The sequence below is a fragment of the Leopardus geoffroyi genome, chromosome B1 (genome assembly GCF_018350155.1).
Source record: "Leopardus geoffroyi isolate Oge1 chromosome B1, O.geoffroyi_Oge1_pat1.0, whole genome shotgun sequence".
In the NCBI taxonomy this organism is placed as follows: Eukaryota; Metazoa; Chordata; class Mammalia; order Carnivora; family Felidae; genus Leopardus; species Leopardus geoffroyi.
In genome coordinates this window covers 119444254-119559612 of record NC_059327.1, presented here as the reverse complement: position 1 = coordinate 119559612, position 115359 = coordinate 119444254, and the positions used below count along the sequence as shown (strand labels likewise).

Below are 115359 nucleotides of genomic sequence, written 5' to 3'. Positions count from 1 at the left end.
TCTCACACTTTCCGGAATGTGCTTTGCATCCAGTGCAGCAGAAGGACCGGATCCTTGCATTCTATTAATATTTGCATAACTACTACCAGAAAAGTCTTCTCAAACCCAAAGCCAAGAGTGAGCACATCAGACTCTAATCCAGTAAATGTGGCAAAATAAAATCTATTAAGATGGTAGAAATGACTAACCACAGTGCCACACATGAGTGTGGAAGAATGTTTCCAATGTTACCGTTCTCCTACAGAAATGATGTGTATGTAGCATATTTCTCTCCTTTCAACAGTTGTTGTCAGCTTATATTTATGTCTGTTCATTAATTTATTCTTCCTTTACAAATTCATTCTGTTCTGATGTCTGTTTCCCCTCTTAAAAATACATCTGGAAGACATCTGCCTTTATTTGCTTCAGTTTTACTCTTGCCTCATGTATTAATTGGGTAAAAATGATTACGATGTTAAAAAAAAGTAAAGTGCAACCACCATTTATTCAGCATTTATTTTGCTCCTGTTGTTTAGTCCACAGAACTACCTTTGAAGGTTAGAGATTATCTGCATTTTACAGATGAGCTAAAGAGAAGGTCAAGTGGTAACCCCAGGTTATACAACCATTAGGCCTCAGAACCTGGGGTTTGCAACCCATGTCAGTGTGGCTGGAAACCCTGCCTTCTCTCACATCCCAGGATGGTGCTTCCATTTACAGAGCCCTCATTACTTGCCAGCACTGGGCCTCGCCCTCCAACTAAATTTAAAACTTATTCTTCAAAACAAAGGTACAGGGTGAATGTAATTATTCCCATCTCACCGCAAGAACACTGAACACAGAAGTTAAGTAACTTGATTGAGTGGGTAAGGGCAGAATTGTGATGTAAATTATGGCTCATGCATTTCAAAGCCTACCTCACAGAGCACCCGGCCCAGAAAATTCTTTACTTTGATACGGAAGAGTGTCCCTGTCCTTCAGCAATTGTTTGATAAAACAGAATTTCAACAGTGACAAGAAAATTATATATTTATCAAGTAAGAAGCTTCTGAGTTGCATCCCCAAATCCCAGGCCTTCATAAGACTTTTTTATATATATATATTGAAATAACACATAAAATGAGGAGACTCCTAGATATTGAAGGAGAGGCCAGGTTGTCTGCATTTATTTTCTTCTTAGTCACTGAACTGTGGCCTAAATCTTCTCACATCTTAAAATCAATCTATTATCCAATTAGTCTTCATTTTATTTATTTTTATTTTTTTAATTTAATTTTTTTAAATGTTTATTTTTGAGATAGAGAGGCAGAGCGCGAGTGGGGGAGAAGCAGAGAGAGGGAAACACAGAATCTGAAGCAGGCTCCCAGCTCCGAGCTGTCAGTGCAGAGCCTGACACGGGGCTCAAACTCCTGTGCCAAGCCGTGAGATCATGACCTGAGCCCAAGTCAGTGGCAAAACCGACTAAGCCACCCAGGCACCCCTAATTCGTCTTGATTTTAAAGCCAGACTCTCACCGCCAGTCCATTCCATAACCAATTACAGGATTCTTCCCAGAGAAAACCCTTCAAACATCTTAATTTAGATTCTTTAAACTCTCCCAGTTTATCAAGTAGAATAAAAAGTTGCTGAGAGCTAAAGGGAAATTCATGCCCAGCACAATAATGGGCGCAAATGAATGTTTATGGAATGATTAAGCCACAGATGAAATATCATGTTGTCAGTGCAATTTATGTAACTTTTAATTTTTGATGTAGTTTCAAACTTATGGAAAGGTTACAAAAGCAGTCCAAAAGAATTCCTACACACCTCATCTATTAACATTTTGACCCATTTGTTTCATTATCAATATAATTTATAAACATGATCATGTATAATAAAACAAATTTACAGCAACTTACAATTAATCAATATTAATATAAAATGATTGAAACCGAAGCTAAAAGAAACACCACTTTGTTGCCAGGGTCAACAAATATAAATCTAACTCACAGCCTTTGAATTGGAAAGTTCATTGGATTTAGCCACATCTACAACCCATACATAATTACAGGTGACAGCATATGACACGCAGAAGTTTCCAGAGTGACCACAGTGATGTCCATTTCAATGTGAGCTTATTTTTCAAAGGAGAATCACTCTAAATGGCCTTTGAAAAAAAGAAGCTGTTATTGTCAAAACAATATTTTATAACAAAACCCACGAAGGAAAAAAGAACCCTACCCAAAAAAGTAATCAAATGGCGACAGTCAACACCCCAAACTTTCCAGCAACAAAAACAACAACGTGGCTACTACCCAGAAATCTCTCTCTGTTGTGACCGTTGAACCTCCATTTCCTCAGGGAATAATAACAAAGCAGCTTCACTGTGATTATTCATTATTTTTCAAAGCTAACTAGGAGAGGCCTACATGACCTCACAACCTTCCACAGATACCGCAATGGTCATGTTCCTGCGATTCCCCGAGAGGACTTTATGTGTGGACTTCCTCTCCCGGGTAGGAGGAGGTGGCTGGGTTACAACTGGGTCATAACTGGGTCATGGCTTTGCTAAAGCTGTGGGGGCAGGGATAAAACTACAGTCCTGGCACAGAGGAACACCGATGCACAGCCTTGCTGGAGGATATCACCTGAGTCAACAACCTTTCCCGAAAGAATGCTCTGTACAAAGTCTTCACAGAGCGATGAATCAGATGTGTGGCCGCAAGCAGACACATTTCTCAGCCTCTTCAACTTGTCTTCAGCTTCGGCCGGTGCCTTCGAAATGCTTTATTCCAGAGTTCGCTGAAAATACAACCTGTAACCCCTCAGTAAGTATCAGTCAGGGAAGTCACGTGAAAAGATTGCTCCAATTCACTCTTGCTGGTGGGTTTCCAAGGGTAAAATAATATAGTCCGTGTCTTTTCAGTCATGAGGAAACCATTGTCACTGAATCTCCCGGGGATGCTTCCTACATCTAACCAAACAAAGGGAGCGACAGCCGAGGTTTCCAGATCAAACACAAATGTGTCACCTTGCTGGGAGATGTTGGCCTGAAAGAAAAAGATAAATTAAGTGAACGATGAGGGGAGATCTATCTATTCTACACACAATACCTATCGGAACGTTGCTGTGGCCCATGAAGGAGCACATTCGCTACAACTTGGGTCCTGCAGTTGCCAAAGTCTTATATTCCATGCACTGTGTCAGATACTAAAAAAAAAAAAAACACGGAAAATTTATTTAAGGCTGTGGGAAATTACCAAATTGTAATCTCAAGCCAAGTGTAGAAACATGCAGTCTCTAATTATTAAGGAGAGTGGTTCACAAGAAGCTCAAAGCATTGTGTCCTTCACAGTTTTTCTCAGGGGATCAAGGGAGGAACATTTTTGCATAAGGGCCGGGAAGCTGAAATGACTTTCTCAGGATATATGCGGCGCTGGCTGCAGAGCACAGCCATGAAGCTTGTCTTCTGAAAAGATCCAGCAACCTAGACAGCCGCCTGCCAGGCACTTACAAAAGCTCTACCGTTGGAGTTTTCTCTCTTTCATTGCATGGTCCCATAAAGTCACATCATTAGCACGTTTAACATGTGTGAATCCCACACAATATCAGCAAAGGACAGTGCAGTTTCAGTCCTGCCATGAACTAGCCAATTAGCACATGCTAAAGTGAGGCCAGGTTGGGCTGTGCCCCGAGGGTAGGGGTTTGTGAGGTTCTCAGAGTGAGCCTGCAGCTGAGTGTGATCTGGTATTTAAAGCTGTGCATTTGACATGAAACATGACTCCTCAACATGCACACATGCCACACGGTAGGGCTGACGTTACATATTATATGTGGCATGAAGAATTTCAGGGCACTGTTTTTACTATATATCATTTTGGCCTTACGTATCATGCAGGGTCCTGAGCTATAAACAAGAAACCATACTTTGGAGAAAACAGAAAAGAAACTTAAGATGTTTTAGGTATCTCTCGGAGGGTCAGAGATTCAGGACTGAAGCAAGAGGTTACATTCCCAAATCATGCCGCCCAGCTGTTCGGTGAAGACCCTAAAGCAGTCAGTCCCAGGCATGCAATTCACACGGTTGGCCCCACATCCGGCCCACACAGCTGCCAGGAGGCCCCGGCTACTGCTGCTCCAAAGCCAAAGCCAGAAGCCACACTGGTGCCTGCTCCCTCGTATTGCCTTCTTCCAGTCAGAAGTCGCATCTCAATCTCACTGCAGAGTCCAGGTTCGAGCTTGTACCCTGGCTTCAGGGAGCCATGGAAAACAATTTCCCAGCATCCTACTGGGGATAGCGCACCCAAGCGTCTGGCCTATATTAAGCGGGCAGCAAATGTTAGCTATGGTTACTATTATTACATCCCTTTAGGAAGGGCAGGTCTCATTGAAATCCAAATGAGGTAGGACAAAGGAACAAGTCCCACTTTTCTCTCACACCCACTTGTCCCAGGCTCATGAAGGCCTGGCTTAGGAAAGAGAAAGAGATTTCAAAATCCTAAGTCTAGAGATCGCAAATTTATCTGCTACATATTTTTTGGTTTTGTTCATTTTTTTTTCTGTAAAGAAACTACATCAATATATATAATTCCCTTCCTAGCTGTTCCACATCAGTTATTATAGATAATTTGTATTTCGTTATGTGAATATTTCGCTATTGAGAAAGATATGTTTTCAGTTCAAAGACTGAGTTTTTATTTGATTAAGTAAATGCGTGACGCCTGGGTGGCTCAGTCAAGCGGCTCAGTCATTTCTCCGAAATGAAACCACTCTTCATTTCGGCTCAGGTTGTGATCTCATGGTCATGAGATCAAGCCCCACGTTGGGCTCCACACTGAGTGTGGAGCCTGCTAAGATCCGCCCCTACCATGCTCATGCAATTTCTCTCTCTCTCTTAAAAAAAAAAAAAAGTCTTAAGTAAATGCAAAAAAACCCTCTCACTAAAGCATTCTCAATTAAATAAAGGTGTAAAACAAGCTTAAACTTCACTAAAATTAGAGAATAAAACTTTCTTGAAGAATACATTTAATCACTGTGTGTGGGGGAAAGGGTAGGAAAGGTTTTAAATCAACTATACAGATTCCAAGGTCTCCAGCTGCACAATTTTTATAACAACACATCCTGGTCATCCCATTTTCTTCTTGGCAATTATAGATTTGGTGATCAAGCTACTTTGAAGCAGTAAATCAAAGAGAGTAGAGGGAATTTCTTTTTTCTATTTTCAAGAGGGGGGAGGGGCAAACGGGGAGAGAATCTTAGGCCGATGTTGGGCTTGATCCCATGAACCATGAGATTATGACCTGAGCCGAAATCAAGAGTCTGATGCTCAACCAAATGAGCTACCCAGGTGCCCCTGAGGGATATTTTTAAAAATTTATAGACTCGGGGCGCCTGGGTGGCTCAGTCGGTTAAGCGTCCAACTTCAGCTCAGGTCATGATCTCAGGGCTCGTGGGTTCGAGCGCTGTGTCGGGCTCCGTGCTGACAGCTTGAAGCCTGCTTTGGATTCTGTGTCTCCTGCTCTCTCTGCCCCTCCCCTGCTCACGCTCTGTCTCTGTGTCTCAAAACTAAACATTAAAAAACATGCATAGACTCTACTTAAACACTCAAAATCAGCATGCTTCTCCTGGGGCTTCCTGGCTGCAGCATGTTACTCCTCCCCTCTACACAGGTTTGCTCCAGTGTCAATGCAGCACTTCATACTTCAGGAATGAGGCAGCAGAGCCCCGGGGACAGAGCCTGGAATGCAGTCAGTGCAGGAGCCATCGGCGGTGATGACTCCCACTGCCGCTTCCTGCCCTCTGCTCCAGCCCCACTCCGGAGGGGCCAAGGGATAGCAGGATGGCAGGAACCCTAAACTTTGACAAACACTGAGTTTGAAAAAAAGTCATTTGGTCTTTGCTTCTAGTAGGAAGAGGCTGACCTTTCCCAGGTCCCAGGTAAACTCAGCACCCAGGAGAAAATTTGCAAAATGCAGAATGCAGCGTGCTTGCCCCCAAAGCAGGGCAGGTCTGCAAGGCCACCGTGACCCCAGGCCACTGGTACTTACGGTGATGTGTGCCTTCTGGAGCCCCACGGTCTCATTCAGCGAAGACAGGAAGTGATGGTTGGTTGGGCTCACAAGTTGGTTGTCCGTTGAAAGGTAAAAGGAAACCACACAGCTTTGCCGGGTACAGTTCCCACAACGCCCCAACAATGCAGGCACCTGCTCCTTGTATAGGAGAACGGCCTTCCCTGCTTCCATGACAAAACGCTCAGTCTCAGAGGAGCACAAGGGCTCCAGGGAACTCCACGTGTGGACTCTCACCTAGGGAGACACAAGACAGAGCAAAACCAAACATTCTTGGTTACTTGGTTACTATTGTGTTTTGTTTTTGTTTTTGTTTTTGTTTTTGTTTTGTTTTGTGTTTTTAGAGAACACCAGTAATAATAGATGCAAGTCAGAACAGCAGAACTGGTTAAGAGCCTATGAACCCTGGGTTGAACAGGGTTCGACCAGTCCTACTATGTACTACCATGTAACTGAGCAAGTGACTCGACTTCTGGAAGGCTCTGTTTCTCCACATGTAAAATGAGAATAATAACAGCACTGGCTTCACAGGCGGTTGTGAGAATTAAACAAAGTAATCCATGGAACACACACGACCTGGTGTATTGTTGTTATTCTGTAACTGGCACCTATTCACAGTGTCCTCCAAATTGCAGCCTCCCAGGACTGCTTTGAGGTTCTTTTTTTTTTTTAATTTTTTTGTTTTTAGAAATTTTTTTAACGTTTATTTATTTTTGAGAGACAGAGACAGAGTATGAGTAGGGGAGGGGCAGAGAGACAGGGAGACACAGAATCAGAAGCAGGCTCCAGGCTCTGAGCAATGCGGGGCTCGAACTCATGAACTGCGAGATCATGACCCGAGTTGAAGTCAGATACTTAACCAAATGAGCCACCCAGGTGCCCCAGGACTTCTTTGAGGTTCTACCCTCTCTTTTTGCCTAGCATTGTTTTCTCTTTTCTTTTTCCTGCAAGAACTATAACCAAATCACTCAAGAAATAATCAAAAACTCTCCATCTTAAAGAGAAAAAAAACGAAGCAACTTACAGTGAGCGTCGCTTTACAGTCAGAGTGAAGGTCTGACACACCATAGATGAAAAACACATCTTGATCCTCAAATCCCACTGGCAAGAGTGGAGCGAAGAAATGTCGAGCAAAGTAATGAAGCATTTTCCACTTTCCTCCATATTCTAAAAATAGGAAAGTTAAGACACGGCCAGGGTGAGACAGTCAGGGTTATCCTGCCCGTGGTCCAGCTGTGTCTGACTTGTCAGGATTCCAGGGACTGGGCACAGGAGGGAGAGTCCACAGGGGCAGGAACGCACATTTGTTGAGGGCTCGGAACATTCTGGACATTACCTCATGGCATTCTTACATCTTTAACATCTACCTTACAAATGAGGAAACGGAGGCTCAAGCCATTAAATCAAACATTTAATTTTAATCAAACATTTAATCAGCCCAGACCTGACTCCTAGGTAGCACTTTCTCATACATAATTCTGCTTCCAGGAGCTCAGTGTACCAAAGGTCCTTTTTACTACATACACATGAAGAAGGAAATCAGTAGGGCGGCAATAAAAATGTTACATATATTAGTAATCGTAAGAAAATGCTACAATTGTATCAAATATTATAAATATTCATTTATAAGAGTTATGGAGAACACAGTCAATAATATTGTAATAACTTTATATGGTGACAGATCCTAACTACACTTAATCATGGTGGGCACTTTGTAATGTACACAAATGTCGAATCACTACACAGTATACCTGAAAAAAGCATAGAACACTGAAAAAAATTTAAAAAGTAACAGAAAGAGTTATTTAAAACTCACAGTCTCCTTTTCCCATACACACAAAATCCTCTGAGTGAAATAAAACCACCATTATCACAAATACCTCTGGCAAATGTAGACTGGAGAACACACAGATGACAATTCATGGCAGTTGCTCAGATACAATTAGAAGCTTTTGAGAATCTATTATTTCTGTGCCCTGTTGGCATGTGTGGTATGCTTAATCCACAAACTAAAATATATGTTCAACATGCCTCTATTTCGGAAAGAAGATCTTTCCCCACAAAGCACTGCACTTCTGAACAACTTCAAGAGAGATGGCAGGAAGGGAAGCGGGGAGGAGGGGTGAGGGGGTGGGGTGTGGGGGGGAGATGTCATGTCCAGAATTCACAGTGCACGTTGCTGACATGTAGGAATGTGGTTTGAAGTTCAAATAGAAAGAATTTCTTCCAATTTTGCAAATTTCAACTCTCAGCCCTTCAGTCACAACTCATAATAGTTCCCCTTAAAAACAACAAACAGGGAGGGGTGGACAGGCCTTTCCTATTAGATCTATAAAATGAACTAGAACTAACACAATTGACCTTGAATAATATAGGGGTTAATATGCACCAAACCCTGTGCAGTCAGAAATCTGTGTGTAATTTTGACTCCCCCAAAATTTAACTACTAATAGCTTACTATTGACCAGAAGCCTTACCAATAACATAAATTATTGTTTATTTAACATGTATTTTGTGTATTGTGTTAATTGTTCAATTAACACATATTTTGTGTATTGTATATATTATATTCTGTGTTCTTACTATAAAGCAAGCTAGGGAAAAGAAAATATTAAGAAAGTCATAAGGAAGACAGAATACATTTATAGTACTGTACTGTATTTACCAAAAAAATCCTAATATTACTGGACCCCCACAGTTCAACCCCATGTTGTTCAAGGGTGAACTGTATTTGGAAAGCTTTCTCATAAATGGAAGATGGCTCAGACCTGAGGTGACGTGCACACTCTCACATGTGGTATCCATTACAGGGGAGACCTCACGTGCGCAGTTCTAACTTCATGGTCACACGCAGAATACAGGAGAACAGCAATGGAAACAAAAGGTCTCACTAGGACACACACTAGTTGCTAATCAGTGACAAAGTATGGATACCAATATAATATCCTACATAATCAGCTAAAAATGCTATGTGATTTCTGGCTTTTCCATTAGCTCTGTAACTGTCCAAGTTGATGAGTCAAGCAAAATAAAATGTCCAGGTGGATTTCTGTATTTGCAAAATTGTAACTAAAAATGAGGTTTATTTTTTAAAAGGAAATATATAAGAATCTTTCGGTTCCAAGCAGCTATGATACCTTTGAGGTATCGCTATTTCAGGTGATAAGAGGTGACACGTACTTTTCCCTACCCCACCTGCACACCAGATTTATTGAGCCATTGAAGCAGGATTAAACAGAGGCTATGAGGCTGCCCAGAGCAAGAACAGACACAGCATAACCTGTCACACCTTCTCCCAGGCTCTTGCTTTCGGTAACAGGTAGAAGAAGATGGTGAGCCTCTCCATGGAGGCACCATCCTGCAAGAGTTTAGAAAACAAATTCTTGCTCTGCCATCATACACCTGTACTTGGGTTTAGTCACCCTTTCTAAAGAACTCATTCAAAGAATCTGCATGCAGTCGTTTAAGGGAAGAGTTACAAAGACTGGACTCTTCCAGCTCTTGAACTAAACTCTGCTCCAGGAGTCCACAAGCTCAGCCACATACAGAAGGCAGGGTCAGGGTCTAAGTGTCTCTGAACAATATCTCTTTGTCCAGCTTTAAGCGTCCCAGAAAGGCTACTCCCCCCGCGTCTACCCCTGATTCTCACTCAATACTCTTTTATCTGGTTGGTGTTGATAAAGACTTTGGTCAGAGAAACTGGATCAAAACTCCAATTTCCTGCAAGAGGTGATTCAGCACTAATCAAAGCATGCAGGCAATGGTCTCCTTGGATTTACTTCCACAGCTAATTTAAGAGCCTCCCCCAGCAAAGTGGCTTTTTTACTTTATGGCCTTGCCTCATTTTTGACCCAAAACATTTGTTTATATTTCTGACTGAACTTTGCTTCAAACCACCTCTAGTGAACGCCAAAGAATCATTATTACTCCATACTTTTAAAAAATGTATCAAAACAGAATAATTCAACTGCAGGCACCATGCCAGTCATATGTGTTGCCAACTAAACAGGTTCAACTGATAACTCTTCCTACTTGGATTTCTGACTCTACTACCTTTCTCCTAGAGATAAATAAGGCAAAAATAAGACCTTGGAAGTCGTAAGTGGTGGTGGTGGGGGGGGGGGGTGCTTAAAGGGGAATCTAGGAAAAGGATATTCTAACACTTACTTGGGCCAGCCTTCCACATGGTTGAATTCATCTAAATAATTTAGAAGAAAAGATGCTTAAGTAAATACTTCTTTTGCTTGGAAAGTCCTCCTAATTAAATTCAAATTTTTAAGCAATAATGATGAGACACATGGCTGAGATCTTCATGCATGAATCTATCCCCTGGATTAGCCCGCTTTTGTGACTTTGCACAGCCCAGAACTCAAACCGGGCTGCCTCTGAGGCTCCCCCGAAAGACTAGGAAGGGGGGCGGGGTGGTTCATAGGCCCCTGGGGAACCTCCCCTCCCCTGCGAAGGGGTTCTACTTGGGTTAATCTGACCCCGCGGGCCCTGTGCTTTCTCAGTGCCTCTCCGCACAGGTATTGCTTTCTCTCACATGCACAACGAATGCTGAAACACTTACCTAGGGAAGCCCAGGAGGGAGCCTGCCAGATATCATTCAGCTGCCAATAAAGTGCGCCCATGGTGTGTCCTTTTCCATCCACTATCTCGCTGCGACTGCGGCGGTAGAATTCAGTCTCTATTTTGACACAGTGCGCCTGCATCACCTGATTCAGGGGAGAGCAATTGAAGCACACGTGTTATTGTTCCATGTGAGTGTTTAGGTCTGAGAAAACAGCAGGCTTGAGGGTGTTTTTTAAAGTTGTGTGTAAGCGTTTTATTTTTTGAGAGACAGAGAGAGACAGAGCACGAGCAGGGGAGGGGCAGAGAGAGAGGGAGACACAGAATCCGAAGCAGGCTCCAGGCTCCCAGCTGTCAGCACAGAGCCTGACGTGGGGCTCAAACCCACGAACCACGAGATCATGAGCTGAGTTGAAGTCAGACGTTTAACCAACTGAGCCACCCAGGCACCCCTTCCCTCTCTCTTTCTGCCTCTCCCTGCTCCTCTGCCACTGCCCCTGACTCTCTGCCCCTCCCCTGCTCGCTCTCTCTCTCTCTCAAAAATAAATAAACATTTGAGAAAAAGGAGAAGACAAAAAGAGAGAGGACAGAACCTAGCAGCCAAAGAGGATGCATGTAGTGAGGGGAAAATGCACAGGCCCAGAATGAAAGGCCAGGGTGGCCAGAGAGCAAAAAGCCCGGAGCAATGGAAGAGAGGCCAGTGAGATTCCAGGATCAGACCTGGGAAGATTTTGGTGTGTGCCCTAGAGGCAACTGGAAGTCAAGGAAAGCCTGTATGCTGACAGGTGAAGTGACCAGATTTGAATGCCCACAAGAAGACACTACTGACTGAAAGAAGAACGGACTGTAGGGGCTAGGAGTGGGAGACCATCCAGTGTGGGACTGGACTCTTTCCTAGGATCCACATTTATAAAGTAGGAAAGAAGTAAAATAGGAAAGAGGTTAAATAGGAAACAGGAAAGATAAATAAGAAAGAAGTAAAAACAGAATTCTGAAGTGGGAACAAAATATCAGTGTATAACCAGAGTAGGAAATTATCTCTTTCCGGCAAAACAGAAAACTTCTAGGACAAAGCCATAAGCTATGAAATAGTCATGCTTGTGCTTAACTGGATCGAATTCAGAGGACACCTAGATATTTTACTCATAGCCTTAGTAGAGGTGACTTGGATTTTCTTTTTCTTCATGGTGAATTTAAGCTTCTTTTCAGGGGGAAAAAAAGTCTCGGGGCATCCAATTATTTACATTGCTCCAAATTCTCTTCCAATCTTTGTTAACACATGTGGTAACATATACATTTGTAACTTAGTGTAACTTAGTTTTCACATGTGTGCATTTCCATGCCCCGCGCTGGCTAGCATCGCTGTGCTTTAAATGGCTATACAGTTTTACCAATGTGTGATTAATCATTCCTCAATTATTAGGCATTTGAATGGTTTCCAGTTTTGTTTCTTTAAATGCAGGAGCTAAGAACATTTTATGTTCTTGTGTTCTTTATGCAACAAATGTTGGACTCCTTATTGCATATTGCTATATTAGATTCCAGTCAGGAGGTTGCTATAAATTGGTGGCCCCCAAGCTGAACTTTGCCCCACACAGATTTTAATTGGCCCAGAGGCAGGGGTTCTTGTTTTGTTTTGTTTTGAAGCAGGTGTTTTTTGTTTCTTATTTGGATGTTATTTAATGTCTTAAGTCAGGGTTTATATGTTCCATTTTGCCACAATTCCCAATAGCCATACTCCCATGCATTTAAAATACCTGCCTGGTCCCCCCAAACATCTGAATTTCCAGTCTCTATTTCAATTTTCAGAACTACACTTGCAAGATATATTTATTTTGGTCTATCTATTCTAACAATTTCCTCACTGTAGTTTATCTTTTCTGGTTTAACAGGTAAATATTTACAGTCTTTGAGAATTTTTAAACTTAAAAACTTTGTTTACAAGCATGCAGGATTGCCTACCCCTTAGGGCTAGCAACGAAAGGCAAATGGCACTAGGCAAGCCCTAACTAGTGGCGTGTCACATCTGAACTTGGTGTGAAGGAGGATAATCGAGACTCTAGTGCTCCGGCTCTGGCACAGTGCAGTGGACACCACAGACAGACGGTTTCACGCCAGTATCGTGGATCTGGGTTTACCCAAATCGGTGGATGCCGATCAGGGCTAATGAATGACACCTTTGTTCATAAAGATGCAGAAGGCCATTGCCCACTATGCTTCTTGATGGGACGTTGTACAATCGCACTTCCCTAGAAAATCCCTGGAATTGCCTCTTTCCTTTTCAAAACTGGACCTGTATGTATACACTCCTGCATCCTTCCCTAAAGAGGACAGCCTTTGCACATAAGAAGGATAAATGCTTAGTCATTTCCTAGGCTACTCAGTCCCTCTGTTAGCAGACAAATCTTATTTTAGTTTCAAAAAAGTCTATTTTCAGCAGCTTGCTTGATTACACTTATGAAATCAGTCTCCTTGGAGAAACAGATGGTAGGGTAAAAAGAAATTGGACCAGGACCCACCAAGACCTAGGTTCCAATTCCAGCTTTGCCACTGTGATGGAGATTGCCAACTGTTTACAAAAACCCATTACCCCTGTCCACCAGGGTGACAGAGCTGTAGGAGGGCTACATGCTTCAGAAGCACACCCCTTGCCCTTGGAACTAGGGGTAGCCATGTGACTAAGCCCTCCTGACAGAATGTGACTTATATTCTTTATATACTTAAAAGTATCCTGAGGATAAGAATCTTCCAATCTAGCCATGTTATAAACTGATACAATTTATACCATACAATTCCCCTGTGTGTTTTCCAATTCATTGGCTTACAACGTAGGCACAGGTTGTGCACTCCCGCCACTACCTAATTCCAGAATGTTATCACCCCAAAAGGAAACACAGTACTGTACTGGTTAACAGCATTCTCTCTTCTCCTCCTTATGTGAAAACTACTCATCTCCTTTTTGTCTCTATGGATTTACTTATTCTGGACATTTCATATCAGTGGGATGATACAATATACAGCCTTTGTGACTGGCTTTCTTCACTTAGCATAATGTTTTCAAGGTTCATCCATGTTGTAGCATGTATCATTATTCAATTCCTTTTTATTGCTGAGTAATATTTCATTGTATAGGTATGCCACGTTTTATTTATCCATTCACGAGTTGATGAACATTTGGATTGTTTTAACTTGTTGGCTCTGAAAAATGCTATGAACATTTGTGCACAAGTTTTTGCGTGAACACGTGTTTCAATATTCTCAGATATATACCTAAAAGTAGAACTTCTGAGTCCTATGGTAACTCAATGTTTAACTTTTTGAGAAACTGACAAGCTTTTCCACAGCAGCTGAATCACTTTACATTCCCACCAGCAACCATACGAGGGTTCCAATTTCTCTACATCCTTACTGTGATGGTTAACTTTACGTGTGAACTTGACTGGGCTAAGGGATGCCCAAATGGCTGGTAAAATGATTTCTGAGTGTACCTGTCAGGATGTTTCTAGGGATTCAGAAGATTAAATAAAGAAGATCCATCCTCACCAATGTGGGTGGGCATCATCCAATCAGTTGAGGGCCTGAATTAAACAAAAAGCAGAGGAAGACCATTTCTCTTTCTTTTTTGACTTGGGATATCCATCTTCTGCTCTTAGACAATGGGGCTCCTGGTTCTTGGGCCTTTGGACTCCAGAACTTACACCAGTGGCCCCTCAGTTCTCAGACCTTTAGAGTCAAGTTGCATTACACCACTGGCTTTTCTGGTTTTCCATCTTGTGGATGGATTGTAGGACTTCTCAGCTTCCATAACTATGTGAGCCAATTCCTACAATAAATCTCATATATATTTGTTATTGGTTCTGTTTCCCTGGAGAACCCTGAACAATGCACTTACCAATAATTCTTTATTATTAATATTATAGATATTCCAGTGGGTATGAGTGGTTATCTATGGTTTTGATTTGCATTTCCCTAGTGACTAATGATGTTAAGAATATTTTCATGGTACTTATTGGTCATTTTCTTTGGAGAAATGTTTATTTGAATCTTTTGCTTGTTTTTTAATCTAGGTGTCTTTTTCATTAGTGAATTTAAGAGTTTTTATACATATTATGGATCCTTATTACATATATGACTCACAAAATTTTTCTCCCATTCTGAGGATTATCTTTTCACTATTGTGATATTGACCTCTGACACACAAAAGTCTCTAATTTTGATGAAGTACAACTTACCTATTTTTTCATTGGTTGCTTGTGTTTTAGGTGTCATATCTAAGAAACTGTTGCCAAAGCAAAATTCACAAAGATTTACACCTATGTTTTCTAAGAATTTTATAAATTCAGCTCTTTTTTTTTTTTAGTATTGATTTATTTTTGAGACAGAGAGAGTCAGAGTGCAAGCAGGGAGGGTCAGAGGGAGAGGGAAACACAGAATATGAAGCAGGCTCCAGGCTCCAAGCCGTCAGCACAGAGCCCAATGCGGGGCTCGAACTCACAAACTGCGAGATCATGACCTGAGCCGAAGATGGACGCTTAAGCGACTGAACCACCCAGGCACCCCTATAATTGTAACTCTTATATTTAGATTTCATCCATTTTAAGTTAATTCTTGTATATGATATGAGGTCGGGCTCCACATTCATTCTTCTACATGTGGATATCTTTTTTCCAGCACCATTTGTTCAAAACACTATTCTGTCTCCATTTTATTGTCTTGGCACCCTTAGAGAAAATCATTTGATCATGGACTTATTTGTTTATTTCTGGACTCTGAATTCTATTCAATCAACCTACATGTCTGGCCTTAGGTCAATACCACACTATCTTGATTACTGTAGCTTTGTAGTTATGTTTTCAAAGCAGGGAATGTGAATCTTCCAAATTTGTTCTTTTTCCAGATTTTTTTTTTTCCATTTTGTATACTTTGCATTTCCATATGTATTTTAGGATCATTTTCCCCATTTCTCTGAAAATGGCAGTAGGAATTTTGATAGGGATTATGTTGAATCTGTCTATCAATTTGGGGAGTCCTGCCATCTTAACAATATTTAGTCTTCCAATCCATGAACACAGATGTCTTTCTATTTCTTTAATTTCTTTCAATAATGTTTTCTAATTTTCATAGTGTAAATCCTGTATCTATTTGGTTACATATATTCTAAAATATTTTATTCTTTTTGATACTATTGTAAATGTTATTATTTAATTTCATTTTCAAATTGTTCATGCTTAGAATATAACTGATATTTGTATATTGATCTCCTACCCTACAATGTTGTTGAATTAACTTATTTGCTCTCCTAGGTTTTTAGGTGGATTTTTTATGTTTTTCCATACATAAGATCATGTTATCTGCAGACAGAGATAGTGTTATTTCTTCCTTTCCAATTTGGATGTCTTTTATTTGATTTTCTTGCTTAATTATTTTGGCTAGAATCTTCAGTACAATATTGAATAGAAGTGGCAAGACTATCTTGCTTCTTATCTTAGGAAGAAAACTTTGTCTTTCTGTCTTTCACTATTCAATGATATTAGTGATGGGTTCTCCATAAGTTGTCACACCAGGTTGAGGAAGCCCTCTTCTTGTCCTAGTTTGTTGAAAAAAAATTTTATCACAAAAATGTATTGGACTTTGTCTAATGCTTTTTCTTCATCTACCAAGATTATCATGTAGTTATTTGTCCTTTATTCTATTAATATGGTATATTACATTGATTGACTTTCACATGTTGAACCAATCTTGTATTCTAGGATAAATCCCACTTGATTATGGTATATAGAGTATAGTGTATAGTGTATATACTGCTGGATTTGGATTGTTAGTATTTTATTGAAGATTTCTTTCCGTCTATACTCATAAAAGATAATAGTCTCTGTTTGCTTTTCTTATATCTTTGTCTGGTTTTAGTATCAGAACAAAACTGGTTTTGCAGAATGAGTTAGGAAGTGTTTTCCCCTCTTCCGTTTTTTGGGAAGAATTTGTGAAAGACTGGTATTAATTCTTCTTTAAATATTTTTTTTTAGAATTCACAAGTAAAGCTATCTTTGTAGGGGGAAGTTTTTTTATTATGAACTCAATCTTTTTAGTTGTCATAGGTCTACCCAGATTTTCTATTTCTTCTTGAGTCAGTTTACATAATTTGTGTCTTTCTATGAAAAGAACTTGCTGTTTCATCTAGGTTAAATGACTTACTGTCATATAATTATTTACAGTATTCTCTTATCAATCTTTTTATTTCTTTAAGGTCAACAGTAGTGTTGCCCCTTTCATTTCTAATTTAGTAATTGGAATCTTCTCTTTTTTTTTTCTTGGCCAGTATAGCTATAGTTTTTTCAATTTTGTTGAGCATTTCAAAGAACTAACTTTTGGTTTTATTGACTTTCTCTATTGTTCCAATAAGGCCTTTTTTAATGTGCCAAATTTCTGATGTCTGCTTTATTTAACTGCTACAAATTGATGTTATAATTCAACCGAACACCTCAGTAGTTAAAGAACTTCCCTTATCTTAATTGTGAAGGGATATAATATTGTAGTTTAAAAGGCAGAAACTTGCTGCATTCATTGCCTGAGAACTTGGGCAAAATACTTAACCTTTCTGAGCCTGTTTACTCAACTATAAAATGAAAACAGTAACACAGATATGTTGTTAGGATTACATGAGAAGATATACAAAGCATCTCATGGCCCAGGGCCAGTCATGTAGTAGATACCCAAAGAATTCTGACAGTCTACTAGCCTGCTAAATTACATGTTGCATATATATTAGTATGTAATGTACTCTATTAATAATATCACATTCATTCCCCTTCTTTACCCATCCCATTCATCTTAGAAGCTCAGCATGGCTTGGATCTTCTATCACATCTGAGTGCTGCTTACCAAACAAATAACTGTTCCAGGGTGGCAAGTATCATCAACACCTGGGCCTACAACATAGAATGCCTTTTTTCTCATTCTTGTGATCAAGTTACATACAACACAGGAATATAAAATGGACCCTAAAGAATATGAATCTCTTGAGGTGCCTGGGTGGCTCAGCTGGTTAAGCATCCAACTCTTGCTTTCAGCTTATGTCATGATCTCACAGCCCGTATCAGGCCCTGTACTGGCAGTGCAGAATCTGCTTGGGATTCTCTCTCTCCCTCTCGCTGCCCCTCCCCCACTCATGCTGGCTCTGTCTCTCTCAAAATAAATAAACTTAAAAATATATATATGAATCTCTTAAGGATATCCCCAAGCATCTAGCCTTCATTGCATGTTCAACAAATATGTGAAGAACAAATGAAGGCACTAGAGGGAGCTATAAGCTAAGGGGTTAGTAAAGACTATCTCCAGCCCAGCTTACTCTCTGAGTCTTAGGCTAGTAAGAGGCCATGCTGGCAGAGTAAGTTGCCTTAACAGTTCAGAAGTGTTAGTACAGACAGTCCTCAAACAAGGCAGTGAGGCCTGTGTGACACAGCTTAAGAGAGTATGCCTAGGTGAGTAGGCTATTTGGAATACAATATAACAGGATAAGGTAGGAGATGGAAAGGTGAGGCAAGATTATTTTGGAATATTAGAAGAGTTAAAGAAGTAAAATCCTAGGATACTTTTGCTGTTAGAAGATAAGATAGGGACAGATCTAAATGTGAAGGAATGTACTGCATAGCTTTCTCAGCCAAGATTTTTCTGAAAGTTGCAAAAAAAAATGCTTAATAGAATGTCTTAAAACATGGTACACATGCAGGTACCCTGTTCTTCAGAATAGTAGGACAGACAATGACAAAAAGAACAGGGGGTGGAAGTAGGACCAGAGAAAATGGACCTAAGAAAGGTTTTTATTTCTTTTTTAATTTTTTTTTAACGTTTATTTATTTTTGAGACAGAGAGAGACAGCATGAACGGGGGAGGGTCAGAGAGAGAGGGAGACACAGAATCTGAAACAGGCTCCAGGCTCTGAACCACCAGCACAGAGCCTGATGCGGGGCTTGAACTCACGAACTGCAAGATCACGACCTGAGCCGAAGTCGGACGCTCAACCGACTGAGCCACCCAGGTGCCCCAAGGTTTTTATTTCTAATGCACAGGTCAAAGATGATTGTTCTAAAGTCAAATGAGCAAGGGGAGAAAGAACATTTTACTCTAACATTTCCTGTCTATCTTTCAGTCAAGAAAATCCAACAATAAAAACAAAAAAAATCATAATTTTAATTTTTTTCATCTCAGATCCCACCTAGTACATCAGAAGCTTCCAAGGTAGAACTAACAAGGACAAATCCAATTCCAAGCCAATGCCTGATAAGACACCAGTGCTAGTTTTTTTTTAAGTTTACTTGTTTATTTTGAGAGAGAGAGAGAGCATGCAAGCAAGCAGAGTAAGAGAGAGAGAGAGAGAGAGAGAGAGAGAATCCCAAGCAGGCTTCATGTTGTCAGTGCAGAGCCTGACTTGGGGCTCAATCCCATGAGCCATGAGATCATGATGTGAGCCAAAATTAAGAGTCGGACGCTTAGCCAACTGAGCCATCCAGGTGCTAAATTATCAGATGAAAGCCATCACCAACAAAAACCAGCTCCTAACTATGTGCCTCTGATGCTAATGAGTTCAAAAAGAACAATTATTTCTCTCAGTTCTCTGAATGTGGTTTTGAGGAGGGGGCGCCTGGGTAGCTCAGTTGGTTAAGCATCTGATTCTTGATTTCACCTCAGGTCATGATCTCACAGATCGTGAGATAGAGCCCTGCATTGGGCTTTGTGCTGACAGCATGGCACCTACTTGGGATTCTCTCTCTCTCTCTCTCTCTCTCTCTCTCTCTCTCTGCCTCTCCCCTCTGCTCATACATACACTCTCTCTCAAAAAATAAAAGATAAAAAATAAAAATTAATTAATTAATTAACAAACTTAAAAAATTTTACCTTGAACGTGGTTTTGAGGAAATAGAATAAAGTAATAGTAATAGTAATAAAATGAACAGCTGGGAGGAGGACAGCCAGCATGAAAAACAGCAGCTGAAAAGGTTCACATGTGTATACACACAAATAAGGATCATCCTATTTCATATACCAAAACTTTGGTATATGATACCAAAGTGTCATATACCAAGACACTTTTATAGAATAGTGGCTGTGAAAAGCTAATCATGATGAACTTCAACACTTTAAAAGGGACAGATATCAACTTTACCTTTTAACTTGTATTCTGTGAGGTAAGTTCACAAATTACACATCACACTGGTAAAACTTCCCTAACTGATAAGCTGATGGTTAAAATAATAAAATTCTCTTTATCAGTTTATCACCTTCCAAAAAAGAGTGTTCTTTTGGCTAACAGTTTTCTGCTTCAGCTTCCATCCAGAATTTTATGTTTTTATACAGGAGAAAACTGATGAGGGTGAGCAAGAGTCTGGATAAAAACTGGCATATTTTTAGGTGTAAAGATGCAAAACTTAAAATGTGATCATATTTAACAAAAACCTCTAATCTACTTCAGATCAACTCTTATGATTGGGATTAGGCTCCTGCCTTATCTCTCCAAACTTGAAACAAGTATGGAAAAAACATCAGATAAAAAAGCAGTGGCTTGGGGCGCCTGGGTGGCTCAGTTGGTTAAGCGTCTGACTTTGGCTCAGGTCATGATCTCATGGTTCATGAGTTCAAGTCCCACGTCGCACTTTGTGCTGACAGCTCAGAGGCAAGAGCCTGCTTCACATTCTGTGTTTCCCTCTCTCTCTGCTGCTTCCCCACTCACACTCTGTTTCTCTCTCTCAAAAATAAATAAATATTTACAAAATTTTAATAAGCAGTGGCTTTATTTTTTTTTTCAACGTTTATTTATTTTTGGGACATAGAGAGACAGAGCATGAACGGGGGAAGGGCAGAGAGAGAGGAAGACACAGAATCGGAAACAGGCTCGAGGCTCTGAGCCATCAGCCCAGAGCCTGACGCGGGGCTCGAACTCACGGACCGCGAGATCGTGACCTGGCTGAAGTCGGACGCTTAACCGACTGCGCCACCCAGGCGCCCCTATAAGCAGTGGCTTTAATACAGTCTTATAGTTTTGATAGTTTCTTACAAAGTTAAACATAAATTTACCATATAACTGAGCAATTTCAGTTGTGTATTTCAACCCAAAGGAAATGAAAATACGTGCACAAAGATTTGTATGCAAATATTCATAGTAGTGCTATTCATAAGTGAAAGATTGATAATAATCTAAATGTCCACCAACTGATGAATGTATATATAAAACATGGTATATCCATTACAACAGAATGCCATCGAGCAAGAAAGAGGAATGAAGTACAGGTACACGCCACAACATGGAAGGACTTCAAAAACAGCGTGCTAGGTGAAAGAAGCCCGATGGCTGATGCAAACATCACACATTGTATGAGTCTAGTTATATGAAACATTGAGAAAAGGAAAATCTATAGAGACAGAAAGGAGATTAATGTTTGCCTGGGGCTGAAGGTGAGAAAGGAAAGTAACTGCAAATAGGTGCAAGAGACCTTTTTGGAATGTCAGAAATGTTCTAAAATTGGATTATGGTCACGATTGCATAACTTGATAAATATACTACACTTAAAATGAGTGAATCTTATGGTATGTCAATATCTCAATAGAGCTGTTTTAAAAAATAATCCAGTAAAGTGCATAATGGAACATGTACGCCTCAGTGATTTTTATCATGTGTATACACCCATGTAACCAGCACCCAGATCAAGATATAAAGCTTTTTTTTAGCACTCCAGAAAGTTTTCTTATACCCTTTTCTAACCATAATTCATCACGCCCTCCACAACAGGGGTTACCACTAATCGATTTATCTAGTCTATACTGAAATGTCAGTGTTTCTTTTGCTCAACATGTTTGTGAGAATCATCCAAATTGATTCTGATTTCAGCAGTTTATTCTTTTGTATTGCCGTGGAGTATTCCATTATAGAAATATACCATAGAATATATTTCTATGGTATAGAAATATACCATAATTTGTTTATAAATTCTTCTGTTAGAGAACATCTAGGCTGTTTCCACTTTGGAGCTATTATGAATAAAGCTGCTATGAACATTATTTTAGATGCCTGTTGGCAGACATATGCACTCATTTTTCTTGGGTATATAGCTAAGAGTACAAATGCTGATTCAAAGAGGAAGCAAATGTTTAGCTTGGATAGAAACTGCCATAAAATTTTCCAAAGTGGTTAAAAAAATTCTATTCCTACTAACAATGTCTAAAAGTTCCAGGTGTCACACATCCTCACCAACAGCTGGTATTGTTAGTCTATTTAATTTTAGCCATTGTGCTAAAATGACATCGTGTGCCTTGCGTAGGGGTACCCTGGCATGATTTCAATTTGCATTTCCTCGATTAAGAATGAAATCGAACACATTTTCATATATTTACTGACCATATGGATATCTTCTTTGGTGAAGTGCCTGTTCAAGGTTTTTGTCCGTTTTTAATAGGTATGTCTTTTTCTTGTTACTTTATAGAAGTTCTTTATTCAGAATACAAATCTTTTATCAGATACATGTATTACAAATATGGTTCCCCAATCTGTGGCTTGTCTTTTCCCTCTCTTAATTGTGACTTGATTTACAAGAGTCTGTAATTTTAATGAAGTCCAATTTATCATTATTTTCTTTCATAGTGATTTTTTTGTTTGCTTGTTTGCTTTGTTTTTTTAGAGAGAGAGAGACAGAGAGAGTGGAGGAGAGGAGCAGAGGGAGAGAGGGAGAAAGAGAGAGAGAGAGAGAGAGAGAGAGAGAGAGAATATTAAGCAGGCTCCACACTAAGCACGGAGGCTCAATCCCATGACCCCAGGATCATGACCTGAGCTGAAATCAAGAGTCAGAGGCTCAACCAACTGAGTCACCCAGACGCCCCTCATAGTTAGTGTTTTTTAAATGTCTTGTTTACGAAATCTTTGCCAAGATCATGAAAATAAGTTTTTTTCCTAAAAGTGTTATTATACTACCTTTCACAATTGAGTCTCTGATCACTGACCAATTAATTTTTGTATATGGCATCAAAGTTCATTTCCTTAAATTCTTATAAAGATACCCACTTGATACAGCACTGTTTATTGATAAACTATCCTTTCCCACAGAACTGCAGTGGCATCATCGCCATCAGTCAAGTAACTATATTACACACAAGTCTGTTTCTGGACTCTATTGTGTTCTATTGTTCCATTTTGTCCTTGGGAAATGCTATTGTCTTAATTACTAAAACTTTATAGTAATCTTGAGCTAGGGAACATTTTAATGCACAATTTGTTGTAGAGCTTTGTGAGCTGTTCTTTGTAAGAGAGGCAAATGCCAAGAATGTGTAAGAGAGGCGAATGCAAAAGCACTGCATGTCATCATGTATCTATTTTGAAGAAGATAATCTCCTCAATTGGCGAAATAAAAACTTGAGTATTTTTTCACCACGTAAGGCTTACAGACTCTACATGATCCCTTATGTTAACTGCAGGAACCTGTTGAACTCCAGAATGAAAATGCCTTACCTGAGTAAGGTAAATGGTATCTTTGAATGTCTGTAATGGATCTGTGTTTTTTGGGAGTTTGAAATGAAATCCAATCTGAAGCAGCATTTCATTATTTCCACCTGCATGATGTTGTCGATGAAGTGAAAATTCGCTGTTGTAAGACCAGTCCTTTTCAGATGAAACCTTTGGAGCAGAGAATAAGAGGTACAAATTGGGAAGTTAGGAGTGAAACAACATTTCTGACAAACTTGAAAAGTATTCTACATACTGGAAAAGAGCTCAAGGTTTGTTCTGCGACTCTAATTTCACAGATGTGAGATGTTTTTGTCATCATCCTTATTATTGGTGAAAGACTAACCCTGTGCAAAGCTGAATCACAAATCCAGGACTTGGCATCTACACAGTCCTCTTACTCAAACCTTTAGAAAAATTATACTTTGGCATTTCTGTCAAAAGTCTTGTCTTCTCAAAACATTATTCCTGTTTCTAAAACATTTATTATGTTTAGTTTTCAATGGCATTTTATTTTTTTTTTAATTTTTTTTAATGTTTATTTATTTTTGAGACAGAGAGAGAGCATGAATGGGGGAGGGTCAGAGAGAGAGGGAGACACAGAATCTGAAGCAGGCTCCAGGTTCTGAGCTGTCAGCACAGAGCCTGACGCGGGGCTTGAACTCACGGACTGTGAGATCATGACCTGAGCCGAAGTCGGGCACTTAACCGACTGAGCCACCCAGGCGCCCCAATGGCATTTTATTTATTCAGGTAAATAAATTGTCAAAATTGAACAACGGACTGAAATCAGCATTCTGTTAAAACTGTCAATTCTTTAACAAAAATAAAATATCACTGCTGCGATGGTAAATGCTTTGCGGTCACTTGCTCATTTGTTTCTCAATGACTACTAAATATATTTTATCTATACATGTGTTTAATTTTTACATAGTTGAAGACACAAACCAAACAATGATATTCTTTTCCCCTAATAATAATTTTTTTTAACTTGGCACAATTTATATTATTTATTTCTTCATCTCTTGGAGAAGCTATCATCAGGTCAAAGTAAAAAACAAAAACAAGTACCATGCATATGTTAATACTGTACCTTTTACAGAAAAATAGACCATAATTCTGGCTTCGAGGCCTATGATTTAATGCTCTGCTAGCATTTGAGAAGGATAGAAGACAATTGCTGCCTACATTTGAAGACATCAGTTTTAATCCAAGTTACACAGAAACTTTGAAAAACATAGTCTACCCCACCCTCAAAAATCCTTGAAAATTAAAAATCTTGGGGCACCTGGGTGGCTCAGTCGGTTGAGCGTCCGACTTCAACTCAGGTCATGATCTCACAGTTTGTGAGTTCGAGCCCCGCATCAGGCTCTGTGCTGACCGCTTGCTCGGAGCCTGGAGCCTGCTTCAGATTCTGTGTCTCCTTCTCTCTCTGCCCCTCCCCCGCTCACGCTTTGTCTCACTCTGCTTCTCAAAAATAAATCAATGTAAAAAAAATTTAAAAAAATAAAAATAAAAATCTTATCCCTGTTCACAAAATATGACTTTTAATTCCCTATAATCATGCAATGCACAGACCAGTCACCTTCAAAGGAAAAACACTCTTTAGGAATTTATTTATACTAAAATGTAAGTAGTGTACATTAGCCATGTCTAAAATGGAAGTTTTTCCAAATTATTATTTTTTATTATTATGTCTATTTTTCAAAACTATTATCACCAGACAGTTTAGAGAACACTAATTGCTTCAGTTTCTTAAAATACAGGTATTAGTATTTACAGTCATCTTGTACACATTTGAGACGTACACACCTTTACCAGCCTTTCCCTGCTTTCGATGTTTCTTCCTTTCGAAAGCCTAAAACACACCTTCAGGCTTCTCAGCCCTATGATGGGTAATGATTTGAATGTATCCCACAACTGGTAAACCTGATCTGTTATGCAGAAAGCTTTCTAACTTGTAACAGCCATGGTTTGAAAGTCTTATACATTTCAGCTCTAACAATGTTCTCAAAAGGAATTAGAAAGTGCCAGGTAGGGCTCTAATTGTTTTAAGAATATTGATTCATTTAGGGGCGGCTGGGTGGTTCATTTGGTTAAGCATCTGACTGTTGATTTCAGCTCAGGTCATGATCTCACAGTTTGTGAGTTCACGCCCTGCATCGGGCTCCTTGCTAACAGCACAGGGCCTGCTTAGGATTCTGTCTCTCTCTCTCTCTCTCTCTCTCTTTCTCTCTCTCTCTGACCTTCCCCTGCTCTCTCTTGCTCTCTGTCTCAAAATAAATAAATAAACTTAGAAAAAAAAAGAATATTAACTCATTTAATCCTCATAACAATCTATGAGTTGGTATTATTATCGCTCTGTTTTAGAGATGAGGCTCAGAAAGGTTCAGTGATTTGCCCAAGTTCCTAAGTTACTTGGCACAGTCCAGCTCCAGCTTCTAGTTCTTTAAACCTAGATGGCTCTGGAGACAATAAAACTTTCATACAAATCCTATGGCTAGAATGGATTACATCAATACTAACAACAGCTTACATTTTATGGCCTGTTGCTATGTGACAGGAACTGCTGCTAAGTGCTTCAATGTATAAATTAACTTAATCTTTACACATGATCACATGCACACACAAGTACCTGCATGTAGAAACACACACAAACACATACACACACATTCTTTTTCTCTCTCTCTTCCCCCAACCCTCCCCTAAGAGGTATTTTACTACTATTAAACCGAATTTACAGATGAAGACACTAAAATTCAAAATGATTAACCAATTTGTCCCAGGCAATATAGCTAGTGAGTGGCAGTTCTTAGTATTCAAATCCAGATCTGTTTATTCCATAGCCCAAGCTTTTAATCGCTGTGCAATATTGATAATGGCCTGTTGAAAACATAATTATTTTACAAAGAAGTGATGCATCCCAAACTAGAAAGGGACATTTTAATTTTTTTTTTCAACGTTTATTTATTTTTGGGACAGAGAGAGACAGAGCATGAACGGGGGAGGGGCAGAGAGAGAGGGAGACACAGAATCTGAAGAGGCTCCAGGCTCTGAGCTGTCAGCACAGAGCCCGACGCGGGGCTCAAACCCACAAACCATGAGACCATGACCTGAGCCTAAGTCAGATACTTAACTGACTGAGCCACCTAGATGCCCCACCAATACCCTTTTATGATACAAGCACTCAACCAACTAGGAATAAAAGAGAACTTGCTCAACCTGAAAAAAGGCATCTACAAAAAACTTAGAGTTAACATCTTACTAAACAGTAAAAGACTCAAAGCTTTCTCTCTAAGATAAGCAATGAGACAAAGATGTCTGTTCTCACCATTTCTATTCTACGTTGTACTAGAGGTTCTAGCCAGGGCAATTAGTCAAGAAAAGTTAATAAATGGCATCCATACTGGAAAGGAGGAAGTAGAACTAATTCTATCCACAGATGCTCTTATACATAGAAAACTCTAAAGGATTCACAAAAACTAAAGATAATAAGTTCTGCAAGGTTGCAGAATATAAGTTCAATATAAAAAATCAATTGTCTCTTTATATACTAGTAATGAACAATTTGAAAATAAATTAAGAAAATAATTCCATTTACAGAAAGAATAAAACACTTAGGGATAAATTGAACTAAAGAAGTATACACTTTGTACACTGAAACTATAAAATTATGAAAGAAGACATTACAAGTTTGTCGATCAGACTTCATATTGTTAGGATGGCAATACTTTGCAAACTGACCTACTGACTCAACACAAACCCTATCAAAATCCCAGCTGACTTTTGTGCAGAAACTGGGCAGGTGATCCTAAAATTGATATGTCAGTGGAGGGCACTCAGAACAGCCAAAACAATCTTTAAAAGAAGAACAAAGTTGGTGGACTCACACTTCCTGCTTTCGAAACTTACTACACAGTTCAATGAGAAACAAATTGAGAATCCAGAAATAAACCTTAAAAGTTATGGTTAATTGATTTTGACAAAGGGGTCAAGACAAGCAATGGAGGAAAGAATAATGTTTTCAATAAACGGTGTTTGGATATTTGGATATCCACATGCAGAAAAAAATGAACCTGGATGCCTACCTCATACCATATAGAATAATTAACTCAAAACAGATCACAGATCTAAATGTAAGAGCTAAAACCAGAAGACAACACGGGAATATAACTTTGTGATCTTAGATTAGAAAATGGTTTCTTAGGGATGCCTGGGTGGCTCAGTTGGTTAAGCCTCTGACTTTGGCTCTGGCTCAGGTCATGTTTTCATAGTTCGTGGGTTCAAGCCCCACGTTGGACTGTGTGCGGACAGCTCAGAGCTTGGAGCTGCTTTGAATTCTGTGTCTCCCTCTCTCTGCTCCTCCCCTGCTTGCACTCTGTCTGTCTCTCTCTCTCTTTTTTTTTTTTTTTAATTTTTTTCAACGTTTATTTATTTTGGGGACAGAGAGAGACAGAGCATGAATGGGGGAGGGGCAGAGAGAGAGGGAGACACAGAATCCGAAACAGGCTCCAGGCTCTGAGCCATCAGCCCAGAGCCTGACGCGGGGCTCGAACTCCCGGACCGCGAGATCGTGACCTGGCTGAAGTCGGACGCTCAACCGACTGCGCCACCCAGGCGCCCCTGTCTGTCTCTCTCTAAGAAATAAATAAACATTTTAAAAACTTAGAAAGGAAGAAAAATACCAAAAGCACAAGAGATAACAGGGAAGATTGATAAGTATTTTTGATAACTTGAAAAGTTAAAACTTTTGTGTCTTAAATGAAATCATCAAATAAGTAAAAAGAACATCTACAAATTAAGAGAAAATATTTGCAAATCATATATCTGATATAAAACATACCAATTAAAAAATCAGCAAAGGATGGGAATAGACATTTCTTTAAGGAAAATATACAAACAGCCAAGAAGCACATGAAAAGAGGCTCAACATCATCAGCTCTCAAGGAAATGCAAATTTCCTGTAAATGCAAATTTCCAGGGAAATGTGAAAAAGGGGGTGGGGGATAAGTGTTGGTAAAGATGTAGAGAAATTGGAACCCTCATACATTTTCTGGTGGGAATGTAAAATGGCAAAGCCATTGCAAACTATGGGAAACAGTTTGGCAATTCCTCAGAATGTTAAACAGTTACCATATGACCGGGAAATCCACTCCTAGGGTATATACTTAATAGAATTGAAAACATATGTTCACCAAAAAAAATGTATACAAATGTTCACAGCAGCATTATTCATAATAGCCAAAAAAGTGGGAATAACACAAAAGTACATCAACTGATGAATGGATAAACATGTGGTATATCCATACAATGGAATATTATTCAGCAATAAAAACGAATAAAAACTAATACATGCTACAACATGGATGAACCTGGAAAACTTTATGATGAGGGAAAGAAGCCAGCCTACAAAGATAACATATTTTATGATTCCAAAATATGAAATGTGAAAAACGGGCAAACAAATAAACAAAGCAGACTAGTGGTGCCTAGAGCAGGGCAGGAGGGACTGAGAGAGTGGGGAGTGACTACTAATGGGAACAGAGTTTCTTTGGGGTGATGAAAATGCTCCAAAACTAGGTCGTGGTGATGCTTGCACAACTCTGTGAATATACTGAAAATCATTAAAGCATATACTTTAAATGGGTGCGTTGTATGGTCAGTGAATTATATCTCAATAAAATTCTTCAAAAAAGAATACACACAACTCTGAAATTGAATCCATTTGTGCAACTGAATCTGTAGGAATAAGGAAAGTGAAATGCCATAGTGAAAATCAAATACACCAACATGAAATAAAAAGAGGAGGAAGTGGAGGAGGAAATAGAAGAGGTAGAAGAGGAGATGAAAGAAAAGAAATAATATGACCTGATAACATTAAACGAAAGTTTATTTATCATATTCTTTTTTCTTACTGTAGCAAACCATCCAATTCTGAATAGCTATAAATGATAAAGCAGGTGTAGGCTAGGGGTGCCTGGGTGGCTCAGCTGGTTAAGCATCTGACTCTTAATTTCAGGTCAGATCATGATCTCATGGTCCATGAGATCGAGCCCCACGTGAGAATCCCCCCTGCTTGGGATTCTCTCTCTCCCCCTCTCTGCCCCTTCTCACAGACACATGTGTGCTTATGCTCTCTCTCTCTCTCTCTCTCAAAATAAGTAAATAAGCTTTAAGAAAAACAGTTGTAGGATATAGGGAAAATAGCAAGTAAGAGTTACTTTCATGCATGATAAGAAGTCAGGCTTAAGCAACCCCTGGTTCCCATTTAATTTTTAAGTGTTTGTGAAGGAACATAATTAAAAGCAATATAGAAAAGTATTAACCCCCAAAATGATGACTGCAAGAAATTTAGCTTCCCAAAGTATAAACAAACAAAAGTTCTATGATCTTCCTAAACTTTCATTTAAATAAGAAGTAGATTTCATTTGACTTTCTGAACCACTGTTGAGAAAGTGACATAGGCCCACAGCCTACCATTTTGAATCATTGGGAAACCAAAAGTGGCTTACCTTTTCTAATGTACTGAAGGAAGGCCAGGACTGATATCCATATTCAGATACAAATCGAGCTTTGGGGAAAATTTTCCAATTCCAGCAATCATTGCTATAGTCATAAAAATGTACGTCACCAAAATTCTTGTCATAGGGGTTGGCAGACAGCCAGCCTTCTTCAATAGATTCGGCCCCATTTGTAGGACTGGATATGATAAAAGGGCGAGTCTTGTCTCTCTGAGTTCAGAAATAAAATGGTTTAAAAGGCATATTCACTCAGTAAAATACAAACCATTTACCTTTTTAAATTAAGTTTTTATTTTAATTCCAACATAGGTAACATACAGTGTACAATCAGTTTCAGGTGTAAACTCTGGTGATGCAACACTTCATTCAACACCACCCAGTGTTCATCATGACAAGTGCACTCCTTAATCCTATCACTAGTTCATCCATCACCCCACACCCACCTCCCCTCTGGTAACCATCAGTTTGTTCTCTATAGTTAAGAGTCTTTTTCTTGGTTTCTCTCTCTCTCTATCTTTCTCTTCTTTTCCTTTACTCATTTTTTTTTTTTGGTTTTTTTGTTTTTGTAAACTCCACATAAATGTGAGATCATATGGTATTTGTCTTTCCCTAACTGATTTATTTCACTTAGCATTATACTCTCTAGATCCAGCCACATTGTTGCAAATAGCAAGATTGCATTCTTTCTTACAGCTGAGTAATATTCCATTGACAATGGAATATTATGTATACACACACACACACACACACACACACCCCATCTTCTTTACCCACTCATCTATTGCTGGACATTTGGGCTGCTTCCATAATTTGGCTATTGTAAATAATGCTACTATAAACACAGGGATGCATGTATCCCTTTGAATTAGTATTTTTGTAATTTGGGGGCAAACATCCAGTAGTGTGATTACTAGATCCTAGCGTAGTTCTATTTTTAGCTATTTTTTTTTTTAATTTAAAAAAAAAATTTTTTTAACGTTTATTTATTTTTGAGAGAAAGAGACAGAGCATGAGTGGGAGAGGGGCAGAGAGAAAGGGAGACACAGAACTGGAAGCAGGCTCTGGGCTCTGAGCTGTCAGCACAGAGCCCGATGCAGGGCTCGAACCCACAGACCGCGAGATCATGACCTGAGCCGAAGTCGGACGCTCAACCGACTGAGCCACCCAGGCGCCCCTCTATTTTTAGCTTTTTGAGGAAACTCCATACTGTTTTCCACAGTGGCTGCACCAGTTTGCATTCCCAACAACAGTAGGCAAGGGTTCCCTAGCCATTCTGACAAGAAGGAGATGATGTCTCCTTGTAGGTTTGATTTGCATTTCCCTAATGATGAGTGATGTTCAGCATCTTTTCCCACGTCTGGCCATCTGTATGTCTTCTTTGGAGAAATGTCTGTTTGTGTCAGACCATTTACTTTTTTAAAAAAATATTTTCAAGTCTCCGAAATGCCAAGTGGCTGATAGGAAAAAAAAAAGAACCATTTGCCTCCTGCATTCAACAACCACCAGCACCTTTCTGCTGTTCGCCAATCCTTTATATCCTGTCATTATTAAAACTCAGCTTATTCCTCAGCACTTTCTCCTAATCTTTTCCCATCATGTCATGCCTTTACATTACCTTCTACCAACATGGGTAGTACAAAGTCTAGTGCAGAATTTCTCAACCTTGGCAACACTGACATTTTGGGCTTGACAAGTTTTGGAAAGGGGGCAGGAGGAGAGTGAATGTTTAGCAGCATCCCTGCCCTTCTCCTACTAGATGGTACCCCTACACACACCAAAAAAATGTCTACAGACATTGCCAAATGTTCCCCTGTCCCTTGGAGGAAAAAATTTCCTCCACTTAAAAAACATAGGTGTAGTGCTTAAGAATAAGAGGCTAAGTTGCAGGATACAAAATTAGTACCCAGAAATCAGTAGCATTTCTATACACTAATAAAATGGCAGAAAAAGAAATTTAAAAACAATACCATTTACAATTACACCAAAAAAAAAGAATAAAATACCTAGGTATAAACTTAACCAAAGAGGTGAACAATCTCTTCTCTGAAAACTATAAAACACTGGTGAAAGAAACTGGAGATGACCCAAACACAGAGAAAGATATTCATGCTCGTGGATTGGAAGAATCAGTATTATTTAAATGTCCATACTACTCAAACCAATCCACAGATTCAATGCATCCCTATCAAAATACCAATAGCATTTTTTACAAAACTAAAACAAATAATACTACAATTTGTATGTAACCACAGAAGATCCCCAAACAGCCAAAGACATCTTGAAAAAGAAAAACAAGGTTTGGAGGTTATAAAAATTCAACTCAAGATACACTACAAAGCTGTAGTAATCAAAATAGTATGGTACTGACATAAAAATCGATACATAGATCAGTGGAACAGAATAGAGAGCCCAGGAATAAACCCACAACTATACAGTCAATTAATATGACAAAAGAGGCAAGAATATGCAGTGGGAAAAAGACAGTCTCCTTAATAAACGGTACTGGGAAAACTGGACAGCTATATGCCAAAGAATTAAACTGTACCACCTTTTAACACAATAAGCAAAAATAGACTCAAAATGAATTAAATATGTAAGTGTGAGGGCTGAAATCATAAAAATCCTAAAAACCATAAAAAACACAGGCAGTAATTTCTCTGACATTAGACATAGCAACATATTTCTAGATATGTTCCCTCAGGCAAGAAGAACAAAAGTAAAAATAAACTATTTGGAGGACATCAAAAGAAAAAAGCTTTTGCACAGCAAAGGAAGCCATCAACAAAATAAATAGACAACTTACTGAATGGGAGAAGATACTTGCAAATGATATATCTGATAAGGGGATATATATAAATGTATATCCAAAATATATAAAGAACATATACAACTCAACACCAAAAAAACCCAAATAATCCAATTAAAAAATGGGCAGAGGACTTGGACAGACATTTTTCCAGAAAGGACATACAGATGGCCAATGAACACATGAAAACATTCTCAACATCACTCAGCAAATGGAAATGCAACTCAAAACTAAAATGAAATATCATTTTACACCTATCAGAATGGATAAAACCAAAAAGACAAGAAACAAGTGTTGACCAAGGATATAGGAAAAAAGGTAACCCTTGCATACTGCTGGTAGGAATGTAAATTGGTGCAGCCACAGTGGAAAACAGTATGGAAGTGCTTTGAAAAACTAAATATAGAAACACCATATAATCCAATAATTCTACTACTGGGTATCTACCACCCAAAGAAAAGGAACACACTAATTCAAAAAGATATGTGTGCCTCTGTGTTTATTGCAGCATTATTTACAACAACCAATATATTGAAGCAATCTAAGTGTCCATCAATGGACCAATGGATAAGGAAGATGTCAGATCTATATCTATATCTATATCTATATCTATATCTATATCTATATCTATATCTATATCTATATAGTGGAATCTTTCACAGCCAAAAAAAGATGAAATTGTGTCATTTGAGGTGGACCCAGAGGGCATTATGGATGGATGCACCTAGAGGATATTATGGTAGGTGAAATAAGTCAGACTGAGAAACACAAAATAATATATGATTTTACTCATAGTGGAATCTAAAACAAAAACAAATGAATAAACAAAAAGCAGAATCAGACCTATAAATACACAAAACAAACTGATGGTTGCCAGAAGGGGTCGGGTCAGCAGTTGGGCAAAATGGGAGAAGGGGAGCGGGAGATACAAGTTCCTGGAATGAACAGGTCATGGGAATAAAAGGCACAGCAGGAGAAAAAAAAAAAGAAAAGAATAGAGGCCATTGAGTCAGATGGACTGAGTTTAAATATCATATCAGAACCTTATTATTTTTGGACAGGTCTAAGCCTCAATAGACTTATCTGCAAAATGGGGATAATAACTACTCCTTCACAGGACCACAGTAAATGGTAAATAACCCATGTGTGGAAGATATGGCTAAATGTCCACCAAAATTCATGTTCCCATTTCCATAATACAGAGCTGTTCCTAGGAAGTGGTTTCCTAACCAATTTGCACCACTATGGGGCCACATGCCTCATTCGCTTCCTCTTGGAATTAAAACCTCTCAACCACTGAGCTGTGAAATGAAAATCCTCAAATATTAAAATCCATTTCTTAAATCCATCAGATATGAAAAATGTAATACCAACACTATGAGAAAAAAGATTATAAAATAAATGTTCTATAAATATTAATTAAAGCTTATACCATCACCATTTGTGGATAAAAAAATTCTTCATGACACATGACTTAGCACATCAGATAAGCTAAAAAAATGTGAACCTAAGTTTTTCATGAATTCTCACTGAAGTTTCTTCACATAAATGAAGAGTCTCATGAACTGAACATATTTGGGTGCCAAAATCACATACTATTCTTTTAAATATGTCCCTTTTTATGTTGGTTCAAGAGATACCCAAATATTTAAAATATCTAATTATAGATCAAAAAATTATAAAGACAATCAGATTACTAAATCACATATTAAACATTAAAGCTTTTAAAAGTTTCATCTTTTGAAAAGTTACATTACTACAAAAAATAAAGTGCTACTTCCTCTCCCTGCAAAAAAAAAAAGCTAATTTATATTATTATATAATGTTTATGCATGTAGTAAATACAAGTATAATATGCCTATTAGAAAGCAGTAATGCAAAAAGAACCACCGTAAGGAAGGGCTCTACAGTGGAGTTGGGAACAAGCTCTTTCCTCTCCCTTTTCCCTTATTTCACCTATGAACATATTCATATACGATATATATCAAGTTCTGTTTTAGCACTTATAATTACAGAATTTTAAATGACACTTTAGACCAGATGGACTTAACAGATAAACACAGCACATAACATCCAAAAGCAACAGAATACACATTCTTCTCAGGTGCACATTGAACGTTCTCCAATATAGATCATATGTCAGGCCACAAAACAAATCTTAACAAATTTGAGAAGACTGAACTCACATCAGGCAGATTTTTGGACCCCAAGGGTATGAAACTAGAAATCAATTATAAGAAGAAGGCTGGAAAATTGACAAATATGTGATGATTAAGGAATATGCCACGGAACAATAAATGAATCAACAAGGACATCAAAAGAGAAATTAAAACATACCTTGAGACAAATGAAAATGGAAATACAACATACCAAAAATTATGAGATGCAGGAAAAGCAGTTTAAGAGGAAAGATCAGAGAGATAAATGACCATTTCAAGAAACAAAAAAACAAAAATTTCAAATAAAGAATCTAACTTTATACCTTAATAAACTAGAAAAAGAACAAATGTCGCCCAAAGTTAGTAGGAGGAAGGATATAACAAAGATCAAAGGAGAAATAAATGAAATAGAGACTAAAAAGACAATAGAAAAGATCAATGAAACCAAGAACTGGTTCTTTAAAAAAGATAAACAACGAGCGCCTGGGTGGCTCAGTCAGTTGAATGTCCGACCTCGGCCCAGGTCATGATCTTGCAGTTCACGAGTTCGAGCCCCACATCAGGCTCTGTGCTGACAGCTCAGAACCTGGAACCTGCTTTGGATTCTGTGTGTGTCTCTCTCTCTCTCTCTCTCTCTCTCTCTCTGTGCCCCTCCCCCACTCACACATTGTGTTTCTCTCTCACTCAAAAAAACCAAAAAACCAAAAACATTAAAATAAATACATTAATTAATTAATTAATTTTTTAAAAGACAAACAAAATGGCAGAACTTTAGCTAGACTTGCTGAGAAAAAAAAGAGAAACAACTCAAAATCAGAAATGAAAAAGATGTTAAAACTGATACCTCAGAAACACAAAGGATCGTAAGAGACTACTGTGAACAACTATACACCAACAAATTGGACAACCTAGGAGAAATGGATAAATTCCTAAAAACATGCAACCTTCCAAAATGGAATCATGAAGAAACAGAAAACATGAACAGGCCAATTAACTAGCAAGGAGATTGAACCAATAATCAAAAACCTCCCAACAAACAACAGTCCAGGACCACACATCTTCACTGGTGAATTCTACCAAACATTCAAAGAAGAATTAATACCAATCTTTCTGAAACTTTTCCAAAAAACAAAAGAGGATGGAAAACTTCCACACTCATTTTACAAGGCAAGCATTATCTTGATACCAAAACCAAATAGAGTCACCACAAGAAAATTACAGGCCAATATCCTTGATGAACACAGATGCAAAAATTCTCAACAAAATATTAACAAAGAAACTCATATAAGTAAAAAAAAAAATCATATATCACGATCAAAAGGAATTTATTCTAGGGATACAAGGACAGTTCAACATCTACAAATCAGTCAAGATGATACACCACATCTTGTATCATTAATAAAATGAAGGATAAAAATCATGAACAGGGTGCCTGGGTGGCTCAGTTGGTTAAGGGTCTGACCCTTGATCTCAGCTCAGGTCTTGATCTCAGGGGTCATGAGTTCAAGCCACACATTGGCTTCCTTGATGGGTGTGGAGCCTACTTTTAAAAAATCGTATCATCATGTCAACAAATGCAGAAAGAGCATTTGACAAAATTCAACATCCATTTATTACAAAAACTCTCAACAAAGTAACTACACAGGGAACATACCTCCACATAATAAAGGCCATATATGACAAGCCCATAGCTAACATCATACCCAATGGTGAAAAATTCAAAACTTTTCCTTCTAAAATCAGGAACAAGACCAGGATGCCCATTCTCACCATTTTTGTTCAACATAGTACTGGAAGTCCTACTCAGAGCAATTACACAAGAGAAAGAAACAGAAGGTATCTTAATTGTAAAGGAAAAAGTAAAGCTGGCACTGTTTGCAGATGACATGATATTATATGTAGAAAATTCTAAAGACTTCACAAAAAACTGTTAGAATAAATGAATTCAGTAAAATTTCAGGACACAAAATCAATACACAGACATCTATTGCATTTCTGTACACTAATAATTAACTATTAGAAAGAGAAATTAAGAAAACCATCTTATTCACCACTGCATCAAAAAGAATAAAATATCTAGGAATAAATTTAACCAAGGAAGTGAAAAACTGAAATTATTATTGAAAATTATAAGACACTGAAGAAGACACAAGTAAATGGAAATATATTCTGTGCTCATGGATTAGAAGAACTGATATTGCTAAACTGTCCATACTATTTAAACCTATCTACAGATTCAATGAAATCCCTATCAAAACTGCAATGAAACAGAATGAATAATCCAAAAATTTTTGGGAAACCACAAAAGACCCAGAATAGTCAAAGCAATCTTGAGAAAGAAGAACAAAGCTGGAGACATCATGCTTTCTGACTTCAAAATACATTATAAAGCAAAATTAAAACATTATGGTATTGTCATAAAAATAGACACATAGATCAATAGAATAGAACAGAGAACCCAGAAATTAAATTCATATATGCATGGTCAATTAATTTATGACAAAGGAGACAAGAATATACAATGGGGAAAGGACAGTCTCTTCAATAAATGGTGTTAGAAAAATTGGACAGTCCCAGGCAAGAGAATGAAACTGAACAACTCTCTTCAATCATGCACAAAAATCAATGCAAAATGGATTAAAGACTTGAATGTAAGATCTGAAATCATAAAACTCCTAGAAGAAAACACAGGTGGTAAGCTCCTTGACATTGGTCTTGGCTTTGATTCTTTGGATTTGACACCAAAACAAAGGCAACAAAAATAAACAAGTGGGACTACATCAAACTAAAAAGGTTCTGCACAGCAAAGAAGACCATCAATAAAATGAAAAAGCAAAATACTGAATGGGAGGAAATATTTCCAAATCATATACCTGCTAACAGGTTAATATCCAAAATACATTAAAGCACTCATACAATTCAATAGCAAAAACCAAACAATTCAACTAAAAAATGAGTCGTGGATCTAAACAAACATTTTTCCAAACACATACAGATAGCCAATAAGTACATGAAAAGGTGCTTGACTAATCATCACAGAAATGCAAATCAAAACCACAATGAGGGATCACCTCACACCTGTGAGGATGGCTATCATCAAAAAGATAAGAAGGGTGCTTGGATGGCTCAGTCCATTGAGCATCTGGCTCTTGATTCCAGCTCAGGTCATGATCCCAAGTGGTGGGATCAAACCCCATGTTGGCCTCTGCACCGAGTTTGGAGCCTGCTTGGGATTCTCTCTCTTCCTCCCTTTGCTCCTTTCCCCCAGCTCGTGCTCTGTCTCTAAAAAAAAAAAAAAAAAAAAAAAATGCTGGAGCACCTGGGTGGCCCAGTCAGTTAAGTAACCAACTCTTGGTTTCAGCTCAGGTCATGATCTCACAGCTTTGTGGGTTCAAGCCCTGCATCAGGCTGTATGCTGGCAGTGCATAGCCTGCTTGGGATTCTCTCTCTCCCTCTCTCTCTGCCCCTCCCCCACTTGTGCTGTCTCTGTCTCTCTCAAAATAAATAAATAAGCTTTAAGAAAAAATTCTCAATATTAATGAGACCCAACATCCATTTTCCTAGTACCACAGTCCCCTCTTCTCTCTGTAAGCCTCATCTACTCTACTTATTTTTTTTAAACAAATTTGGCTCCTCTAGGCATTTGAGTTTACAATTCTTACCACAGACCAAATTTGCTCATGAATATAAATTTTCAAAGTCTAACTAAAATATTAGCAAACCAAATCTAACACAGAATACAAGAACAAGAAGTTGTAACTAAACAGAGCTTATACTAGAACTAGTTTATTATTAGAAAATTAATTCCCAGAATTCACGATATTAATATATTGAGGAACAAAAAGAAAGAAAGAAAAAAAGAAGTGGCATATCGGTAAACCATCTAAAGTAGAAATTCTCAACCTTTGGGGTTCCATGGATGGGCTCCAGAAAGAGTCTATGATAATCTGCAAGTATAAACACAATATTGGTGTATGTGTGGTGAGTTCCATAGATAAGTTAATTCCTAAAGAAGTCCATAACCCACGAGCCCATTCACATGCTGCAGCATTATAATCCATTCACATGCAGCTCTGTATTAAAATGATAATGTTGAAGGTTGACCTAAAAAAGGACACAGAAGTATACTATACCAATATTCAAACTGATCCACTTTCAAAAGAGTTTCTTAAATTCTACTGCATGAAAAATCATTACTTACTGCCAAAACAATCTGTCGAATATTTTTCACATACAGAATCACATAGTCATTGATGTAGGTATTCAGTTCACTGGTGTGTATATTAAACCAATTCATCATCAGTGCTGCTTCATTTTCATTATTTCCACCCCATATGATGATGGAAGGATGAGATTTCAGTCTCCTGATCTAAAATTTCAAAAAACATAAAATAATTTTCAAATGACCAATACGAAAAAAAAAAAAAACCTCAGAGCTATAATTATTCACAAAAGTATAGCCATTGCATTTCTGCACATAAATTCTTATGTGTCAGAAAACTCATTAGAAAATGGCTTGTAACATTACCTGTAGGGATACATTTTAAGCAATCTCTGATTCTTTTTGCCTAGATTTTATAAACACCAATAAGATAGGGTTCTTCTCCTCTATTGTATAAAAACTGAAGAAAACATAATCCCTTTTATTAAAAAAGAAAAATAAATCAACCTCATCGTTATCTGACTTGCCACAAAAAGGTTCTAAGAAATACAAAAGGCAGGAGACATTATATTACAGAGGAGTTTCTCAAGAACAAGCTGGAGTTTTGTGTGAAGAAACAAATGAGGTAGAACGACCACTTCTGCTGAAAGAGGGACTGAGGTTGTCACAGTCTCCCCTGAATTCAGAAAACCACAAAGACAACTAGAGAGGGTTTCACAAAGCAAGTGAGTCCCAGAGATATTCCGTAAGTTAAAGACAAATATATGGAGTATTCTAACAGAAAAAGGATTAGGGCATCAAGAGGATAGCTCCAGAAATAACTATCAATGTCATGCCCTGAGAAATCAACTAATGTTATGCAAGTTACCGAATATATCCAAACATAGAGGAAGAAATCAGCAATCTATCTGAAAATCCTACCAGCCTTAAGAATTGAACCTGCATGAACTGGGCTCTCTGTGGACCAGCCCTACATAAAGGTGGAAGGATCCAGTTCTTCTGACACACTAGAAGATGGACTCCAGCAAAAGAAGGTAATGAAATCTCTTTGACAGCGGAGTGAGTCAATGATCAAGAGAAATTCCTTTGGAACTCATTTTAGCAATATAACCTCATTGGTGTTTATAACTTCTCTTCCACGTAACACATGGTTACAGTGATGGATCCCAGCTGATGTTCTCCGTGTGGCCTCCATTCAAGATGCTAAGTATCTCCTATACGAAACAGAGATGCATTAAGGATGCATTAAAGAGATTTATCTCATTCTCAAAAATTACAGTCTTGTGTTTTTCTAAACTAGCCTTATAAATACTATTTCCTTTATTTGCCTTTGCGCATCCCCAGGAAGTGAGGGCTGCTACCAACTATGAATGGCATGTTTATGGTGCTACTGAAAACACAAATACTGAAGAGGCAAAAAGCTGCAGTGACTCTGTTCTACACATACCCTTCAAGCTGACCTAGAATTTTGTGGCAAGCTCTACTTTAAAATTTTAACGAACTCTGCAAAAAAATGTTCTCCTTCTCTTTAATAATACATAAAAGAATGGAAGGCACACTGATATCATATTTTATTTATTTGTATGAAAAAAGTTTAAAAAACTGAAATGTTTGCAACCTACATAACTATAATTAATATTTCTAAAGTTCATTCATCCATCTATCTATGTTCCTGATAAATAAGCCAGCTAGTGAGGATACACAGAGGAACAAGCCTCTGGGCCTCAGGGAGACTACAGTCTTGCAGGGAAAACAAAACATGGAACAAGTAATTCAAAGTGTGATATATGTCACAAAGGGCAAATGATATGATCCAGACTTGCAAATATAGAAAGGCTTTCTTCCCAGAGAAAGTCATGCTCAAGTGTGCCAGAAAAAAATGAGAGGTCCACAGGGAGAAAGTACTCCAGAGCAAGGATGGCACAGGAAGAGAATGCTTGATGGGGCCAGGAGGCCGGCAGAGACAGGATAGGACATGATGAGGATCTTTATCTGGAGGGCTCGGAGCAAGGGATGATTCATTTGTACTTTCTAAATCTTTTTCTAAAAAAATAAAACACAGACATAAAAAAAAATTGACACAGTGAATTATTATAAGGCAATCAGCCTTGTAACCACAAGGTAGACCAAGAAAGAGAAACCCAGAAGCCCTCATGCACCCCTTATATTTATTTTTTTAAGTTTATTTATTTATTTTGAGAGCGAGAGAGAGGGAAGGAGAGAGAGTGAGCACAAGTGGGGGAGGGGCAGAGAGAAGGAGAGACAGAATCCCAAGAAGGCTCTGTGCCATCACCATCAGTGCAGAGCCCGAGGTGGGACTCGAACCCAGGAACCATGAAATCATGACCTGGGCTGAGATCAAGAGTCAGACACTTAACCGACTGAGCCACCCAGGCACCCCCCTCATGCGCCCCTTTTAATTACAATGCTTTCCTCCTTCCAACAGTAACCACTATCTTGAGTATTATACTAATCACTTCCTTGCGTTTCTTTTAGTTTTCCACACAAATGTACATCCACAGACATTATAATGATGAAATCACGGAATTTAACATACTTGATGGATTTCAATCCACTGACGTCCTTATCCTTATTGAGCTCAAATTGTACTGCTATTGGTTGGTGATAGCCTTGTCCAAGTTCTTTTTGACATATCTTTGATAGTTTCCTTGTTATCTTATGTCAAAATATTCCGGGATTATCTAGTATATTTGCTGTCTCAGACCCGGAATCAGCCATTTCTCTAAGAAGCACTTTTCTTTTCTTCCTGGACCCTTGGGGTTCAAAGTCCTTTGGCTTCAACACTACTTTGTTTGAGAGATGAGGGAAGTTTGGATCCCCCTACTTCTCTACCATGTTGGCCCCTCCCCCAAAGCCCTTCTCTTAATAGGAAAAATTATTTCAATAAAAGGATACTCAGTATTATGAGGTTGTTCATTGTTTCTAGTCCTTTTCAGTGGACAGAGTTACATTACAATCACTTCCTTGCACTTATATATCTATAAATATAGGTGTATACATATGGAATGCAGAAGAAATCAAGGAGTCAAGAATCACTTTAACTTTTTGACCTGAGAGTTGCGAAGACCGGCTTTGCCATTTATTGAGGTGAGGAAAACTGCAGGAAACGCAGGTTTGGAGAAGGTAATGCAAATTTGGTTTGGACATGTTACATTTGAGAGGACTCTGAAACCTACAAGTAGAGGTGCCAAGCAGGCAGCTGGATAGAAGAACCAGGAATTCAAGCAGAGAAGTCAGAGCTGGGGATAAATCTGAGCGTTATCAGCATGTAAGTGATGTTAAAGCTATTAGACCAGGGAAGTCAATTATATGATTGTGATGTTCATGCGATTTAGTAAAGAGAACAACAACCAAAAAAGAAAGGAAAGGAAAAAGAAAGGAAAAGAAAAGAAAAGAAAAGAAAAGAAAAGAAAAGAAAAGAAAAGAAAAGAAAAAACGAAGAGAGTTTTAATAAAAAGCAAAATGAAACATAAGCATTTCTTTCTGCTTGGAATGGTAATAACATACCTGGTGAGCAACTTCTGTTCTCACTGAATCCAGGAAGCCCTGATCAGTCGGATAAAGAGCACAGGCAAACATAAAATCCTGCCATACCTATCAAATAAAATAAAAGGCAATGAAGCACTTCCATAGATTTTATTACACTGAAAGAAATTCTTCATTTAGAACTTTGGGAATTATCCTTCAGGAAAATGAAAAGTCAAGTTGGCCTGATGAGTGGGATCATTTGAGCAATACTGCGATTCAAGCAGTGGGAAAGGCTCTCATAGACCGCACGACCTTCCAGAATTGCACAAAACTGGGGAGGGTGGGAATCTGAGAGGAGAAAGTGTTAAGTAGGGAGAAAAGAAAGTGAAGAGAGGGGTATTCAACTCAGGAAACAGTGAGCGTGTTGAGAGGAATATGAAATTCAAAAAAGAACCTCCCCCCCCCCTCCACACTGCAATACTCTCATTTTCACTGGGAATTTGATATCGAGAGATGGACCAGACTGTTAAGAGAGTCTTTGTTTATAAAGGAATTAACTTTTCATGGCCAAAAGGATTGCTACATGGACATTTTCATAACGAAACCACATAAGTTCATTTCTAGGGAGGTTGTTATGACGCGGTGATTAAAAGCACGGGCCCCAAACCAGTCAACCTGAGTCACAACCTTGATTTCAGGTTATTTAACCTCTCCTCCACGTGTCAGTTTCCTTATCGGTTGTTGGGGATGGAGAACAACAGAAATTACTTCGTAGGATAGACATGAATATGAAATAAAATAATAAATGCAGAGCACTGAGAACAATGCTTGACATTCAATAAATATGATAGAATATTGTCATATTATGACCATCAGTATTATCAATATTATTATAATTACTATTCCTCTCTGGAGTGCTTTCTATGTTAGACCTGTAATACTAGAACTAAAAGAATGTATTTCCTTTGCTTAACCCTCACCAATGCAAAACATCCTTGGGATACTTAAATACAATATGAAACATAGCTTTTCTTCATTTATTATTTTTCTTCTCTATAGGTCTTGCTGGATCTCCTTAAAGTAAAACATTTTAATAGATTTAATCATACCCTCATATCACAAAGAAAATTACAAATATATAAATATATAGAATGTCTACCACTTAAAAATAATTACATAATTATGATATTCGCCATCAGCTATGGTTCAGGTCTTGCAAGATGCCATTTATTCCTCTACAAAAAGTGGAATATCATTTCCAGCTCTGAGAAAAGAAGGAACGAGCAATATCACCCACTTAGAACACAGGAGGTCCAAGTGAGGATACAGTAACATATCAACCAATAAAATGCTGTCAGCTACCCACCATTATTCCCAGTTCATCACAGAGTCGATAGAATTCATCTTGCTCATATATTCCTCCTCCCCAAACCCGGAGAGTATTCATGTTAGCATCCACAGCAGACTGCAAAAGGAGCCGTAGCCTATAGAAGAAATTTTAAAAAACAAATGTTAATTTGGAAATCTGGGGGTGTTAAAAAAAATATTTTAAAAAACACATCCTGGTTGATAAATACATTTCAAACCTCTGTTAGAAAAACACATTTTGAAATTTTGATGGTTTGGATACAGTGCTAAGTGGAGAAAGTGGAAATTATATACACATTAACTGTAACCACATAAGCAAATCTAGAAAAATTATGGGTTATACCTTTTTTCTGCCTTCTAAATTCACACTGTTATTATTATACTGTTTTTAAAAGAGTTGTAAAACCTTAGAAAGTATGAGCTAATTTTATATAACCGTTGCAAATTATAAGACAAAAGTCAAATTTTGCATATTAGTTCCTGGTATGCCTTTTTTTTTTAAGGTTATTTATTTGGAGAGAGAACACAAGCAGGGAAGGGAGAGAGGTGGGGGGGTGGGGGTGGAGAGGCAATCCCAAGCAGGCTCTGTGCTGTCAGAGTGGGGCTCCATCTCACAAACCATGAGATCATAACCTGAGCCAAAACCAACAGTCGGACACCCAAACGAGCCACCCAGGCATCCCAGTACCTAGCTTACTTTTATCTCTTTTTTTCAATTCTTCCAGTCCATATCTTCCTCAACTTATGATGGGATTATATCCCAATTAGCCCATCATAAGTTGAAAGTATTGTTAATTAGAAAATGAATTCAATACACCTTAACCTATTGAACATCCTGGCTTAGCCTAACCTACCTTAGATGTGCTCAGAACACGTACATTAGCCTACAGTTGGGCAAAATCATCTAGCACATAGACTAGTTTATAATAAAGTACTAAATATCTCCTGTAATTTACTGAATACTATAGTGAACGTGAAAAACCAATGGTTACATGGGAACAGAAGGATCGTGAGTGTATCGGTTGATCACCCTCAGTGTCATGTGGCTGACTGGGAGCTGAGGCCACCACCACGGCCCAGGATCATGAGAGATTACTGTTCGACAGATCACTTGCCCAGGAATAGATCAAAATTTAAAATTCAAAGTATAATTTCTACTGAATGTGTATTACTCTTACACCATGGTAAAGTCAAAAAATCATGCTGAACCATCATAAGTAGGGCACCTGCTATGCTTCTTTCTCTAGTAAGTTTCCTTTCTCATCTTTCCAATTCCTATTCACATGACCCACAGGAAAATCTAGCAATTAACAGCTACTTTGAGAACATCTACCTGCATATCCAGAACAGAGCCCAGGGAGGAACCAAGAAGCCCAATAACTGGCTGACCAAGGACCCAGAGCATTGTGCTTCAGCAAAGGCATCCATGGGCAGGTTCACTAATTGGCGTAGCTATGGTGAACAGCCACTGCCAAAGCCAGCTAGGAGAGGAACTATGAAAAGCAAAAGAGGCAGTAAATTATCTGTGTCTATGTCTGGAGAATAATTTCACTTTCATATGAAATTCAAGACGATATACACTGTTCATTTTTGTTTGTTTGCTTGTTTTAATTTTTTTTTCTTTTTTAAGTTTATATTTAAATTCCAGTTAGGTAACATACAGTGTAATATTAGTTTCAGGAATAGAATTTTGTGATTCATCACTTAATACAACACCCAGTGCTCATCACAAGTGCCCTCTTTAATACCCATCACCCATTTAACCCATCTCCCACCCACTTCCCTCCATCAACCCTCAGTTTGTTCTCTATAGTTAAGAGTCTGTTTTATGCTTTGCCTCTTTTTTCCCCTCCACTTTCATCCATTTTGTTTCTCAAATTCCCCATATGCATGAAATCATACCACATATTGTCTCTGACTGACTTATTTTGCTTAGCAAAATATACTCTAGTTCCATCCACGTCATTTCAACTGGCAAGACTTCATTCTTTTTATGGCTCCTTAATATTCCATTATATATATATGTACACATACACACACACACACACACACACACACACACACACACCACTTCTTTATCCATTCATCAGTACATGGACATTTGGGCTCTTTCCATTATTTGGCTATTGTCGATAGTGCTGCCATAAACATTGGGGTGCATGTTTCCCCTTCGAATCAGTATTTTTGTATCCTTTGGGTAAATACCTAGTAGTGCGACTGCTGGGTCATAGGGTAGTTCTAGTTTTAACTTTTTGAGGAACCTCCACACTGTTTTCCAGAGTGGCTGCACCAGTTTGCATTCCTACCAGCAGTGTAAGAGGGTTCCCGTTTCTCTGCATCATCGCCAACACTTGTTGTTTCCCATGTTCTTAATTTTAGCCATTCTGACTGGTGTGAGGTAATATCTCATTGTAGTTTTGATTTGTATTTCCCTGATGATGAGTGACTTTGAGCATTTTTTCATGTGTCTGTTGGCCATCTGTATGCCTTCTTTGAAAAAGTGTCTATTCACGTCTTCTGCCCATTTCTTAACTGGATTATTTGTTTTTTCGGTGTTGAGTGTGAGGAGTTGAGTTTGATGGCAGATTTTGGATACTAACCCTTTATCAGATATCTCATGTGCAAATATCTTCTACAATTCCAAAGGTTGCCTTTTAGTTTTGCTGATTGTTTCCTTCACTGTGCAGAAATTTCTTATATTGATGAAGTCACAATAGTTCATTTTTGCTTTTGTTTCCCTTTCCTCCAGAGATGTGTCTAGTAAGAAGTTGCTATGGCCGAGGTCAAAGAGGTTGCTGCCTGACTTCTCTAGGATTTTAATGGTTTCTTGTCTCACATTTAGGTCTCTCATCCATGTTGAACTTATTTATTTTTGTGTGTGCTATAAGAAAGTGGTCCAGTTTCATTCTTTTGTACATTGCTGTCCAGTTTTCTCAACATCATTGGTTGAAGGGACTGTCTTTTTTCCATTGGATATTCTTTCCTACTTTGTCGAGGATTAGTTGATCATACAGTCGTGAGTCCATTTCTGGGCTTTCTTTTTCTTTTTTCTTTTTGTATACATTTTTATTGAAATTCTAGTTAGTTAACATACAGTGCCTTGTTAGTTTCAGGGTTATGATATAGTGATTCAGCACTTAAGTACAATACCCTGGGGCTCCTGGGTGGCTCAGTCAGCTAAACATCTGACTTCAGGTCAGGTCATGATCTCACATTTCTTGATTTCAAAAATAAATAAACATTAAAAAACTTTTAATTATAAAAAAAGTACAACACCCTGTGCCCATCACAAGTGCCCTCTCTAATACCCATCAACTATTTAATCCGTGAGTCCACCCACCTCTCCTCTGGTAACCAACCATCAGTTTGTTCTCTATAGTTGAGAGTCTGATTCTAGGTTTGCCTTTCTCTATCTTTTTATTTTTATTTTTTTTCTTGTTTCAAGTTTTTATTTAAACTCTAGTTGGCTAACATATAAAAGAATATTGGTTTCAGTAATAGAATATAGTGATTCATCACTTATATATAGCACCAATGCTCATCCCAACAAGTGCCCTCCTTAACATCCCTCATCCATCCAGCCCATTCTCCTCCCCTCCAGCAACCCTCAGTTTGTTCTCTATAGTTAAGAGTCTGTCTTACAGTTTGCTTCTCTCTCTCTCTCTCTCTCTTTTTTACACAGTTTAAAGTAAAAGCAAATTACTACAATTTTTGGCAAATTCTAAACACCGAATAATATGCTACAATGCATATTTATCCATATGTAAGTAAGTTAAATGTGTTTATTCTCACTTCACAAAGTTCATTTTTACTATCACAAAGCTTATAATCACAATCAGGAAATATTTTCTTGTAAAGTGCTATTCTCAAAGCTTCAGATAAACACTTTACATTTTTTTTCTAGATTTAAATTTGTAAAGTTTTTAATGTTCTTTTTATTAAGGTAAAAGTAAAAGAATATGCAAAGAGCTCAGAATGAAGAGGTAAATATGGGTTTCCATTTTTTAAAAAGAATGCACAGAAATATTTAAGGTTTTTGTTTTTTTAAAAAAAAAGCCAAATTTAATCATTTTTTTTCCCAGGAACTAACTATCCAAAATGTGCACGAGACACTTTCTTGTTCCTCCAGAGGAAATATATAATAGTTTTTTAAAAATTGGATGGTTTCAGCAGTCTCTAGTAGTTTAGCTGTTAAGACTATCTATAGCTCATGAGAGTTGAATATATGATTTAAAAATCCTTTCCATTCTAAAGTTTCCACCATCCCAGAATTCTGTCTTTTCTCTGAGTTCCTTTCACTGGAACCAAAGAAAGTAAAAAATGAGTAACTCTTTAGCTTTGTGGGACCGTTAATAAAAAGAAAAAGAAGAAACAAAAAAACAATAACTTACAAGTCAGAGGTTACTCGATCCTGGAACGAATCTGCTGGGATCCAGTTTGAGCCTTTCAGAAATATGGGCAATCCATTAATTTTGAAGTAGAAACTCAGACCTTGAGACCCTTCAATGGACTCTTCTATAAGTTCCACTGTCCTAAAATAAACCTATTATGAACAAAATTAAATACTCAATATCAAATTGAAAACATAAGCAAAAGAGGATTTTGGAGGTTTTTTTTATGTTGATTTTATTCTTGAGAGAAAGAGAGAGAGTGGGAGCAGGGGAGGGGCACAGAGAGAGGGAGACACAGAATCTGAAGGAGGCTCCAGGCCTGAGTTGTCAGCACAGAGCCTGACGCTGGGCTTGAACTCACCAATCATGAGATCATGACCTGAGCTGAAGCTGGATGCTTAACCCACTGAGCTACACAGGAGCCCCAAAAGAGATTTTTTTTTGAAAAGGAGAGCAAACTTTTGAACAGTTTACATGAAAATAATTTAATGTTAATTTCCTATTTGCTACGAGGCACTTAATGTGGAAATGCACATTTCAGAATATATATATATAAGAAATTATCACCAGATTCTGTAAATCTTTTAATAGAAAAAATATAGAAACTATTAAAGAGGAAATACATTCTAGTCTTCCTCATGAAATAAGCATTTGTAATTATATCAAAAGAAATATAAACAAAAACATATTTCACAAAAATGGGGGAGGAAATCCCACCAGTTAAACTGATGCATCTTTGATTGAAAAACACATTCTCAAGCACCTGAGCGTCTGACTTCGGCTCAGGTCATGACCTCGTGGTTCATGGGTTCGAGCCCCACATGGGGCCCACTGCTGTCAGCACAGGGCCCGCTTTAGATCTTCTGTCCCCCTCTCTCTCTGCCCCTTCCCTGCTTGTGTGCTCTCTCTCAAAAATAATAAATAAATCTTTTAAAAAAATGTTTTTAAAAAGAAAGAAAAACACATTCTCATTTCAGTGTTGTTAAAATGTGTCCAAATGTGCATCTTAGAATCAAAGACATTCAGCACAAGGTATTTCACAATTTAACAACTTTCCAATCTTAATGGCACATTAGTGCACATTAGTAGTGATTTGTTAAAGGGCAATGTAATTGTAACTAATTATCACATTAAACCCAATGTTTGAGAGAGCTCAGGAGATGCGCAGTTCCAACCAGAAGACGGAACAGGAACACACCCTGCAATGTTATAATTGCAATGTGAGAGGAAGCTGAGACCTTTGTCCCTGTGACACTTTAGCCAGGTTTTCCCATAGTTCAGCTGGAGCAGTAATACCCTAGATAGGGAAGGTTGATGTTCTCATCCAAATCTTCATTCCTTCCAGTCATAAACTGGATCAAGGAATGAGGAACTTGATTCTACACCAACAAAGTCTAGCCTTGAACCAAGATTGTGTATTTCCTCTCTAATTTTAATTAATTAATTAATTTCATGAAATATAAGTGCCCACCATTCTTCCACTTTCTTACCCTTGCCATTATTAATATGACATGACAAAGTGATAAGAGTTAACTTTATGAGAAGACACAGAATAAGTCTTGGCTGAGAAAGATCTTGATGTGGAATTACCAATACCTGCTTTAGGGTTGCAAAATGTAAAAAGTGTACAATGATTTTCACAGATAACTTTTAACATAGATCCAAACATCTAGAACAGTAGTTCTTTACATGTGGCCAGGGACAAGGGGATCCCCGGGCATCCTGCAGGGGGTCCTTGTGTTCAAAACGATCTTCATAGTAAACCTAAAACATCATTTGCCTTTTTCACTGTCACTCTCTTTTGACTGTATGATGGAATTTTCCAGAAGCTATATGTGTGTGATGACATCATCACTCTGTTGGTCAATGGAATGCATGCTTGCATACTCTGGTGTGTTCTAATTCTACAGTAGAGGTCTAGTATATAAAGTGTGTTTTGGGGTGCCTGGGTGGCTCAGTTAGTTAAGCGTCCAACTCTTGATTTCGGCTCAGGTCATGATCTCACGGTTCGTGGGATCCAGCCCTGCCCCCAGCTCCACAGTGACAGCACATAGCCTGCTTGGGATTCTCTTTCTCCCTTTCTCTCTGCTCCTTCCCCCTTCATGCGTGCACACGCACATGCTCTATCTCTCTCAAAATAAATAAATAAACTTAAAAAATAAAACTCATTTTAAAAATTAAAAAAAATAAAAAGATGTGTTTTCAGAGATTAACTCCATTTGTTCTCAGCTTCTACTGTGTTATTAGTAGCGGTGTCTGGTTATTTCTACTATAATCTCTGTAACCTACTGTCGTTCAATAAATTCTTCTTTTGAATCTCAAAGTTTTCCTTGCAAGCTACACGGAAATGCAAAAGGATTAGGTACCTTTTTAAAATTTATTTCACAGTGGTATTTTAAAATTTTCAAATGAAAATAAATTTTAATTGAAACTCATTTTAGAGTTCAATGTTTTATTTTATTCTAAAAAATTATTTATAATACACTTTTTCTTAAGGATGAATTGAGATTAGACAGGAGAGTCTCTTTTTGTTGTGCCCTAAAATGTGCAGATAGCACAACCAGAAGTTAACAGATTAAAGTTTACACCAGCAGAGCTATTTGGTATTTTTGTAACCAGAGGTATATTTACTGTAACTGACAGAAGACAGAAACACATTTTTTTTAATGTTTATTTATTTTGAGAGAGAGAAAGAGAGACAGTATGAACAGGGGAGGGGCAGAGAGAGAGAGAGAGAGAGAGAGAGAGAGAATCCTAAGTAGGCTCTGCGTTGTCAGTGCAGAGCCCCACGTGGGGCTCAAACTCATGAACCATGAGATCGTGACCTGAGCCAAAATGAAGAGTTGGACACTTAACCGACTGAGCCACCCAGGTACCCCAACAGAAACACTTTTGAACAACCCTCCTCTTCTATATGACAAAATGATTTTCAGTAATAATAACGAAATGAAATAGTGATAATATCCAAAAAAGAAATGCAGATACTAAAAGTTTTCTTTTATTTAATTTTACATGAACAATCATGCCATTTTTAAATAAAATAAATATTAGAGTATAAAAAAGGAAAAGTAATGGATTCATGTATTTGATTATGTTAATGTGTTTTTAAAAAGTAAATAACGTATCTGTATATTGGTTCATTATAGAAATGAATAATATTTGCCATTTTGAGTCTTAACTTCTAAACATGTCAAGAACTTTGTCGAAATTGATCTTCTTTGTATGTATATGTTTTATAAAGACTATAGCCAGATTTGTCAATCTATCCTTGCATAGTTGATAGAAAAACACCTTTTATAATTTAATTTAGAAATGTGTTTTCTTTTTTTAATTTTTAAATTATTACTATTTTTTTATTTGAGAGAGAGAGAGAGAGAGAACACTAGTGGGGGAGAGGGGCAGAGGAAGAGAGAGAAAGAGAGAGAGAGAGAGAGAGAGAGAGAGAATTTTAAGCAGTCTCCACACTCGGTGTGGAGCCCAAAACAGGTCTCAATTCCAAAACTCTGGGATCATGAACTGAGCCAATATCAAGAGTCAGATGCTCAGCCAACTGAGCCACCCAAGCACCCCTAGAAACATGTTTTTTCAAATGAAGCCCAAAATATACAAATATTTTGGGAAAGTATTAGACATAAAGGCAAGTTTGACAGAGATTCATAAAAGTTCCACTTCTCATTAAATTCCAAAAAATGCAGTAGTACCCATGCCTTTGTTTATTTAGATCCACTCAAAGTGTTTACAAATGCTTCTGGAGTGAAAAATTTCCACTTCCCAAGTATGTCTTCTGAAAGTAACAGAATTAGAGAGAATGGCTGAATGATAGTGAACACAGACATTATTTGATCCATGGCTTTAGAACAACTGTCCAGTTCTTGGTGAAAATGATTGGGCTAGGGCCACCTGGTGGCTCAGTCCGTTAAGGGTCTGACTTCAGCTCATCTCGCAGTTCGTGAGCTCAAGCCCCGCGTCAGGCTCTGTGCTGACAGCTCAGAGCCTGGAGCCTGCTTCAGATTCTGTGTCTCCCTCTCTCTGCCCCTCCCCTGCTCGCTCTCTCTCTCTCTCTCTCTCCCTCTTTCTCTCAAAAATAAACATTAAAAAAATTTTTTTAAAGAAAATGATTGGGCTATTCAACATTGTTATTTTCCTTTGTAAGACTAGAATCTTTTGTTGTTCCTCCTGACACTCTTCTTCAGAATTTGATTTTTTTTTCTATGTAAATGTTCATTTCCTTGCATTTTTTTGTTGCATAGTAAATAGGCTTTGCCTTTCTGTGCACTCCAAAGGACAGTTTGAAAGCTTGGTATTTCACTGTACATTGTTCAAGGCAGATTCTGGCTATCTGAAAATATGTTTGTATCTGATTAACCTCATCTAAACTTCTATACGTGGGTGGGGGGGTGAGGGGTGGAGATGACTGAAAAGGGAAAAACTGCGGTAGCCAAGAACATAATCTGAGCTGATTCTCATTTGTCCACATTTCTTTGTGTCACACAGTACTTCCAAGTTGAGATCAACTTTTCAAAATGTACTGTGCCCTAGCTTCATAATGAGCATTCCATCTTGTCTAGGAAAGACTTTCTGTAGCTTTTTCCAACAATGAGGTGAGATTAAAAAGAATGAGTAAAATTTTTCCAAAGTTCCAGAAAACATCACACATGAAGAAATCTTTCCAAAAAAGAAAATTCCACAAGGTTGAAAGAATGATTTCCAGAAGACAGAAATAAAATCTGAGATCAATCTATTTGATTTTTGTATGAATTCCGCTGTGAATACTGGCCAGATATGCAGCACTCTTATTTTGCTGACCACAACAGAGGTTTATGAAACAACCATCCAGTTGTTTCAAGATACCTTCTGTGAGTTCAGCTGCAGTCTTTCCAGAAATAGAAGAAGGAGTTCTTTACTTCAACTCTTACCACCTTTTACACAGCAAATCTGATTACCTGACATATTAAATTTCTATGAAACATCTGAAGTGCTATCAACAAAGAAATCCAAGGTATGTGGGGTTTTTGTTTAATATCTGCCACAACTAAAGCACACCACTGGTGTCATGTTTCACTTTGATTCTTTCTTTAATTTTAAAACAATTAACCACAAATCAAGAATTTCAATTCCAGAGACATTAAGATTAGTAAAATATTTCATATATGAATTCAAATATGCACTTACCGAACAAAATATTACATACTGCACATCACAGTTCACACTGTCCTCTAAGTTTTTTTTTTTTAAACATAGGTTATTTTTTTAGAGCAGTTGAGATCCCTAACAAAATTGAGGGGAAGGTACAGAAACTTCCCATGTCCCCCTTTGCCCCCAAAATGCACGGCCTCCCCCATTACCGGCATCCTCCACTACAGTGGTACATTTGTTCCAACTGATGAACCTGGGCTGACACATCATTATCACCCAAAAACCATACGTTACTTCATACTTCACTCGTGGTGTGTTACACTGTATAGGTTTGGACAAACGTGTAACTTGAAATGTATGTATCATCACGGTATCATACAGAGTCGTTTCACTGCCCTCACAATCCAGTATGCTTCACCTATTCATTGGTCCCTCCTCTTCACAGCCCCTGGCTAGCACTTATCTTTTCACTGCCTCCAAAGTTTTGTCTTTCACAGAATGTCATATACTTGGAGTCATACCATATGTAGTCTTTTCAGATTGGCTTCTTAAGCTTCCTCCAAGTCTTTTCGGGGCTTCAGAGCTTATTTCTTTCAGCATTCACTAATATTCCACTGTCTGGATCCACCAGGTCTATTTACCACCTCACTGACTGAAGGACACCTTGATTGCTTCCAATTTTTGGCAATTAGGAATAAAGCTGCTGTAAACATCTATGTACAGATTTTGTGTGGACGTAAGTTCTCACTCATGTAGGTAAATACTGAGCAAATTGATTGCTGGATCATATGGTAGGAGTATGTTTAGTTTTGTAAGAAACTACCAGACTGTGTTCCAAAGTGACTGGCTGTACCATTCTGCATTCCCACCAGCACGAATGAGAGTTCTTGTTGCTTCACGTCCTTGTCAGCACTTAGAATTGTTAGTGTTCCAGGTTTTGGCCGTTCTAATAGGTGTGCAGTGCCATCTTGTGTCAATTTTCATTTCCTGATGACATGTGATATGAATAACTTTTCATATACTTATTTGTCATCTGTATCTCCTCATTGGTGAGGTTTCTGTTAAGGTCTTTGGCCCATTTTTTAATTGAATTATTTTCTTACTATTGAATTTTAAGAGTTCTACCTGGATATATTTTTGAAGTTTTTTTGTTTGTTTGTTTGTTTTTGTTTGTTTATTTATTGAGAGAAAGAGACAGAGCACGCACCCGTGCAAGTGGGGGAGAAGCAAAGAGGAGAGAGAGAATCCCAAGCAGGCTTTGCACTGTCAGCGCAGAGCCTGATGTGGGGCTCAAACCATGAACTGTGACATCATGACCTGAGCTGAAATCAAGAGTTGGATGCTTAACCAATTGAGCCACCCAGGCACCCCTTTCCTGTATTTCATGCAACAAGATATATCTTTTACAACTATTTTCCCCATCTGTGACTTGTCTTCTCATTCTCTTGACATTGTCTTTGGCAGAGCAGAAGTTTTTAATTTTAATAAAGTTCAGCCTATCAATTATTTCTATTTACAACTTTAAGCATAAAAATAAAACTCCAAAAAGGTCACACTAAAGTAACTCATGCTGTGTTTTTTCTTTTTTATAATCACTATGCTATTGCTGTTTCTAATCTACTTCTAAATGCAATATGTAATAAGACAGGGACTGAGGGTGTAAACTATGTGCACAACTATTTTAAACTGTTATAAACTTACTTTCAAAATGACTATATGCAGCAGAGTCTCCATGAACCTGGGGACAACTATATAACTAAGAGTTCTCCAAATTTACTTCCATGTAGAATATAACATTTATTAAAGGGTTAATAATAAAAATGTGCTAAATTGAAGCATACATATGTTATTGAAACTCAAGAACAATCGCACAGATGGGTAAAACTTAGACCAACAAAACATTTTGTGGGGAGGAGTATTTAATCACTGACATTATATAGAATTGTCAGACATACTACTAATAAAATATAGGCCAATCTGTAGTCTACGCATAGTGTACCCACTTAACTGCCTGCAGATAGTTAGCAGGGCTAACTGCTCCCATTGCCCAGCTTGGATAAGCCACTGCCCATAGCCATTTTGGAAATGTTTAACTAAAATTCGACAGGAAGAAAGACAAAAGGGAAATGTACTGAGATGAACAGTGTCCTTCAAAATTCCTGTCACTCAGAAATTCAGAATGTGATCTTATTTGGAAATAGGGTCTTTACATATATAACTAGTTATTAAAATGAAATTTTACTGGATTAGGATGGGCCTTAATCCAATGGCTGGCATCTGTGTAAGTAAAGCAGAGACACACGTGGAGAGAAGGCCATATGATGACAGGGGCAGAGATTGAAGTAACGAATGCATCTACAAGCCAAGAAATGCCAAGGATTACCTACAACCACCGGAAGCCGGAAGAGGCACGGAAGTAACATGGCCTGCCAACATCTTGATTTTGGAATTCTAGCCTCCAGGATCGTGAGAAAGTTAAGTTATTTTTGTTCTAAGCTATTCCATTTGTTATGGCTGCCCTAGGGAACAGAGGACATACAGAAGGAGACACACTTGGCAATCTCTGTGAATTCTCTGTATTGATCAGAAGTACAGAGCGGTCAGAAATATAGCATGATTATTCTGATTTCCCTATTTTTTTGGCTATGTACTTTTAAGGACTTTAGAGAGCCAAGAGCAGCACTTAGAAAGAAAAAGACAGAAATCTCACTGGCATTGTGCTCTCTTTCTGCCCTGTAGATACTGCAAAGATGAAACTGGGAACTTAAGAAACAAAGAACAAAGTTTGAAAAAAGAAGAGAGAGGAATAAATTTCCATTATTTTTCTAATTATACTAGCTAGAGGCAATCATTAACCTCTTCTTGCTTGGGAAATACGCAATGCAATCTCTAATTGTGGAATACATATTATTACATTATTTTTTTCTATTTCCCTACAATAATTTAATTGGAGAATCTTGACGCCAGGTCAAATACAAACAACTACCTTCTGTTGCTTTTAGCAAGAAGATTTAGTTTTGGGGCGAATACATGGGAGAATCTTACAAAATACAGTAAAATCTTGGTTTGCAAGCATAATTTCATTCTGGGAACATGCTTGTAATCCAAAGCACTTGTATGTCAAAGCAAATTTTAAGAACCATTGGCTCAGTTGTGATCATGGGACATTTGGCATCACGTACTGCTCGTATCGCAAGACATCGCTCGTTCATCAAGTTAAAATTTATTAGAAATGTTTGCTCGTCTGGGGGAACACTCACAGAACAAGTTACTCACAATCCAAGGTTTTACTGTAAGTTACGCTAAAAAGAAATATCAACTAATTGATTTCCAATTTTTCCAGAAAGGCAAACCATGGTAGCCCTTCAAAAATACTTATTGTGCCTTTAACACATATTAGGTAGGTAATTCAAGTATAATCAATTTGTAGGATAAAAATAATCAATTAACCTGGGCATAAAATGGCAAAACAGTGATTAGGAAGATTTTTTTATTCCATTTACCCCGAGCAGCCTCCCCCACTACACTTATACACAAAACTTTCTTTGTTAAAAGAAAGCTGACTCCACCAGACTTGCATTCTAGGGTCCGTTTGAAAGGACTTGTTGGACAGAATTTATAATATCACAACACTTATCTTTTTATTTTTTAATTTATTTTTTTTTTAATTTTTTTTTTCAACGTTTATTTATTTTTGGGACAGAGAGAGACAGAGCATGAACGGGGGAGGGGCAGAGAGAGAGGGAGACACAGAATCGGAAACAGGCTCCAGGCTCTGAGCCATCAGCCCAGAGCCTGATGCGGGGCTCGAACTCACGGACTGCGAGATCGTGACCTGGCTGAAGTCGGACGCTTAACCGACTGCGCCACCCAGGCGCCCCTTAATTTATTTTTAAAGGACCTGTTACTTTTTTTTATATTACCTCCCTTCACACTTACAGTATGTGCCTCAAAGTTACTTCTTTCAAAATGAAAAAAATTTTTTTTCAGTCATCAAGATACACTTTCCTGTTCACAAAGAAATGTAGTCCCTTCTTACGAGATCCAGTCCATCTCTGCTGCATTGGCCGTATCCACAATTTGTAACTCCCCCAACACCTTTTGCCTAAGTCAACTGCGCTGCTGTCTTGGGACATACTCAGTAAATAAAAAATTAAAATGGTATGTCTAACCTCAATGGAAGAGAGACAAGAAAGATATAAAACTAAAGCAAGATAGATTTCAATGAGATATTTTAAAAATCGGAATAGTTTTACATAAGGTGAGCCCAGGATACAAACGGAACCATCAGAATATAAGAGTGAGAGAGGTGAGATAAGGAGGAGCCAATAATGAGAAAAAAAAAAAAGTCCTGCTACAAAAGCTAGTGTTGGGGAGCATGTGGGCACGTGGAGTAAAAGTGAAATATAAGCACTCTGGAAGGCACGTTTACATGCTCGATCAGAGCTGACCTACACATGCCCTATGATCCGGTGATACCACTTCCAGCAGAAATGCTGTTGGAAGCATATGTGCTCCAACTGATAATCAATAATGTTCATAGTAGCATTATTCAGAGTAGCCAAAATTGGAAACTACCTAAATTTCAAAAGCAGAATGTATAATACAATGAAATATCATACACCAATATAAACAAACTATAGCTACACACAACAACCTAGGTAAATGTCACAAATACAATGTTGAGCCAAATTAGCCAAACACAAAAGAATACACGCTATGTGGTTCTATGTACACAGGCAGACAAAAATAAACTATAGTGTCAGAAGGCAGGACAGTGGATCTTTGGGAAGGAGGAAGGGGCAGTGATTGGAGAGGCTCACAGAGGGTGGGGGGAGCTTCTGAGGTGCTAGCAATGCTCTATTTGTTGATCAGGATGACTGTTCTTTTTCTAATCATTCATTAAGCATTTACATATGTTCTGTGTATTTTTCTATATATGTGTCATACTTCACGATAAATAGAAAATAAAAGAAATTCCAATCCGACAGCATGGATGGACTTAGAGGGTATTATGTGTGTTTTATTAATGTTTATTTAATTTTGAGAAAGAGAGAGACAGAGAGACAGAGAGACAGAGCACGAGCTGGGGAGGGGCAGGGAGAAAGGGAGACTCAGAGTCTGAAGCAGACTCAAGGCTCTGAGCTGTCAGCACAGAGCCTGACATAGGGCTCGAACTCACCGACTGCAAGATCATGATCTGAGCCAGTCAGAGGCTTTACCAACTAAGCCAACCAGGCACCTGGAGGGCATTATGTTAAGTGAAATAAGTCAGATAGAAAAAGACAAATACCATATGATTTCACTTACATGTGGCATCTAAAGAACAAAGCAAACAAAAGCAGAAACAAACCCGTAAATACAGAGAACAAACTGATGGTTGTCAGTCAGGAGGGGGTGTGAGGTTGGGCAAAATGGGTGGAAGGGGAGTGGGAGGTATAGTCTTCCACTTATGGAATAAGTATGTCGTGGGCATAAAAAGCACAGCATAGGGAATATAGTTAATGGTTTTGCAATAGTGTGGCAGATGGTAGGTATACTTGTGAGCATAGTTGTCCCATCACTATATTGTACACCTAAAACTAATGTAACATTGTGTGTCAACTATTCTTCAATTAAAAACAAAGGAGAAAAGAAAAGAAGTCCCACTCTGACATACTCCCACCACATAAAAGCTGGGAAGAAATAAGACTGAGATTCCTGCCAAGACACAGATAATGATGGCAAGTAGCTATCAAATTCTTTGCTTGTTGAAACACTGGTAAGTCTGAAACCATCCAAAACCATAAAGAACTTTAGGACTGGCAAGATACCGAATTCCCTGTAAGAACTACCCTGGAAACAAAGGTGAATCAGGTATTATCTCTCACTTACCAAATCTGTCACTAATCTATACTTACAATCTAAATTTCAAAAACAAACGCCGATTCCTGAAACTTCCAAAGAGCTCAAATTTTTGTTTCCTTCTAGTTTCCTCTTTTGGGCAAGCACAGAATTGTGGGGAGGCACAAAGATCATCTGATCCAACTTCTACCTTCCAAGCCAAGTGAACAAATGGACATAAATACTCTTCAAAGTCCCCACAGCAAATGGATGCTGAGTTGTTTGTTCCTCAGTTGCCCATTCTAGTGTGCACAATCTTGACCACCACATAACCTCTCCTGTGGGTGACCTTGGTCTCACGTGCTCTATACCTTAAGTTCGCTTCGTTCTCCACCTCTATCCTATTACAGTGAATGAAAAATTTCATAAATAACAAGTTACAGAATTAGCAAACATGTCCTCAGCTCTACTACTCTTCATTTTAACGTTCAAGTATTCTCAGATTTGGCCACCAGGAGCACATTAAACTGGTTCCTGGGTCCTTCTGACTTATCCCATCATTGTTGAGTACCTTCTTACTTTGTAGTGCAGCAAGATATTTTAAGTGCCAGCCCCAGCATTACTCGGCTCTCCGAAGAGCCCTGATCCCTTTAAGTAGACAGCTTTACCAAGATCTGAACACTAGCTCTGTTGATTGTTACTATAGCACCACTGTTACAGTACCTGTGGGAAGGCCTGGAAAGAGCTAGGAAATGTGTGTGTGTGTGTGTGTGTGTGTGTGTGTCTGACTGAAAATAAACACACACACACGCATTTACATCTGTATTTATTTCTATTATTATCTATGTATGCTGAAAATCATGAGTTTACACTATTAGCTCCAATTCCAACCCATTCTAGCTTTTCTCTTTTCTGTATCTATACTACCTTCCTCCATCCATGAAAAAGCTGGATCTCAGTAGTTCAATATACCTACTTATGTGCACACTCTCCTGTATGTAACCAATCTTCTGACCCCAACTGGCCATCATTAACACTTGGCTCAGGTGTGGGTCCCACACCATTTCTAAGAGTCTCCTATACTCACTGGCTCTACTTCCTCACCTTGAGTCATTTTTTGACCCACCGCAATCTGACTTCCATTCTGGTCAGGTCTTGCAGTCATTTCCTTATTACCAAACCCAAAGAATATTTCTTACTCCTTTTCCAACTTGAGTTCCTTATAGCATTTGACCCTCTTTGAACATACTTTCTTCCTCTGGCTTCTGTGACTCCCCCCTCAACTGGTTTTGCTTCTACTTCTTTGGTCATTTCTTCTTCAATTCCTTTATGAGCTTCTTTTCTCCTCCCACATTTAATTACCATGATTCCCTGGGGTTTTGTCTTAGCACTCCTCCCCATGCAGTCCCCAAGTAGCTCATCCCCTCCCATGGCTAAAATGAACTTATTCTGTTGACTTATACATCTCTGTCTTTAACCCACATGTAATTCCTAAGATTCAGACCTATATAATGAAATGCCCATCAAATGTTATTCCTTGGCTATCTCTCAATCACTCCATACAAAACACATCTAACACAGAAATAATTTCCACTCCATCCCATCTCTCAAACCTCTTCTTTCTGAGTAATTGAGTTCAAAGAACATAAATACAACCTGTTCAGTGGGCCAAACCAACAACTTAAGAACTATTCTTTATTTTTTTTTTAAGTGCATTTATTTTGGGAGAGACAGAGAGAGACAGGGAGAGAGGAGAAAGAGCAGAGAGAGAGAGAGAGACAGAGGGAAAGAATCCCAAGCAGGCTCCACACTGTCAGCACAGAGCCCAAACTGTGACATCATGACCTGGGCCAAGATCAAGAGTTGGGAGCTTAACCAACTGAGCCACCCAGGCGCCCCAAGAACCATTCTTAATTCATTCTTCTCTCCCATTCCCACATCAACAAGTCTGATGGTATCAACTCCTAAATCCCTCTCAAACTTATTTCCTCAGCAATTCTGTAGACTGAGCCATCATCATTTTGGGCCTCAATCACCATCACAGTCTTCTAACTGGCCCCCATTCTTGTCATTCTTCCAATCTGATCTGCACAATCTTTGTAAAACAAATATCATCATGGCTCTTTCCTTAAAACCCTTCAGAGAATTCCCACTGCCCTGAGGGCAGCCCAGTTCCTTCACATGGTTTACTAGGCCCTACGTGATCTTGCCTTAGCCTACCTTTATGATACCATCTCCTGTTCTACTTTAAACTCAAATGCAGCCACATTGAAATGACTTTCACCTCCAAAAACACACCATATTCCTTTGAGTCCCTGGGTCCTGACATATTCTTGTCCCTCTGCCTCTTTGCTACACTGCTTGGTCAAATTCTACTCATCCCTTAGACCATAGACATTACCTTCTCTGGAATCTCCCCAGAATGCTCCTGCTCTGTGCTTCTACAGTACTCCATATTTCTCTAGAATCCTTATTACACTTTATTGCAATTGCTTGCTTACTTATTTAATTTCCCAACCAAATTATTAGCTTTATTAAGGCTTCAGAGAGAAATGTCTTATTCGCTGCTCTATCACCAGAGCCTAGCAAAGTGGCTGAAACACAGTAGATGCTCCCTAAGTTTTTAGTAATGAATGAGTCTCAAAAGTAACAAACTCTATAGCAGCCACAACCAAATGGTACACTTCACAAACACACATTAACACAGGCATGGGGAAACACATCTTCCTTCACTCCTGTTGCTGGTCAATTTAAAAAATGGCATCTTTAAATGTAATAAACAATAATGCAACCATACCAGATTGAATGAAAAGAATTACTTCCCACAGTTAGAAAAGCACAGAAGTTCCTTTTCCTTCTCTAAAGTAAGTTGAAATGACTCATTATTTTTCTCACTTTCGTGAAAATAACACACAACAAACTCAACACTTGAGGGAGCAGACATCTTCTACCAAAAGGGTTAGAATAAGCGTGAATGTTTTGGCCCTTTAGACAGCTCTAGGACATTCTCCCTATCTATGCTACAGACACACACACACACACTCACATACACAGTGTCTCGGGAAATATAGAGCATGATTAAACAAAGGAAAAATAGATAATGAGCCTTTAAAAGGTATATTTCCAAATTTAGCATGGTGTCTGGCCCAAAGGAGAGGTAACACCAAATGTGAGAGATGACACCAGAGCATAGCCCCAGCCAACTGCAAACACCAAAGGTTGATGTTGGGGAAAGGAGAAAACCTATGAAGGGGATCAAGATTGCTACTACTTACTATACACTGTTATAAGCCAGATTCAAGTAACTTCATCTTCACTGTCCTATTTTATATATAAAGAAATGGCACTTAAAGGACTAAATAAGTAGCCTACAGCTAATAAATACCAAAGTGTAGTTCTTTCCAGTCCTTAGTGCTGTAACCCAAACCAGGCAGGGCCTAGTCATTCCTTTAAAGTCAAATTTTCTTTTCAATATCCTCTAGCTGAGGTTACCATAAGGCTTATTCACAGATTTAGAAATAAAACAGACGGTTATGGCTTCAAGAGGAAATATTTTTATTGTATTTTATTTAATTAATGGTCCCTGACAGATGGGGGTGGGCAAGATTTCTCTCTACAGGTACTTTGATTGCAATACGTTGGAGTACAGGGGCTATTTTTCCCCATTGTCCTCTCTAGATAGCTCCAGTTTCAATCTTGACTCAATTTTGGAATTTTTAAAGTGATATGGAAAGGCATATAGTATGTGTGTGTGTGTGTGTGTGTGTGTGTGTGTATGTATATATATACACGCATATATATATAAATATATATGACCAATATAAGGTATGATGTATATGTACATATAATGTATGTATAATGACCTATATAAGATGTTTTGTTGTTTTTTTTGTTTATTTTAGAGAGATTTTATTTTATTTTTTACTTAGAGAGGGAGGGAGGGAGGGAGACAGCATGAGTGGGGAAGGGGCTGAGAGAGAGGGACAGAGAGACTCTTAAGCAGATTCCATGCCCAGCAGGGATCCCCATGTGAGACTCCATCTCACAGCCATGAGATCATGACCTGAGCTGAAACCAAGAGTCAGATGCTTAACTGACCAAGGCACCCAGGAGTCCCTAATATGTTTTAATTCTAAAAGCAGAACTCAAGTACACTGCTTTGGAAAAGGGATCCTGAGGCTCACCTATCATTTTGCCTTTCAGAATCAGAGAGGCTTGAGGATATAAAGCACACTACAAAAGGGGAAATGGATGAAAGTGTATGCTCAATGGTCAGAATTTTAGTTCCCTTCTGCCACCAGACTCCCTGAATGGTAACAACCAATCTTATATTCCTCAGGCAAGAGAGTGGAGAATGTCCTCACTGGCAAAGCTAAACACACACACACACACACACACACACACACACACACACTCACGATCTATAGCTACTGACATGTGGGCACCACCACATGATAAAGCTGGGTTTCCACCTATATAATGAATATCAAACCTCATCTAGGATTTCTTATCTGCATTTTTGTGACTTCATCTTCGGAATGAATGGACACCAAGACAGAAACCAAAACAAATAAGAAAAATAAAGAAATACGGAAAACAAAACAATGCACAGAAAACTTCAAAAATACTTATAGTAATAATTAATATTCCAAGAGAAATGAGAAAATATTATAATTATAAAATTAAAATAGGATGCAATTTAAAAATAAAAAACCTTTTTAGAAAATTTTTAGGTGATAACAAAAATAAAGTATCTAATTTTATTTTATTTTTTTTTTATTTTTTTTTCAACGTTTTTTTTTTTGGGGGGGGGGACAGAGAGAGACAGAGCATGAACGGGGGAGGGGCAGAGAGAGAGGGAGACACAGAATCGGAAACAGGCTCCAGGCTCTGAGCCATCAGCCCAGAGCCCGACGCGGGGCTCGAACTCACGGACCGCGAGATTGTGACCTGGCTGAAGTCGGACGCTTAACCGACTGTGCCACCCAGGCGCCCCAAAAGTATCTAATTTTAAAAACTGAAAATAAAATTAAGTAAATCTCCCAGAAGACCAAATAAAAAGACAAGATGGAATGCGGAAGGGCAAACCTAAGAATATTGCTCAATCCACGAGGTCCAATATCTGATTAACAGTTGTATCAAAAAAAAATAAAACAAAGATAATAAATGAAAAATTATAAAAGATATAATAAAAGAAAATTTCCAGGTTGAGTTTCTAGATTGGAAGTGCTCACAAGTATAACTAGCATAACAACAATAACAACAATAAAATCCACTCATTTTCAAATTTTTAAATTTTAGATTATCAGAAATAAATCCTAAAAGCTTCCAGAAGCAAACAAAAATAGTCCTATACAAGAAAACAACAAGTAGAATGTAATTACATTTTAAAACAAAATATTAAAAGCTAAAAGATAATGAAAAAATGTGTTCAAGATTCTGAAGGAAAATGATTTCCAACCTAGACTTCCATACACAGCCAAACTATCAAGTAACTGTGAAGACAGACTTTGTGTATTTGCATGCTTACAAGTTCTCCAAAATGTTATCTTCTACATACCCATCATCAGGAATCTATCGGAGAAAGTGTATCAGCAAAAGTGGAAAGTCAAATTAAAAAAAAGAAAAACATGGGTCCAAAGAAACAGACTTCCATATTTAATCCAGAAGAAAAAAGAAGGGAACACTTAGAATTCCTAGAAGACAGATGAAGAAAATTCCAAGAATAATAATAAAAGGAAGTTCCAGGTCAACAGCTAAGTAGAAGTTCTAGAGAGCGACCAAGCAAGATCAGGGAGATGAAAAAAATGGCTCTAGGAGAGAGCGTTTTGGGAGATAGCAAAAATTAAAAGAATAATAATAGTAACAATAAACAAGGGATAGAACACCTAGTGAATGTGACTAAATGTAAAAGGTATTTCAAATATGTCAGAAAGTTTGTACAGGATTTAGAGGAAGACAAAAGAAAAACAAAGCAACCGGTACATGAAGCAATTGTTACTCTGAGTAATACAGAAAGTTGTACAAGAAAGGAAATATGATTTCAGCATACCATGTGATTCAGCTTTGAGTAGTATTTTCATAATATAATAATGTAAACACTGAATAATGAGTGAACAAAAATGGCCATTGGACAACACTGCGAGGGCAGAGGGAGGCAAAAATGTGTGTGTTGGGGGCAAGCAGGGGTCATCAGAGAGAATCATGTAGAAGAGAAATATCCTCATCCTCTAGGTTTGAAGTCAATAGGCAATACATCAAACTGCAAAATTAGAAAACATCAGTAGAAGCATGTTATTTGTGAAAATAAAGATAAATAGAAGAAATAAGTAAAAGTTAAAAATGATTGATTCTGAGGAATAGAAAATAGGAATAGAAATAGGAAGAGCTGGGCAAGGGATTCTATTACTTTCTGGTAATATCTGAGCTTTAAAATTATTCATATGTGGGGCACCTGGGTGGCTCAGTCAGTTAAGCGTCCGACTTCAGCTGAGGTCATGATCTTGTGGTTCGTGAGTTCAAACCCCAATTTGGGCTCTGTGCTGACAGCTCAGAGCCTGGGCCTGCTTCGGATTCTGTGTCTCCCTTTCTCTCTGCCCTTCTCCCACTCATGCTCTGTCTCTCAAAAAATAAACATTAAAAAAAATTTTTAATTAAAATTATACATAGGTATTACTTTGACATAATGTGCAATTTAAAAACAATAGAATATTTATATTATATATATTATATAATATTTATATTAAAATAATTTGTAAAGTCTAATCCATTTATAAATATATAAATATACACACAGAGAAGTTTTGGAATGCATATAACTGTTACTAGTGACTCTCTCTGAGTGATAAGGTTATAGGAGTTTTGCTGGTTTCTTCTTTTCCTACAAAGATTTGTATTGTTATTTTAACAAGAAATACACTTTTTCTTGACAAAATATTTTAAAGTATTTGCTTACCTTAGCTGACTTTTCAATACTTAAGCCTCCATCCAACTTAAAAAGAACTGTCATATTATATCCAGTCTGGTTTCCATGTCCATGAGGCCACCAAGTTTCTACAGTAGCATTCTTTCAAGAAACAATTTAAGTCATTCTAAGTAATCTGTGGCATATTTTCAGTAAAATAATATAGTCATTCAGAACATTATATCAATGTATCATAGAGTCAAGCACAGAAATTCTAGGTTCTATGTTATGCCAAATTATACCAACCCATAGATAATACTTAAAAATCAACAGGCTAGGGGCGCCTGCGTGGCTCACTCAGTTAAGTGTCCAACTTCGGCTCAGGTCATGAACTCAGAGTTCATGAGTTCAAGCCCTGTGTCAGGCTCTGTACTGACAGCTCAGAGCCTGAAGCCTGCTTCAGATTCTTGTCTCCCTCTCTCTCTGCCCCCTCCCCACTCACGCTCTCTCTCTCAAAAATAAATAAACATTTTTAAAAATTTTAAAAAAATCAACGTGCTAGGTGTTTAGCATGGATTAATATACCAAAAGGGAAAGGAAATAACAGAATAACATGGGTTATCAGAAAAACAATTCTTTTCATTTCTAATACTGAAGCTTAATTTATTTTGTATTCTTAACATTTAGAACTGGACTTTGAGGTTGACTCTCCTTTTAAGCCCAGAACTAGAAACTGTTTTGAGTTCTTACTGTATCCAAACAGTAACTGAATGTTGATTTACTCCATCCTATTCGGTTCACAATGATCAATTCCAGTAATAACAAAAGGAAAAAGAAAAGGAAAAAAAACAGTCCACTTTTACTGGTGAAAGATCATGAGTTTAGAATTAAAATTCTGTTTGTAAAATAGCGCCAATATTCAAAATAATTTACAAGTACCAATTATAATCACTGTGTTTAAATATAATGCTTAGAATGTATTTTGGATTCAGGATGCCACAAACAGTGCAGAAAAGTTAAAACACAACACACTTGCCTTCTTGAGAGGAAAGGATGTCAAATCACATATTCTCCATTTTCTTAATCTAAAAATTTGGAAAAATCATTCCTTAGCTCATAACACACACACAAATATGAGAGGTTAAAAGTGAAGGAAAAATGGGAAAAGTACATTTTTATTTCATACTCAGTCCCTTCTTTCTAGTCATTTCTTCTGAACAGTATTGCTCTTCATCTAGTGGTTCTGAGGAAGTACCATCATTCACCTTATTAATTTTCACAAATAGCTCAACAATCCTTTCCCCAGGTTGAAGTTCAATGCTGTACGTCTGCTGTGTTTGCAGTTTAGGAATGGCTACTATCACTTGACCAGAAATTGGCTTTGGGCTGACAACATCAAAAGAAGACTCTATTTCAAGATTCCACCCCTGGGTATGGTTATCTAAGACATAGAGAAAAAAAAAAGAAAAGAAACATATATATATATATATATATATATATATATATATATATATATATGTATACACACACACACACACATATATATAACACTTATATGTATATGAATATATACATAAATAATATGCTAAGCATTATTGCTGCACTCCTTAGGATTCATTGAAGAAAATACTAAAGCAGCTTCTAAACTAGTAAGCATTCCACAGATGCTGTCATGATAAAAAGTTCAGTGGAAATTCTCATTTAATCTTCATTCATTCAGTTTTGGTTTTTTTTCATCATTCATTTTGAAGAATAACCAAAATTATAGATTTTATAGATACCTCTAAAAATCTTACAATCATAAGTCATAAAAAACTTGTAAATAGAATATCACAAATGAAAATATAACATAAATTTTCTAAGACTGATACATGTTTGCTCCTTTTTATAAAGTAAAAATACAGAGTTTCTTAAGGCATATAATAAGGTATAAATTTAGATGTAGTAGAATTAACCAAATGTGAAAAAACAGAGATACACAGTTGAGCCTTGAACAACATTGGTTTAAACTGCATGGGTCCACTTATATGAGGATTTTTTTTTTAATTTTTTTTTTCAACGTTTATTTTTGGGACAGAGAGAGACAGAGCATGAACGGGGGAGGGACAGAGAGAGAGGGAGACACAGAATCGGAAACAGGCTCCAGGCTCTGAGCCATCAGCCCAGAGCCTGACGTGGGGCTCGAACTCCCGGACCGCGAGATCGTGACCTGGCGGAAGTCGGATGCTTAACCGACTGCACCACCCAGGCGCCCCTATGAGGATTTTTTTCAATAAATATATTGGAAAATGTTTTTGAGATTTGTGACAATTTGAAAAAACTCATAATTGAACCACATAGCTTAGAAATACCAAAAAAAAAAAAAAGGCATTATTGTAAGAGTACAGTATATAATACATATACAAAATATGTTTTAATCAACTCTTTATGTTATTGGTAAGGCTTCTGGCCAACACTAGGTTATTGGTAGTGAAATTCTGGGGGAGTCACTGGGGCTCCTGACTGGCTCAGTCAATAGAGCATGTGACTCTTGATCTCGGGGTTGTGAGTTCAAGCCCCACATTGGGCTTAGGGACTACTTTTTTAAAAAGTTACACGTGAATTTTCAACGGTGCAGGGGGGTCAACACCCTAGTCTCCATGTTGTTCAATGGTCAAGTGTTATTTAATCAAGAAATATTTGTATGTGCCATGTACTCTGCTAAGTGATGAGAATTAAATGGTGGCCAGGATAAATATGGCCCCTGACTTCATGTCTTAGACATGTCTTCATGTCTAAGAGTCTAATGGGATATAGACAAGTACAATGGTGAGATTATACCAGGATGGGAGAAATATGAGGTTATTCTGAGAAAACATTCACAGGAAGAAAGGTCACCTAACTTATAGAGGGTGAGGGAAGGCCTTTGTGAAAAAGCAGTATGTAGCAGAGCCCAGAAGTACGTCAAGTTCAGAGGCAGATGACAAGTATTCTAGGCACTATGAGAAGCAAGGGTGAAGAGCCATGAGTGAGGAAGAACAATGCCATTAAAAAAACTTGAGCAATAATGAAACTGGTAAGGGAGATCAGTGTGACTGAGGAAGTAAGCAGGGTCCAGCTCATGCTGGGTCGTGTGAGGAGTTTGGGAACTTCACCCTAGATCAATGAGGACCCACTGGAGATTTTTCATCAGAAAGGGTAACACGATCAGATCTGCATTTAAAAAAAATTACAATGAGGGGCGCCTGGGTCACTCAGTGGGTTAAGCACGGGACTTCAGCTCAGGTCATGATCTCATAGTTTGTGAGTTCGAACCCCCTGTCCGGCTCTGTGCTGACAGCTCAGAGCCTGGAGCCTGCTTCAGAGTCTGTCTCTGCCTCTCCCTTGCTCACACTCTGTCTCTCTCTCTTTCCAAAATAAATAAAACATTAAAAAAATCTTTTTAAAAAATGACAATGATACAGCAGGATAAAAATGGAAGAAGCAGAGAGACGTGAAATTTCTATCTGTGCAAAAGGGATAGAAAGTGCCACTTGGAAAATCTTGGAATGGAGACGAGTAAAAGAAAAAGAAAAGGTAGCAAGGCTGAAAAGGAAGGTCATGGGGAGAAAAAATGAGACAGCTGCCCTGAGGAATGAGACGTAGGGAGTGGAGTCTGAGAATGGGTTAGAATGTTTCAGGAGGTTTCGAAGTAGCATGTTATATTATGTGCAATATAACGCCTTCCTCTATCATCCATTAAATTCACATTGTTTAATGTCTCCAGAATTGAATCTGTGCATTTTAAAATAAGACAGTATGCCAAAGCAGGGTTTGGGCGAGAGCAAAGTAGAAAAGCAGACCCATATTTTTAGGTTACACAGGAGACACCAGGGATGAAGTACCCAAAAAGGCTAGATAGGCAGGCTGTCAGAGCCACCAACGAAAGTTCTCATTCCTTCCTGCCACAGAAAGGGAAGATGTGACTGGTACAGATGCAATTAGCTTTCTATGATCTATGGCAAGAGACTGAAGAAGTTCCTGCTTGAGGGCTTCCGTTTTCCTCTGTGAAAAAGGGCCAGGAAAAGGTTATCAGCTGAGATATACCTTAGAGACCCTTCTCCCACAAATAAGGAGGAGGGTTCGATAATCATGGCTCTGCCACAAATGAAGAAAAAACATGTATGCTGATCAATGACCAAAGACTTTATAACTGACATTCTTTACAAATGTACAACCACACCAGACCTATTGTAAAGATGGTCATACCACATCCCATCATCTGCATCTCATATCAGCCAAAAGTACAGATGGGTTGGATGTGCACAGAAGTAAAACTAATCCTGGACTTAAGAACTATTTTTACTTATTAAATGATTCATTCTTAGGAACATTACTCAATGAGCCCTGAATTAATTTGTTCTGATCCAGCCAATTCTGTAGTTTACACACCCACAGCCTCCAAGTTTTTCTAAGATACAGTAAAATATATCAAGACAACCATGCTTATTTGTTAAAGATACTTTTCTCCTACCAAGAACATATGAAGTCTCTCAATTTTCCCTTTACAGCACCTTTATTGTTTTTAAACAGAACCACACACTACAATCTTATCTGAATGTATTGATTTTCTAAAATATCCCTAAATCTTTGACAACTACATGACCTCCCCATCGTATTCCGTCTGGCTTCCCTTACTATCTCTTATTTCAAGAAATAATAATAGATAACATTGACCCAGAACTTCCTACGAACTAGGCACTGTTTTATGCTCTCAACATGTATTAACTTATTTAAGCATCACAACACTGCTATAAGGTAAACTCTATTATTATAATCATTCTATAAATGAGAAAACTGAAGCACAGAGGAGTTAAGTAACTTGCCCAAGGTCACACAGCTAGTAAGCTGCAGAGCTTGGATATGAACAGTCTGAAACTGTCTATATGGAGAGTCTATATAGAGACTATATAGTTAACCTCTAAGTTATGCCAATCATATCCAAACAATTTCCCCCAAAACCATGTCTTATTGGTGTTCAAGATTTTTACAGTAGGGAGGAGGTTTAATTATATGATATCAAGGAGGTTTAATGATATCAAGTGATGATAGACAGCAAATATATCTTTTGGTGAGTCTTTAACCATAGCAGCCCAGATTCATAAAACTTTTGAACTAGAAATATGTTGACAGATCACCTAGTCTACTTTCTGATTAGTGTTTGATTGCCTCTAGACTACCGGCTGGCAAATAACTGGTCCTTGGGCAAAATATAACCTACCTCCTGTTTTAATAAATAAAACTTTATTGGACTGAATTGTGTTCCCCACCTCCCCAAAATTCATAGGTGGAAGCCCTAACCCCCCAATATGATTGTATCTGGGGTAAGGTCTTTAGGAGGTAATTAAGTTAAATGAAGTCACAAGGCTGAGGACCTAATCTGATAGGTCTATGGCCTTATAAGAGAAAAAGATCTACCTCCTTCTCGTCCTCCCTCCATCTCTCCTTCCTTCCTTCCTTCCTTCCTTCCTTCCTTCCTTCCTCCCTCCCTCCCTCCCTCCCTCTTTCCTTCCCTCCCTTCCTTCCTTCCTTTTTTTTCCTTCCTTCATTCCTTCGTTCCTTCCTTCCTTTTCTTTCTTTCCAGCACCCCAATCATGTGAGGACACAAACCAGGAAGAGAGCCATCGCTACAAACCCACCAGCCAGCACCTTGATCTTCGCTTTCCCAGCTTTCAATGTCTTGTTGAGGCCACCCGGTCTATGGTATTTTGTTAAGACAGGCCAAGCAGGCTACGACAATAGCCATGCTCATTTGTGTACATGTTGTCTTCTGTTGCCTTTGCACTACAATGGCTGAGTTAAGTAGTTACAACAAAGACATTTGGCCCCCCAAAAGACTACAACGTTTACTATCTGAATCTTTACAGAAAAAGTTCACCTAAAATATTTCCCCCAAAAGACTATTCTAATCTAATATCTGTAATGAAAAAAAAAAAAAAGCCTCTGCCTCACAAAATAGCCTTCCCTTTTGCTAGCCCTGACTATTGTAAAGTCATTCTTCACATTGATTTGAAATCCCCTTTTCTTTAATTTCCACCTGAAGATTTTAGTTCTGCCCTCTAGGTACACCTACCAACTAATAACCACCAAGTTCGAGCTGACTCCTTGGACATTTCCTATTACTTCCTGTTCAGTGGAAAATCAGCTGCTTGTAAGGGCTTCTGACAGGAAGACAAATAGTGTAATTCCCAAAGGTTACTGGCAGTCTCTATTGTTTCTAAAACAGAAAGCTCTAAAGTAAATCATCAGTTCTCTGGGGCTCATCTAGTTAAGTTCCTTAGGTGCCACTAACTGAAAAAACTAAGGCTGCAGAATGTAAAAACCCAATATGAAGACTTACAAGCCTATCGTGTTATCAGCAGATACACTATACTAACATATTTTGCCCTCTCCTCTTCTTACAAATGGAATACAACCTTTCCTTCCAGAAGCCCTGGAGAATTTAAGTAATTTAGTTTCACAAAGCACATGTAGAGTCTTAAATCATCATTAATTTTCCTGGTATTACCTGGTCACTTCTTTTTACTTGCTACTTTTAAAAACAAACTTTTTGGGGCGCCTGGGTAGCTCAGTCAGTTAAGCGTCTGACTTCGGCTCAGGTCATGATCTCATGGTCCGTGAGTTCAAGCCCCGCGTTGGGCTCTGTGCTGACAGCTCAGAGCCTGGAGCCTGTTTTAGAATCTGTGTCTCCCTCTCTCTCTGCCCCTCCCCTGTTCATGCTCTGTCTCTCTCTGTCTCAAAAATAAATAAATGTTAAAAAAAATTTAAAAAAAAAAAACTTTTTTTTTAATGTTGATTTGATTTTGAGAGAGAGAGACAGGGCGCAATCAGGGGACAGGCAGAGAGAGAGGAAGACACAGAATCCGGGCTCCAGGAGAGCAGGCTCCAGGCTCTGAACTTTCAGCATAGAGCCCGACACGGGGGCTGAACCCCCGAAATGTGAGATCATGACCTAAGCCAAAGTCAGACACTTAACTAACTGAGCCACCGAGGTACCCCTACTTGCTACTTTAAAAATATATAATCCTGGGGCGCCTGGGTGGCGCAGTCGGTTGAGCGTCCGACTTCAGCCAGGTCACGATCTCGCGGTCCGTGGGTTCGAGCCCCGCGTCAGGCTCTGGGCTGATGGCTCAGAGCCTGGAGCCTGTTTCTGATTCTGTGTCTCCCTCTCTCTCTGCCCCTCCCCCGTTCATGCTCTGTCTCGCTCTGTCCCAAAAATAAATAAACGTTGGAAAAAAAAAAAAAAATATATATATATATATATATATATATATAATCCTGTTTCTAGTTTCTAGAAACTTTCTAGTTAAGGGGAGCTCCCTTTTATAAACTAAGACCCATTTTTAGGGGCACTGAGTGGCTCAGTCATACACATATATGTACAATGGAATATTACTTAGCTATCAAAAAGAATGAAATCTTCCCATCTGAAACAATGTGGATGGAGCTAGAGTATATTATGCTAAGCAAAATAAGTCAGTCGAAGAAAGACAAACATCATATGATTTCACTCATATGTGGAATTTAAGAAACAAAACAGATGAACGTAGGTGAAAGGAAAAAAATGAGAGGGAGACAAACCATAAGAGACTCTTCCTTTTTTTAGTGTTTATTTATTTATTTTGGGGGGAGGGCAGAAAGAGAGGGGGAGAGAGAATCCCAAGGAGGCTCCACACTCAGTGCAGAGCCAGATGCAGGGCTCAATTCCACAACCCTGAGATCCTGACCTGAGTCAAAATCAGGAGTTGGACGCTTAACTGACTGAGCCACCCAGACACCCCAAGACACTAACTATAGAGATCAAACTGAAGGCTGCTGGAGGGCTGGAGGGGAGGTGGGCGGGGGATGGGCTAAGTGGGTGATGAGCACTGGGTATTACATGTAAGTGATAAATCACTAAATAATACTCCTGAAATTAATATTACACTACATGTTAACTAATACTTAAATAAAAACTTGGGGAAAAAAACTTGGAAAAATAAGTAAAAATAAAAAGCTTTTGCACAAAAATAAAAAAGCAAGCTACTGAATGTGAAAAGATATTCACAAATGAAATCTCCTATAAGGGGTCAATATCCAAAATATATAAAGAACATATGCAACTCAACACCAAAAAAGAAGAAATAATCCAATTAAAAACAAGCAGAGGACCCAAACAGACATTCTTCAAAAAAAGACACACAGATGGCCAATGGGCACATGAAAAGATGGTCAACATCACTCATCACCATGGAAATGCAAATAAAACACAATGAGGTATCATCTCACACCTGTCAGAATGGCTAGAATCAAAAAGACAAGAAATAACAAGTGTTGGTGAGGATGTAGACAAAAAACCTCGTGCACTGTTGGTGGGAATGTAAATTGGTGAAGCCACTGTGGAAAACTGTATGGAGTTTCCTCAAACAGTTGAAAATATAAATACCATACGATCCAATAATTCCACTAGTGGGTATTTACCCAAAGAAGACAAAATCACTAATTTGAAAAGATATATGCACCCTATGTTTACTGCAGCATTGTTTACAACAGCCAAGATAAGGAAGCAATCTAAACGTCCACTGATGGATGAATAGACAAAGAAGACATTGTATATATGTGTGTATAATGGAATACTACTCAGCCACAAAAAAGAATGGACCTAGTGGGCACCATGCTAAGTGAAATGAATCAGACAGAGCAAAACAAATACTGTATGACTTCCTTTATATGTGGAATCTAAAACACAAAACAAAAGGCAAAAACAGATACATGAATACAGAGAACAAACTGATGGTTCCCAGAGGGGCAGGGGTTCGTAGGGGGGGTTGCAAAGTGGATAAAGGGGAGTGGGAGATACAGGCTTCCCATCATAAAATGAGTAAGTCAAGGGAGAAAAGGTACAGCATGGGAAATAAGGTCAATAGTACTGTAATAGTGTGGAATAGTGGCAGATGGTAGCCACACTTGCGGGGAGCATAGCACAACATATAGACTTACTGAGTCACAATGCTGTACACGTAAAAATAATGTAACATGTGTGTCAACTATACTTCAATCAAAAAATAAAATAAAAAATAAAACAAAAATCAACAAAAGAAGGAGACTAAAAAAATACCGAACGATGCCTATGATTCCCCAGCTCTCCTGAAGCGGAATGCAAATAATTCCAAAAACGGAAAGTACCGGGATGGGGACAGTTAAGAAGAAAAGCTATTAACTGCCTCCAAATCAGGTTTCCTTCCCTATCACACCAAGTCAGTTGTATATCCTCTCCTCATCCTGACGAATCAACTCTGGGCCCAAACAATAGGGGAATTCTATTAAAACAGGGTAGACAGGCAAGACTGACCTGTTTTCTCTACAACTTGAGGCCTTCCCAGGCCTAAAGACTCAGTGATGCCCTCGCTGATGTCCTGCTCCCTGAAGAAGAGACTGCAGTCTACGGTGTGTTCCATGTAACCTCAATCAGGCAGGAACCCAGAGGATGGCAGGCAGTGTGGTTCTGGCCACTGCCTCATTTTCAAATTTTTCCAAAGCTGATTCAGCGAGGTCTCTTTACCTTTTTATTGTAAGTTTATTTATTTATTTTGAGAGAGAGAGAGAGAGAGAGAGAATGAGCAGGGGAGGGGCAGAGAAAGCGGGACAGAGAGAGAATCCCAAGCAGGCTCCATGCTGTCAGCACACAGAGCCAATGCAGGGCTCAATCTCACAAACCATGAGATCACGACCTGAGCAGAAACCAAGGGTCAGACGCTTAACTGACTAGCCACCCAGGCGCCCCCGGGGAGGCCTCTTTAAAAACAAACAAACAAACAAACAAACAAACAAGGCACCTGGGTGGCTCAGTCAGTTAAGCGGCTGACTTCAGCTCGGGTCTTGAGCTCACGGTTCAGGTTCGAGCCCTGCGTCAGGCTCTGTGCTGACAGCTCAGAACCTTGAGCCTGCTTCCGATTCTCTGTCTCCCTCTCTCTCTGCCCCTCCCCCATTTGTGTTCTGTCTCTCTCTCTCTCTCTCTCAAAAATAAACACTAAGAAAAATTTTTTTAATAAAAAAAAAACAAACATGAGTCTGACTTGGGTAGAAATTTGTACAAAGCATAGGCAGCTACACACCCAGAATGATGTGTGCTGCTTCTTCATGCAAACAACCTTCAAGACAACTCCAATTTGTGTAAATGTGGCCAATACGTTAACCTTAAAATTCTCTAAAATATGCCAGCTCCTTTTATATTCCTATACGGTCTACTTCTTTGTCAAGATGTGGTCAGAAAAAAAAGACAGCTTGGGTTGCCTGGCTGGCTCAGTCAATAGAGCGTGCAACTCTGGATCTCAGCGTTGTGAATTCAAGCCCCTGTTGGGTGTAGAGATTACTTAAAAATAGCATCTTTTGGGGCGCCTGGGTGGCGCAGTCGGTTAAGCGTCCGACTTCAGCCAGGTCACGATCTCGCGGTCCGTGAGTTCGAGCCCCACGTCGGGCTCTGGGCTGATGGCTCAGAGCCTGGAGCCTGTTTCCGATTCTGTGTCTCCCTCTCTCTCTGCCCCTCCCCCGTTCATGCTCTGTCTCTCTCTGTCCCCCAAAAAATAAATAAACGTTGAAAAAAAAATAGCATCTTTTTTTTAAAAAAAGCAAGAAAACAGCTTTATTCACAGTTGTCTAAGAGGGAAAAAGAAGTATAACACGACATGAAAGTAGAAAAATAAGACATAGCTGGGGCGCCTGGGTGGCTCAGTTGGTTGAGGGTCCAACTTCAGCCTAGGTCATGATCTCCTCGTTCCCCGAGTTTGAGCCCCACATCGGGCTCTGTGCTGACAGCTCAAAGCCTGGAGCTTGCTTCAGATTCTGTGTCTCCCTCTCTGTCCCTCTGCCCTTCCCCATTCATGCTTTGTTTCTCTCTCTCAAAAATAAATGAACATTAAAACATTTTTAAAAAAAGAAAAATAAGAGATAGCTGAGTTATTTTAATTCAAGTGCGTACACAACTACCAAAAAGATTCTCAAACCATATCCTAAACTTTAACTGATTATAATTAAGCCGCAAGTATCAATGTCTTTATGTAGTCATGTGTCTAGCTTCAAGAAAAACTGAATTCTTCCATACTTATACCCTCACTTGGTTGTAATTACTGCCGTAACTTACAAATCACAGGAAAAGAACCATGGAATGTCAAAGGCAGAAGAAACCTGGCAATCTCCTCATCACTTTGTAGATGAGGTTCCTGAGACCTGTAGAACCTAGCTCAAAAGCTCCAGAGCCAAAGGACAAATAGAGGGCCCATGTTTCCTAGTATAATGTTCTCCACCTTGCATACATCTCTCACAGAAACACCTGCCAAAGAGAAAGACACTAGCAGGCATGCACGGATTGAAATCTGTATATGAGCAATGAGGAAAACCAAAAGCAAAAGTACTTTTATGATCCAGGACTCACACTACTGGGTACTTACAAAAACACTAATTCAAAGGATACAAGCACCCCTATGTTTATAGCAGCATTATTTACAACAGCCAAACTATGGAAGCAGCTCAAGTGTCCAACGACAGATGAATAAAGAAAAGGTGGTCTCTCTCTCTCTCTCTCTCTCTCTCTCTCTCTCTCTCTCTCACACACACACACTGGAATATTACTCAGTCATAAAAAAGAATGAAATCTTGCCAACTGCAACAACATGGATGGAGCTAGGCACAATAAGTCAGGCAGAAAAAGACAAATACCATATGATCTTACTCATATGTGGAATTTAAGAAACAAAACAAGCGAGCAAAGGAAAAAGAGAGAGAGAGAGACAAACCAAAAAACAGACTCTTAACTATAAAGAACAAACTGATGGCTACCAGAGGGGAGGTGGGTGGGGGGATATGTGAAATAGGTGATGGGGATTAAAGAGTACACTTATCATAATGAAGAAAATAAAATAAAATCATAAAAAAAAACAAAGCAAAGGCCTTTCAGAATCTTAAGTCGAAATATAAGGTACATTCAATGTGAAACAAAGCATTTGGGGGAGAATGTAACATTAAAATGTTAGCCTCTTAATAAAAAAAGGGTCTGTGAAAAAGAACACTGAAATCTACAAACATAGAGAATGTGTCTGACCCTCTCCTAATTCATAATTACATGTTGCCACAGTTTCTTCATTTGTCAAAATACCATCTTTGTAACCTAAACTATCTCATAAAAGCATAACAACAGTTATGGGAGCATCAAACAGTAGAAGTATATTTCTTGAATTATGTACTGTCTGTAAACCTTGACAGGCCCTATAAATTATACCCCAACCAAAAAATGCAAGATGGTAAACCTACTTAGAGGAACAAAATATATCCAAAGGTCACGGTTAGGAACACACGATGGCATCTGGGGGGTTAAGAACTAGCAATGAAATGGAAGAACATTCGGGTCAGCATGGGAAGGATCTGCAAAGGATGATAGGTTGCTTATGTAAGATGAAAAACGATGCTTCATCTCATTGGGGGAAAAAGCTATTCAAAGATAGCTGCCTTGATTAGCTTCACCCTGCTGAGCATCTAACAGCTCCTCCTTCTGCCCGCTTGCTCCTTACATCTTTAATAGGTGATGAAAAGCTGCAGTGAAGAAACAGTAATGACAACAAGCTGAAATGACCAAGCCACCGAATATTTAAATTCAAACATAGGATATTTTCCTGTGTTCCTGCTAGGATTATAGGACAGCCTTCCGCAGCTGCTTTTCAAAGAGCGAACAGCTTGCATTAGCCAGAAAGGCAGGCTCACAGTTAGTTACAACAGCTGTCTTCCCCTTCTTTACCAAGCAGCAAGATCTCCTTGCTTACTCAGCAGGACAAAATCCTCAAAGAGGAAACTAAAGCAAAAGAGACGCAAAGCAAAATCTCCCCCAAACAAGGATAAATTGGTAAATTCCAGGGCAAAAAAATCTACTCAGGCAACAAGGTAGCTAATCACAGGAGAGATCATTCAAGCAACCTACCTACCCATAAAGATATTTTCAAGGGTAAATGCTGTTATTTGATGAATAAAGTAATTCAAAGAGGAATGAGAAAGTGATGCAAAATGAATGCATTCAAAAAGATTGCATTAACCAAGATTGACAAATCTTTGCTTTATTGCAATATTATATTCACTATAGGCAAAGGGCTGCAATGACCTTCAACACAGGCTTCGGCTGGGCAGGCCGAGGTCAAAACGAAAGCTAAACTCACCTCTACAACTCACAGGCTAGGTTTCTGAGTTGGAAGGAGTGGGTGCTTTAGGCTGAGGCAGCAAGTAAATTTGGACAGGGTGGGAGATGGCAGCATTTCTGGGTAGGATGGAAGCGCCTACACACAGGTCAAAGATGTACAGCTCACCTCAGCTCAAGAGGAGGGTTCACATACTGAAAACACCTCTGTGCTGTTTGTTTTTTTTTTTTTTTTTTCTGACTGTGGTAACGAAAGATTAAACAATGTAGCATTTCATCAGAACACACTTACATAATTTGGACTTAATGTGTGTAAGTAAGCTTATGAAAAGCTCGTAAGACCAGACGATCATCCTTGCCTAATAAATTTTGGGGCATAATGGGAACGATTCACAAATATTACAAATATGATTACACATATGAAAGACCTAGCATGGAGAAGATGATCAACAAATGAATATATGTATCTCTTTCTCTCCCCCTCTCTCACTTTGTCTCTGGGTCTCTTGCACAGACACCACCACCAGCACCCACTGCTGCCACGCAGGGCCTGCAGTTTGGGCCACATCATTCGCTTATAAATGTCCTAATCTTTGGAATTGGGGCATCCGCCCCTACCAGCTATCTTCTCCCTAACTCTCCTTCCCACACCCCTTGGAAACCCAGGTCCAGCCAGACTTTCCCCTCCCCTCCCCCAGCAGGGCATTCTTCCACCCCTTCCCTAGAGAAAAGAACAGGAGAATCTTGCTGGGTTTCTATACCCAGTAAAAAACATCTGAGCTTCTCTTTTCTGTACCAGAGTCAGTCTTTCACCATCCGGAACACTGAAAATGTGGGTGCCTAGAACAGCTACTGCTATTTAAAATCTGAGCTAGAGGGGCTCCTGGGCAGCTCAGTGGTTGAGTGGCTGACTTCAGCTCAGGTCATGATCTTATAGCTCATGGGTTCGAGCCCCACATTGGGCTCCGTGCTGACAGCTCAGAGCCTGGAGCCTGCTTCTGATTCTGTGTCTCCCTCTCTCTCTCTGCCCCTCCCCTGCTCACACTCTATCTCTCTCTTTCTCAAAAAAATAAATAAACATTGAAAAAAATCTTTTTTAATGATAAAAAAAATAAAACCTGAATTAGAATATTTCAGGGCTAAGGAGGAATTATTCAAGTAAATATTTTCTAATAAGGTTTTAAAGAAAGTCACATCAATGAATTGGTATCTCTAAATATCTAGACAACTGGCAAGAGTTAAGATATAACAGGAGTAATTCTTGCTTTCCTTTGACCTCAGTATTTTTTTCAAATATAAATTTGTTCTTACTATGTTAAAGATTAAGAATATGTGAAAATCATTGAGGAAGCTGAGGTTAGGGCAAAATCAAACAAATGACTACAGAATACTGAAAAATGAAAAGTTTAGAAACCTCCATCATAAGGACTGAGAATGCAGAGAAGGAAAAAATATATATATATAATGATACATTTATTATATACATAAAGTAAACTAACTCACAAGAATTTCAAGTTAATTTTCAAAAAATAAAGAGCCTTTTTTCTGCACACAATTAAACTGGGGAGTGTGGTTGGTCATTTGCTCTTCAGTGGTAAACTCACCAATTTTAAATTCAGAAATGATTTGAACATTTGGAGAAGCAAAAAGGTGATCTTTTTGTAGCCTCAGTAGGGAGAAAGCAGAAAGTGCCACACTGTCAAATTCGTTTAGCCTTTCCTAATGAGTTGGCTGAAATTACTAAATAGAGTCTCTTAACTGCTTTCTTCCCTTACTACAGGAACAATATAAGCTCAGCATAGAAATCTGGAAAAGACAGTTGAGCAGAAGAATAAAATACAAACTGTGTGTAGCACTATTACCCAGAGAGAGCCACTGTTTGCTTTGGTTCTGACCAACCTCATTTCATGCTTAAACTTTAAAAATTAAAAGATTTGATTTTAAAGAAAAAATACATGTATCTGGTTTTAACTACAAACTAATCCTTTTAAGAAAACTTGGAGCGCCTCGGTGGCTCAGTCGGTTAAGCGTCCGACTTCAGTTCAGGTCATGATCTCACGGTCCGTGAGTTTGAGCCCCTCTTCAGGCTCTGTGCTGACAGCCCAGAGCCCGGAGCCTGCTTCAGATTCTGTCTCCCTCTCTCTCTGCCCCTCCCCGCTCACACTCTGTCTGTCTCTCTCTCAAAAATAAAACATTAAAAAATTAAAAATAAATAAATAAAAAACTTTTAGTGCCTCTCACAATGCCTGTCTCAAATTATGTACCAAATAAATGCATAAAAATATTAGCTTATTCTCTTTATTATTTTCCAACTTTCTCTTTTTTTAAACGTGTTTTTTATTTTGAGAGAGAGAAAGTGTGTGTGCATGATGGGGGGGGGGGGCGGGAGGGCAGAGAGAGGACAGAGGATCCCAGGCAGGCTCTGCACTGACAGCAGAGAGCCCCATATGGGGTTCAAACTCACAAACCGAACCGTGAAATCATGACCTGAGCCGAAGTCAGACACTTAACCAACAGAGCCACCCAGGCGTCCCATTATTTTTCAACTTTTAAATATCTATTGATTTCAGGGATGATTGCTGTCTTTCAAAGAAAAATTGAAAAAAAAAATTCTGGAAAAAATTCCTAAAGGAAGTTCTTCACCTCACTTTTACGTGTTTATGCTTCAATTGTCTTTATTACTTCAAATAACCAAATTGAAGTCTATAAAATTAATCAGAAATATAAGAATTACTGCTTGATATGCACAGGGCATATGCTATGAACAGGAAACATTTTTCTATATGTTAAGTATGAAATATACTGCAGTCACATAATAGGAAAAATGTAGTTGACACGGGGAATTGATTACACTGAATCTAAATTAAATTTTAAACCTCATTTAAGTTGGTTTAATCCAGACAAAATTCACCCAGTCACTAGTGACTAATAAACTGAACTCTAATGACTCATACTCAGGAAGAAATGTTTAGCTTCATATTCAAAATTTTAAATTAAACTAGAGCAGTGTTATTCAAATGTTTTCAGATATCAGGGTATTTAGTATTCATAGCACTTCTTGCAAACCACCCAAAACACTGATTAAGCTTCAAAACAATGAAATAAATAACTTCTTGAGAAATCAGACCTCTCCTCACACTGGACTTTATTATATACCTGAGAAAAAAAATATTGGTGGGGATGGGGAAGAATGAACCATCCTTTGATTTTAGTAGCAGAACTCAGTTCAAGTCATACCTCTGAATATTTTAGAAGCACTAAACTAGAGAGCTGTGGGCAGCCACATTTGCACACCCAATTTAAACTGCATCTTTTCATGCCTTTTTAACATTTAAAAATGCCAGCAGCACCTAACAACCTCAATTATCAACCATCTCTGATTTGCTTTTTTTTTGTCTTCTGCCTTTACAAGAGTGATTTGGCTGGATGGAACAGCAATGTCAGGTCACCAGGACTCTTACACGGACACACCGCCACATTCTTGCTTGCTGATTCCATCCAGTTAGGCCTGCACGTAACTGGACCGAGCCTCGCAAGGTATCACTCAAGATCCCCCTTCACCGATTTCCCTGACTTCTCAAATCCTCACTGATCTTTGACCTTCTGAACTACCAGCGTCCCACCCCACAAGGTTATTACACAGTCTTGTTTGGTGTAACTGTTCATATCTTCCCTCCCTTATCTCCACCAATGTGCAGGCACGAATATACTAACTCTAGTTCCTTTCTAAACAAACAAACAAACAAACGAACACAGTGCTGGGCAAACAACTCAACAAAAATATCTGACCGGCTTTTCATGGATTCGTGGACCTCACTGAAATTTCTGACATTTTATTCAGTGCTCCTGTCTTGGGAATCATTCCTTTGGCTGAGAAAGTAGTATTCTTTATCTTACAAAATTTTCTGTATGCTCTGTGTGCGTTCCGGTTTATTTTCAACTCTTAACAAGGCTAGTGTGGCATGGCCTTAGAGGAGAAAACGCGCAGTGGTAGAAAGGCAGCCCAGTGATCGAAGCAAATCAAGACCTCAGCACAGTGAAGTTCTCAAAGCGGGGACAGAGGCCGCAGGGAGGAGCACAAAACAGCAGGCCTTTTAGAAGGAACACTTAGCTCAGAAAAACCCAGAGCTACTCTGGCTTTCTCTCATCTTCTTTTCAAAATATGTTTAAAAGTATCTATCTACCTCCTTCCTGCTTTATACTGTAAATTTTCAAGACAAATCACAGTCTGTGTATATTTTTCACACATAGAAATTTAATGTCCCCCCCAATTCTTTTTAAATGAACTTCTGGAAAGTATATCTGTATCTTCAGATTATAAACCCAATTCTTATAACATAGAGGAGGCTCAAAAAAGACAAACAAGAAAGCACATCTCTTAGCTTACCGTAGATAGGGGAAAACGTGAAGAAGTTCAGATGACAAATATTATAGGCTTCGATTCTGACATCTTTCCAGATGCCCTGGGTAGGGAAGGATGGCCCCCAGTCCCAACTGAAGGAACTCTGCTCCTGTAATTTCCAGGGGGGAAAAAGATGCATTCCAATTACCATGACATTTAAACAACTGTGAAAAGCTTTTTCTTTTAAAATATTATATGCATGCATATTAGTTTGCTAGGGTGGCCATAACAAAATACTACAGACCAGTGGCTTCAACAACAGAAATTGCCACCATTCTAGAGCCTGGAAAATCCAAGATCAAAGTGGGAGAAGCTTTGGTTTCCTCTGAAGCCTCTCTCCTGGGCTTACAGAGGGTCACCTTCTCACTGTGTTTTCACAGTCTTTTTCCATGCACACACACACACACACACACACATGCATTTCCTCTTCTTACAAAGACATCATTCATACTAGACTATCTCCCACCCTAAAGGTCTCACTTTAACTTCATCACCTCTTTAAAGACCTTATCTCCAAACAAGGTAGATTTTCAGCCACTGAGGATTAGGACTTCAACATAAAAACTCAGGGGAGACATACAATTAAGTCCATACTCTGTGTATATGTGTGTGTCCCATATGGAGCATCTAAAATGGCCTACAATTGGGGTGCTCGGTGGCACAGTCAGTTAAACGTCCAATTTCGGCTCAGGTCAGGGTCTCACAATTTGTGAGTTTGAGCCCCGCATGGGGCTCTGTGCTGACAGCTAGGGCCTGGAGCCCACTTCGGATTCTGTGTGTGTGTCTCTCTCTGGCCCTCCCCCCTCACACTCTGTCTCTCTCTGTCTCTCAAAAATGAATAAACGTTAAAAAAATTTTTTTTAATGGCCTACAATGATTCCCTCCTGGTATTCATGCCCTATGCAATCCCCTCTCCTCGAGTATGGATTAGACCTAGTGAATCACTTCCAACCAAGAGAATACAGCAGAGGTGATATCGTTTCCAAAACCAAGTTATAAAAAAAACTGCAGTTTCTGTTTTGGGTGCTCACTGTTGCTCTCTCCTAGCCATGAGGGAAGCCAGCTGCCATGTTGTAAGGCAGCTCATTGGAGAGGCCCACATGGCGAGTTTAGAAGCCAATCTGAGGCCTACTGATGACCACATGTGTGAACTTAGGCACAGACACTTCAGACCTAGTAGAGCCATGAGATCACCACAGCCCTGGTCCTTTCTTGGCTTGACTGTAACCTTATGACTGGCCTTGAACCAGAGGCACCCAGCTAAGTCACTTTCAGATTCCTGACTGATAGAAACTATGATAAAAAATGTTATTTTAAGCTGGTAAGGTTGGGCATAATTTGTTATACGCCAATAGGTAACTAATACAATAACTCATATAGGAACCTATGCAACATAGTTAAATTTGGCAGAAATGTTTTAAGCACATAAAATCTGATTATGTACATTTATTCTTCAAAAGCATATGATACTGAAGCAACACAATTAGTCACTCTTTAAACTTCTCCAAAATATCTCTGAACCTAGTATTGTATTTAAATTTAATACCAAAAAGAATATTCTATTTAAATGCAATAACTATAAAAAATGAGGAAACATTTAAAAATAAAGATAATCAAATATGTGAGGTTATGAGCTCAGCTTTTAAAAAGGAATAAGCACACCTGTTGGGATGAGCACTGGTGTTGTATGGAAACCAATTTGACAATAAATTATATTTAACATAAAAAATGTAAAAAAAATAAAAATAATAATAATAAATAAAAAGGAATAAGCACCAGAGGAAGAGGGAGTACTGAGATTTTTCTGAATGGAACATTTGTAGAACAGAGCCTGAGGAATTGGCAAACTGTTCTCATTTAAAGTATTATTTGCTGCAGCGCCTGGGTGGCTCAGTCAGTTGAACATCCAACTCTGACTCTTGATTTCAGCTCAGGTCATGATCTGAAGGTAGTGGGATCAAGCCCCATGCTCAGCACTGAGCCTCTTTAGATTCTCTCTCTGTCTCTGTCTCTGTCTCTGTCTCTCTCCCCCTCAGCCACTCTCCCCCTGGCTTGCGCCCTCTCTCTCTCAAAAAAAAAAAAAAAAAGTATTATTTCACAAGATCTGTATTTATCTAAGAGAGAGATAAATTAGTTTCCACTACAGAGACAAACAAAGAATTAAAACTACTTCATAGCATCCACATTTGTATCAGCTTCTCATGTTTGGAATGAAAATCATCTTGGGGTTATTTACTGAAGAGTTTATAAGTTCATTCAGGTACACAATTCCTTTCTTAGAGACAGGAATAAGGAGGAGGGCAAAAATATTCAACATCTTATAAGGCAGACTATTTTCCCCACCAAGGGCTACAAATCACTCCTATTCATACAACTTCTCCAAATAAAAGTTTTCACTTATTGAAAAAATGTTTGTGAACTGCCTTCTTTGTTTCAGGCTGGAAGTACATCAGTGTACAAAACAGACAGTCCTTCTGTTTACAGTGTTCACAGTATAGCAGGAAACTCAGGTATTGAATAAACAATCACAAATGCAAAAGACGTCGACAGGGGACAGTATAATGGCGGGGGGTGGGGGTGTCAGAACAAGTTTCCCTGAATAATAGTGACTTTTACATGGTGATCTGAAGGGTAAGTACCATTTATCCAGTGTGTTTAAGGGAGAAGGAAGTAAAAGCATCCTTATCAGAAGGAACAGCATGTACAAAAGCCTTGAGGTGCAAGAAACTATGGTACATTGCAGGAGATGAAGAGGGAATGATGGGAAGAGACAGGAAACTGGAGAAGTGCGCATGGGCCAGACAGAACTAAGACCCATTACTTTAGCCTAAAGGCAATGAGAAGCTGTTGAAGACTTTTAAGAAGGGAGTGCTGTAATGATTTTTGTCTGAAAAGAACATTCTGGCTGTTCTGTAGAAAATTAATTGGAGGAAGGCAAATGAGGTTCCAGGATACCAGTTAGGTGGTCAGGGCAATATTTCATGCAAGAAATTATTATAGATTGAACTCAAGCATGGTAGTAGAAATACAGCATGGGAAGATTTAGGAACTATTAAAGTCATAATGTCCACATGGTCAAAATGACTCAGTGGTGTGTTGGAGGAGGGAAAAGAGAGAGAGGGAGTTACCAAAAATAACTCTTAGGTTTCTGGCTTTAGCAACTGTTCTGGATGGCATTCCATTCAGCCAGACAGGGAGCCCTGGGAGAAGGGTTTAGATCCAAGCACAGTGTTGGACATCCTGAATCTTTAGGTCCCAAGGAATCGGGCAGGTGAAGATGCCAGATAGGCAATCCAGTATAAGGTCTGGAATTGAAGAGAAGTCTGGACTGAAGATACAATATTAGAAGTCATTAGAAATTCGACTGGTTATTGAAGAAGTGAAGCTAAAGGAGATAGTCTAGACAGGGTATAAAATGAGAGAAGGAAAGTGTCTATAACAGAAAGAAGCATGAATAATATAACTTCCAAGAGGGGGAGGTTGATCTGGATAAAGCAACTTAGAAGGAATGTCCAGAGATGTAGGTGGAAAACAAGGAGGATAGTGGAGAATATAGCTAAGAGAGTAGCTGAAGTGAGACATCACACCATCCAGGCAGGACAGAGAAGGAAGCAGAGACAAGAGGGGGTTTGTGCTGATATCTCTACCCCACTAACTGCATATAATCAGTTACACACTTAGAAGTCTATAATTATAGAAATAAGTCTCCAAAATAAGTAATAACACCACCCTACATTTTGTTTTTTTATGTTTATTTACTTTGAGAGAGAGACAGAGGAAAAAGAGAGAGAGAGAGCATGCTCTTGAACGGGGGAGGGGCAGAGAAGAGCCTCAGTGAAGAGCCTGACATGGGGCTGGATCTCACAACTGCAAGATCATGACCTGAGCTGAAATAAAGAATTAGATGCTTAATATACTGAGCCACCCAGGAGCCCCCTCCCACTCTACATTTTGAATAGCTGTATAGCACAGTATGCAAATTGCATTCACATTATTATTTCACTATATGCTCTTCCCGACACAGTCAAGAAGAGAAGGGATTAGCTCCATTCACAAACGATGGATTTCCCTAAGATCTTTATGGGTCATAAATCCAGAATTCAGATCTAAGATTCCTGTCTTGCTCTCCCAATTCAGGCCTCTTCCCACTGGACCATGTCGGTATAGTCAGAAACAATAAGACACAATTCACTGTTCTGGCAAGTCTGCCCCAGGGTTAGTGCTCCACACACTGTGAGGGCAGAGTCATGGGTCTGATTCTTGATTTCAGGGACGAGGGCTTTGTTCTATCAGGATAACCTGAAACTGTGTTTTAAATGCCACAGATTGAATGGGGGGCAGAGGAAAAATACTACACAGATATGTGCATAACATATATATCATTTTATTGAAGACATGAAAAGTAAATTAGGATTCAGGAAGTCCTCATTCTGATAGAAGATGAGAGATAGAAGAGGAGAGAGAAAAAGTGCAAACTTTAGTATTCAAACCATTGTGCCATTTGACGCCGAAGACCAGAAACAAGAGATGAATTATAAACAGAGGTATAAGTACATAGTATTCCATTGAATACCTGAGTGTTCGGTTACAGATGATTCCTTTATAGTAACAGGAGCAAATGCTTATATTAAGAGACTGATACTACACCTACAACAGTCAAGCAAATTGCTACCAAATATTTGACGTGATTAAAGAAAGACCATATAGAGGTCAGAACTGAAATTTAAAAGTGTCCTTAAAGGCGGGATACAGGTGTCCTCTTTCAAAGGGGCACATGCGCCCCAATGTTTATAGCAGCACTATCAACTGTAGCCAAGTATGGAAAGAGCCCAAATGTCCATCAATGGATGAATGGGTAAAGAAGATGTGGTATATATATATATATACATACACACATACAATGGAGTATTACTCGGCAATCAAAAAGAATGAAATCTTGCCATTTGCAACTAAGTGGATGGAACTGGAGGGTATTATGCTAAGTGAAATTAGTCAGTCAGAGAAAGACAAAAATCATATGACTTCATTCAAATGAGAATTTAAGATACAAGACAGATGAACATAAAGGAAGGAAAGCAAAAATAATATAAAAACAGGGAGGGGGACAAAACATAAGAGACTCTTAAATACAGAGAACAAACTGAGAGTTGCTAGAGGGGTTGTGGGGGGGGATGGGCTAAATGGGTAAGGGGCATTAAGGGGGACACTTGTTGGGATGAGTACTGGGTGTTATACATAGGGGATGAATCACTGGAATCTACTCCTGAAAACATCACTGCATTATATGCTAACTAACTTGGATGTAAATTTTAAAAATAAATAAATAAAAATAAAAAATAAAAAAAAAAAGGTACTGACACAACTTTAGCTAGGTTGAGTTAAACAAGAGGGGGTATAATTTTGACCTTAGTACTTATATTACGGAAGCACAACCTAATGATTAATCCATCCATTCTGAAGAGAGCCACCTAATGTAAATAATCAGAATTTATCAACTGAGGTTTTTGCTAACAAGTACTGGAAAAATACAGTTTGTATCTTCACAATGAAACCAAGGATTATATTTGTTGTTAAAACTACATGCCAATTTCTGAAGAAGTTAAAAACAGAATTACCATACACTCCAGTATTCCACTTCTTGAGATATATGCAAAAGAACTGAAATCAGGGTCTCAAAGAGATATTTGTACATCCACACGTAACAACATCAGTCACAACAGCAAAAAGCTGGAAGCAAGCCAAGTGTCCACTGACAGGTGAAAGAATAAACAAAATGTGGCATGTACATAGAATGGAATATTATTCAGGCTTAAAAAGGAAGGAAATTCAGCACACGCTACAACATGGAGAACATCACATTAAGTGAAATAAGCCAGGCATAACAAGCCAAATAGAATTTGTGTGACGAATAGGACAGTATGATTCCACTTAGATGAGTAGTGAAACTCACAGAAACAGAAAGAATGGTGGTTTCCAGGGGCTGGCTGGAGGGGAAAATAAGGAGCTGTTTTTAATGGGTATAGGGTTTCAGTTTTGCCACATGAAACAATTCTTGAGATTGGTTTCACAGCAAAGTGAATATACTTAATACTAGTGAACTACACAATTAAAAATGGCTAAGATGGCAAACTGTGTGTTGTGTGTATTTAACCACAATTAAAAATTTCTTAAATAAAAATAAAATTAAAAACTAAATGCCACAGGGACGCCCGGGTGGCTCAGTTGGTTAAGTGTCTGACTCTTGGTTTCGGCTCGGGTCACGGTCTCACAGTTCATGAGTTCGAGCCTTGAATCGGGCTCTGCACTGGGATTCTCTCTTTCCCTCTCTCTGCCCCTCCTCCACTTGCACTGTCTCTGTCTCTCTCAAAATAAATAAATAAACTGTAAAGAACAAAAAAACAAAAACTAAATGCCACATAGAAAACCCAACTACATATTGGAATAAACTCAAGTCATTTAAAGTCAGATGAAACTCGGGGCGCCTGGGTGGCGCAGTCAGTTAAGCGTCCGACTTCAGCCAGGTCACGATCTCACGGTCCATGAGTTCGAGCCCCGCGTCAGGCTCTGGGCTGATGGCTCAGAGCCTGGAGCCTGTTTCCGATTCTGTGTCTCCCTCTCTCTCTGCCCCTCCCCTGTTCATGCTCTGTCTCTCTCTGTCCCAAAAATAAATAAACATTGAAAAAAATTAAAAAAAAAAAAAATAAAAAAAAAAAATAAAGTCAGATGAAACTCAAAAAATATAAATAAATAATCACCTTGTGGATTTTGTCATTTTTGTTAGATTATATGAGAACCTAGCACTAAAATGCTAGAATACATCAGCAAATATATTAATATTTGCAGAAGGCTTCCCAGTAACAAGAGTCACTAATATGTATGAACCTCACATTCTGGTGAAAAGTTTGATAAACCTAAATGTTAAAAAATACTTTGTGCACTTACAGTATCAGTCACCTATTTTTCTTCTTTATCTGTTGTTACCTAAGTTCTGAAGCATGCTTCAGGATGGAAACCTAGGAAGGCAAAGATTCTCCACAAAAATTCATAAACCTTCTGGTTCTGATTTCAAGTTTTCAATCCCATGAAGCAGACAGGAAAGAGATGCCCAAATTCTGAAATACGACGGGTGTCTTCAAACAAGCATTTTCCACACCGGCACCTCCCATCATCAAGGCTAAAGCCCCCTCCATTGGCAAGACTGTTACCTTTCGAATGAAGTTGACGTGGCATTGGCCCTTCTGCACAGGCGGAGGGCAGTCTGGAGGCACCCAGTAGCTAGTGTGAGCTTTGCTCTGCTGGGCCGCATACAACACTGGGGACTGGAAACGCAGCTCAAGGGAGTTCACATTTCTAACCACAGTGGTAATATCAAAGCTCTGCATTAAAGGAAAGAACAGATGTGGAAGTAGGCTCGTGTGTAAAACTTTAGATATAGATATGCAAAAATGTATGAAAGATGCATAAAATAATGAAATCTTTAGGGTTAGCCTTTTTTGCAGAAGAAAGCACTTCACTGAAACAGTGTAACTTAGTTGCCTGCTAACGGTTACAACTGAGCACATTCTCCTACCCAAAAGTAGATTTCTAGGTTTCTCCTTCTATTTTTACTGACAGATGATGGTCTTAGACAAAGAGAGCAAGCAGAAAATATCTTTAGCCCTGGAATGTCTGCTCTGGCTATTTACATATGGCCTTGAACTGCCAAGGATTTCCTAGATGCTTCAGGACAACCTGACTCTCTGGTATGAACAGCATGTATTTCTAAGTCATAAGTTATTTTTGTTTTGAAAAGTTGACCCTTGCAGGGAGATGAGAACATGATACCTTAATGTAAGCATTCCAGACAGGATAGAGCATTTTCTTTTTTAATAGTTTGTCAATTGTCAATTCTCATGAAACTCTGGATCACCAAATAACAGAGAAGGGAACAGCATTTGTTGAACACTTCTCATGTGCCAAGAACCAAGAACGGTGCCAATCATTTTATATAATTAGCTTATTAAATCTTCACAACTCTATAGGGTCTGTGGTGTTTTCATCATTCTACAATGTGGCAAGTGTGAAGGTAATTTACCCAGTGCTTCAAAGAGCTTGTACCTACCTGCACGGGCAATTAATTATGCACTTACCTTTCTCTACTCACAACAATTAACAGACAAACACATACAGGGAGGTTTCTTTTAACTTGATGTCACTGTATACTTACATATCTTTTGAACATGTTGTCTGTTTTCCCAATAGGAACACTATTTAGCAGGATTTTTGCAACTGTATCAACACCCTCAAAAATCAGGTTTACTTTTTGCCATTTGCTAAAAAAAGAGAAAAAATTTTAAACAAGATGTGTAAAACTTTAGCTTAGATAAATCTTTTTTTTAATTTTTTTTAATGTTTATTTGTTTTTGAGACAGAGGGAGAACATGAGCAGGGGTGGGGCAGAGAGAGAGGGAAACACAGAATCCAAAGCAGGCTCCAAGCTCTGAGCTGTTAGCACAGAGCCTGACGCGGAGTTCGAACTCACGAACCGCGAGATCATAACCTGAGCCAAAGTCGGATGCTTAACCAACCGACTGAGCCACCCAGGTGCCCTGATAAATCTTTTTTATTAGTTAAAACTAAAGGTATAAATATTTCACAGAAAATAAACATTCTTTTTTAAAAATTTTTTAATGTTTATTTTTGAGAGAGACAGAGCAGGGGAGAGGCAGAGAGAGAGACACACACAATCTGAAGTAAGCTCCTGGCTCTGCGCTGTCAGCACAGAGCCCAAGGCAGGGCTCGAACTCACAAACCATGAGATCATGACCTGAGCCAAAGTCGGATGTTTAACCCACTGAGCCATCCAGACACCCCTGAAAATACACATTCTTAAAATTCAATTTCCAATGAAATTTTCATAAGTATTGGTTTAATACATTTTTCTGTTGAGTGCTCTGGTTTATCTTTCTCCATAATGTTTCAATTGCCTTATAAAGTCATGAGCATAGCTTATAATTTCCGAATGCATTGACTTTTTTTAGGACTTCACAAAGTACTTATGAGAATCAAGTTAAATAGTAGACATAAGACATTTTCACAGGAGCATCTGAGTGGCTCAGTCGGTTAAGTGTCCAACTCGATTTCTGCTCAGGTCATGATCTCGCGGTCCATGAATTCGAGCCCCCCATCGGGCTCTGTGCTGACAACACAGAGCCTGCTTGGGATTCTGTCTCCCTCTCTCTCTGCCCCTCCCCACGCTCTCCCTCTGTCAAAAATCAGCATTAAAAAAATTTTTTTTTCACAAACTATTACATTTACTGACACTAAGAGAAAACATTAACCAACTAACAAGTATCTATGAATACCTATTATGGGCTCGGCACTCTGCTAAGCTTTACAGGGAACTAAAACACTCTCTGAATTTAAGGAATCTGCAGTCTAGTTGCCATTCAAGCCAAAAACACAGGAAAAAAAAGAGAAAATTTTCCATCTCTTCTGGTTTATAGTACAGTCTTGTTGGACAGACTATATGTGCTATCGGAGCTTATGTCACAAGGAAAGACTTCAAGAAAGAAACAAGAACTTAAAGAAGAATAGGATAAATGTAGTATAACCATGCAATAAAATATTATTTAGCAATAAAAAGAAATAAAGTACTGGTGAATGTGACGACATGGATGAACTTTGAAAACATTATGCTAAGTGAAAGAAGGAAGTCACAAAGGTCCACATATTGTATAATTCCATTTATATGAGATTTCCAGAAGAGATAAATCCACAGAAAATAAATTGGCGACTGCCTAGTGCTGGGATAGGGATGAGGGGGTGGGGACGTTGGGAATGGGGAATGACTGGTAATGGGTATGGCTTTCTCTTTGAAGTGAGGAAAATTCTAAAACTGATTATAGTGATCGATGGTGGCACAACTCTTTGAATATACTAAAAACTACTGAATTGTATACTTTTTTTAAAGGTTTATTTATTTTTGAGAGAAAGAGACAGCACAAGTGCAAGAGAGGGAAAGATACAGAATTCAAGGCAGACTCCAGGCTCTGAGTTGTCAGCAAGAGTCTGACACAGGGCTCAAACTCATGAACCATGAGATCCTGACCTGAGCTGAAGTCAGACACCTAACTGACTGAGCCACCCAGGCACCCCTGAATTGTATCCTTTAAAAGGGTGAATGTATAGTGTGTGAATTAGGTCTCAATAAAGTTGTTCTTTTTTTTTTTTTTAATGAGTAGAAAATGTCTAGGTAAAAGGTAGACCCCGGAGGAAGAGCAAACTCAAAACAAGGAAGTGCAAACGACATCAACATTAAGATAACATGGTAGGTGCAGGTGCAGGACTTGTGCTAGAGCGCTAAAGGGAGAACTCTGGTCAAGTCAGCAGGGCAAGAGGGCAGCAGGGCACAGGAAGTGGAACAGGAATAGGCAACATTAAGCAGTATTTTCACACACAAGCAAATAAGATTAAACTGGCTTTGCCAATTAAAAGGAAGACACTGTCGTTCTTGAGCAAGAATGTCATGGGCAAAACCAATATTTGGGGAAGATGAGTCTAATGTTTCTATATACAAGAGTGAAGAATAAAAAGACAAAGCAAGAAATTTAGTTATGCAGCTTTGGCCTAATTGCAGGCACTTACTAACAAAGGCCTAGGCAAACATGGTAACTGGAAATGAGGAGAAAGGGGCTGAATCAAGAAAAATGAGGGACACCTGGGTGGCTCAGTCGGTTGAGCATCTGACTTTGATTTCAGCTCAGGTCATGATTTCAGCCAGGGTTGTGGGATCCAGTCCCGAGTCAGGGTCTATGCTGAGCATGGATCCTGCTTAGAATTCTCTCTCTGTGCCTCTCCCCTGCTCACTCTTTCTCTTTCTAAAATAAAAATTTTTTTAAAAGATGGGGTCCCTGGGTGACTCAGTCAGTTAAGCGTCTGACTCTTAGTTTCGGCTCAGGTCATGATCTCAGATCATGGGTTTAAGTCCCACGGCAGGCTCTGTGTTGCAGTGCAGAGCCTGCTTGGGGCTCTCTCTCTCTCTCTCTCTCTCTCTCTCTCTCTCTCGCTCTCTCTCTCTGTGCCCCTGCCCTGCTCACACTGTCTCTGTCTCTCTCAAAATAAATAAATAAACTTAAAGAGAGAAATGATAGGCAGAAATTAACAGAACGCAGAAGAAGATTGAATACAGAGATGCAAAAAAGATATTATAAGCCAAAAACACCTCAGGCATAGAGGATCAGAAAAGCGTTGTTACATTAAGAGAAGCAATGAGACTGTTAGAATATAAAGGAAGCTTTAAGTGGGACAGTCAATTGCTTACATGTGGAAATGCTGAATTCAAATGAAAGAGGACCCTTAACAGAGATATTTTAAGTATCATCTGCAAACGTGAACATGGAGCACAGCAATGTTGATGTTGAGCACCATATTCTGGTTTTATTTCTCTTTTAGCAGGCTGTTAAATGATTACCCAAAAAAAGTCATACAAAAGGGACAGAGGATTTTTTTTTTATTTAGCAATAATGGCAGTAGATATAACTGGGTTACATTCTGCTACGTGGAACGTTACTGAAATTATACTGTTTTTCCTCGTGGCTTGACAACATAATATAAGGCCAATGCCACGGCCTTGATGGCTGGTTAACACCACATGGAATCAATGATGGATCTCTGATCCTACTTGACAAATTGTAAATATACACATTCTATTGATTATAGGGAGGGGAGGGTACACATAGAAGGAAATGCAAATAAGAGAACTGACTAGGTGTAGGTGACTCCATTAAAACCACTGAACAAGACATAATTTCATGACTAATGATCAGTGGCACCATTATATACAAATCAAAACATAAATTATATATTCACTTTTATACGACAAGGCTTTAGTCTGACAATTCTCTTACATGCAGCCTAAACAAACAAAAGATTATTGCAGAGACAGAAAGAAGGAAAGCTCAATAACAATAACTAAATAAATACAGATGTAGATATAGACACACACACATACATACCTAATGTTAAAGGGGATTTGAAATTTCTTGCTATAGGTCCAGTTATCCAGGGAGATCCATCTGTACTTAAGGTCATTAAATCTGTAGTAAGGATCCTGGTGATCAAAATCATGGCAGATGATTAAATATGCAAAAATAAATAAACATGAAATAAATTATTACCAATAGCTATTTGCCACCTAAAAATTAATGAATCCTGGGCCTAGGAGTATGCATTTGCAGGCACATCTCATCCTCAAGGTTAAAAACTCCATCCATTTAAGAGACCATTACCCTTCCAACAAAGTTAACAACATTCACATAACCAAATACCAAAAAATGTTTTTTAAAAATGCCAACAAAATGCCTCAATGAAAGTTCTTCGAGATAGAAATCATATAGTTTCATTATCAATAAGAACATGTGTGGAGATTAAGACCGGCTGCCTTTGTTAAAACCAAACACAGAACCTCCGAGGTATTAGCAGAGAATGAAAGTCAGCACTTCCCTAGTGAGGCCCTCAGTCTCTCATAGCCCTGTCATCCTCGCCGTGCTCATTTCTGCCACTATCCCAGCTGGCCTCCAGGGGGAATGCTTCTCCTGTACTACCCAAACCTCGGCAAAACTCCCACTCCTTGGATTCACCTAGCATTTCCAAAGTTATTTTCCACTGAGCTTTACCAAGTGAGCACAAAAGGATCTCTGCAGAGAATACACAGGCAGCACAGCCACCGTCACACTGACCAACTTCAGGTTGCCTATATTTTCCTAGACAAGGTCAGCAAACTACAACCCATAGGTCAAATGCAGCTCACGGCCTGATTTCGTCTGGCCAGGGAGCTAAGAATGGACATGTGTCAATAAATGAAGTTTCATTGGAGCACAACCATGCCCATTCCTTTACAAATCATATATGGCAGCTTTCATGCTATAATAGAGTTGAGGGGCACCTGGGTGGCTCAGTCGGTTGAGCGTCCAACTTTGGCTCAGGTCATGATCTCATGGTTCGTGAGTTCAAGCCCCACGTCGACAGCTCAGAGACAGCTCAGAGCCTGGAGCCTGCTTCAGATTCTGTCTCTGTCTCTGTCTCTCTCTCTCTCTCTCTCTCTCTCTCTCTCTGCCCCTCCCCTGCTCACGCTCTGCCTCTCTCTCTCTCTCAAAAACAAATAAACATTAAAAATAAATAAACATTTAATTTTTTTTTTAAATTGCCGAGTTGAGTAGGTGTGACTGAGGCCATTTGACCCATGAGGCCTAAAATAGTGTCCAGGCTTTTACTGAAAATGGTTGCCAATTTCTCTGCCCTAGGCGACTGGCCTGCCGGGTGTTCAGAGATACTGTTCTGGCTGAGTGTCCAGCCCCAGGTCCTTCCTTTTGCAATACTTAGGTCTTTCTTTTCCTACTCATTTTCCACCCTTTATCTCCCAGACGAGGAGGCAGAAAAGAAAGTGGTAAGTGAAGCTTTTCAGTCATCTTTCTGTGAACAACATCACAGCCACCTAGATGGAAACAGTGCGGTCTTCTCCAACTGGGACAGGGCCAAGTTGCACTGCAACTCCAGATAGAGAAAGAAAAGCCAATTTTGCCTAACTTCCACCAATGACCACGTTGGGTTAGCAATAGTTGGTTGGGCACTTGCTCGGAGCACAAATCTGTAAGACATACTATAGAACGGTGGGGTGTATATCAAGATGGTGGGGTGTGTATCAAGTCAGAAATTGCTCCTGACTGGAAGAAATGTTTGAATAAGCTACTAGGGGAGGGTGTAGCTGATGAGATTTAGTAACAACTGATATCGCCAAGCTGATTTTTAAGGACTGATTAACAGTGAGTTTTATCCTGTTAAATGGGCTGTGCCAGGCCTAGCCAACTTGCTTCCTTTTCTGTCTTCCCACACACACACACCACTCAGCCTCTCCAATGAATAAGCATGGAATAAATATTTAAGGACACAGGTTTGAAGAGGTACCTAATCATTAGCTTGTCCATGTGTCTCCACCCAGCCTTATTTATAACTCTACACTGTGGACTTAGTCCAATACAGTTAAAAATATCATGAGAAGGAAGGTGTGAAGGCGAATGTGGTTGCAACATGTCAGCCTGCTAAGCCTTGGAGCCGGCTGATGATCTGGTTTTCAGGGCACAATTCCCCTTCCTGTCTCCCAGCCCCTTGAAGGAAGCTGCCTAGGGGCGCCTGGGTGGCGCAGTCGGTTAAGCATCTGACTTCAGCCAGGTCACGATCTCGCGGTCCGTGAGTTCGAGCCCCGCGTCGGGCTCTGGGCTGATGGCTCAGAGCCTGGAGCCTGTTTCCGATTCTGTGTCTCCCTCTCTCTCTGCCCCTCCCCCGTTCATGCTCTGTCTCTCTCTGTCCCCAAAATAAATAAACGTTGAAGGAAACTGCCTGTTGAGTTCTAGAGGGCAAGGTGCTGAGATATATTTTTTCTAGACAAACAGAGTTTAAATGTTTATTTTGTTTTTTCAGAGAGAGAGAGAATGAGCACATGCGTGAGCAAGCAGGGTAGGAGCAGAAAGAGAGGGAGAAAGAGAATCACAAGCAGTGTCTATGCTGACAACACAGGGCTCATCCCATAAACTGTGAGATCATGACCTGAGCCAAAAACAAGAGTCAGACGCTCAACCGACTGAGCCACCCAGGCACCCCTAGACAAACAGAATTTAGAGGTTAAAATTTTTCTTTTACTTGAAAGAAGCCAATTTGAAAAGGCTACATACTACATGATTCCAAATACATGGTGTTCTGGAGAAGGTAAAACTATGGTGACAGTAAAAAGATCAGTGGTTGCCAGGGATTAAGGGAGAGAGGGGTGAATAGGCAGAGCACAGAGGATTTTGAAGGCCGTGAAACTTCTCTAAATGATACTATAACAGTGAATACATATCATTATACATTTGTCAAAATCCATAGAATATACAATACCAAGAGTGGATTCTAATGGAAACTATAGACTTTGGGTGATAATGATTTGTCAGTATAGATTCACTGATGATAAATGTACCACTCTGGTGGCGGGGCAGGGGGGTGTTGATAATGGGAGGGCTGTGCATGTGGGGTGGGGGTGATATATGGGAGCCGTCTGTATTTTTCTTTCAATTTTGCTGTGAACCTAAAATTGCTCCAAAAAATAAAGTCTACTAACAAAAGTTCCTCTTACCAAAGGAAAATATTTTAACCTCCCTAAAACAAAGGTTGCAGAAGCTTATATTATCTTTCTAATCATTATTCCAAATGCTAAGCAACCAACTTAATTTGATTCTAGAATGGTTTGGCTCCCTTCGTTCATAAGCTCCTCGATGGTAGCTGTTCTTCTGGTCCTTTTGCTTAATTTGCAGTACTTGAACTCATTGCCATGTCTTCTGAACAAGGGACGCTTTTTGTGGGAGGGCTCAACTTCAACTCTGATGAGCAGACTCTGGAAGACCACTTCAGTAGGTTTAGTCCTATTTCTGAGGGGGTCGTTGCCAAGGGCCGTGAGATTCAGCGATTCTGGGGTTTTGGTTTTACCACCTTCACCAGTCCAGAGCATGCCTCAGATGCCATGGGAGCCATGAATGGAGAGTCTCTGGATGGTCGCCAGATCTGTGTGGATCACCTGGGCAAGTTAGCCAGGGGAACTGGAGGCGGTGCCTTTGGGGCCCACGGGCGTGGTTGCAGCTACTCTAGAGGTGGTAGGGACCAGAGCTATGGGAGTGGCAGATATGACAGCGGCCTGAAGGATATGGATATGGATGTGGAAGGCCCAGAGACTGGTGGTAGAAGCCGGGTGGTTATGACTGCTACTCAGGAGGAAACGACAGAGACAATTTTGACCTCCAAGTTCAGGCATGTGCATCTAGTGTGGTAGCTACACAAGGAATAAAACTTCTGATCCCGGATCATCCTTCCAAATGGCTGTACTTATAAAGATTTTTGGAGCTGCGCTGAAACATCTGTGTTAGTGCATCAACTTCTATTTTTAAACTGAGCTCCCAAGGTAGCTTGCTAAAGACCTTTTAGAAAGCTTCATGTGTTTTTTAAAAATCTTCTCCCACTTAAAGACAAATCCTAGGACATTTATTGAGTTTGGGTATTTTCCTTTTACCACGTTTTTAGTTTGGGCTCTCAGGATTACTGATTCTGGCAAAAAAAAAAAAAAAAAAAAAGTTTGGCCAGAGTGCTTTTTAAAAAAAATAATAATAATAATGTACACTTAGAGACATTTTAAGAGCCTGTACACAATGTTTATCATGACCAGGAAGCAATTTCCAAATGCAACTACAAGAAATCAAGAACATGATTAGAGGTGTTTTTTAATTCAAGGTCACCATCTTAACTACATATAAGTTTCTTTAAAAAATGACATTTGTGAATGTCATTTTTTTTTTAATACTGGAAGAAAAAAAATACTGTGTTGTGTCTTATCCAGCATTCAGGATATCCTTCACGGAACTTATTAAAAAGTTGAAACCTGGGGGTGCCTGGGTGGCTCAGTCAGTTAAGCGCCCAACTCTTGGTTTCGGCTTAGGTCATGATCTCACTCATGGGGCTTCTCGCTGACAGCGCAGAGCCTGCTCTCTCTCTCCCTCTCTCTCTCTGCCCCCACCCCCACCCCCCGCTCATGCTCACTCTCTCTCTTTCTCTCTCATTATAAATAAATAAATAAACTTTAAAAAGTTGAAACCTGAAAACAAACAAAAATTCAATAAAATAAAGCTAACAGCATTTCAGTGTCACACCTGATGACTAAGAAACCACGTAAGTCAGTGAGTTGTTAGGCAAACCCACAAACCCTAAAAAACAACAGAAGTATCATTTGTTAACCGAGATAGCCACTCACATGCTTTTGTCTTCATAACCAACACATGCAGTACATTTATAGAGAAAGAAACGAAAGTTCCAAAAGATTCCACTCCTGAGGTCCCCCAACTAAGCAGTACATCCAGGAACTAAATCAAGGCAGTCTAACATTTTTTCAACTATTCTACAATGCCTCATGCCAAATACACCTACACTTTTATACCAGATGATCACAGCAACAATAGCTGATAGCTACCCTAGTGCCCATGACCCAATGGGACAGGTATTATCTTCATTCCCCTTTACTAACAAAGAGTCCAAAGCTCAAAGTCAAATGGCTATGAAGTGGCGCAGCACTGATTCAGACCCAAGACATCTGGCTCCAGAGTCCACACACTCAATCATTCCCTAATACTGCCATTAATGTCACAAATGTCGTCAACAGTTACAAAGTCAGTGCTACTACCAAGTGGGAACCAGGGGATAAACATGCTACGTAGGGCTGGTTATTTATCATTGCCATTTACCATACCTGCTGTACATCAACAGACTATGTGGCCCCACGCCATGCAAACAACATTATCCGTCCCATTTTCTCTGTAAGCTTCTGAACTTCATCTATTACATCCATTTAGAGACACATAAATTCCTTAACCAGGTATAGCGTTTCCACTCCCCAGTTCTGCTTCAATCCAATGCCTGATTCCATCCCAGACATAACTACTTCAAATGGAGTTAAATACAGAAAAGGAAGTCTTCGCAACTATTTCACACACAGATATATCCTTGGACACTTAGGCAAAAAAAATAAATAAAGTTTAAGAAAACATTCATTTAAAAATAAGCAAAAGTAACCAATATATTAAGATACACAGATATTTGGGAGCGCCTGGGTGGTTCAGTCGGCTAAGCATCTGACTCTTGGTTTCAGCTCAGGTCATGATCTCACAGTTTCGTGAGTTTGAGCCCCACGTTGGGCTCTGCATTATCAGTGCGGAGCCTGCTTGGGATTCTCTCTCTCTCCCTCTCTCTGCCCCTCCCCCACTCGCGCTGTCTCTCTCTCTCTCAAAATAAATAAACTTTTAAAAAAGATACACAGATATATAAAACCTTAATTTGTAAAAAGCAAGAAAGTGATAACTCAGAATAGCGGTTACCTTAGGGGGAGGCAAGTGATAGGATTGGGAGAGGCAAGGTAACTGCAATAGTGTTGGCAATGTGCAGGTTCATAAACTGGATGGCAGGTGCATGGGTCTTCATTTAATCATAGGCTTTAAAAGTCACAAATGCACATGTGCATAAAACTTTCCATGTACTAGATACCATATAATAAAAAGAAAAAGAAGAAAAGACTTTCATAGGAAGCTGATCTACCCTAACCCACATAGGGATATGTGTTCCATTCAGAAGAAGCTGCACTCTCCAAACTTGTTTATCCATTGTCAAAATGAGCTCAGCTATGATTCTTACTTCAGCAGCTTCACATATACAAGAGATCCCAAGTCCGTAAGTCAAAACATGTTTTTAAGTTGATTTATTTTGAGAGCAAGAAAGTACACATGCGAGCAGGGACAGGGGCAGAGAGAGAGGAGAGACTTCCAAGCAGGCTCCGTGTGCTATCAGCATAAAGCCCAACGTGGGGCTCCAACTCACAACCCTGGGATCATGACCTGAGCTGAAATCAAGGGTCGGACGCTTAACCGACTGAGCCATCTAAGCACCCTCATAAGTCAAAACATTTTGATTGGCCTTAATGTTATTTTTGCTTAAAATCCTTAAACTAGTAAATACTGCTTCACATCTAACACAGCTCTAGGTAAAAAGGGGTTGTGAGTTAAGGAAACTCCTTATTGTCTGACCAAAGAGTATTAAAAGGGGAATTTAAAAGGAGAAACAAAATGATTTTCTTAGCCCACTCCACAGTGCAGGGTAGAACTCATAAAAGATAGCATAAATGCCTGGAGAGAGATTCTTGACTGACATGAGGGTCAGAGAGGTTGGAAATCACACTTGCTCAGGAGCAAGGGTGGGCAGTTGAACAGCTGCCCAGCCATAGTTCTTGCCTCTGAGACGAAGCTAGGGGTGTGGATGGAGCTGACAGGTAAGAGCAGCAGTGGGGAGCAATCTTGTTCACATGAGTTCAAGCCCTAGCTTAGCCCTAATACCTGTGGGAGCTTGTGAAGCTCATACAACACCCCTATACTTCTGTTTTCTCAATTCTAGAACAGAGATAATAACAGTACCTCCCAGGATCAGGATGAACATTGCAAGAGGTAACATGTGGAAAGTGCTCAGAACCATTCATTACTCATAGCAAGCATTCAACAAATGATAGCTGTCATTACTGTTATACGTACGGATCTGAAATGACTTCTATGAGATGTCAAGTGAAAGAAAAAAGTCAGTACCAAACAACATACACAGAATGCTATCATTTATGAAGGGAAATACAGATAACTCTATATGTATATAGACATATATCATAAGATACATGAATATACACAAGAATCTGGTTAACTGTAGTTGTTTCCGTAGAAGGGAACTAGAAAACTAGGAGACAGGGACGGAAGAATACTTGCTTTGATTATGTTTCCCACCTGTAATTTTTTTTTCTTCTTTTTTTTTTTTTTTTTTTTTTTGACAAAGAGATCATGCACACAAGCAGGGGAGGGGGAAGAGGGGGAGAAAGAAAGAGAGAGAGAGAGACTGAATCTAATGCAGGCTCCATGCCCAGGCCAGAGCCTGATCCCAGGCTTGATTTCATGACCATGAGATCATGACCTGAGCTGAAATCAAGAGTCAGACACTTAACCGACTTAGCCACCCAGGTGCCCCCTACCTTCAAATTTTTTTTTATCATTACAGTTAACCCTCAGGGGTACAGTTAACAGTAAGTGCTCCTAAACCCTGCATGGTCAAAAATCTGATTAACTTTTGGCTCCCCAAAAACTTAACTACTAATAGCCTACTATTGACCAGAAACTTTGCCAATAACATAATTAACATATTGTGTATGTTATATGGATTATATACTGTATTCTTACAATAAACTAGGCTAGAGAAAAGAAAATGTTGTTAAGAAAATCATAAGGAAAACACATTTATAGTATTGTGCTGTATTTACTGAAAAAAATTCATGTGTAAATTCAAACCCACGTTGTTCAAGGATCAATTGTATTTCCTTTATCTGTTTCTAAAATCAGTTGACCTCTTTTTTAAAAAGAAAACAATAAGCGAGGTTAATAACAGTACAAATGACTTGGCCAGAATGGTTGTAAGATGTTGTTGTAGGCTGGACCTACAAGTTGCACAAATTGCAACATATGTGAGAAGAAACAAAAATGGCACCAAAATTCCAGGCCTCATTTACTGAGAAAATGTTGGTGCTCTTATTAGAAATAGGTAGAGGCGCCTAGGTGGCTTAGTCGGTTAAGCATCTGACTTCAGCCTAGGTCATGATCTCATGGTTTGTGGGTTTGAGCCCCACATTGGACTCTGTGCTGACAGCTCAGAGTCTGGAACCTGTTTCAAATTCTGTGTCTCCCTCCCTCTCTCTCTCTCTCCCTCTCTCTCTCTCTGCCCTTTCCCCACTTGTGCTCTCCCACTCTCTCTCTGTCTCAAAAATAAATAAGTAAACATAAAAAAAAAAGGAGATAGATAAAAGAAGAAAAACTAAGGATTGGGAGAGTTGAGAGAAGAGGTATCTGCATAGATCGAGTTTCAATACTCCATGAAGACATTCAGGTAGAAGAGTGGAGCCAAATCTCCAGACACAAATCAGGAGGACAGAGTTAGAGATGAAGGCACCAGACCAGTTGTGGCACAGAGGTAATGGCTGAAACTAAGAGACTTCTGAGACACAGAGAATAAGGAAGTGATGTGTGGACTGACCCTCAGGAATTATTGCATTTATCAAGAACTTCTGGCAAATGGGATGCTTCTAGTGATATATTTTGAACAGTAGTATGCTGTGCTCATCACTGTGTTTACTGGACATCTTTAAATTAAAACAGTAATTATTCTCTTTGCTTACTATTTATTCTTGCCAACAGGCAGCGTGGGCCATGAAAAGATGCGGGTTGAATCCTTGTCCCACCATTTATTAGATGCATGCTCTTAGGCCATAACTTGTGTGAGCCTCAGCCAGTATAAGTAATGATACCTTCTCCACAGGGTTGCGGTGGGAATTATGTGAACAGATGCACCTGAAAGGGTCAAAGAGAGTGCATTGCACATGGAAAATATTAAATAATTATTACATGGAGATGAATTTCACAGTCTAGGTTGACTATATACACCTATGGGTGATGAAGACCAGCCAGCCTAAAGATTGAACTCTCAGATGATGCTTTGATTCCCAGTGTTGGGCCATGAGAAGCAAATCCTCCTATGCCCTAAATACACCTGACAAGGCATCAAACGAAGAAGCATGTGTCCAGGTTTAAGGATCAGGATTTTCTTTTTTTTTTTTTTAAGTTTATTTATTTGAGATAGAGAGCACGAGCAGGGGAAAGGCAGAGAGAGAAGGAGAGAGAGGATCCCAAGCAGGCTCTGCTCTGTGCTGTCAGTGCAGAGCTGGACGCAGGGCTTGAACCTACAAATTGTGAGACAAGAGTGGGGTGTTCAACTGAGCCACCCAGGCACCCCAAGAATCAGGATTTTCTAAAGGTATCTTTAAAAAAAAAAAGGCTTGGGGCACCTGGGTGGCTCAGTCAGTTAAGCGTCTGACTTCGAGCCCACATCAGGCTCTGTGCTGACAGCTCAGAGCCTGGAACCTGCTTCGGATTCTGTGTTTCCCTCTCTTGCTCTCTGCCCCTCCCCCACTGTGCTCTCTTTATCACTCAGAAATAATAAATGAATAAACTTTAAAAAAAGACTTAAAAAATAATAGAAAAAAGGCTTAAAAACCTTGTGATTTTCTCTTCCTCAAAACTGAATGACTATTTCTGCTCAAATTTAAACTTCAAATGCAGAGTCCTTAGCTAATTTATCTCCTCAGTGCCACACGTTGTTTAAGCAGTCGAACTTCTAGAAACCCTATAGATCTTTAAATGATTCCTTTCCTAAAAGATTTTGAAATCACTTCACATAAAATGGTCCAATAAAACCAACTATCCCATTTTTAAGTCTTTTGTAGAAGGTGAGTACGGCAACCAGAAAAAGTACCTCTTCTTTAAAAATAAATTTATGTTTACCCAGCAATAGCACTGCTAGGAATTTATCCAAGGGATACAGGAGTACTGATGCATAGGGGCACCTGTACCCCAATGTTTATAGCAGCACTCTCAACAATAGCCAAATTATGGAAAGAGCCTAAATGTCCATCAACTGATGAATGGATAAAGAAATTGTGGTTTAAATACACAATGGAATACTACGTGGCAATGAGAAAAAATGAAATATGGCCTTTTGTAGCAACGTGGATGGAACTGGAGAGTGTGATGCTAAGTGAAATAAGCCATACAGAGAAAGACAGATACCATATGGTTTCACTCTTATGTGGATCCTGAGAAACTCAACAGAAACCCATGGGGGAGGGGAAGAAAAAAAAAAAAAAAAAAAAGAGGTTAGAGTGGGAGAGAGCCAAAGCATAAGAGACTGGTAAAAACTGAGAACAAACTGAGGGTTGATGGGGGGTGGGAGGGAGGAGAGGGTGGGTGATGGGTATTGAGGAGGGCACCTTTTGGGATGAGCACTGGGTGTTGTATGGAAACCAATTTGACAATAAATTTCATATATTAAAAAATAAAATAGGGGCGCCTGGGTGGCGCAGTCGGTTAAGCGTCCGACTTCAGCCAGGTCACGATCTCGCGGTCCGTGGGTTCGAGCCCCGCGTCGGGCTCTGGGCTGATGGCTCAGAGCCTGGAGCCTGTTTCCGATTCTGTATCTCCCTCTCTCTCTGCCCCTCCCCCGTTCATGCTCTGTCTCTCTCTGTCCCAAAAATAAATAAACGTTGAAAAAAAAAAAATTAAAAAAAATAAAAAAATAAAATAAAATAAATAATAATAAAAATAAATAAAAATAAATTTATGTTTGGCCATTTTGGACCATCATTGTGACACCTCCTTCTCTGAAACACAACAAAAATATTAAAATGGTGATAATGGTATTATAGTTAGAGACCCACAGTGAAATGTTTGAGAATGAAATGATGTGATATCTGGGACTGCTTCAAGTAAGGGGTAGTATAATGACTGGACAAAGAAACAAAATGGACTGTGCTGAAGCCAGGTGATGGGTAAATGGGGGTTCACTGAGTTACTTCTTTTTTTTTTTTTTATTTGTTTGAAATTTACCATAACAAAAAGCTTTAGAAGTATATTCACATGGCAATTGCCTCTTGGCTACTTTCAGAGTACAAGAATATACAAAATCTTCTTCTCTAACCATCTGTCCCAGTTACATTATGAAGGATAGAAGGCAGTAATAAAATTTAGAGAAAAAGTTCTAAGCATTTAGTGTCTACCATTTTTTAGTACATGTAGATATTCATATATTTATAATATATTTTCTTCTATTTTTAAGTGTAGATTTAAGTGTAGAACACATCTTCAAAATGGAATCTATATAGTTATTAAAAATTATTCTGGGGCGCCTGGGTGGCGCAGTCGGTTAAGCGTCCGACTTCAGCCAGGTCACGATCTCGCGGTCGTGAGTTCGAGCCCCGCGTCAGGCTCTGGGCTGATGGCTCAGAGCCTGGAGCCTGTTTCCGATTCTGTGTCTCCCTCTCTCTCTGCCCCTCCCCCGTTCATGCTCTGTCTCTCTGTCCCAAAAATAAATAAACGTTGAAAAAAAAAATTATTCTAGATCTATATTTATAGACACTTGTGGATGGAGAAAGATGTTCACCATATATTTTAAATGAAGAAGTACTTACAAAACTATTTCAGAAATTGATTTAATTTTTATATTATTGTATTTGTATATACTTAAAAAAATCTGGAAAGATACACATGAAAAATTTTACAGTGATTACTCCTGCTTTGTAGTATGCTTTTCATTATTTTTTCCTTGTTCTTTATATTTTATATTTTTGTGCATCAATTTTGTTGTTGTTCAATAAGCATTAAATATTTGGAGTGCCTGGGTGGCTCAGTAGGTTAAACGTCTGACTTCGGCTCAGATCATCATTTCGCAGCTCATGAATTTGAGCCCTGCATCGGATTCTGTGTTGATAGCTCAGAGCCTGGATCCTGCTTCAGATTCTGTGTCTCCCTCTGTCTCTCTGCCCCACCTTGCTCATGCTCTATCTCTCCCTCTCTCTCTCAAAAATAAACATTTAAAACAATTTTTTTAAGCATTAAATATTTATAATGCTTTAAAAAGTAATTTTAAAAGAGGGAATGAGAAAAGTATCAGTATATGAGAATTTCATACATGAAAAACTAATGTTTTATATCAATGAACAAAAGAGAAATTGTTAAATTATGGGATATAAAAAACTAACCATTTGAAAAAAATGCAAATGGATCAATATTTTAAATATGAAAAGGAATTATAAAGTTACAAAAAAAGAAATATTTGTAAATATTTGTTTAATTGAGGGAGAGGGAATTACTTTCAAAGCATAATATCAAACAAAGAAACAATCATAAAAGGAAAAAACCTTATAAGCTTTCAATATATAAAACTTTAAAACATCTATGCGATAAAATACATCATTAATGAATGGGACATTTTCGAAAATATGTAACAAATAAAGAGGTCTAACAAATCTATATTTTAAAAGATTAATAGCTAATAGAAAAATAAAGAACATGAATAAGTAACCGCAAATCACCAATAAACATGATAAAAATTGTTCAACCTTACTACAAAGTAAATTGTTCTTGTCTTTTATTTTTTAAACATTTTTTAATGTTTATTTATTTTTGAGACAGAGAAACAGCGAGAGTGGGGAGAGACAGAGAGCGAGACACAGAATCTGAAGCAGGCTCCAGGCTCCGAGCTGTCAGCACAGAGCGCAAAGCCGGGCTTAAACTCGTGAACTGTTGAGATCATGACCTGAGCCGAAGTTGGCCGCCCAACTGACTGAGCCACCCAGGTGCCCCTGTTTCTGCTTTTTAAAATAATATCCAAATCTAGCACTTAAAATGAGCACTGGGATAAAATGATAATGGGAGCATAAAACTGTTACAATTTTTATTGAAAAAAAACTGAGAAGTACATATTATAACACTAAAAATGTGCATACCCTTTGAATCAGCAATCGCACTTCTAAGAATTGTCTAAGAAAATAAGGATATACACTAACTAAAATTTAGCTAAAAGGATCTTCACCAAAGAATAGAAAAAAATCAAGTAAGATAACAATCCAACAGTGACTGATTATAAATGGTAGCAAATGTACACAATGAAATAAAAAAGAGCCATTAAATATGGTTTGTTAGAAATATGTTTATTGTATGTAAAACTATCAAAAACACTCTATATAAAAAAGTTGTTAAAGTGTAAATAATTATCAAAACTGTATACAGACAGAAAAAATCTGAATGGATATAGTACATTTAAAAATTTTAATAGTTATCTCTGAAAGCCAGGTTTCCAAGTTTTCTTCTTCTTACTACCTATATTTTCTAATTTTGGCACAGACTCTCTAATTTGAGAGTATCTTTTATTTAAAAAGGAAAAAAAAAAGCTTTTCAAACTTGCGCTACTGAGGAATTGAATAGGAAAGCTGAGACCTTTCCTAACAAGAGTCCCCTTATCTAAGCACTTATATCTTATCATCTGCCTGACAAGAATGTGACCTCCTACAAAATAGGAACTGAGTCTTACTCATTTCTTTTTTACTGTAATGCATACTTTAGTGTGTGGTATAATAGTAGGCTGAATGAATGAATGATAACCTTTAACAGGAAGCTCAAAAGACTCTCCAAGACACCTAAGATTTAGATTCTGTATAGGAAATACAGTCACCTATGAAACACCCATGCTGGCCACAGGAGCCTCTCAGTAAATATGAATTCCATTTAATCAACTGTTCGGACCGAAAAATCCTGAACTTTTCCTTGACTCCTCTTTCACACCTTATGCCCAATCCATCAACAAATCAAACTGAAATAATCCTACTGGTTCTACATTTAAATGTGTTCTCATGGCACCTGGCTGGCTCAGAGAGCTAAGCATCTCTTGATTTTGGCTCAGGGCATGATCTCACTGTTTGTGGGTTCGAGCCCCACATCGGGCTCTGAGCTGACAGTGCGGAGCCTGCTTGGGATTTTCTCTCTCCCACTCTCTCTGGCCCTCCCCCATACTCTCTCTTTTAAAATAAATAAACTTACAAAAAATATATACATATATACATATATATACGTACACACATATATATACATATACATATATATGTACACACACACACACACACACACACACACACATATATATAAAATGTATTCTCACAATCCTCAAAAAACTAAAAACAGAACTACCCTATGACCCAGCAATTGCACTATTAGGCATTTATCCACGGGATACAGGCGTGCTGTTTCGAAGGGACACATGCACCCCCATTTTATAATAGCACTATCAACAATAGCCAAAGTATGGAAAGAGCCCAAATGTCCATCAATGGATGAATGGGTAAAGAAGGTGTGGTATATATACACAATGGAGTATTTACTCGGCAATCAAAAAGAATGAAATCTTGCCATTTGCAACTACGTGGATGGAACTAGACGGTATTATGCTAAGTGAAATTAGTCAGAGAAAGACAAAAATCATATGACTTCACTCCTATGAGGACTTTAAGAGACAAAACAGATGAACATAAGGGAAGGGAAACAAAAATAATATAAAAATGGAGGGGGACAAAACAGAAGAGACTCATAAATATGGAGAACAAACTGAGGGTTACAGGAAGGGGTTGTGGGAGGGGGGGATGGGCTAAATGGGTAAGAGACACTAAGGAATCTACTCCTGAAATCACTGTTGCACTATATGCTAACTAATTTGGATGTAAATTTAAAAAAATAAAAAATAAAACAAGTTATGAAATGCAAAAAAAAAAAATGTCTACACTCATACAAGCCACATGTGTAAACAGATAAACTAAGATTCTACACCAAGAAAAAAAAAATGTGTTCTCCCAAGATTTCTCACCAGTTTGCTGCTGCCACCTTGGTCCAAGCAGGAAGTTATCTCCTGTCCATTCAAAAGTAATAGTCCTGTACTTAGTGTCCATGCTTTCATTCTGCGGCAGTCTTCACATAGCCAGAATGATTTTCTAATAGGCAGATCCATTCATGCAAGTCTAAGCTCAAAACTCCCAATAAAGTCCCATCATATGCAGAATAAAATCCAAGGTGTTTCCCATAGTTTATAAGTCCTGCATGGTCCGCCCTTGATGCCTTCTTTGAACACATTCCCTTTCTCTCTGGCTTACACTGGCCAGCTCACTAATCCTGGAACATGTTGAGCATGCTTCCCTCTCCCCTCTCCACTCCGGCCTTTTTTCCCTCTTTGCTGAGAATGCACTTCTTCTTAAAACAGACCTTATCAAAAAGATCTCTGTTTAAAGGTCACTTTATCAAAATGGCTATCTTTAACCACTTTATTTTAATAGGAATCCTTCCCAACCAGCCTCCTACGCTCCCTTCCTTTAATCGGCTTTATTTCTCTTAGGTGCACCACCTGACATTATGTTACCTATTAATTTGCTTATTGTCTATCTCCTCCACTAGAATGTCTATTGCCACAGTTTGTTTCTTCACCACTCAATTTCAAGCACTTTGAATAGTGCCTGCTATGTTGGAAGTACTAAATAAATACTTATGAGATAATTAGGTAAATGAGTAAGTAAATGACTTTGGCAAGATATGTTTCAAGTTCTTGTGTAAACACAGTATGGGGGCCACTGCCTGCTCTAAACTATAGAATATTTCCTGAGGGCCAACACCAAAAAAGGATGGTAATATTGTAATAAAGCAGGTGGAATAAAAGTAGCATATTATTCAGTAATAATACTGATGTTGCTGATGATTAGGCTTGGAGTTCTCCAATTCCCAAAAGCCTTCCCCATTTCTCATCCCACTACCATTTAAAACCCACATCCAGGGGCGCCTAGGTGGCTCAGTCAGTTGAGCATCCAACTTCGGCCCATGGTTCGTGGGTTTGAGCCCCACATCAGACTCTGTGCTGACAGCTCAGAGCCTGGAGCTTGCTTCAGATTCCGTCTCCCTCTCTCTTTCTCTCTCTGCCCCTACTCTGCTTCTGCTCTCTCTCTCTCTCTTAAAAATAAATAAACAGGGGCACCTGGGTGGCTCAGTCGGTTAAGTGTTCGACTTCTGCCTAGGTCATGATCTCGCCATTCCCAAGTTCAAGCTCTGTGTCGGGCTCTGTGCTGACAGCTCAGAGCCTGGAACCTGTCTCATATTCTGTGTCTCCCTGTCTCTCTCTCTCTCTCTCTCTCTCTCTCTCTCTCTCTGCCCCTCCCCCACTCACACTCTCTCTCTCAAAAATAAAATAAACATTAAAAAAATTTAATAAATAAATGAATATTTAAAATAAATAAAACCCACATCCACCTTACTAAACTTAAAGTTCTTCTACGAATTTGAAATATTTGGCAAACAATGTAAATTATTTTCAGGAGGAAAAGTCAGTTATTTCACACTGTGAGCAACCTCCTTCTCATTAGCTGGTAACCAAACATTGTTTCTTAATATGTAGCCTCGTAAAATGGAACAATCATCCTACTTGCTAAAACCACTATTTCCCATTGCCTTAATTTTATCAGTGAAATGAGGCAAGGAGAGACCCTGCCAAATAGACACAGGGATTCTCAAGATATATGAGTGAAGCCTCAGGGTACCAAGGTAGGCTGTGGTCTATGTCACAAGCAGTTTGTTAACTAAAAATAGTGGAAGTACCCAAATTTGAGAATTACTTGTTTTAAAAAATAAACTGGACTGTGGTCAGTGTCATTCATTTACAACATTCACTTCCTTTCTGATACATATTTCTTGAAAAAAAGCTAATGTGTACCAGATCATAAATTTTGCATAACCCCAGTTGACAATCGCGTCATTTAAGTACACTGTTAATGACACTCCTGAAAGTCAACCACAGTGCTTCAAAAACAATTTTTCAAATCACTGCGGTAAGAGTAGCACAGTTGAGAATCCAGGCTACGGAATGGAGTCAGGCCAGCCTGGGCTACATTTCTACTTCTGCCACTTAATTGTTGTGTGATCTTAGGTAAATCCTCTAACTTCTCTGGGCTCCATAACTCCATATCATCCATAAAATGCAAATAAGAAGATCTACTCTGTAGAGTTGTTATGGGGACTGGGACAATGCGTCAAGTACATCTTGTCCCAGGTAAACACGATTGAAAGATATTCATCAAGTAAATCTTTTCCCAAGCAAGAACGATTTTAATTTTTTAAACGTTTTTAATTTTTTTTGAGAGAGAGCAAGAACAAGCAGAGGGAGGGGTGGAGAGAGAGGGGGACAGAGGATCTGAAGTGGGCTCTGTGCTGGGCTCGAACTCACCAACTATGAGATCATGATTTGAGCCCCCCAGGCGACCCTCTATCAGAGCAAGAACAATTAAAGAATGCGAAAGCCACATGCAGCTGACGGAACCATAAAAACAGCAGAGGGTGGAAAAGTTGTTTGCAAACCTCTGCACACAACAAACCTCTTGTCCTCAACAAGTGGTCTATAAATTGGAGCAACTATTAAGACACACTCACACACGCATCACATGTACTAAGAAACATCTTTCTTCATATCCCAATCAGCCTTAAAAATTATTTAGCCTTTACACTAGCACTAGTAATCCAACCTTACACTTACTTGTACATCTCATTCTCCTCACCCTACATGCTGCATCATTCCCAAATCTGACTCCCTGAGGCCTACAAGCAAAAGAGAAAAACTGAGACATTACTCAATATAGTTAACAGTTGGCAAAACTATTGTCCACTGAAGTGTCCACACAGTAAAACAGGAATCCCCTGCCTTATGCTTTGTCAGTAACAGGACCTTTCTACACACTCTTCAGTGGAGAGCTATGGCAATAGGAAAACCGCCAGTAGAAACACTGTTTGCCCTGTACGAACTTCCGCTTTCCAGAATCATCGACGTGCCTGACTGGCTCCGTCTTATTTCCACCAAGCCCGGAAGCCAACGGTGCTCTCTGCCAACGGAAGGCAAACTGCTTCAGCATTTCCCTGCCACAGACCAGAAGAGGCAAAAGTAAAGTTAGATCTAAACCCGGGGAACAAAGCCCAAGGCTTGGGGGCTGCCAAGCGGTTCCTTGGCCCCTCTCACCACGAGGGGCACGCGGTGCTGCCTCCGGCGGGGCGGCCGCACGCAGTACCTGGATGAGGCCCCGCTGGAACAGGGCGCTGTGCACGCAACCGGGGACCCTCCCCGGCAGCTCCAGCGAGCCGTTCCCGCTGCGGATCCTCCAGCTTCCCCGCAAGCTGAGGCTGCGGGCTGCGGCAGTGGGCCCCGCCCCGCAAAGGGCGAGCAGCAGAAGCAGGCAGAGGCGCATACCGCGAGCAGCAGCCGCGATCCCCAGACAGGAGGCCGCGGAAGCACGGATCCCCTCGGAAGAGGCCGGGGCTCTGGCGCTCCCCCGCCCGGGCCCCGCCCCCAGGTCAGCTGAGCTGTGGAGACCCGCCCCGGCTCCCGCGGCTACGCGGGTGGGCGGAGAGCGCAGATCCCCTGCAGACCGGCAGAAGCCGGTCCTGGGTTGATACCCCTGCAGTCTGAGCACTGCTCCGCGCTTTTTACCTGCCGCTCCGGTGTCTTAACGAGAGGCGAGAACTGTGCACGGTAATTGGGACACCCAGTTTCCTGGGCACAAAGTGGCGCGCAAAGCCTCGGAAAGCTCAAGAACACAGAGTAGGATGACAAGACACAGCTAGAGAGGCTCCTGACTTCTTCAGAGAACCGAAACACCGAGACACTCACCACCTCATTCCCCCCAAACTTCCCCAGACGCTCATCCACGCTGCAGGTGTCTTCCTGGAGGTGGTAACGCTTACCTCCTGCACCTCCATAGGTTGGTCTCAGGGCGTACTCCCACCCTTCCAAGAGTAAACAATAACTAAAATTGCCTAGGGGCACCTGGGTGGCTCAGTCGGCTAAGCGTCCGACTTCAGCTCAGGTCATGATCTCACGGTCCGTGAGTTCAAGCCCCGCATCGGGCTCTGTGCTGACCGCTCAGAGCCTGGAGCCTGTTTCGGATTCTGTGTCTCCCTCTCTCTCTGACCCTCCCCCGTTCATGCTCTGTCTCTCTCTGTCTCAAAAATAAATAAATGTTAAAAAAAATTTTTTTTTAATAAATAAATAAAATTGCCTAATTCGTAGGGTCATTGTGAGAGCTGAGAAAATCCGTGTACAGCGTGCAGCATAAAGCCTGGCCCAGATATAGAACAGCACCTTCGTTAATGTTAGTGGACTACGACCCTCTGTTTTATAAAGCCTCACAGAGGCGGCCTCCTGAGGTTTCAGAAACCTGCACTAAATGTGTAGGCAAATGTAAAATCCTCTGCTGCTCACCAAGTGTGGGACTTCAACTGGAAAGTGTCCTGAACTAAAAAATGTGGACAGTGCACCTTGTTTTCAGGTTGTTATAAGCATAAAATGAGTTGACATGTATTCGAGGACTGTGGGAGAACTTAAAAACATGGAACAAACACTTCATTTGAATACCAGAAGGAGAGGAGCCATAATGAAGTTAACAGTAAAGCCTTTAATCACTTACTGTGATGGTATAAACAAAAGGCTAAAAGAGACCAGATGTCAACTCCCCCCTGCTTCATTTCCCCCATAAAATGACATGCCAGTTGAGGGTCAGGTGGATCAGCAGAGATGTGGGGTTGTCTCACTGTTGAGGGAACCCTGAACAAAAGGCTCTGGCTGCTGTATGGACCCTGTAGATGACGGGGTGGAGGAAGGGTTAGGAATAGGAAGTTACTGGGTACTGAGCCTGAGTAGGAATAAATGTGTTCAAGGTTTCCCACTTGTCCTGCCCAATAAGGAAGGAGATACGAGCAGAGTCACCTGAACAAGATCTCTGCCCAAGGCCTCAGATAAAGAGACCTAGGAATGACTAGGAATGACGTTACTGGAGCTAGGAATGTAAATATGTGAAGAGCATGAAGAGCCAGAGGGACATCAGTCCTTCACTGCAACTTCTTTTAGAGATTGTAATACT

General features: G+C 39.1%; 1 protein-coding gene and 1 pseudogene across 4 annotated transcripts; one reads left to right on the top strand and one right to left on the bottom strand.

Moving 5' to 3' along the window:
• Positions 1-1688: 1688 nt before the first annotated feature.
• On the bottom strand, positions 1689-113795 carry MANBA (mannosidase beta). 4 transcript variants are annotated; one of them, XM_045471661.1, is made up of 17 exons: positions 113512-113795; positions 95411-95505; positions 91621-91726; positions 90620-90790; positions 83400-83523; positions 67104-67279; positions 65890-66000; positions 47976-48127; positions 43583-43700; positions 42256-42342; positions 38767-38934; positions 29592-29810; positions 23086-23250; positions 10597-10741; positions 7051-7193; positions 6006-6263; positions 1689-3008 (listed from the first exon to the last, which is right to left on the bottom strand). In XM_045471661.1, the coding sequence occupies exons 1-17, from the start codon at positions 113686-113688 to the stop codon at positions 2784-2786; spliced, it is 2640 nt and encodes an 879-aa protein (XP_045327617.1). In that variant the 5' UTR covers positions 113689-113795; the 3' UTR covers positions 1689-2783. The 4 variants fall into 4 exon arrangements, with proteins under 4 accessions (XP_045327617.1, XP_045327646.1, XP_045327635.1 ...); XM_045471690.1 differs by lacking the exon at positions 113512-113795 and adding an exon at positions 104218-104501; XM_045471679.1 differs by lacking the exon at positions 29592-29810 and having other exon boundaries at positions 113512-113761.
• Positions 98050-99600, top strand: LOC123594753 (annotated as a pseudogene).
• Positions 113796-115359: the final 1564 nt, after the last annotated feature.

Excerpts from the sequence above, each read along its gene's own strand:
- MANBA (XM_045471661.1), bottom strand. The coding sequence starts at position 113,688 with ATGCGCCTCTGCCTGCTTCTGCTGCTCGCCCTTTGCGGGGCGGGGCCC. Across the intron at positions 91,727-95,410 it reads CAAATCCCCTTTAACATTAG|CAAATGGCAAAAAGTAAACC; the intron begins GTATGTATGTGT and ends CTCTTTTTTTAG. Across the intron at positions 38,935-42,255 it reads GAACAGAAGTTGCTCACCAG|ATCAGGAGACTGAAATCTCA; the intron begins GTATGTTATTAC and ends TTGAAATTTTAG.